Source organism: Panthera uncia, unplaced genomic scaffold (genome assembly GCF_023721935.1).
Source record: "Panthera uncia isolate 11264 unplaced genomic scaffold, Puncia_PCG_1.0 HiC_scaffold_1274, whole genome shotgun sequence".
Classification (NCBI taxonomy): Eukaryota; Metazoa; Chordata; class Mammalia; order Carnivora; family Felidae; genus Panthera; species Panthera uncia.
In genome coordinates, this window is record NW_026057892.1 from 11330 (window position 1) to 152537 (window position 141208).

Sequence of the window (141208 nt, forward strand, 5' to 3'; positions counted from 1 at the left end):
TGCTTTCCATTGTTTCTGATGAAAAGCCAGCCATTAATTGTGTTGTTGTACCCCTATACATGTTAACTTGTTATTTTCTTTGTTATTTTTCCAACTGGTTTCAAGATTTTTTCTGTCTTTAGTGTCCACTGTTTTATTATATCTCTAAAGAGCTCTGATATTAATTGGACTTTGTTGAGCTTGAATCTGTAAATAATTGCTTTTCATCATATTTGGAACGTTTTCAGCCATTGTTTTTAAAAAAAAAAATTCTGCACCATCTCTTTTTCCTTAATATTTTTTTTTCTCTCCCTTCTTCAGTTTGGATAAAGTCTGTTTGATCTCTTATTCTTCCCCCATCTCAAATCTGCTGTTGAACCCATCTAGTGAATTTTTCGTTTCAATTATTATGTTTTTCAGCTCTAGAATTTTTGTTTTATTTGATAGACTTTTTTCCTTATTTCCTACTTAAATCATTGTCATCATGTGTTCTTTAAAGATGGGTTTTTTTTTTTTCCAACTTTCTAAATGTATTTATAGTACTTAAAGTATTTTTCTGCTAAATCCAAATTATGGGTAAACTGAGAGATAGTTTCTATTGGCAGTTTTTACATGAGTGTGACTACTATTTTCCTGGTGTTTTATGTTTGTTCCAGGTTTTAATTTTTTTCTGGGAAATTTTGTTTTCATTTTTGCTGTGTGTGTGTGCGCGTGTGCACACACGTGCTTTAAGCCATTTGCCTCAATGTAATCTGAGCAGTCTTGTCAATTCTACATTGTGTGGCCACTGATTTCTCTGCTCAGCCATCTCCATCCCAGTTCTTTATTTTTTTAGACTTTCTAGGGATCACTCCTGTCTGCGTAGTTTAACTATGAACCAAGTTTTGGTCAGATGTTGTGGTCAGACACCTTGAGCCCATAAGGCTTTCACCCTCTGCAGTAGATTTATGTTTGGTTTGGGAGTACATTCAAAGTTCAGACAGCTTTAAGGACTGCCCTAGGTTTTACTCTGTGCCAGCCCTCTTGAGTGTCCAGTGTCTGTGGGGAGTGTGGAATGTTCATCAAACCCCTCAGTGGAGGTATCTCGTTTCCAGAATTTCCCTTTAAATTTCCATCAATTCCTCCATTCTGTCTATCATCATAGCCAGGACCTCAGCCTCTGATGGTGAGAGCTACAGTCTTTTCCAGGCATGAGTTTTCTGCCCTTTGCTTCAAATCAAGTCAGCCCCCTTGACAGTCAAGCTGCAGGCTTTCAAGGCCGGCCCCACAGTGGTAGGACTACAACACTGTTGGAACTGGCCAGGAGCAGCCCCAGCAGCAAGGCCACCAACTTCCACTATTCTTCCCCCAAATTCAGTTCTTTGTGGGTGTATGCTTCTCAATCTGTTGTTTGCTTTGGTTGAATTTCCAGAGGCCTTAATGTTTTGTTTTGTTTTGTTTTGTTTTGTTTTGACACCTTTCAAGTTTAATAGTTGGGGTTTTTTTTCAGTGGAAAGGGTTTGTCAACCTTTTCTTTCCTCTAGAGCTAGAAGTGCCACTCTTCCAGGTCTAATTTGATTTACTAAGATCATTGGATGTGCTCAGTTGACTCCTCTTTAAAATACTTGGCTTCTGGGCACCACTTTATGAGTCCTTCTCCAATACCAATCCTTTGCTCTTTCTTTGTAATCTCTGCTGGATTCTCTTTGTTCTGTCTTCTGAATGTCTGAGTGTCTCAGGGCCCACTCCTCAAACTCCTTCCTTTTTTATTTATCCATTCTTTATTTCCTTCTTGATCTCTTAGATTTAATGACTTTTAATGCCTACAGATGCCAAATTTATGTCTTTAGTGTGCATTCCAGATTTGTAAATCAAATGGCCTATTCTGCATCTCCTCTGAATGTCTTTAAAATGAACTCTTCTGTCCTCTCACATCCCAGTGAATGTGAACTCTACCTTTTCATTCACTCAGGCCAGATATCTTGGTTAGCCTTCATTCTTTGTTTTCTTTCATATCTTGCATGCAGTTCATCAGGAAATCTTATAGCACTCCTTTAAAATAGACCCCAGGGGCACCTACCTGGATGGCTCAGTCAGTTAAGCATTTGACTCAATTTTGGCACAGGCCATGATCTCACAGGTTTGTAAGTTCAAGCCCCGCATCAAGCTCTGTGCTGACACTGTAGAGCCTGCTTGGGATCTTCTCTCTCCTTCTCTCTCTGCCCCTCCCCTGCTCACATGGTCACTCACTCTCTTGTAATACATACATAAATATTTTTAAAAAATAAAATAGACTCCAAATCCAACTGCTTCTCACCAGCTCTACTGTATCACTACTCCAGTCCAAGTGACACCTTCTCTCACTAAGATTATTATAGTTAGCCTACCAGTTGTTCTTCCTAATTCCACAGAGTTACTTGAGTCGTAATTCTGAAATGTAAAACAGATAACCATTTTTCTGCTCAAAACCCTGCCATGGCTTCCATCTTACTAAGCGTAAACCCCAAATATACGATGGCTGCAAGACCCCAAATAGTCCACTCCTCACCCTGCACCCACCTCTAGCCTTCCTGATCTAGTCTTTTCCATTCATCCCTTGTTGACTCCATTCGAGCCTCACTGGCCGTCTTGCTGCTCCTCACTCACACTGCAATGGCTCACCTCCTTCTGAGCAACCTCTCTGCCATCACCCTGTCCTCTAACTGTGGCTTTTCTCTTCTTAGTACTTACATACATTTAGTATATTGGATATCTATTTATTTAGTCTGACTTCTTCTCTTGAATGTAACTTCCAGGATAATAGGGAGAAATAATGCTTTTGTTTCCTCCTGTATCCTCAGCAAAAGAAGCAGCCAGTTGTGTTGTTGGGTCTCCATATGTATCCAAGGCATTGGTTGGATTGACTATGAGTAGCAAAACTGGATTTTAGAATCCATTTGGTTCAGGGGCCTCTAGCCAGAATGTCAGGGTCTCAAGATCAGAACCTTTTACTTGGCAGATCTCAAAGCTAGTTTGTCAGACTTGGAATCTATAAATATTGACTGCTGCTTCTATGAGAGTGTAGCTTGTTAAAGATTTTGTGTAAAAATTATATTTGGCATTGTTGCCTCTACCCTTAAATAGTCTACCTAGATGGACTTTGGATGAAATATAAAGAGGTACTTTCTCACAAAAAAGCACTCGACAACCAGTCTAGTTCATGCTGTCTCATGCTAATGGAAAAACTAAAGTTCCCATTACCCTTCAGCACTGACCCTGAGTATTCCTCATTGGCATTATGACAGAAGCTGTTCAGAGCCTGCATCGTGGCATTGGAATATGACTTCCATAACAGCACCTGGGATCTCTGTGCAGGAGTTAAGTTAAGGGTTTTGGCCAACACAGTTATATTCTGGTTCCTGAATGCTTTTATTCATTTTTCATTGGTCTGAGTATATGTGTGCAACTGTATTTGTGTGTAGTTTTAATAGTCTTTTGTGGGCTGTAGGACAATTTTGCTGCATTTCATCCCAACAGAGTGGGCTTTATTCCTGTGGTGGATGTACTCATTCTTGTTAGCAGAGGACTCAGAAGGTTTTCAGTATACAGGTGCCCTCTTTATGAGTCAGCCTGTAATTATTGAGAAAGATTTTCATCAAACTGCATCAGTGAAGTCTGTCACAAATGTTACTTTTACTCAGTACTTACTGTGTGCCTGGTATATTCCAAACGTATTTAACTTAATTTTGGCATGTCTTGGCACTTAAGTTTGGTGGAGATTTTTTGTTTGTTTGTTTGTTTGTTTTGTTTTGTAGAACATTTAGGTTTAAAAGTGCATACTTTGGCGAGGTTTTCATAATTTAAAATATGTGGAGGCTTGCCTTGTAGCAGTAGTTTCTAACTTGGCTGTTTTGTCATGAAAATAGGAACAGATAGAAAATTCCCAACCTCAGAATCCTGGCTTATCTATTTTCTGTTCCTGAACAGTTTCATCTTTGTCTCTGTTCATATTTAATAAAGCCAGACAGTAAAGCACAGCAGCAAACATTCTGACTCAGAACAGAAATTTCTTTATTATTTCTTCAAGCTCCCTCTTTTAGCATTTTTGGTTTGTGTTGTCAGTGAAAAACAACAAATGCTTTATTCTATTTTGAGGTATCTGAAGAATAATACAGTTGTTATGAATATGTTGTTATAGTTTTCCAGTTGTAGCAGCTGTGCAGGAGAAGTTCTGATTCACCCTTGTTTATACAATGCACACATATAGATTTGATTCAGTCTGTGATTTGTTTGTCAAATATGCAACAGGCAAGAAGCAAGTGGTTTTATTTGTACCAGATACCATCCTACTCTTATTCAGAACAAACACTAGGAATGTGACTTATTGGTATGATTTCTAAATGGCTTAACCTTCACAAAAATTTTTATGTATTTTTACTTGGGGAAGTCACGTAAGAAAAAATAGGTAGATATGGTGAGTGTTATGACTTTTAGCAAAGGAATCTCGTTAATCTGTATGCAGAAAGAATTCTGAATTGTGCATTGGGGAGGGAGAGGATAACAATATTCAGTATCCGGACTCCACATACCTTGTTATGTATATACTGAGGGGCATTACGTTGCTCGAGGATCTAGTGGGATACTAGATATGGGAGGGGGAAATGTGGATGATGATGATACAGTTCTGTGCATTTTTCATGGGGCAGGTGGAAATCCACATTTGCTAATAACGTAAATCACAGCATTTCTCCTTTGTTCTGGGTCAGAAAACTAACTTACCATTTAACCCTTTGGAAAACATGGCCACTGGAAATTCCTGTACCTTAATTCTACCAACCTACTTCAAGAATCAATTGATGACCTAATAAGACAGGATTCTGTCAGTCATTACTGAAAGAATTCAGAGCTAAAGTTCAGTGTGCCTGTGGGTACCCGTCTTCCTGTGAGCAGGGCTATGAGAGCCTGGTTTGAAGCAGGGGGCGCGGTCACAGGCTCCACATCCTGCAGATTTCACTTTATCCGCTCTCCTGTGTGTGCCCGGGAGCATCTTTGAGCATTTGTTAGTTATTTCCTTGAGTTTTTTCCTAGCTAAATTCTCATGTATAGTCTACAGTTGTTTTAAACCCTTCTTGATGTTCACTGTTAAATTGCCCTCCATAAAATAAGGTGCACACACCTTCAGCAGTTAAGAAGGTAGTTTCTTCACACCCTCATAAGCCTTACAGACAGAAGTGACATCTCACTTTGGTGAGGTTAAACGTTGTCATAGGCTTATTACCATTTGTATTTTCTTTTATGAATTGCTTACTCACATTTCTTCACCTGCTCTATCATGGTGTTGACCTTACCGATTTGAAAGGGCTTTTTCTGCAATAAGATTAATAGCCTCTTAATCAATGCTTTCTGTTGCTTGTCAGTTTTATTTTATGGTGGTTCTTGAATATCCAGTCACATGTTTTCAGTGCTCTGTTCAAACCTGCCACTGCCAGCTTTGGGATTATGGGCGGCAAGCCTTACCAACGCTTTTGCTGTAGGAACCAGCAGGCTCTGCACAGGGCAGGAAATCTGCCTGCAAGGAGCTGCAGGTCTCTGAAAGCCCAGCAGCAGTTTTAGATGCTATCTGCCAGAAGCATCTCTTCATTCCTTGAGTCATTCCAGTCTGAGAGCTGCCTAGGTTTGTTCAATGATGTATGACTCCCATACAGTAAGTGCATAAATGTAGAGTTAGATGAGTTTTAACAAATGTGTACATCTGTGGAACCACTGTCTTGCTAGACATAGAACATTTTGACCCTGTAGTTTCCTTGTGCTCATCCGCCTTCTCCCACCCTCACTTAGCACTGCCCCCCGCCCCCACCCCAGACACAAATCACCCCTGATCCAATCTCTCTCGCTACAGCTTGGTTTTGCTTCTCCTAGGACCTCATACAAGTGGAATCATACAGGACAGATTCCATTGTATCTCGTGTCCTTTGCTCAGCTTGATGGTTTTTGGATTCATCCATGTTGTTGCACGAATCAGTAGTAGTACTTTTTTATTGGGAGCAGCAGCCTGTGGTGTGAATGTACCTCCTTTTGTTAATCCCCACTTTCCTGTGGATGGATACCTGGGCTGATACATTTCCTGGATGTGACGGTGAAGCTGCTGTGAACATCCTTGTGTAAGCCATTTTGTGGACATACATTCTCGTTTCTCTTGGGTAAATACCTAAGAAGACCATTGCTGAGGTAGGAATTGCCAAACGGGTTTCCAGAGTGGATGTGACATTTTCCACACTCACCAGCGGAGTATGAGAGTTCCAGGTGTCCTGTATCCTCATCTGCCTTTACTCCTGTTTTAACGTTAGCCATCAGAGTCAGTCTTGAATTTAGATGATGTAAGCCGTCCAACGTTGTGCTTCTCTTTCAAGATGGTTCTGGCTATTCCAGATGTAAAATTTTAGAGTCAGCTTTTCAATTTCTATTAAAAAAAAGCTTTGGGGATTTTTTTTTTTTATTGGGATTGTGTTGCATCTCTGTCAGTTTTGGAAAAATTGGCAATAACATTGAGTCTGCCAAATTATAAACATGATATGTGTCTCAGTTTATAGGTATTCTTTAATTTTCTCTCGGCCATGTTTTATCATTTTCAGTGTAAACGTTTTAGACATTTTTATGAAATTTATTCCTAATATTTTGCTTTTTGGTTGTATTATAAATGTAGATGTAAATTGTTTTCATTTTCTAATTGTTTACTACTACTATGTAAAAATTCATCTGATTTTTTTAAAAGTTTCTGACATACACTTGATTTTTTTTAAGTTTAATCCTGTGACTATTAAATTCACTTATTTTCTAGTAGTTGTTTGTAGATTCCTTTATTTCTAAGTTTTTAAAATCAAGAATAAACAGTGACTTTTCCTTACCCTTTTTTGATTATGAAAAATTTTAAACCTTCAAGTTGATGGGGCATCTGGGTGGCTCAGTCAGTGTCCGACTCTTGATGTCAGGTCATGATCTCACAGTTTGTGAGTTTGAGGCCCACATCAGGCTCTGCGCTGATAGTGCGGAACCTGCCTTGGATTCTCTTTCTCTCTCTCTCTCTCTCTCTCTCTCTCTCTGCCACTCCCACTCACGTGCACTCTCTCTCAAAATAAATAAATAAACATTTTTTAAAAAGTAAACAAATCTCTAAGTTGAAAGAATTTCAGTGAACGTTCATATGCCCAGTACATGTTCTTCAGTGAACATTTAACTTTTCATCCCAGTCTCCATCAATTGTCTCAACTGTTGACACATTTTTATCTATGCACTTCTCCATAAAAAAAAACTTCTTTTAGCGTGCATTTCGTTTACTAGAATTCTTCATTTGTTGATAGCTTTTTTCTTTTGATATAAAAATTTCTAACAACATGATGCGTAGGTCTTAACGAGGATACCAGTTGCTGAGCTTAACAAAGGCATACACCTGTGCACTCCAGAATTGTTTATTAACCTAGAAAACTGTCACCCTAGAAAGTTCACTGATGCTCTTCCCATTAAGTTCCCTATAATCTTTGGTTTTGTTCTCATTTTTTTGTTTAACAGGGTGTGGCGTTTTTTGGCTTGTTCAAGAATTTCCATTTAAGTGGAATCATACAATGAGTATTCTTTTGAGTAAGATTTTGTCATTGACCATGTTTTTGAGACTCAGCCATGTTCTTGCATGTATCACTAGTTAATTGCTTTCTGTCCTTAGGTGATATTGTATGTACTTACCACATTGTATCCAGTCATTTGTTGGAATTTTGGACTGTCTCTGGTTTGGGGCCATTATGAACAAAACTGCTATAAATAGCTTTGTGCAATCTTTCTTGTAGACCTGTTTTCATTCCTTTTGAATTAGGATTGGAATTGCTGGATCATAGGGTAGGTATTTGTTTAGTTTTATAAAATGCTTTCAGACCTTTTATCAAAACGGCTGTACCATTTCAAAATCCTACCAACAACGTGTGAATATCTCACTTGTTCATCTATGGTGTGTGTTTTCATTTTAGCCATTCTAATGGGTGTGTAGTAGTATCTCGTTGTATTTTTAATTTGTATTTTCCTCAAGAATGATTTTCATCACTTCTTAATGTGCTTAATGGCCATTCATACTTTTGGGAATGTGTGCCCAAGTATTTTGCCTACTTTTTCATTCTATTTTGGCCTTGTCATTAGTGAATTCTAGGACTTCTTTTTCTATTTTTACTTATTTTTTGATGTTTTTATGTTTATTTTTGAGACAGAGAAACGAGCTGTGGAGGGGCAGAGAGAGAGGGAGACAGAAACCTAAGTGGGCTCCAAACTGATAGCAGAGAGCCCAATGCAGGGCTTGAACTCCCAAGTCATGAGATCATGATCTGAGCTGAAGTCGGACACTTTAGCCGACTGAACCACCCAGGCTCCTATATTCTAGGAATTCTTTATTAGACATAGGGACCAGCCCTTGAATATATCTTTATGGATGTTATCTCCCAATATATGGCTTGTTTTATACATTTTGTCAACATTGTGTTTTGAAGTCTGGTTTATCAGTTTTCTTTCTTTAATGTTAGTGCTTTTTTGTGACCTAAGGAAACTTTGCCCACCCCCTAAGTCGTAAAGTTGGCGTCCTATATAGCTTTTATAATTAAGCCTCTAATACATCTTGAATTAATTTCTGTGTATAAAGTTTGTGACAATGGTTGTGATTCACTTTCTTTTACATATGGATAGCCAGTATTCCAGCACAGATTTTTGAAACGACTCAACCAAATGGATGTCTTTGGAAGCCTTTGTCACTAAAAGTAAATGAATGAATGAATCAGATGACAGTTTCAGTCAGAGTCTACTTTGGACTCCATTGCTGTCTCTTTTCATTGATCTGTCTGTGGACCCAATATCAGGACCATGCTGTTTGAAATCTGTTGCTTTATGGTAGTAGGTCTTGAAGTAAGTCTATACAGCTACCTGGGTTTTTTTCCCCAAGATTTCTTAAGGTTTCATTTCGGTTTGTTGCCTTTCCATGTGAATGTTACAATCTTCTTGGCAGTTTACACTCAAAAGTTTGCTGGGGTTAATTTTGGGATTGTTTGAATATGTAGATAGATGCATTTGAGAAAATTTTTTAACAATATTCTTTTAATTCATGAACATTTTTTTCCATTTCTATTGAGATATAAATGACATACTGCACTGTATAAGTTTAAAGCACACAGCATAATGATGTGACTTACATATTTTGTTAAACGATTGCCACAGTAAGTTTAGTTTAACACCCACCATCTCATATAGACACAAAAAAAGAGAAGAAAATTATTTTCCTTGTGATGAGAACTTTTAGGATCTACTCTCCTAGCAGTGTTAACTATAGTCCTCATGCTCTACATTACTTTACCAGTACTTATAATGGGAAGTTTATACCTTCCTTCTTCCAGTTCCTGCACCTCCCTCGCCCCTGTCTTGCCTATCATTTAAGGACGTTTATGTAAAGGACAGCAGTCGTTCCTCCCTCCAGAGGTTGGGGAGCACAGTCACTGTCTGTCATAAAAAATTCAGCTTCCGGAGCTCAGTATTCCTCTCCTGTAACATAACCCATTATGTGGCCCTCGTGTGTCATCGTGGGAACTGGGGCTCAGGGAAGTGTAAAAGAAGACGCTGGTACTCTGTTTCGCTGCTATGAGGAGCACAAGTCCTTTTGTCTATGACTGGAGTCTCGTGCCTTCTGCCACATCCATGAAACTGTCAGGCTCTCCTGTTAGCTTGCAAATAGGATAAAATCACACACTGGTCAGAGTGCTTAATGGTTTCAGTTATGATGACAGGAAGCTGACAAGGGTATGCTTTTCTCAGAGGGGAAGATGAAAGCCTCATGGAGTGATTGATGGGATTTGAGGAAAATCCATGCAGATCAGTAGCTTGACATCTTGACCAAATCTTCAACCTGGCAATAAATGGTCGCCTTTCTATCGTGTGCTAATGAGGAGAAACTGGGAGATGACTAGACTGGCTCCTAACTATGTGTTTGTGTTTGAACACCGCTGCCAGACCCTGCTCTGGTGGTTCTGACTCCTCCCTGGGCAGGAGGACGTGCTCACTGGTTTGGTGGGCGTGTGGTTCTGGCACTTCTCAAACAGTTAAAAGGATGGAAAGTCACAACCACGATGGGCAGAAAGCAGGCAGATTATTAGGACTTTGGCTGGTTCTCTTGGGAGATGAGGGGTTGGGACTCGTTAAAGCAGAAACAGCTGGGCAACCTTACTTCTCAGTTTCTCCCAACACTGTGTCACACAACCTCAGGTCCGTCGGGAGATGCCAGTAAAAGACTCAGGGTTTTTGCAGTGGGGCCTGGCTGCCATGAGGGAGGTCTGGCTCTCTCAGGGAGATTTCCCAGAGGCAGACAAACACCAGTGGGAAGACATTGGTGACACATTGACTAGTACTCGGACCTTTACTGCCCCAGAGTGGATTTCCAATGCTGATGAAGGTGACCCACCAGAGAATAAGAAACCCTAAAAGTCTGAGATAAATTGATGCCATTAGCCCCACTGCCTGGAAAATTCTCCCCTGGTCTTTCTGTTAAAACCACGTGAGATGTCATGACAGTGGAGCATCGAATACCCATAGTTAAGTCACACGCCGTGAAGTTGCTGCTGAGCAAGTCAGGCCTGAATCAGCCAGAATCTGCTAACGCCACGGTCCCAGCTGGAAAACAGTGTGGCTGAGACTGCTGAAATCAGTGATGTCAGTAACGGCCTTGCCACCTGATAAAGGGCTTCGTTACAGTGGACTGAAAACACTGGAAATGTAGTTAAGCCAGGAGCAGCCCCTGTGCCATTTGAATGGAAGGTGAATGTGCTTGTTTACTGGTGCAACACCTCTCCCTCTCTCTCTCTGCCCTTGACCCTCTCTCCTCTACTTTGACCCCAGTTGCTTTATGGAAAAATGTTTAGGGGTCTGTCTGTGCCCTCCCTGACTGCAGGCCATACACAGCCATCCCAGCATTCTGAGGAACTTTGGACAGGGGAGGACCTCAAACATTTTTGGTTCTCTTGGGTACAGCCAACTGAAGTCACCATCCTGTTCAGTCTTGCAGGAGTAGATGGTATCTGAGTTCAGCTGATAGGCTTTAGCCAAGCTTTGTGTAGTGGGGAAAGAAGTTAATGTGACTTCGTGAGTGGACCCCATTGGGTCAGTTCCGTGTACTCTTACTATATATCTGGATGTGTAGTAGGAATCCATGTGTTATCACATGCCTCAAACTTCCCTATCTGTAAGTTTCAAGGAGGATTCTCCCAATCAGAAAGAACTGTGTGTAGATTGTAGTACATCTTTGGGGGTATGTAAGCTCCTCTGTAATTTGCCAGTAGTGGATGACTTAGTATTTAGAGTACCCCTGCCCTCTGAAATCACAGCTTTCACTCCCTAGGTGGCATCCTGTTGGTAGGCATGTCAGAAGCCTCAGTCTCATGAGCCCTGTCTGTAATACCATCACCAGCAGGAGTGGTTGATTTACCCCCAACAAAATTGAGAGGTCTCCTTGCTGTGTAAAGGTTTTTAAGACTGTACACACAGATTCATGGTCCAGAATCCCTTATGCATTCAATAGTAACTTTTATCTCTTTAGCCCCCACATGAAAAAGGAAGTCCAGGACTTTATTGGGCTTTGGTTGTTGGAGACTATGTGCCTCCCTTGGGCATTATTCTACTTGGCCCTTTATATAGGCCAGCTTGCAAATCAGCATCCTCAGAGGCCAGGTCTAACAGGTTGTGTTGGAAGCTGCCCAGCCGTCTGCAGCTGTCTTGGCTGCAGGTGCACCCCTTTGGAAAAGCAGCTAGCTATTATTAGCTTGTTCTTACCTTGCTACCAAGCTCTTGTCGAAATTGAATGCCTGTCCCATGGAGGTCTTGTGACTCCCAGACCTGATACTCTCATTTTGGAGTGGTGAATTTAGAATCAGAGACTAACCTGACGGGAAGGGCCCAACAGGCCTCAGCTGTTAAATGGAAATGCCGTATTGAAGAACTAGACGCCTGCCCAGTGGTGTGTTAGCTTTATGTGAAAAGTGGGTGGAATCTGTATCCCCACTCCTTTACCTTAAGCAGACCCCCTGGCTCAATGGGACCCTTGATTCAGAGTTGCTGAGATGCCAGGCCTGGTTCACTACTGGTTCAGTTGAGCTGAAAACTGGTGGTGTGTACTAAGGCCCTGCTGCTGTAGATCACCCTCGTCACCAGCTGTTCAGATCAGAAAGTGGCTGCTCTGCTCATGAGGCGTAATTCAAGGCAGTGCGCAGGCTCTGCTCAGTACTTTCTTGGTGAACCTCTTGAGATTTGGACTGACTTCTGGGCTGTGGCTTGGCTTCCAGTCTGCCACTTGGGAAACTATGGGCTCTTGTGAGTCACTCATGTAGACAGACCCCCGCCCTGGTAAGTGCCTGCTCTCTGATGAGACCAACTGGAATCAAGCTGCTGGTTGAACCTGCACGATCCAGGTGTCATTGTACCAGACGAGACACATATCCGCCATCACAGACTGGACTCACAGTAAAGGCTTTCATGTTTCTGGCTCACATGTGACCACTGCATGCCCAACTTATGATCCCTGCCAAAAGTTTACCTAGTTGCCTGACAGAGGGAAGCCCCATCACATGGGCCTTTGTCCCACCAACCCCCCTGGCAGGCTGATTATATGGGACCTTTGGGCCTTACTCAGAGCCAATGGGTGCCTCCCCACTGTTGACACTTTCAGGTTACGGTGTTGCTATTCTAGTCTGACCAGGTAACTCTGGCCATACCATAGTGACCTCTGAAATTAATCTGTGCATTCGTGTTCTCAGCTTCCCAGGCCGTTTGCAGTCTGACAGTGGTGCACTTTTATCACAGATGCTGTTTAGTAACAGACCTACAGTTAAGGTATTCAGTGGGCCTTCCATGCTCCCTGCCTTCCACAGATGGCATATGGCACCATGGAGCATTAGAGTAGCCTCCTCAGAAATCCATGCAAAAAGGTTTCTGACTCTGCCTCCTTCATCTCATCACCTCCTAGTCTACACATAGTGAAACAGTTTGGTCACTGAACCCAGCTTTCCCTGGGAAGGGATCATTTCCTCTTAGCTGCTTCCTGGGCTGTGAATAGGACAAAAGTTGTGAGACATTTTATATACACCTATTTTGAAAATTCTGGACTCTGCCCTGATCATTCCTGGGTATCTTTTTTCCCATAACAGCACCCCCAGACTTCTCTGGGTGACAGCCCAGCCAATGGGGACTTAGGAAATTTGAAATTCATTCTGCTCTAGCCACTGAATGGTCTTGCTGGACTGATAGGAGGAGCCTAAATTATTAGGATAATGACCACTTAGTTTAGTCCTCCTGCTTACTGAGTTCCCAATAGGGCCCACATTGGCCAACATGGAAGACGTAAAGAATCTGTGTAAGCTGCATAAAAATGCTCTCACTTCTCTTGCACCTGCCCCTTCCTTGCAAAGGTCTAGGTGTGGGTAAGGTATGATTGGCAAACAGGTGAAAATAGCTGCTGTAGTGGGAACATGTGGTGGTGGAGAGAAGGCACCATGCCAGCCCCTGAGAAGAGAACGCTTTGCATGTCTGGAGGTACTGGGAAGGGAGGGACATTAATGATCCTTGTCTTTCAGAACCACCCCTGCAGTCTTCCTTAATAATGGAAAAGCCTTGGTGTGGTTCTCCTAAATTTTTGTAAGGGACTTAAGTGTAACTTTTGGATCTGCCATCCCTGCCCAAAACATTCCAATGATGAATTGGTGTATTCCTTGTAACTGTACTAAGTCCCATCAGAAGCAGCGTAGGATGGCTCCAGGTCCTGCACCTGCTACATAAAACACCTGTTAACACCTCCACTCTTAATAGCCATCACTGTGGTTCCATGGGGCAGATGAATGTCACCTGGCTGGTTCATTAGACTGGATAAAGTTGGAGTGACTGCTCTTAGGCAGTCCCTCCAAAAACAAGGACAAGTCAATTATTTGAACTAAGCTGTATGGCTTAACCAGCTGGAAAGCTATGTTGTAGGCACTTTCAACCTATGCCCCCATGATAGAAGGGCTACTTGGGAGACCCTTATCATCGTAAACAGCACTTTCCAGACCAACATGCACACCATTGGGACTGTATTTGTATGAAATCTAGAAGCATGTTTCCATCCCACAACTTGGCGACTTGCACCCTTGAGGGTGGTCCTTGAAGACCTTGAGGTATTTAAGGAAAATCAACCAGTAGGTTGTAGAGCCCTCTTAAGGCTGTGGAGATGTCCAGAATGAGGCTACTCTTTTTTATAATATTATTATTATTTTAGAGTGAGCACGGGCAGGGGAGAGGGGTGGAGGGGACAGAGAGAATCTTAAGCAGGCTCCATGCTCAGCACAGAGCCCGATACGAGGCTTGATCCCACAACCCTGGGCCAAAATCAAGGATGCTCAACTGACTGAGCCACCCAGGGCCCCCAAGGCTACCATTGGTTACTCAGAGCAGGTTACTGAAGGGATAATTGGCTTACTCTCTATATACATCCTGCAGACCATTAGCCCTACTATTAGAGCCATAGAAAGGGCAGTAGGAAATTTGTCCCTGACTTTCTTTGAAGTGAGCAGTAAAAACGCCTTGGCCCTGGGAGATATTCAAGCCAGCCTCAACTCACTGGCCAGGGTTGTGTATATGCTAGAATTGCTCTGGATTTCCTCCTTGTAGGCTAAGACAGAGCTCATGCAATTACTGTGCATTCTGTTATACCTGTATTAATGCCCCAGAGCAAGAGGAAAAATCAATTCAGAAACTTAAGGAAAAAGCCATCTGGCTTTCTGAGATAGATCCTGATAGTTTATGGGATTTGTTCAGCTAGCTGGGTCCAGGACACTGAAGGCATGGTTAAAGACAGGACTGCAGGGTAACTCATTTTGATTCTTAGAGTCCTGTGGATAATAGCTTTAATTAAATGTTGTATAAGACAAATTGAATGGATTTGGTCCTGGCCTCTAATGGTCAGATTGATCACAGCAGCTGATGGAGTGGTATACTCAGGAAAATTTTCCAGAAGCCACGACACCCTGAATGTACAGGGTGATACTGTTGGGGGACAATTCTCTAGGGTGTCTTATATTTCCATATGTCTTGGGAACAGAGACCGTGCATTTGTTCTGGATGATCTTTTCAATAATGTTGGTATAGCAAACAGTCTTGGAGACAAAGATAGTGTCTCCCTTCATACATTAGGGTAGATTTGCTTACAGCTTGGGATGATCAAGATAGGCCAGGCATTCCAACTGACTATTAGAAAGATTTTGGTTCCCCAAGCTGAGAATTGCTCTCTCCTGTCTTGCAGCCCACTGGATGAGCATTTGTCACCTGGCCCTCTTTATGTTGTCCTGTAGGAATTGGGACTCAGGTAACTGGTGCAAGCAAATGCTGATATTCTGACAGTTGCTGCTGCTCTGACTAATAATGTACTTATTTCTTCTCTGATGAATCTTGTGTTATACCAGCATCCATGAAAATGTCAAAAGCTAACTTGGCAGGTTGCAGATAGGTAAAATTTCAGGTAAAAATTCTTCTTGGTTATTGGAGATCTGTTGCAAAAAATTCCTCCAGCTCTTGTTTCTCTGAAATTATCTTAAAATGTCTGCCTTTCTTTAAGCAGCTTTTACGAGTTTAATTCATGTACCAAACAGTTCACCTATTTAAATTGTACAGTGTGGTGGCTTCTTGTTTATACAGTGTTGCATCCATCACCAGAGTCAATTTTAGAAATGTTCATCTCTTCAGAAAGAAACCCATGTCTGTTAGCTATCGCCTGCTTCTATCCCCACCTCCGTGGCTTCTCTGTCCACCGTTGCCCCCACCCCACCCCCTGCCATCCACTCCTGTCCTAAGCAATCACAATTTGTTTTCTGTCTCTATAAAGTCATCTGTTCTGGACACTTCTTAGGTATGGAATCATATACGGTCTTTTGTGACTGGCTTCTTTGACTTAATGTTTTCAAGGTTCATCCATATTGTAGTATGTGATAAGTACTTTATTTATTTTTATACCTGAGTAATATTCCCTCATATAAACATATATATATATACTATTTGGTTTATCCACTAATGAGTTAATGAACTTTTGGGTTGTTTATGCTATAAACATTTACATACAAGTTTTGTTGGGGACAAAAGTTGTCTTTCTCTTGGGTAGACACCTAAAAGTGGAATTGGTGGGTCATGTGGTAACTCTGTATTTAGCTTTTGTAGGATCTGACACATTGTTTTTACAAAATGGCTGCAACGTTTTATATCCCCACATGCAGCATATGAGTTTCATTTCCTCTACATACTTGATAACACTTACCTTTTTTATGTAGCCACCCTTAGTGGGTATGAAGTGGTATCTTATTGTGGTTATGACACGCATTTCCCTGATGGCTAATGGTGTTGAACATCTTTTCATGTGCTTATTGGCCATTTGTATATCTTCTTTGGAGAAATATCTATTCAGGTCCTTTGCCATTGTTAAACAAGCTTATCTTTTTATTGTACTGAGCTATAAGACCTTTTGTATTCTCGATACAAGTCTCTTACCAGGTATAGTTTGCAAAACTTTTCTTCCATTCTGTGGGTTTTCTTTTTACTTACTTGGTGGTATCCTTTGAAATACACAAGTGTTTCATTTTCATGTCCAGTTTATTCTTTCATTTCTTTTGCCTTTAGTGTCCTCAGAAACCATTGCCTAATCTAGGAGCACAATGATTTACACCAATGTAAATCTACATTTACTTACACCAAGTAAACTCTTAGAATAAGCGTTTAATAATTGTAACTCCTATATAGATCTTTGATCCATTTGAATTAAATTTTTTATATGATGTGAGGTAGGAGTCCAACTTGATCTTTTGCATGTGGATATCTAGTTACCCAGCATTATTTGTTGAAGATCCACAAAGTTCTTTCCCTTCATTGAATAGTCTTGGCATCCTTGTAGGAAACCATTTAATCCTACATATAAGAGTTCATTTCTGGTTCTTTTCTGTTCCACTGGTCTCGATGTCTGTCTGTATGCAAGTTTCACACTATTTTGATTATTATAAATTTGTAATAAGTTTTGACATCCAGAAGTGTGAGTCTAACTTTGTTGTTGTTGTTTAATTTCTTTAATGTCTATTTATTTTTGAAGGAAAGAGACAGAGCATGAGTGGGGGAGGGGCAGAGAGAGAGAGAGACACAGAATCCAAAGCAGGCTCCAGGCTCCAAGCTGTCAGCACAGAGCCCGACGTGGGGCTTCAACTCACGAACCGCGAGATCATGACCTGAGCTGAAGTCTGTCACTTAACCAACTGAGCCACCCAGACACCCCCTGTTGTTCTTGTTTTAAGATTGTTGTTCTTCCTTTTGAAGGGCTATTCTAAGTCTCTTGCAATTCCATATAGATTTTAGGATTAGCATGCCAATTTCTGCACAGAAATCAGCTGGAATTTTAGTAGAGGTTGCATTGAATCGTTAGGTCACTTTGGGAAATACAGTAATAATACTGTTGTCATGTATCCTGATCCATGAACATGCAATTTCTTGCCATTCAGTTAGGTCTTTAATTTCTTTCAACAGTGTTTTCTAAACTGAATATTTCTGTGTAATAGCCTTGGATCTTTTTTGTTAAATTTATTCCTAAGTATTTTTACTTTTTGATGCTATGGTAAATGGACCTGTTTTCTTTATCATATTTGGTTTGATCGTTGCTGCTATATACAGTGGACTCAAAGTACTGTATACAATTTATATTTGTATATTGATTTTGTATCCTGTGATCTTGCTGAACTCGTTTGTTCTAATAGTTTTTATTGGACTCCTTAACATTATTCCATATAGACCACATCATTTGCAAATAGAGATAATTTTACTTCTTCCTTTTAAGTCTGGGTGCTTTTTTATTTCTTGCCTAATTAACTAGCTAGAACCCTAGTACAGTGTCACATAGAAGTGGCAAGAACAGACCTTCTTGTCTTGTTTTTGATCTTCATGGGGAAGGCACTCAGCCTTCTACTACCACTGTATGTGATGTTAGCTGTGATGTTAGATGTTAGCTGTGTGTATTTTGTGGTTTTTGTAGATGCCTTTTATCAGGTGAAGGAAGTTTCTGCTGTTTCTGGTTTCTTGAGTGTTTGTTGTGAGGAGGTATTGAATTTTCTCAAGTGCTTTTTCTGCATCTATTGAAGTGAGATGTGATTTTTTTCCTCTTTATTGTGTTGATATGTATTATCAATACATTGATACAATAATACATAATACAATATTTACATTAATTAACTGATTTTCAGATGGTAAATCAAGCTTACATTTCTGGGATAAATCCTTCTTTACCATGATCTTTTGTAACATATTACTGGATTCAACTCTCCAATATTTTACTGAGGATTTTTGTGTCTACATTTATAAACCAATATCTCTAGCTTTCTTTTCTCATTATGTCTTGGCTTTGGTATCAAGGTAATACTGGACTCATAGAATGAGTTGTGAAGTGTTCTCTCTTCTGATTATTGGAAGATTGGTCTTGATCTTTTCTTTAAAACTTGGTGGAATTCACCAGAGAAGTCATCTGGTCCTGTGCTTTTCTTTGTGGGGAGTTTTTTGTTTGTTTTTGTTTTTTATTGCAAACTATTATACAAATTCAATCTTTTTATTTGTTATAAATCTATTCAGATTTTTAAAGTCAGTTTCAGGAGCTTCTGTCTTTCCTGGAATTTGCTCCTTTCATCCTGTTATCCAAATTGTTGGCATACCATTGTTCATGATATTATAATTATCTTGATTTCTGTACCTATTGGTAGTTCCTTCTTTCATTCCTGATTTTAGTAATTTGAGCATTCTCTTTTTCTTGATTAGTATAACTTAAGTTTGGTCAGTTTTGTTGATCTTTTCAAGGAAACTTGGTTTTGTTGGGTTTTTTTAATATTGCCTTTCTGTTCTTTGTTCCATGAACTTGCACTTCAGTACTTATTTCCTTCCTTTTGCATGCTTCGGGTTTGGTTTGCTCTGCTCTTTTTCCAGTGTCTAAAGGTGGATGGCTAGGTTATTGATTTGAAATTTTTCTTCGTTTTCAGTGTAGGCATTTACAACTGTAAATTTTCCTCTTATCACTGTATGTTGTGTTTTTGTCTTAATTTATCTTGAGGTATTTTCTGATTTCCCTTGTGATTTCTTTGTTGTCCCACAGTGGTGAATTTCTCAAATGTTTCTGTTAATTTTCATTTTCACTCCATTTTATTGACCATAATACTTTGTATGTTTTCTTTCCCTTCTAATTTACTGAGGCTCATGGTATGAGCTAGCATATGGTCCATGCTGGGGTATGTTCCATGTGTGCTTGAGAAGAATTGTATGCTGTTGTTGGGTAGAGCATTCCCTGGATGTCTGCTAGATGTAGTTTATATATGGTAGTGTTTAGGACTTCTGTTTCCTTGTTGATCTTCTATTTACCCATTATTTAATGTGGGAATTGAAGTCTTTCCAACTCTTATTATTAAATTGTCATTTCTTGTTTCACTCTTGTCAGTTTAACTTCGGGTATTTTGTTGGCTTTGTTATTAGGTATGCTTGTAACTGTTGTATATTTCTATATGTTAACATATCCAACAATACAACTGCATGTGTATTGTCTTATACAATTGCTTTTTAAGTCAGAAGAATGAAGAAAGACATTCCTTTTAAACTTTTAGAATTATATAATTATCTTTACCAGCCCTCTTCAGTTTTTTTGTGTTTGAATTCTGGTTTATCTGCTTACAGCCTGAAGAACTTCCTTAGGTATTTTTTTGTAAAGCAGGTCTGCTAGTGACAAATTTTGTTTTTATTTATCTGGAAGTATCTTTATTTTGTTTTCATTTTGTGGGGAGGAGGTGGTTTATAGACTTATTTTTTAGAGCGGTTTTAAGATTCACAGCAAAATTGAGCAGGAAGAGAACAGAGTGTTCCCATCTACTTCCTGCCCCTAGCAGGAACAACCTCCCCCACCATCATGGACATCCTGGAGCACAGTGGCGCATTTGTTACAATTGATGAACCTACAGCAACAATTCATATCACACAAAGTCCATAGTTTACATTAGGGTTCACTCTTGGTATCATACATTCTGTGGGTTTTGACAAATCTGTAATGACATTTCACCCACCATTAAAGTATGATAGAGAATAATTTCAGTGCTCTAAAAGTCCTCTGTGACCTGTTCATCCCTTCTTCCACACTAACTCTGACAAACCCTGATCTTTTTATAATCTGTGTAGTTTTACCTTTTCCAGAATGTGGTATGTCAGAATCACACAGTATGTACCCTTTTCTGTTTTCATTTTTGAAAGATAGTGTTGCTGGATATAGGTTTCTTGACCTTGTTTTCTTTTTAGTACCTTGAATGTTTTCCCACTGCCTTTTGCCTCCATTATTTCTGATAAGTTAATCTTGTTACAATTCCCTTGTAACTGAGGAGTTATTTTCCTCTTGCTGCTTCCAGATTTTCTCTTTGCTTGACTTGGGTATTTTGACCATGCTATGTATTTATGGATCTCTGCTTTTATCCTCCTTGGAGTTTGTTGAGGTTCCTGGTTGTGTAGGTTAGTGTTTTTCAATAAACTTGAGAAGTTCTCAGCCATTTTTTCAAGTATTTTTCTGCTCCTCTCCTTGTATCCCATTGCACATATATTGGTGTACATATGCGTGTCTCACATTTCTCTGTGGTTCTGTTTTCTTCATTCTATTTTCTCTCTGGTCTTTGTATCGCATAATGTCTATCCGTCTTTTTTTCCCACTTGATTGATTCTTCTGCCAATTCAAAGCTGTTGAGCACCCATAATTAAAAAGTTTTTCCTTTTAGTTGTTGTACAGTGCAACTCCAGAATTTCCCTTTGGTTCTTTTTGCAGTTCTGGTTCATTAATGATACTCTTTGAGGTAATATTGTCTTCATTTGACTTCCTTAAGCATGGTGCCTTTATTTGAAGTCTTTGTTCACTATACCTGCCATCCCTCCCTCTCATGAGTAGTTCCTGTTGTCTGTTTTCCCCCTATGTATGCCTCACTGGTGCTTTTGTCTTTTCATGTTTTGTAATTTTTTTTTTTTTTTTGAAAAATGGACATTTTAGGTTATATAATGGCAGTTCTGAATGCTGGTTCCTCTCCCCCCTCGCCCCGAGACTTCTTGTTGTTGCTATTTGCTTGGTTGTTTTGTGACTTGACTAGACTGTTTTAGTGAAATCTGTTACCCCTACTCTGAAGTCTTCAATAGGACTCCCCAGCAGGTACAGTCTTGGGCAAGTGCATAGTTGTCCTGGGATAACATGGGTTTAGTGGGGCTCTCTGGCTGTCTCCTTCCCTGATTCTCCAAGCTGCTAGCTTTATTTGGTATTAGACCTAGCATGATAGACTCCACTGATTACTGGCTGGTCTGTCTATTGTTTTTTTACAGTGCCTGGTGCATTAATTGTTCAGTAGTCTGATCCAATTAAATTTGGCAGGTATAGTTTTTGAGGCCAGTCTTTGAGATTTGTTCTTCTCCTGGGAGGGCTCTTAGCTGGATTTCTCTGGTGACTAGGGGAGTTATAGTTTAGCTTGTTGCTTTGCATTATCATTTTCAAGAGCATCCTTGGGTTCAAATGTACCCATACTCTGTTTCAAACAAAGTCAGTTGTTTTGGGGAACAGCTCTCCTATGGATCACCTCTCCCCTCAGGGCAAAGTCTCTGAACCACCTGTCTGGCTGCTGGGTAGAGTGGTAGCCTCTGGTCTTCTCAGGTTGCTTCTCCCAATATAGAGCCTCTCCCCTCAGAGTGACTTGGGGCAAAATTGGTCAAAGTCCCCAGTAGTTTTGCCCTGTTACTCCTGGGGTAGAGCCTCCTTATGAATAGGGGGTAAGGTAGAGGAAATGAGTCCCTGACCTGTCAGTCATACTCAGTCATACTCATCAGGGGTCTTTACCCCTTCTCCTTCGGGAGAGGAGAAATGCTGGTGGCCTGTCTCTCCTAGTGACATGATAAGCCTTGACTGGGAGCTAAGAGGGAGAGAGAGCCTGTATTCTTGGTCTCCCAGAGCTCCCAGTGAGCTCCTGTCACACTGAACTGGAAGGTAGATGGGGAAGGAGGTGGGTCATGTCTCACATGTCATAAACTTTCTCTGTTCTTATTAGTTAGTAGATTTAGTTGAATAAGTGTTCCTCCATTTGCTCCATGGCTTTAGGACAATTTCCAGAGACTTTAGGATTTTGTGATTTTTTTTTCTTTCTTTTTTCTTTTTTTATAGTAGTGTTCACGAGCTTTGCTTATTTGGTTGGAGAGGGTGTTTACAGAGCTACTTATTTATTCTGCTATCCCAGAAAGGGAACTCTACATTTGCTTTTGAAGCATATTTTTTTAGATCTAGAATTCTAAGTTAACAGGATTTTCCCTTCAGTGCTTTGCCTCCTGGCCCCCATTGTTGTGGTCCTGTCTGTAATGTCTCCTGTCCTCTACTCACTGGCTGGCTGGTGGTGTCCTTATCTTGGTTCGTTTAGGTTTGACTATGGTGTTCATTGGTATGGTTTATGCTGAACACTGCTTTCCTTCAAGAATCTGGAATTTTGATACATGCTAGGCAGAGGATGCCTCTGTGGCCAGCCCCCAATGAAAAATCCCAGGCAGGAAGTCCTTAATGAGCTTCTCTGGTAGACAGCATTTTGCATGTGCTATGACATCTTGTGGCTGGAGGAACGGAGCTCATCCTGTCAGAGTCCCCTGGGAGAGGACCTTGCAGGCTTGTGTTTGGTTTCTCTCAGACTTGCCTGCACACACTTTTCCCTTTGCTCATTGTGCTTAGTGTCCTCCCGCTGTATTAAGCCACAGCCGTGAGAGAGACTGCACGCTGAGTCCTGGGAGTTCTCCCAGTGAATCCCCAAACCCAGCGCCTCCAACACACCAATTGTTGCTCTCCACGAGCCTGGTATGGTAGTCCAGGAGCACGCCTGGGATTTGAGGGGGGTTATAAAGTTGTTTGGGGGGCTCCCCCTTCTGTGGGGCCCTCCTGTCTGTGATCTCTCTGTCAATCCCTGACTCTGCCCTCTGACGTCAAAGCCTGGAAGACTGCACTTTCTGCCTGAGGCCTGCCAGCCGCCTGGGGAGTGCAGAAGCCCTTGGCTTCTCTTGTTTGAAGGGTCCCATCCCCTCAGTTTCTACCGGCTTTTGGTTTCTTTACAGTGTTTTTCAAATATTTATGTTTATATTATTCCTTTATTTCTGGCAGTGGAACTGTCTGCTTGTGTTTTTAATAGTTAGCAAATGTTCTTAGTAATTCAGGCAACTTTTCCTATTCTTAATAGTAAACACAACTTTTCAAATGGCTGCTGAGACACTCCTCTCTCTCATTTAAAGAGCTGTTGCTAATATTGCACTGTATGTCAACTAACTAGAACTTAAATTTAAATAAAAATGTGAAGAGAAGAAAAAATAAAAAGCCGTTGCTTTTCAAAGGCCCACTAGAACTCTTTGATAAAAGCAGGGGTTTTGTTTATTCATTTTTTCCATAGTGATGCTGTTGTTTCGAATTTCCCAGCCTTTGGTGTAAGACCCAAGCCTGAGAAAAGCTCTCAGCATCTCTTGTGGTGTCAGAGTTATCCTGGCAGCCTGTTCCACTGTTCTGGGAGGAATCACGGCAAGTATCAGCAAGCAACAGCATCTTGCTGACAGGGTTGTCGACGATGATACAATGTGCCAAATTTTTCCTACTGTGATTGTTTTGCAACTTAGGTCTTTTCTTGTAAGCTGATATATTTGCATGCCTTGCCCTGATACATTTTCTAGGCCATTTGGCATTTAAATGTAACAGCAGCAGTTACTCTTTCTTCCTACTCTTCCTGAGCTCTTTAACCAGTTTGGACTTCTCTGTGGGTTTTTGTTTCCTGTGTTGGTGAACCTTTTGTCCATCCTTTTCTGGCTTCTGCAACCTGGTAGCACATTTCAGCTCATTCCTGGAGCCACAGCTATCAGGATGTGCTCTGAGGTAGGTAAAGTGTGTTCAGTGTTTGGAATGATCCTTTTTGGTTAATTTCACTGCTCTGCAAACCATCAGGGGACATTGTAATGTTAAGGAAAGCCTTGCTCTACTTGTGTCACATCTTGGCTTTTTAGGTTGAGTTTTAGAAGGAAATCCTAACAGAAAGAACTTTGGTGAGTTTACTATGACACAGGTAGTCAAAGAAGGCTATTGTGATTTGGATTTGCCAGAATTTTGCTGCACATGTGATTGTGGGTAACATAGCAAAACAATCTAAGTAATTTGGATGCGATTTTCATGCCTTTCTTCATTTTGTCTTGGTTTTTAAGAATCTATAATAGAACTTCTATACTGATGTAATGTTTGTTTTACATAAAATTCTTTGCACTGAAATTCTGTAACTAGAAGTGGATACTTGAGCATATACTGTGAGAAACACTGTTCATTGATAATAGTTTTCAGAAACAGTTATGTTTGCAGGGAGGGGAAGGACTCACACAGAAGGGACTGAAAATCTGAAGGAAGGTTTATTTATGTGTTTCTCTTGTGATCAAGGTTTTCCTCCCTTGCCACCATAAAAGCACTCTGGAAATTATCTTAGGCTTAATATTACAGTAAGTTTTTTTCATATCCAGGCAATGCCTTTTTGTGGGAGACTATTTTAGCCACTCAGATTAGGAATCAGCAGGACTTTACCTTTCAAAGGGGGAAGAAGGACATCTGTCCCTGAATGAAGAGGAGAAGGTGTCACATACCCAGTTTAGTGTGAGATTGGTATTAGAAGACTGTGGTGGTCACTGGCCCAAACCTCCCTCTCCTGAGTCTAGTGCCCGGAGTGACGCTTCTAGACCTGCCACTTAAAAGGCATGGTTGCCGGCCCCTTGTCAGCCACACGTCTTGTCAGTTTGCAAACCATGTTCCCCTGTGAGAATTAGTAGGACTGCAAGTCTGCAACCTGAATGTCCTATGTCCTGTGGCTTTCTCACAGTCTAACATAAGGGTCAGCAAACTATGACTTGGCAGGTTAACTTGAAGAATCATTTTTACATGTATCAATGGTTGAAAAAAACCAAAAGTTTAATATTTCATGACACATGAAAATTACAAAATTCTAACTTTAGTGTCCGTAAATAGAATTGTTTTGTTTTTAATGTCTCCTCATTTACATGCTGCTTGTGGCTGTTTTTGTGCTGCGGCAGCAGAGTTCAGTGGTTGGGAGCCCATATGGTCTGTGTGGGCCTGAAGTTTGCCATCCCCCAGTCTAACGTGCCCCCTCTTACTGCCTCCCTTCAGTGTCTAAACAAAGTCCGGCCACTGAGTATACTTGAAACAGCACATTCAGCACTGCAGCCACTGGGAGGGGGGCAGGCCGGTGGGGGACTGGCAAGCACAGGCTCGATTGCGGCCCTAGAGAGGAAACACCAGGGATGCAAGGAGAGGAGGGGCAGGAGTCTCATCCTGCATCACTAGACCCCCCCCCCCCCGCCCCTTCAGCTTTAAGGAAAAGGGGCTGCTCTGGTGTAATGGACACTTGACCCTTGAACGACATGGCTTTGAACTGCGTGCAGATTTTTCCCAATAAATACAGAACTGTAGTGTATTTTCTTGTTCTTAGGACTTTCTTAACACTCTCTTTTCTTAACTCTCTTCTTAACTTTCTTAACTCTTCTCTGGTTTATTGTAAGAATAGGGTGCAGAATGCACACACAGAGTATGTGTTAATCGGCAGTATATGTTACTGGTAAGCCTGCCAATCATCAGTAGGCTATGAGTAGTTAACTTTCTGAAGAGCCAAACATTATATGCAGATTTTTTGCTGCCTTAGAGACGGGGGGTCAGTGCCCCTAACTCCTGTGTTGTTCAAGGGTCAGCTGTACTTCATGCTTCTGGGACGGAAATTGACTTAAAGAAAATAAGTATTAAAATGTAGTTTTCTCTTAAGAGACAATCTCTTTACCCCTTGTCTTAAAAACTTTTAAGCTATTTCTGCTGTGAAATTGATTTGTGTAGAATTTTCCAGAAATGTGTCTTTTACTTATATGGAAGTACTTAAGCCTTTATACATAACTTTCGGCAAGCAAAGGAGCAGGAAGAGAATTACTTTCAAAGCTTTCCATGCTATCTTGTGGACTGTGTGGACTTACATATGCAGATCGGACATTAGTTATTAGTTAATAATCTACAGAGATGATTAGTTATCTCTGAGGAGATTTGTTAGGCATGAAATCTGCCACCTGCTGAAACAAGTCCTTTCTTTTTTAATCCTTTTTTCACAGAAGCAATAATGTGTATTTAATTTTAGGCTTTTCTGTAGTTAGGTGTTTTAATTCCGTATATCCCAGGTAGACATTGGAGAGTTCTTTGGGGGGGGGGGGGGAGTTTAAGAGTAGGGGGAATGATGGGTAAGGTACTCTCCCATTCTCCAAAAGTGTCTATAGTGGTACTCCAAATTAGCCTCTGTTATTTTGGAATGTTGGAGAACTAAATATACCTTTGAGTCATCTGACCTGACCTGTAACTTTGCCAGAAATTTATTGATGTTCTTGGTAATTGATGGGCTTAGATTTTGCATCCTTAATTAAAGAGCTGCTCTATGGCTGTAGGCCTCTCCCTACAAGGTACAAAGATGCGTGCTGCCACTGGGGAAGCAGGCTGATGGTTTTTATGCTAACTAGAGAGATTACAACATATTCTCAGTGTTTCCTCAATAACATGGGAGATATTATGTCAAATATATTCATTTATGCAAGTCATAGAAGATCACCCATTTATACTTAAGAATGTTAAGGTACTGAGGCACCTGGGTGGCTCAGTCACTTGAGCGTTCAGCTCAAGTCATGATACCAGGGTTGTGAAATCAAGCCCCGCAGTGAGGTCCATGCTGAGTGGAGCCTGCTTAAAATTCTCTCTAATTCCCTCTACCCCTTCCCCACTTGCTCACACATGCTGTCTTTCTAAAACAAATCAAAACAAAATTAATTAAATTAAAATAAAGAATGTTAAGGTAGTAGAATTGGTTACAATAATAATAACTGTCTTTCAAGGCAGATTCATAAATTTGTGTGAATTCATAAGCTAGATATGGATGTATTGGGGTGCTGAGTGGCTTGGTCGGTTGAGCGTCCAACTCAATTTCGGCTCAGGTCATGATCCCAGGGTCATGAGATCGAGCCCCACATTGGGCTCCATGCTGAGTGTGGAGCCTGTTTAAGATTCTCTATCTCCCTCTCCCTCATTCATGCTTGTGTGCTACCAACCCCCCCCAAAAAAAAATAAAAAATATAAATAAAAGAAAAAAAGATATGAGATGTATTGACCATCAAATTCCAGGATTAACAGCATTTTCCTTTGAAGGTGTTAGCATAAAATTAGTTCAAACCAAAATTTGAAAGTAAATAACTGACTGTTCCAGACCGTTTTGTTACTGATAGAGCATCACATTGTCTGTTGACCTTTTTTTCAGTTTTAACCAAGTGCTTCTAATGCTGCTTCCAATGCTGACTGTGTTTCCTCAGCCCTGGGCCCTTGGTAGCTACCTGCATTTAGCACAGCCAAGCTAGTGTGTGAGTGTCTGCCATCGGTACCCTAAGGATGACCAGGCAGAAGGCTGTAGGTGACAAATCCTGTGCCAGTTATAACTGAAAACCAACTCAGGTGGTCCAGGTTTCATGTAAAAATTTTTAAAAGAGCCCCCTTTGAATCACAGAAAAATAAGCTACCTAATGTACCTCAATATATTCTGGGCATAAAGTTTTAGCATTTTGTCTGACTCGATTTTAGCAAAACTGCTAAAATCCCAAATGTTCTGTTCCTGATTTTCAGATGGTTCGGCATGGGGAAGAGAAGGTTGTTTTCCTTATCTGTTGTGTTTTTTATTGTTTTTGATGCTTCCTTATTAACTCTGTGCTTTTTTTCAGATGTTATGTTTACACTTCTTTCTTTTCTATTGACAAACAGGTTGAAAGGATTGTTGACAAAAGGAAAAATAAAAAAGGGAAGACAGAATATCTGGTTCGGTGGAAAGGCTATGACAGTGAGGATGACACCTGGGAACCAGAGCAGCACCTTGTGAACTGTGAGGAGTACATCCACGATTTTAACAGACGCCACACTGAAAAGCAGAAAGAAAGCACACTACCCAGAACAAACAGGACCTCTCCAAACAATGCCAGGAAACAGATCTCCAGATCCACCAACAGCAACTTTTCCAAGACCTCTCCTAAGTCACTAGTGATTGGCAAAGACCACGAGTCCAAAAACAGTCAGCTGTTTGCTGCCAGTCAGAAGTTCAGGAGAAACACAGCTCCATCTCTCTCAAACCGGAAGAATATGGACCTGGCAAAATCAGGTATAAAGATACTTGTGCCTAAGAGCCCCATTAAGAGCAGGACCGCAGTGGACGGCTTTCAGAATGAGAGCCCTGAGAAACTGGACCCCGTCGAACAGGGTCAGGAGGACACAGTAGCACCAGAAGTGGCCGCCGAAAAGCCAGTCGGAGCTTTACTGGGCCCTGGTGCAGAGCGAGCTAGAATGGGGAGCAGGCCACGAATACATCCATTAGTGCCTCAGGTGTCTGGCCCTGTGACTGCGGCCATGGCCACGGGATTAGCTGTTAACGGAAAAGGTGAGTGTCCAGGTGAGCTGCTCAGTGGGCAGCGTCCCTGTCGATGGCCACGGGCTGTTACTCAGCATGCTGGTGACTTTTTCAAGGTGTGTAGGTGCTCCTTCCATACATGCTGGTCCTGGTCCGGAGAGCAGGCCGATGAAAATCTGGGGAACCTGCAGTCTGTTTCTAACAGACATGCACTGGAACTGTGAGAGGTGCCACAGCCTCTTTCCTCACTTGAAGCCTTTAGCATTTATGTTTTAAATCAGCTCTCGCTATGCGTTCAGTGTGCATCCACAAACCGTACCACCATTTAAAAGGCGTCTTGCTCTAAATCGGTTATGCTCGGTAGTTTTCCTTTATAACAAGTTTGTTTGTGAACATTTATGCATCTCAGACACTGAGTCTCATGTTCAGGGTCCGTCTGAATTTTCTGAGTGTGACCTGTATTGGGTCATGATCCTTAGATGTCATGATCCTTATTTTGCTAACCCATCTACATAACCAGCAATTTCTTTCAGTGGAAGTACAATGTACCTTCAGGATTTGGGCTTTTGTTCTCTGTAATGGTCAACTGTTCGGATCCCACTGTCCCTTTTACAGAATAGGAGTCTGTTCAATTGGGGTGGTATTTCCTGTTTTGTTTCCACTCCTGCTCTTGGATTCTGCAGCTTAGTTGGTTGAACCATGGCCTCCCCAGCTTCTCAGATAGTGCAGGTGGGATTATCACGGACAGCTTCCATCCCCTTTGCTTCCCCCATGCCTCATCTAGCCACCCATCATTATAGAATTCTGTTACGGATTTCTCTACTGTAAGCCCCACTAGCTTTCCCTTACTTGGGGCCCTGGTCACTTCTTACCTGCCGTAGCTTTCTCACAGGTCTCCCTGCTTCCTGCCTTTTGACAGTTCCCATCCATTTTCTATAATTATTGGATGGGAGGAGCATCCCCGCCACCAGTCTGACCGTACCACCGTTGCTGTAGTTCGCAAGCATGCTCCTGAGTCTCTGCTTGGCCCGCACTGCCCTCTCAGCTCCCTCTCTCCACGTCGGCACTCCTGCTGTCCTCTGCCAGGAGCATCATGCCTCCCCTGCTCCTCAGTCACCCCGGGACCTCCCACTACGCCTCTGATGCAGGGCCCACCTGCTTTTGTGTCCTCTGGTCTCCTATGCTGCCCGCACCCTCTGTGTAGCAGAACTGTGATCATGTCTATCTGCCTGTCTCCCCCAACTCACCCTTAGTAGAATGAAAGAAAGCGAGAGGGAAGCTTATTTCCCTCCAAAGAGAAATGCTCACCTGAGATGGCACTCTAACCATCTTGCTGTGGTGCATCAAAAAGTTTTGGCTTAGACGTTTGTGTAGCAATGAGGAAACGGAAATCCAGGGGTTCCCTTGGGGCAGTAAATTGCCATCTTGCTAGTGTCTTTCAGATAACACACTTTACCCAAATGCTGCTTTTCTTCCTTACTCCAGGAGTTTTGCCCTCGCCTGGAACTTGTATGAGCTTATTTACCGAGCTGACTTCCTGAACTGTTGGCCTTGCTCGTAGACCCAGTTTTCTTTTACGTTGTTGTAAATGAAGGATCGTAGAGGTTCAGAAGCAGAAGAGACTTTATCAGCCATCTGATTGCATGCTGCTTGTCACAGAGAGGGGAGCTGAGTCCAAGGAGATTGTGATGTTCAGAGAGAACTGAAGGCAGAGATAGAATCAGAACATGTTTCTTAATTCCTACTCCTGTGTTCTCTCCATTTCTTGCTGCCTCCACTAGACCGGGAACATAGACTTCTCTATTGATTACTCAGGGCCAAGCACTCTGCTGGGCTCTTATCTAGCAGATAAGGGCAGGGCTTGGCAACCAGCCCACTTGCCTTTTCCATATGGCCTGCAAGCTAAGAATGGTTTTTACACTTTCTAATGTTTGGGAAAATCAAGAGGAATAATATTTAATGCCATGTGAAAACATAAGAAATCAAAATTTTTGTGTCCATAAATAAAGTTTTATTGGAACACAGCCACATTTCATTCATTCACTTATGGTCTGTGGCACTTATGGTCAAGGACAGAGTTGAATCGTTATGACAGAGACTGTATGGCCTGCAAAGCTGAAAAAATTGACAGTCTGGCTCTTTACAGAAAAAGTTTGCTAAGTCTTGCTCTAGGAAGTCACAGTCCTAGGGCAGTATTTTTGGAAAGTAAAGGGATACAAAAGACTTTAGAAGATCTATGGTTCCCCTTTATCCACAAAAGTTGTGTGTACATTCATTTTTATGGGTGATGGGGCGTGATTTTCAAAACTTTTTTGACCCTTTAAGTTTCCACGTTCTGTTTTTACCACAGTTACGCAAGCTTGGCTCCCCTCAGCAAAGCCTTCAGTTTTGTATAAAACGAGGATATTGGGTTCAGTTTAAATAAGGAGTTAGTGACTTCCTTTTTTATTACTATTCCCATGTCAAAAAATTTTTAAATGTCCATAAAGGTGGCTTTGGTTAAAACCACCACGGATATGTAAGCATAAAATCTCAAATTATTTTATCTTGTTCTGTGAAGGTAGGCAGGTTGATTGGGACGGGAGTAACACTGTATTTCCAAGGCCCTCATGACCTCCTTTCTCTCCTGACCCTGAGTCCTATATACTGTTGAGAACACTTAGACCAGAGAAAGAATAGAAGCCGCTCGGGAATGTTTTTAGAACAGTGGTAAATGACATCCCCAATGGCCATGATCTAAATCAGGCTTGAAGATTTAAAGGGAAAAGAACCATCTCCTCCTCCCTCCACAGCCTACTGTGGGAGTGTCCTTTCTGAGCGAAGCATGATGGCAAAAAGCAAGTGGTGTCCTAGACAGCATGGCCACCTACAGACAGGTGCTCGGGTGGATGAGTGCCTCTGCTTCTCTTCACCCTTCTCCTTTGCAGAAAGATGCTTTTGTTCCCTCCTCTGGCGAGTAGGCTCCAAGAAGGGATCTGGTTTTGCCAGGGCTGAATCCTCCCGTGTCCTGAGCAGTGCCTGTTCGTAGCACATGCTGCCGGTGTTTGTCAGGGAACGAGTCCAGTAGAAGGGGTACTCATGGAAGACAAAGATGGTATAGTGAGTTCTTGGCAGCCCTGTCGCCAGATCACACTAGATGTGAGGGAAGAAATGCTATTGAAATGACAGGGTACAGAGGCCAGAAGCACAGAAACGTCCCAGAAAACCTCTTACTCGCCCTTGGGGCGTTTCTTTCCTGAGAGAGCAGTACTGAAGCCGCATCAGCTTGCTGGTCTACACTCATAATCTCTTAAAGTCGTTGTTTGTTTTTACTTTCCACATTAATTTTAGAGCTACATGAGAAAACTGATTTGTTTTTTTAAAACTAATTGAAGCAGATACTCATGGAGTCACTGGGGAATGAATCATCTCTTATTCAAAACATTAATCATGTGTGTATGAGGGATATTTTTTGCCACCAAACACAACAGATATTTAAATATCTGTTAACCAAAAGAGTAAATGTTTCTGGAGAATTTTAACACACACGATTACTTTTACAGAATAACCATATGTATATGTGGCTTGTAACTGTTTTAAGTGTGAAACAGGTTTAAAAGATGACTATATTGCTTCACTCAGAGATATGAAAAAATCTTAAATTTAGGTGATGTGGCTGCCTTCTTTCTACTCTTTGTTAATGATAGTATTTTCTTGGTCTTTTAATTGCCTAACGAATTAATCCTACGAAAGAAGCAATTGCTTTTATAAACTGGATTATTGTTACTTTGTTCTTTTGTGAATTCAAATGTATAACTGATCATCATTGTACATTTGAGAAGATACTGTTAGCACACATTTTAAAAAATGAGGTCTAAACCTGATCAGTGTAATTGCTTAGAAGTTGATGGATATGAAGTCAGAGCCAACAGATTCAGGAGGAAAGCGGGGAAGTACCTTAACATGCCTCAAGTCTTTTATTCTGTGAGCATTTCTATTGAAGGAGGCTCCCAGGAGCAGTTGTTTAGGAAAATATGGCTTCTTCTGAGGAGCTGGAGTGTAAGTTCCTCTCAATAAGAATATGAAGCCTGATGATCTATCTCCCTTCTCTGTTATTATCAGGGAAGATGTTGTACCAAATCAATAGCTCCACCCTTGGAAGAGGCCCCCGGTCCCCCAGGGCCATTTGCAATTTCTGTGCCGAGATTGGAATTTAAGTCAGAGAAAGGGAAGAAATCAGGAGACCGGTGGCAGAAAACCGCTCAGCAGGGCCTCAATAGGACATGTCTACTCCGAAAACAAAGGCTAAACATTAAAAATGTGCAACCATTTGCGATCGACATAGAGCCAAGGCCTTTCAATGAACGGGTACTTTCGTTTGCCAGTTGTCTGGTGAGTCAGGCCCTTTCCATGGGTCCATGGAAAGGGCCTGACTTTGGAGATCGGTTGATTGATCAGAGTTCGGTTTTGTGTGAAGTACATCCAGACACATCATCTACTATTGCCAATTTGGATTTCATTGAAATGGGGCAGACACTTTGGGACTTACAAATCTGAGTGCACAGTCCTGGAATTTTTTCATTTTTTCCCATTTTCTCACTTACACCTAATTTGACCGCTGTTTTCACATAGAGCCTCACAACGTTAGACATAGACATCAGCTCACCTTTTGTAATCCTGTCTCCTATCTTACGTAAAAATGAATTGAATATGCCAAGTTCACCTGGACTAAGAAGTTTCAGGGATCAACCCAGCCAGCTCTGGACCAGCACACATCCCAGCAAGAACAGCCGAGACCCACCTGCCCAGCGTCTGTGCTGCTGGGGAGACTTCCCCTCCCCCTGCACTTGCAGGGTTTTATGGTATGTTCAAGGACAGTTAGGACTTGGGGCAAGGGTGACCCAGCAAACCTACTTCAGAGCCCTTGTGACTGTTTAGTGTTTGCTCTTCATTTCCACTTTCTTATGTTTTCCCATACCAGTGATTCTCAAAGTGTGGTGCCCAGCATCTGGGTGACCTGTTAGAAATGCTCATCCCTGCGCCCCCGCCACACCTCCCGAACTAGAATCTCGGCTGGGTCCAGCAGTCTGTTTCCCGAGCCCTCCAGGTGGCTTTGGTGCTTGCCAAAGTTCCACAACTACCTTCCCTGTACCGTGCTTTCTTTTAAGTTTGGTTTTTATGGAGGAAGATGGGAAATAAATAAAAATACACAACTAATTTCTTCTGTTTATATTTTAGATTCTTTATAGTTAGATTCCTGTTCTCTCGTGAGGCTGCTTATTAGCCTTATATATCTTGATTTGAAATTGTCTTTAGACTTTTGTTACTCTTTCAATAAATATTTCTAATTAGAAATTTTAAATGACAGAAAAACATTATAAAATAATTAAAATGTTTCAAAGAAAAAAAGAAAAGTAGAAAGCCCCACCTCCTGCTCCTACTCTCCAGAGATAACTGCTGTTAACAGTTTTTTCCTTCCAGAAATTATATAAACATGCACATCTTTTAAATACATCAATGGGCTCATACCTGACATATGGCTCTACAACTTAGGGTTTTATTTTTAATTTTGATACATTTAGATATATTTTCATATCTGTGCAAATAGCCCTTCTTCATTCTTCTAAATTGATTTGTGGCTATTTATTGTGTGACGATATCATACATACCTCCTAGTGGTGATTCAGTGTCTGTATTACTCAGCAGGGGGCACTTTGGCATTTGGGCCTGGACACTTACTGGATTAGCATCCCAGGGCCTGCCCTTAATAAGGATCCTAGTAAAGGCCTCAGGCATCGTGACAGAGCACTGTGTCTGTTATTTCCATCTGCCTGCGCAGGGCCCTGTGTCTGGGTGCATCCACGAAGTGAGAACCTTAGCGGTAGACATTGGGCGTGTTTTCCACATAAATGAATACATTTCATTGACACTGCAACAGCAGAAATGTTAATGCACCTCCTGCCTTAAACCTGAGTCATACATAGATATTATGAATTCTTACACAAGTTGTTAGAAGTACGTTGAGCAAAAGAGGACAGTTTACCATTACCTCCTCCCCTCAGAATACCATTTACTTCAGAGGGAACATTAATAGTTTGACATGTGTCATTTCAGACCTTCTCCATATTCACATCCTTTGGTATGGAATCCTATAAGTTCTGGTATTTGCCTCTTTCATTTAACATCATGTTGTGGAGAGCTCTCTATTTTAAGACTCTGACTCTACCTCACTTGCTTTGAAGTTTTAAACTTGATTGTTTTGTCTTTTTTTTTATATGATTTCAAATTTATGGAAAAGTTGCAAAACCAGTAAAGAAGAACCCATACACTTCATCCACATTCACCAGTTGTTTTCAGTTTGTCTCACTGACTTTCTCCCTCCCCTGGGTGTGAGTGGATGTTTATACACTCACATATCTGTATGTGCATATACATTTTTTCCTGAGCCATTTGCATGTTAGCTGGAGACTCACTGTTGTAAACACTAGTAAAGTACAAGACTGTAATTAAAGATTTTGCTAGATGTTGCCAAATTGCTCTCTAAACAAGCTATAAAGATTGTGAGTGCCTATTTACCTATTGTTCTTAATCAGCTTTTCAATATCTGACAGATATTTAAGGTAGAAAACTGTTATCTCATGGTTTTCATTTTAAAGCATGAAAATTCTGATTTCACAGGTTGTAATTGTTTGTACTTACTTTTCTGTTAATTCCCTTTACATTTTCTCTTGCCTATTGAAGTGGGGGGAGGTGCACAGTTCCAACTTTTCAAAACGTGAAGACTTTGTGAATGTGTGTGTCATCTCTGCCAGGGACCACATTAATCTCCACGTGTTTGAGCTGGAGAGTTCACACTTCTAATGGGAGCATTTCAGAAGAGGTCACTGACTTTTGGTTCCCCCAGCACCCACTCAAGGACTGAGAACTTCCATGCCAGGGGTTAGGATGAATAGTGCCATCTGGTCTCTGCCTTAAGATACTTACAAAAGTTTAATAAGAAAACTTCAAATTAATTCCCATTAATTTTATCGTTCCTGCTCAGTTTCTAATATACCAAAGTGTATTTTATTAACTTAGAGTTTTACAATTTAAATGAAATCTGGATCCCTTAGGTCATATGTCAGAAAAGAATCTGACTCCAGTTCCTGCAATCCTGCTCCTCCTCCTGAACTTTGTAACTGACTGGCACAAGGACAGAATAAAAAAGTCACCCAATTCAAGTGAAATTCCTATTTTTGAAAATACTTGTTCTTGTTGATACTTGTTAAAAGAGGATTGAACACCTGATACAAATCCCGCTTGTCTTCTGCATTCCCATTTTTATTGCTGTTGTCTTTAGCAGGGTACTAGCCTTCTGGAATATTCCTCTAATGACATCCTGTATTGTAGGGGCAAGAGCAGCTATGGATACACAGTGTACTGGCTGTCTGGTCTTCTTTCCAAACATGCTGTTCTGTTGCCTTTGCTCTGTCTTCTATGTCCCTCTAACATTATTCTCCCTCTTTCAGAGAATGCTTATTTTATAGATGAGCCTGGTTGTGAAAGAAAAAGGAATTTGGTAAAAAACAAAATCACTCAGCAAGTTGGTGGGACAGAAGGTCCATATTATAACCCACTCCTGACTTCAGTTCTTCTGTGTCACAGTGGCAAAAGGGATTTTTTTATAAGCCTAATTCACCCTGTTGCCAGAACTACATCACAGGACTTGTTCTCTGTCAAGTGAAGCTGAACTCAAATTGGCTTAAACAGGCAAACAAAAATGCCATATATTGGCTCAGGTGAGCAAGTCCCAGGCACAGCTGGACCCATTGCCTGAATGGATCCATGCCCTCTCCCCCTGTGGGCTCTCTTGGCTGCATTCATGCAAACCCTCCCCACAGGGAAGGCACGTGCCATCCACAGTTCTAGCTGGCATCCTAACCCTCTCAGCAAACCAGGCAGAAAATTCTTCTCTTTCCCGAAGTTCCAGGAGAGATCAGCTTCATCCACACTCTGGTTGCCCAAGGGAAACCCAGGGCTATTAACAGTAAGGGTGAAAGTAGAGACTGAGCTTTTGACAATCACAACACAATTAAGATTACTGAGTACCCTTAAAATATAACAGCGCTTCCCTAGGTTACAGAATATCATGGCTGTTAAATATTGAATAGTAAATGAATAGTGATCATTTCAGTCCATGTTGTAGCTTTTGGGCAGTCCTCTCAAACTGAACATGGTGTCGTCTCCCAATACACCTAGGTGTTGCTTACAAGAATGAACTGTGTTTGCCTTTTCATTTTCTATTTTTGTGTGTAACTGTGTGCTCTTCTTCCTTTGTAGTTGTTAGGGCCCTGTGTTTGGGGGCACTAGGCACTGTGTGTATGTCCTCCTAATTTGGTAGGTCACCGTTTACAAGGCATATTTCTTAATTACAAATGAGGAAAGGCTGTGTTTGTCAGTTTATTAGGGGCCTCTTGAAAGAAGACACTAAGGAGTCCTATTCCCCAAGGTGCTTTTGCTTTGGGTGAAGTCTTATCTCAAGTGGCTTGGACACCTACCAAGGCTGGGTAGAGGAGAGCTGATTCCTCAGAGGAATCTCTGAGAAAGTAAAATCTGGCAGAAGAAATCCAGAGAAAGATCCAGAACAGAAAGACAAACTCAATAAAACTTCAGATAGTAGAATGGGAAAGCATTGTAGCAAACATTTTAATCTCCTTTAAAATTTCCTACATTGTCTACTCCCATTGTTTACATTCAATAGGTGCTTAATTAACATTTGTATGGGAGTGAATGAGTTGTTTGAGCAATTTTTTTCACTTCTACTTTCATCAGTAGCGTCTGTCTTCTAAAAAGGATTTGTGTGAAGAGGAAACAAGGTCTGTGAGGGTGGTTGGGAGAAACTGCCAAGGAATTAAGGGCCAAGGCAAGTTTTGAGCTTGCTTGCAAATAGAGAATGATATGTGATTCTTGGAGCTGGGAAAACCGAAGAAAACATCTGTAGGTTAATGGTGCAGAACATCTTTTAAAACTACCAGTGAATAATTTTGCTCTATATAACAATATCCAGGAGGCGACTTTACGCCCAATAAGTAGGGCCCTGCACCCAAATTTATTCACTTCTGGGGCTCAGTGTCACTAGAATGAGCTTCAGACCAGTGGAGCCTTTCCGGTGCCTTAGGTTCTTGGTCATTTTGAGATGCAAACAAGCTCGCTGTGTGATTCTGTGCAATTCTTCATTGTCCTTCCCAAGCTACAGCCTCTGAGGAAGCCCTACAGCCTTTTCCTGTCCTTTTTCCTAGTCGAACTGCCTTCTGCCCCCTTGTCCGCTGCCCCCAACTTAGTAGCACACCTGCAGCATTTCATAGCTCTGTCTTTGTCAAGTTCTCAACCTCCTCAAAGAGGATTTCCCATTCGCCTCCCTGAAACCAGAAGCCTGCCCTGCTCGCTGGTCCTCTGCCTTCCCTTGTGGCCTCAGGAGCAGAGAGAGCTCATCCCCAGTGCTGCCAGGCTTGGGGAGGGGGGGCCGGTCATCCTCCTCCAGACTCCGATGAAGAAGATTCTGTGCTGAGGCCTGTGTTTTCTGACTCCTTCTCCTTCCTCCTCACTGATTCACCAGCCTCTTGGTCCTATGTCAGCATTCCCCAGAGACCCAGGCTTCAGGGTCACAGCCCTTCCTTCTCACCCCAGCATGGCCATCACCCCCAGAGGACCAGGCTCCACATGAAAGCCTCCTCACTCATCATAGTCATGGCTGCCATTTACCGAATTTTCACAGTGTGGTGGGTTCACTCCACCCATGTGTTACTAGGACTGTTAAGTCATGTCCGTTTTATGGGGAATGCCAGGCAGAAAGAAGTGAAGGGACTAGAATTCATGAACACCTTTTCTTCAGGGCTATGCTTGTTTCCACCCTGATTCTCATTTTCCTTTTAGGTCATGCTTCTGGAGCATCTCATCCATGATTGCTTGCTCTTTTCCTTTCCCAGCCACCCCCAGCGTGGCTCCTGCTCTGTGAACAGGTGTTCTTAGCCTCTGGGCCACAGCCACCTCTACTTACTGGATCTGGTGTTTGTCTTCATCAGAACAGGCCACTCCCAGCCACATTTTTTTTTAAGTTTATTTATTTATTTTGAAAGAGCAAACGGGGAGCAGCAGAGAGAGAGGAAGAGAGAATCCCAAACAGGCTCTGTACTGTCAGCGCAGAGCCCAACGCAGGGCTGGAGCTCATGAACGGTGAGATCACAACCTGAGCCAAAATCGAGAGTTGGATGCTTAACCCACTAAGCCAGCCAGGCACCCCAGTCCCAGCCACAGTTAATACGATCACCACGTCTTTGTTTTGTTTTCATTTTAATTGTGGCAACAAACACACAAACCTTAAGGTTACAGTCTTAAATGTTTTTTAAATGTGTAGACCCGGAACGCTAAGTGTATTCACATTGCTGTGCTGCAGAGCTCTAGAACGTTTTCACTTACTAGGCTGAAACTCTGTACCCTGTAAACACTAATGCTCCCTCACCTATTCCCCCATAGCCCTTGGCAAACACCATTTTACTTTCTACTTTTGTGATTTTGACTACTTTAGATACCTCATATGAGTGGGAATCGTACAATGTTTGTCCTTTTTGATTGGCTTATTTCACTTAACATAATGCCCTGGGGCTTCATCCATGTTGCAGCCTATTACAGGATTTTCTTTATGTGTTCACCTGTCCGCAGACATTTGGGTTGCTGCTACCTCTTGGCTATTGTGAATAATGCTGCAGCTTATAAATATCTCTTCAGGATCCTGCTTTGAATTATTTTGGATAAATACACACAAGTGGGATTGCTGAATCATATGGTAATTCTATTTTTGATTTTGAGGAGCCTCCATACTGCTGCACCATTTTGCTCTCCTACCAACACTTGACCTCCTCAACCCAACACTCCTTGCTTCATCTTTGTTTTTAAAATACCTGTTTCTGGAGCACTACTGTTTTTGTTCCCCTTTGACCTTTCTGCCTGTTTCTTTTCAATTACCTTTGTGGCTGTTCTTCTCCCAGCCTTTACGTGGCACAGCCCCTAAGACCACCTGCCATGCCACCCATATGCAGAAGGATATTTGTCTGATGCACCAGGCCATCAGGAGAGTGCTGACAGAGCAGCAGCTGGGGCCGGAGGCCATCCTTCAGGGATTGCAGCTGCGCTGGGCCATCCCCTGCTGCCTGGGCACTTGGAGTCCTTCTTCCAAATCAGTCAAGGTCAGCAGGCTGCCCCGTTCCCCTGCCCTGCTCTACTTGCACATGTCCTTTTAAGCAGAGTCAACACGCTCCTCTTATATTTTTTTTATTTTTGTTTAATCTCTACCCCATCATGGGGCTAAAACTCATGACCCCAAGATCAAGGCACATGCTCTACTCACTGAGCCAGCCAGGTGCTCCAACACGCTCCTGTTTACAGCTATGTCCCCAGCATACAGGCAGCTTCCTGAGAATAAGAATCAAGACTTTCATCCCAGGGTTTCTGTTCCCTGCCTCATGATAGGTGGCCGCCAGAAGTGGGAAGTGGATAAAAGGCTTTTCCTCCTTTGTGGCTCATCCTAACATGTCTCTTCATAATTACTGTTTCATTGATATTATTGAATTTCAAAGTTACCATCTTAATTATGTAATAAAATTAATACAATATTGTTTTATCAGGGCAAAATCTAGTAAAGAGTTCATTCAACTTCACCAGACAAATGCAATGATAAAAGAGCACACCATCTATTGCAAAATGTGTACAACTGCTTGCCATTTCCTGGGTGCTCAGGGAACAAGAAAGCTGCTAATTCACTTTCTCCAAGGAGTTTGAGTCCACTAGGGCTCCCAGATCACCTCACGTCTCCCACTGTCCATGGCTCTGGCCCCTACGACTGGAACTGGCTGTACTTGTTTCATGTTATTTGGCTCTAAGCATGGTTACTGGCTCCTGATTAACTATCTTTGGTGACTTCTGAGTTCCTGAAATAGTTTTTCCTCTGGTTTTAAGGCGTGTTTTAAACTTGCTTTTAACTTCTGTTTGAATACGTTCCAACTGTTCTCTTACAAGCAGCCACCTGTGCACAGGGGAGTTTCTGGAAGCTCCATGCCTCCTTATCATGCACTTAGTGAACATTCACTGTGTGCCAGGCACTGTGCTGCATTGATCATTCGGAGCTCAATAAAATACAGCCGCTGACTTCTAGTCCTGCTAGGATCAGTGTTCACCAAGGAGCCTTGTTCCCGACTCTAGGGATTATTTGAATGGCACTGTAGTTGACGAGAGAAAGTAGCTACATTGGTAAAACTGCCTCCCTACCAGAGTCATGGGTGAAATGGTCCAAGAATGGATGGAGTCATACTGTGCTCTTGGTCCAGGCCACGGTGTTGAGTTCAGCCCCAGGGTTATGGGCAGATTCCTCAAGGCCAGAGAAGTACACCAGACTATTAGAATGAACTAATCCTTGTGCAGACCTATTCTTTCTGAAATGATGACATCTAATGAGATAAACTATCTCTATAAAAAAAGTAATTACCCTCCTGTAGTAAATACCCATCTCTCCTAGTGATAAGGATCTAATGTAATTGCCTCTCAGTCTAGGGCCATAAATAGGCTGTGCCGAAGCATTCAAAATATGAAATATTAAGAAAACACTTTAAATCCTAACCTAAAGTATTTTTTCCTCCAGGTTATTTTCTGAACTGTGTATTTGCTCTTCGGTTCTCCATGCCACTGCCCTCCCCACCTTTGAGAAGATGACACTTTAGCATCAAGTTTATTTATGATAACATCTGGTCTGCCCTTCGTACTTCATTAATTAAGAGTTTCTTGTGCTTAAAAATATTTTTTTAATGGGAGCACATTTGGTTCTCAAGATACCTGAAGACATCTTCCTCTGTGCCCAGTTATCTCAGTCATAGCCCTCTCTCCTTTCTGTCTGCAGTTTACCTTCTTAGTTATGTATATACAGCAAGGGGAGGCAAAATACGTAAATTTATTCCCTGTCGCACAACTGCACCTTGTACTTAACCACTGTGTAAGCCACTTAGAGTGAGGCTGTGCACTGTAGATAGTCCTCCTCCACCTCCGAGCTGAGGAATGTTTGCCACACCTCCTGCACACTGAGATAGGGACGTTAGTTACTGGCAGATCTCCTCAACCCCTGGGTCTTCAGCTGTGCCCCTGTGAGCTGCGCCCCATCCTCAGTTATAACTGCAGGAAGTTAACAGCTCTGTAGCCAGCCTGAGATGCACCACCACCCAGCATTACCTGAATTTCAGAAGTAAAAGTTGGATAAGCACATAGCTGACCCATTAGCATGGGTATAAAAATGATGGTGTCTTATCGAAGTCGGTATGAATGATTGGGATACTAAAACATGAGTTTCTGTCCTCACCAATCCCCTCATGACTTGATTAAGAATATTAAGCCACCTGGAGTCTTTTGTGACCTTACAGGACTGTCTTAATCTTTGACAGCTCGGTGTTCCACATGTCAGGGCAGGTCATGAGTCTGAGTACTTGGGATGTGTGATGCGCCTGTGGATGCTGGGCTCTCCTCTTGTGAGACAGACCTAGGTTGTCCCCTGAAGTGCTCAGCTAGTTTTGAAAAGCATGCTCTGTCACCAAGGAGGGCAGTATTTCAGTACCTTTTTGGCAGTGACATACTGAATTCTGAGGGGGTTGGGTTTAGAAGCAATCTGTGGGGAAGAATGAATCCCTAGATTATTTTGGGTTTTGGTGGGTTCTTTTTAAAGTTCATTTATTTATTTTGAGCGAGAAAGAGAGAGCGAGCAAGAGAGCATGAGCAGGGGAGGGGCAGAGAGAGAGGGAGAGAGAAAATCCCAAGCAGGCCCCAAGCTATCAGAGCAAGCCCAAGGCGGGGCTCAAACACATGAACCATGAGATCATGACCTGAGCCAAAACCAAGAGTCAGATGTTCAACCTACTGAGCCACCCAGGCACCCCTCCCTGGATTATTTTGAAGTCATAAAGGGAAGGCCAGGACATTTTGTATTGTTTTGTTTTTTCCTTTTTTTTAAATTTATTTTTTAATTTACATCCAAGTTAGCATATAGTGCAACAATGATTTCAGTAGATTCCTTAATGTCCCTTACGCATTTAGCCCATCCACCCTCCCACAACCCCTCCAGCAACCCTCTGATTGTTCTCTGTATTTAAGAGTCTCTTATGTTTTGTCCCCCCCCCGTTTTTATATTATTTTTGCTTCCCTTCCCTTATGTTTATCTTTTTTGTATCTTAAAGTCCTCATATGAGTGAAGTCATATGATATTTGTCTTTTTCTGACTAATTTTGCTTAGCATAATACCCTCTGGTTCCATCCACATAGTTGCAAATGGCAAGATTTCATTCTTTTTGATTGCTGAGTAATACTCCACTCTATGTATGAATGTGTGTGTGTGTGTGTGTGTGTGTGTGTGTGTGTGTGTATACACACATACACACCACATCTTCTTTATGCATTCATCCATCGATGGACATTTGGGCTTTTTCCATACTTTGGCTATTGTTGATAGCACTGCTATAAACATTGGGGTGCATGTGCCCCTTCGAAACAGCACACCTGTATCCCTTGGATAAAATACCTAGTAGTGCAATTACTGGGTGATAGGGTAGTTGTATTTTTAATTTTTTGAGGAACCTCCATACTGTTTTCCAGAGTGGCTGCACTAGTTTGCATTCCCACCAGCAGTGCAAAAGTGATGGTCTTTCTCTACATCCTCGCCAGCATGTTGTTGCCTGAGTTGTTAATGTTATCCATTCTGACAGGTGTGAGGTGGTATCTCATTGAGGTTTTGATTTGTGTTTCTCTGATGAGTGATGTTGAGCATTTTTATCATGTGTTGGTTGGCCATGTGGATGTCTTCTTTGGAGAAGTGACTATTCATGTCTTTTGCCCATTTCTTCACTGGATTATTTGTTTTTGGAGTGTGAAGTTTGATAAGTTCTTTATAGATTTTAGATATTAACGCTTTATCTGATAGGTCATTTGCAAATATCTTCTCCCATTCTGTCAGTTGCCTTTTAGTTTTACCGATTGTTTGCTTCGCTGTGCAGAAACTTTTTATTTTGATGAGGTCCCAGTAGTTCATTTTTGGTTTTTGTTTCCCTTGCCTCTGGGGACGTGTTGAGTAAGAAGTTGCTGCAGCCAAAATCAAAGAGGTTTTTGCCTGCTTTCTCCCCGAGGATTTTGATGGTTTCCTATCTTATGTTTAGGTCTTTCATCCATTTTGAGTTTATTTTTGTGTATGGTGTAAGAAAGTGGTCCAGGTTCATTTTTCTGCATGTCATTGTCCAGTTTTCCCGGCACCACTTGCTGAAGAGACTGTCTTTATTCCAATGGATATTCTTTCCTGCTTTGTCAAAGATTAGTTGGCCATATGTTTGTGGGTCCATTTCTGGGTTCTCTATTCTGTTCCATTGATCTGAGTGTCTGTTTTTGTGCCAGTACGTGACATTTGTTTTTGATGAATAAACCAGAGAGGGCTTGGGCCCCAGTGGGGTTACAACTGCAGGACGTGGAGACCTAAAACTTGCTTCATGCTGAGGAGCCCCCACTTCCCCAGTTCTGGCTTCTACATGTCGGACACCTTACATTGAAGACCGTTGTCCTCAGTCTCAAAGGACCACTTCTTTTTTTTCTTTTTTTTTTTTTTGCACCCCAAAACAGATTTTTTTTCATCAAGACTTCCTGCTGTTTCACCATCCACATCAAACCAGTCATTACACACCTAATTGATCCTACCTTCTAAGAATTTGTGGGTGCCTTCTCTTCAATTCCACTGTTACCGTCTGGGTTCTTGCAGCGGAAGTTGCTGAATCTGGTGTGTTGGCAATTATTAAAATCTTAGTAAATAGTACCTAGCTAATTTCCTCCCTTCCTTTTTCTCTCCGTCTCTTCCTTCATTTTTCTCTTTCCATCCAATCCATTGTCATGCTGCCACCAAAGTTATCTTTTTTCTTTCTTTCTTTTTAATGATTGTTTTAAATTTAAATTCAGGGTGGTTAACAGTGTAGTCTTGGCTTCAGGAGTAGAACCCAGTGATTCATCTCTTACATATAACACCCAGTGCTCATCCTGAAAAGTACCTTCCTTAATGCCCATCATCCGTTTAACCCCCCCACCTACCCCGCACTGAGCTCCCCTCCAGCAACCCTCAGTTTGTTCTCTGTATTTAAGAGTCTCTTATGGTTAGCCTCCCTCTCTGTTTTTATCTTATTTTTTCCTTTTCTTCCCTTATGTTTATCTGTTGAGTTTCTTAAATTCTACATATGAGTGAAGTCATATGTATCTGTCTTTCTCTGACTGACTTATCTCACTTAGCATAATACATTCTAGTTCCATCCACGTTGTTCCAAATGGCAAGGTTTCATTCTTTTTTATTGTCAAGTAGTATTCCATTGTATATATATAGCACATCTTTATCCATTCATCAGATGATGGACATTTGGGTTCTTTTTATAATTTGGCTGTTGTTGATAGCGCTGCTGTAAACATTGGGTTGCATGTTGCCCCTTTGAATCAGCATTTTTGTATCTTTTGGATAAATTCCTTGTAGTGCAATTGCTGGGTCATAGGGTAGTTCTGTTTTTAATCTAGTGTTAACTGTCATAATCATGGGAATCCTGTGTCTCTACCGTGGTTGGAGCCTTAAAAAAAATTCATTGGTTCTAATTAAATTTTAAAGTCGAATAGTAACATGACCTGGAATATGAGAAGGTGACCCCTCAATTTTAATTGTTTTATATCTCTAATAGAGGGAGGGTTCTGCATTTTGTCCAGTAAATAACACTCCACTTGTCACATGGATATGTGTTGTGACTTTTATTAAATGCAACACGCATTGTTAACTGAAGCTCTTCAACTGGACAGAGATTATTTTTCATCTTGCTGATATAGTTTTAAATTATATATTCTGTGCTGGGATTATAATTGTAGTATTTTCTTCTTTGGATGGTACTCTTCAGCAAAGCATGGTAGCTGTTTCCTATAACTTGGCATTACCTCTAAAGGTTAAATGACATTTTGGTTTTGTAGGAACACTATGAAAATGTAATGTGAACATTAGCAACGTGATTACAGAGGCTCACGCTGTTTAATTGCTGTGTTGCCAGAGAGCTGAGTGAGCGCTGCCCAGCGTCGCCACCTCCTGTGTCTTCCTAGCAGCGGCTCAAGTGTAGGGGCCGAGGAGAAGGGACAGGGCCACCTGGCCCGCACCAGCCTTAGAACATGTGACATCTCAACAGAGCGTGGCTGTGGGTACAAGATTTCGGATTCCTGGAATTCAAAGTTTTATGGACTTTGAAGGGAAAGTGGAACAACACGTGTTGCCTTTTCCTATCACAAATTTGTGCTTCGGTTTTTCCAGTGAAGCTCCCTTGATGGGACAAAAGCACCACAGCTTTATAATCACAGATGAGGTGGAGGGGTGTGAGAATAGCCTCAGTCGGGTTCTTGTTTTGTTTGGGGTAAGAAGGGTTGCCCTAGTAAATTTTCCACTTGCAGAGTTATCCAGTTTTCACAAGGGATTTTCTAATGTGCATTTATTTAATGAGCAGTTACACCCTGGGTTTTCTTGCTGCTTTCATCTGTGAGATCCAGTGACCGCCCAGGGTGGCACATTGCCACAGTCTTCAGAGTTGCACACATCACTGAGTAGAATACGTTCACATTGGAAACGGGGGCTCCAGTAAGTCAGGTGGTGGCCCCTGAGAGCTGGATTACTGGAGAGACAGGGTATCACCAAGATGCTCTGTACAGAAAGCACAGGCTGTCAGAAAATGTAGAAAAAGCCATGGCAGTTTTGATGTCTGTTTCCTTGATTTCTGGAAGAACTGACAGAAAAACTGACTACTGGAATTTGGCTCGAGTATAGTTTTGAAGTAGTCCTAGATGCTCAAAACTGGGTTTTAAAATTACTGTCTTGTTTTTTATGCTGTATTTATGTAACCTCGCAAGTTCTGGCTTTCAGGTTTTGCTTTATATTTTGAGTCTATTGTGTCAAGGTCAGTTTTCTGTCTTGCCCTTTGAGTAGCTTTTGTCCTCATCTATAAAATGCGTTAAACGTTCTCTCTTGATCTCTTGCTTTTTGACATGTGATTCTAATGTTAAGCCAAAACGTCTTTGTAAAGTGAATAGTCAGTTCTGTAGTGTCGCTCTGTCTTGAGCTCTGAGTTCCCTGCCACCCTGGTAGGTGTCCACAATTGAAAACACACATAAACGCCCCTGCCTGTTGTCATGGGGTTCAGGGGCCATCACTCTTCAATGGGCACAGTGTGGGGACCTCTCTAAAGGCCAAATGCTTGGAGCACCCTTGAGAAAATACCTCTACCCCAGTTGGAGGAATATTTTGTTACAAGTCCCCACAGTTCTTCATCCTGGCTACACGTTATGAATACCTGAGCTCACTGGCAGAGACGGATGTGGTCCCTCCTCAGTGATTGTCATGGAAGGCCAGTTCAGAATCACAGCTGAAGAATGCCATCGTTGGCAACAGCCGGATTACACCTGGTGGGAAAGGAGCATGGAAGCCACATGGCAGGCCATCAGCCCTTATAGGTGATCAGTAGGGTGAAAGTGTAGGACTTAAAAATTGTTGTTCATGGCATAGACTCGTAGCATGTCCTAGGACCCTAGTTTGAGAATGCTAATCTGGACTAAAGCCAGATATTTGTCTTAGAAATTTGCTTTAGGAGATATTTAATTTCAGTCTAGTTTGCTTAGGCTTTTAACTTTGCAGATGAAGCTAGCTACTTAGTGACAGCACTCAGCGAGAACCCCGGGGGCAGCTCTTGATGACTGTCTTTTACTGCGGTCCAGGATTCTGTAACTTCAGAGCCTTGTTTTCCTGCAGTGGTGGTGGCTGGTGTGAGTGGCACACCCTGGAATTGTGGACCAGCTGGCCTTCATCCTTGGCTCTCCAAGATTGCAGCTCTGTTTGCTGAAGCATAAAATCCTCTGCTACTCTTAAGTGTTACTTAAAAAACAGTGTCTGACCTGTGAGCCTACCACAGTCTTTCCTCATTTTTCCCCTCCATCCATAATGAAACGAAACTTTACTTCTGGCAGGGCCATCAGTAGCCCACACATAGCCCTGTGCCAAATCCTCCAACCTGCATCTTTTTCCATCCACATGGAAATGTGCACTGTGCGTCTTTAATCACTGCTGTGATACTTATGTTAGGAGTTCTACTCTCAGGACATGTGGTCACGTCCTGTGTCTGTCTGGATGCTCCATTCTTTACTGGGCTCTGCTTACCTGGTTAATCCACAAAAGGTTCTATGCTTCATGGAGAGATACGGGCTCAAATGTCCACACCCATGCACCAGAGGTGGAGTGTTAAAGTATGCACGGGCCAATGGTTACCATCCCAGACACACCCCACTCCTCATGACCCCCACCCATGAGACCGGTTTCTCAGTCATCGGAAAACGTTTGTCTTGTTGTTCTATGAGAAAATCTTGTAAAGGAACCCATCAAGAAAGGGAGGAGAAGCAAGTATGTAAAATGGAGAAGAAGATGTATTTATCATGTCATTACTTCTATCATTGTAATAGACTTCTTAAAGTGATGAGTTTCTTCTTGAGCATGGCAAAGTGTGAGTGTGTTTACCATGAGCATTGTAAACAATTGAGTTAATTCTTGGCCTCCTGGGAGGCCTCCCTGAGAACAGGGAACTCGTCTGTCCCATCTCAGTGAGTGCTGCCTGCATCTATTAATAGCTCAAACCGGAGGCCACAGATTGTCCATGCCTGCCCCTTTTGCCTCATCCTCACCACCCAGCCTGTCACCATACCACCCTGTTCCTTACCAAGTATGCCAGCATCCGTCTCTTTCCCTGGCCTCTGGCCATTGTCGCCACCTAGTCTGGATGACAGGTGTCTTTCTAATTGTCTTTTTTCAATCCATTTTTCACTTAGTCACCGGAAGGATTTTTGGAGATATAATTCGTATATTAAATATCCTGTTTAAATATCTTTCTTGTACTTTAGATCATATTCAGACTTCTTACTGTGATCTACAGAATGCCCCAAGGTTTGCTTCTTCATTGTATCGGCTTCAAGTGCACTAGGCTTCCTCCAGTTTCTGGAATTTACCAAGTTCTCTCCTTCCTCAGGATTTTGCACGTATACTTCTGTTTCAGTGTCTGGTGAATTCCTTACCCTCCTGGCCTCGGCTGCTGGCACTTGCCCCAAGAAGCCTTCCCTGATCTCCAACACTCCTTCCCCCATGTCTAAAGTAGACCGTCTATGTTCTATGACTTTCTAACATCATCCAGAGTTCTACTTGCATACTCACTGTGTTTATTAGTGTAAGCTGCTGGAGATCAGACACTGTAAATACTTATTCACCCCCATATAGTGGCTATCTGCTCAAGTTTGTTCAGTGGTCATTCTGATTTCCTTGTCTTTTTTCCACCAGATTATCTCTGTCCTGGCCAGAGGAGGTGCTCGTTAACGAATGAATGCTCCGTATTTAGTGACCATTTACCTTTATACTTTCTGCTTTCTTCCCTCAACTTGATTTATTAAGCACCCTGCACACTGTGTGCCATGTATTACAAGGCTCAGCAGGTGACGTAAATGTGACTAGTCTCTATCTCCCAAGAGCTGGTGTTTGCTGGGATGAAGAGAATCCAGTTACAGAAGAAGCTGTGACATAAGGCAGTGTGCAGATGCCTGTAAGTGATTTGAGAGTGTGTCTGCTTGAGATCAACAGAAGCTTGGTGAAGGAGGGAAAAGGTGTCTCCATAGACCTGGAAGGATTAGTAGGGTTTTGTTAAGCAGCAGCTGTATTGGGAGAGGTGGTGTAGGTAGAAAAGCATGAGCAAAAAATAAATAAATAAATAAATAAATAAATAAATTAAATAAATAAATAAATAAATAAATAAATAAATAAAAGAAAAGCATGAGCAAAGGTCTAAGAGGTTATAGTGGAGTGATTCTGGTGATTTATACACAACTTGAAAAGGCGGTTTACAGCTTGGAACTACAGGGTTGTTGTTTTTTTTTTTTCTTCCCAGTAAAGACATCAGGACAAATGGAAACTAAAACATGATGAAGCCAAGAGTAGGGTAATGCAGAGAACATGCGCCATGACACTGAACATTGCCAGTGGGCCACAAATGTGGCCTCAAGCTGCTCGCTAGCATATCCTGAGAGTGAGACGGTCAATCAGATTCACATAGAGCGCATGCACACTTGTATGCATGCACGCACACACACGTGTCACTCAGTACAAGTACAATCAGGCAGCTGTAAGACCCAAAGCAGAGCTTTGCCTGGTTTAGTGAACACCACTGTCTTCACGATAAATATAAAGTTCATGAGGTTGTTTCTTAAAGGGCAGTCTTTGTGACTGAAGGCATCTACCCAAGCAATTTGGGTATCTGGTCTAGAGAAAAATGACAGCTTGTGGCCTCAGCATTCCATGTCAGAGAGGATGGTGTTTCTAAAAACTCACCTTAGGCAAAAATAAAATCCATAATTTTTAAAATCCATTTAAATTTAAGTAACTTCTTAAGTAACTTACCAATTGTGTTACCTTTCTGTATATAGTGTTGTTAGTTTTAAACCTATAGCTGTTATGAGACATCTGTCAAATTAAGATTTTAAAAAAGTGCCCCACATCACGCTCTGTGCTGACAGTGAGATGCCTGCTTAAGATTCTCTTTCTCTGTCCATCCCCTGCTTGCACATTGCTAGATAGGTAGGTAGATTGATTGATTGATTGATTTTCAAAAAGTAAACATCTGATTCATAAATATAGAATGAATGTATGTCAAATATTTGTTTCAGGAATCAAAATGATGGTAAAGTTGGTTTGAAGAAAATTCAAGACACTGACTGTGGTCACTGAAGGAATGCTAGAATAGTCACAAGGTTAAGTGCAAAACCCGTTAATGTCCTACAGGGCCATAAAGCTAACCTTTTCTCCTAAGTGGTTGTCATTTGTATCTCTAAGCAGTGCTATTCATTGTACATCACTATCGAGTTTTCAGAAATTAACATCTAGCCTTCCTTACAGAGTTATAGAATATCCTGATCAATGCTAAATTCATAAGTCAAAAGAAAGTACCATAGCCCTAGAGAAGGACATAATCTTTGATGGGCACATCTCATAGTGCCTCCAGCATGACATTGAAGTAATATGTGGGCATCCTATTGGAGCCTTCAGCCTGTTTCCAATATGGAGATTTTTTTTTCCCCTCTGACCATTAGGAAAAATGTTGGCTTTGGTTTTGGAGAATTTGATCTGATCCATTATTTCCGGGAATAAATGGATAACAGGGCCACCTCTCATTGATTCAGCCAACTCCAGGCCATTATCATTTGTATGTGGCCTTGAGGGTCATCTGTTTTCTGCAGGGGATGCTTATGAGAGGAGTAGCATCCTGTTCATCAAAGGAAGAGACCAAAAGTGCTGGTTGAAAGAGCTGATAGGGGCTGAATCATGCAGGGCTTTATAGGGCAGGGTAAGGAGGTTGAATTTTTTTCAGTATGGTGAATGGGGGTGAAGTAGAAACATGATGTGAACCATTTGACATTTTGACATTGATCGCTGACTATAAATGAAAGAAAATCTCTGCAGTGTGGTTATAGTCTTTGACACTATTCCTTATTACTTAAGAATTATCTCAGGGTTTTTAAATGCCATTTTTTAAAGCTTTCTATTTAGCAGAGTGGCATATGCAAAGTATAGCGCTTATCATGCAAATAATATAAAAAGACAGGAACATTTCCCTATCATCAGAAGACCCTGAAGAGTTAGTTATGCTATTGTGTGGAGAGAGTAATGGTGGAAGGATGAGGCTTTTTTGTTCAGCGCTGACCTTTTGAGGTGATGCGCCACTCACACATCCAACTCCACAAAGAGGGAACCAGCCCCCTGAGGGGTGTCTGTACTTAACACCTCTTGGTACCTGAATTAAAGGGCAGGTGTGCTGGGCTAGTCTGTCCTCGGAGGAGCTCCTGATACGATGTAATGGCCAGCCACGATACAGAGGGCACTTGCCTAGCAGTAGCAGCACAGGAAGTGCACATTGGGCAAGTGGACTTGCCATCCTCAGTGCCGTGCCTTTGGCGCAAGGTTCAGAGAACACTTCCCAGACTGGCCTGAATCCTGAGGAAGGGCTCACAGGGCCGAGGCTGTGTCCATCCTGGCCTTTTGTGTGTGTAATGACACATGTGCTTCCAGGTTCCATTGCTCTATGTCATAAAATATGAAATCACTCTGGTGGAAAGAAACCAATCCTAAATCCCAACTAGGGTAGCCTCCCTAGATAACAAAACAAGTATCTGAGCTTGTGCTGAGAATTTAGTCCTTCCCCCTCCCCCCATCACTGACCTCACCTGAAGATTGGTAGATGTCAGGTTTGCTTTTATTCATTGGTTGATGGTTGTTTTTCAAGAGGACCAATTATGTCTTTCAGCTGATGGCTTTGTTCATATGTGCATAAGTACTTGGTTTTAAGGAGCTTCGAGAAACCCTTTAGTTTCCTTTGCATTGAACAGAGAAAGCGGTACGGACCAGAAATAATACCCATGAATATCAGAAACGTACTGGGGCGCCTTTGTGGCTCAGTTGGTTACGTGTCCAACTTCGACTCAGGTCATGATCTCATGGTTCTTGAGTTCGAGCCCCACATTGGGTTCTGTGCAGACAGCTCAGAGCCTGGAGCCTGCTTTGGATTCTGTCTCCCTCTCTCTCTGCTTCCTCCTCTCACGCTGTCTGTCTCTCTGTCTGTCTGTCTCTCTCTCTCTCTCTCTCAAAAATAAATAAACGTTAAAAAAAGAAAAGAAAGAAATGTACAGAGCATTATCAGGGCCCAGTTGTGCTGATGCAGACATGTGACAAGTTAACTGTTCCCAGGGCCGTCTCCAGTCAGGGCATCAAGTCCCCTTCCTTTGCCTTGTTCTGTAGAAGAGCAAATTTATCCATAGTATTAGTAATAATAGTATCTGACATTTGTATGGTTTGAATCACTTTTGAGTATTTTGAGTTACCCTAAGAAGCAAATGTTATAAGTATTACTGCCCCTTGTTTTCCAGTAAGATACAACAGATTGCTTAAGGTCGCAGAGCTAGTAAATGACAGAACAAGGTCTTAAATCCAGGTCCTCTGACACCTCAGCCAGAATGCTCTGAGCAAGAAGGAAGGGGACACCAGCTGTGGGGGATCCAGATTCACAACTTCTTGCAGGAGCCTCCCTCTATCTCAATGTGAGCACGAATAATAATTTTTTTAAAAAGTGTGTTTCAGAGCAGCCCCTATCCCTGGGAATAGAGAATAGGGACCACTGACCTGCCCCGTCTCGTCTCTGCACAGGAACCCAGAAGGATGAGACAGCCTGTCTATAGGGAAAGGCTACTTTGTTACTTGGAAATGGGGTTAGGTGGTAATCAAACCAAGATGGCATCAAACATTTGTTTTAAATGTATTTTGGGGGAGTGGGGAAGAGCTGCATGGAGCTCTTTCTCTAATTAAAAGGCTGTTCTCAGCTGCACCCTTGGGAAGGAAAGCAGTGTTGAAAGGGAGAAGCTGCCTTCTGCCCCTGGTCGTCCAGACCAAGTGAAGGTGACCCAGCCATCTGCCTGCCCACCCTCAGGTGAAGAGGGAGAGAAGGTTCTCTCCAAATTAGTAAGAGGCCAAATATTCGAAGTCTGCAACGAAGTGGGAAGGGCAGAGTGATGGGTGGAGGTCAGCGACAGAGACTGAAGTTCTTAAAAGAGGAGGCAGTCTCCTTAGCGGTCACCCTGCTGGTCCCTATAATTTTTCAGGATCATATGCTGTGGAGAGGCAAGAAGCTCACATTCGCATTTTATCTCAGGGTAAGTGGGACTAGGAGGCTGGAAACGGGACTTCGCAGGGTCATTGTGATGGCACAGCCTTTAAAGAGATGATGGAATGTAAGAAATATAAGAAATGGAAGTGTATCAGACTTGAATGGCCAAAGTGAAACAACCAAAATCATTTTTAAAAAACGCACTGGCACCACAAGGGATAGTCTGCCGGCACACCTTGGAGATACTGCAGGTTCCGTCCCAGACCGCCATGGCAAAGTGGGTGTCACAGTAACACAAATCTATTGAAGTTTTTTGCTTCCTGGTGCATATAAAACTTATGTTCACACCGTACTATAGTCTGTTAAGTGAGCAGTAGTGATATGTCTAAAAACTCAAAGAACCTTAATTTAAAAAAGACTTTATTGCTGAAAAATGCTAACCATCATCTGAGCTTTCAGTGATTTGTGATCCCTGATCACAGATTATCAACAAATATAACAATAATGAAATCATTTGAAATATTAGAATTACCAAAATGTGACACAGAGACACAAAGTGAGCAAATGCTGTTGCAAAAATGGCACCAATAGGTTTGCTTACCCAGGGTTATCACAAACCTTCAATTTGTACAAAAAAACCACAGTAGCTGCAAAGCATGATAAAACGAGGTGTGCCTGAATGTTACCGAAATCCTTGCATTGGCCTTCACAGAACCAATGAGTGAGTAATGAGAAGGCTCAACTTTATTTTCTTGTTCTCAAGCTCTTAGCATTTATACATAACACTCCTATTGCCACAGGGAATTGAAAGTTAACTATACTGCTCTGTTTTATGAATGAAAAGTTGGTTTAACTATAAGTGATGAGTTTTGGAAACTATCAAGTAGAATTGGCATTAATTATCCTTTTCAAAAATATGACGTAGCTTAAAATAAGGGGAGAATGAATGTATAGGGGCAGAGGCTCTGAGACGAGGGGAGAGCCTTGGGAATCTAGTAACAAATGCCTGGTGGCCGCCTCTTGCCTCTCAGCTTAAAGTTGGCATAGTTCTAAAATATTTAGGTCGTGTGTTCGTAATGTAAAAATGTAAACTTAAATCAGCTTTTAAAATCTTACACAACAGATAAAAACATGTATCAAAAAACTGTTGATTTCAAACTTTACCATCAAAAGACCCAGCCCTGGTGGACTTTAGAGCCACCTCAAAGAATTCTGCTGACGTGTGCCAAATTTCTTCCACGTCCTTGTTAATAATCAGTTTCTAATCAAGAGTGGGAGAGCCTCTTTGAAACATCAGACTCTTTGTTTCAGTTTTCAGGCAGTGGATTCTTCAAAGAGGACGTGTAGGTAGGTAGAGATAAACAATTACTGATTTGATTTCTCATATCTGTGTATACAGAAAGGAATCCCACCTCTTCAAAGTATGCTTTGGGAAAGGCACAATATATCATAAGATTGTTGGAGTGGACATCTAGGTGGTGAAAGCTCTGACAATAGCTGTAATTTGGAAAACATCTTGAGATAGGAGGAAAAAAGCTTCTGAAAAGGTTTCTGGGAAAATCTTGAAGAGCATGAAGTTAGTCTTCATTTTACTGAGAGCATGGAAGTTATTCCACTTCCAGGAAACATCAGAATCTTGTTGGGAGTAGAGTGGGGAGAGGCAGCAAAAACACATTTGATTTTAGGCCAATTTTTTTTTCTTTTTTAAGTTTGTGGAAAATAAGCAGACCCAGTATTCACACTGACATCATGATCAAAGTCAAAATTACATGATTTTCAGATACTCTCCTAAAATTAATTTCAGTTGTTTTTAATCATGGAAATGGTTTTTAAGTACATTGAAGTTTCAAATATAATTAAGAAGACAACTGAGAGGGAACCTGGCTTGTTTTAAAAAGTAGGGGGTGGGGGGCGCCTGGGTGTCTCAGTTGTTTAAACGTCCAACTTAGGCTCAGGTCATGATCTCGTGGTCCATGAGTTCGAGCCCCATGTCGGGCTCTGTGTTGACAGCTCAGAGCCTGGAGACTGCTTCGGATTCTGTGTCTCCCTCTCTCTCTACCCCTCCCCTGCTCATGCTCTGTCTCTCTCTGTCTTAAAAATAAATAAACGTTAAAAAAAAAAAAATTAAAAACTAGGGAGGGATGAGAAACCTGGGTGGAGTATGTAAAAAGGAGTAACTTCATTGCCCTGGGACTGAAGGAGACAGGGAATTGTTTTGAACACAAACTTTACCTGCCTCTCAGATGGGCCTGAGTTCCAAGTACAGACAGTATCATGTCAAAGTATATTTTACTGATTTACCCGTTGACTTGAAGGTGGTTCATCCCTCAGTCACATTACTAGCACCTTATGTGTTTTGCTGTGTTTGCTTGCTTTGATTAAGAGATCAATTACAGATATCTATTTTCGGAGCAGCTGTGGTTTCCTTAAACTGGTCCCATAATCCCTTTTTAAGTTAATAGTTTTTAAATACAAGCCATAATTCTAAGTCTAAATTGTTACCTTTGGTGATTCTATGACATTGCCACACCTTCTGCTTTTTCTTTCTCTTTTTTTCTTTCTTTTTTTTTTTTTTTTATTTTTTTGAGAGAGAGAGATGGAGCGGGGGGAGAGGGGCAGAGAAAGGGGGTCAGAGGATCTGAAGCAGGCTCTGCACTGACAGCAGAGAGCCTGACACAGGGCTCAAACTCACAAACTGCAAGATCATGACCTGAGTCGAAGTCAGATGCTTAACCATCTGAGCCTACCAGGCTTCCCACACCTTCTGCTTTTAACGGAGAACAGAAAGTCTTAGTTGCACATTGGCAAAACACATTCAGACTTTAAAAATAATCTTGGCTTTAAAATGCTAATAGTTAAACCATTGTCTCCTTCTGGTCTTCCAGGGAACTCTCTCTCCCATTCCTTGTTATGATGATTACACTGGACATAAAAGGACAGTCTAGCCTAGGGATCAGCACACTTTTTGTGTGAAGAGCCAGATAGTGAATATTTTAGACTTTTAGGCCATATAGTCTCTGTTACAACTACTCATCTCTACCCTTGAGGCATAGGAAAGTTGCCATAGACAGCATGTGAACAAATGAGTGTAATTGTGTTCCAGTAAGACTTTGTTTACAAAGACAGAAGATGGGCCGGATTTGGACCATGCACCTGCATTTGCCAGTCCCCGATCTGGCCCACTGGCTGGTCTCCCAAGTTCTTTCCCAGCACCTCCCCCACCATCACTTGCAGAAGTATCATTTGATATCTTAGAACAAGGGCACTCCCCCCTAACAATCTTGAAAATACCCTAGACTCACTTCTATATTTTCACTGCAGTCTCTCATCTACATGAACAGGATGCATGTTGCCACTTCTGTGGCTTATTCTTGCCAATCTGTAAACGTTCGATTTGTAAACGTCCTCTGCATATTCCAAATACAAGCCCTGTGTCCGCTACACAGTCTTTGATACAATCTTTGTCAGAAGTGTTGCAAAGGTCTCTTTCCAGTCTTTCCTTAAGAGTTTTTTAATTCTCTGGTGGTCTTTTGATGAACAGAGTTTTTAATTTAATGTACTCCAATGTCTGTCTTATCTTTCTTTTACTTTTCCTGCTGTTTAACCAATCTTCCCTAATCCCCCCAAACCCATTCTTTCAAATTGTCTTCTCTAGAAGCTTTCAGTTAGATCTGTAATTTTCTATGGTGTATGTGTAGGAGTCCAGTTTTACACAACTTTCACCATTCCTTCATTACCACCTTTGGCATAAACCCAGGGACTGTATACAGGTCAGTCTGTCTGGGATTCTGTTATCTATCCTTACGCCAATTCCACGTTGTCTTAATTGCAGTATCTTTAAGTCTTACAGACATCTGGTAGAGAAACCCCTACTACTTGGTTTTCTTCCAGTGCCTTGGTTACTCTTGGCCCTTTGCAAGTTGCTATACAGTGTAGAGTTAGCTTTTCATTTTCCACTCCCTAGGGAGAAACCTACTGGAATTTTGATTGAGATTTCATTCAGTCAGATCAGTTAGGGGAATTGGCATCTTTACAATAAATGAATGTGTCTTATCATTTTTTGTTAGAGACCTTACATGTCTTTCATTAGATGGAGTCCTTGGATTTTTTTAAATATATTTTTGGTGTTATTATAAATGGTGTCTTTTAAATTTTGTTTTCACATTACGTTTATTTTGTCCCGGTCTCTGAAAGAAAATTGCAAGATTAAAAAAAAGACGAAGAAGAAAATTGCAAGATTTCATCATTAAGAATAACATTTGCTGTAGAGATTTTAAATACTGTGTATCAGGCTTTCAATTATCCATTGTCATAATACTGCTGTGTAACAAACTATCTCAAAACCTAAGTGACATGTAACATTTATTATTTATACATCTGGGGTTGTTGGATGGGCAGCTCTGATCTTGACTGGGCTTCCTTCCAGTTCTGGGTTTGGCTGTCTGAGGTCAACAAGACAATGAGGTACTGAAAATTTCCATTGGACCTGTTCTCTTACACCCTCCATTTTTACATAGGGACATATTAGTATTGAATTTGACTCATTTCTAAAGGTACAATCTGAGATAAAAATACAGTAGTAGTCTCTTGAAAATAATTCTTTTTTCTGGGGCACCTGAGTGGCTCTGTCGGTTAAGCATCTGAGTTCTGGTTTTGGCTCAGGTCATGATCTTATGGTTGATGAGTTCAAGCCTGACATCAGGCTCTGCACTGAGGGTATGGAGCCTGCTTGGGATTCTGTCTCTCTCCTTCTCTCTCTCTGCTCCTCCCACACTCTCTTTCTCAAAATAAATAAATAAACTTTTAAAAAATTCTTTTTTCTAATTCTAGAGTTATAAAAGATGAGCATATTTGTTACTGAAAAATAGTCTAGAAGATGAGAAATAACATCAGTTCCAAAGGATATTTGAAACGAGCAAACTAAAATATTGTGCATGTAAAAATTGTAGCATGCATCCATTGACTGTTTAAAGCATGTCAGGGATGGTTGTAAGTACTTTACATACATCACTGATTTGATTGTGTAATAGCCCTGGGAGGTAGCTGTTAATATCATACCCATATGTTGACAAGCAAAGTTAAGCAACTTGCTCAAGGACACGTAGCTGGTGAGTGGCAGAGCCAGGAAATGACTTGAGACTGTCTCAGGACCCTAAGCTATATGGCTTCAGATGAGGGGTAAATATTTAAAATCTTCATCTGATCTTGAATGGCCTCAGCAGGAACAGCTGGGGTGGTTCAGATTGGTTCTTTCCTCCTCCAACAGGCCAGACTAATCATATTCTCACAGCAGTATCAAAGATACAAGAGAGCAAACTCCTGTCCAAAGCCCATTTCAAACCTCTATTTCCAGATTCACCGACTGTGACAGTCAGCCACTCCACAATGGGAGAAAAACATAAAGTTACATGGCAAAGGGTGTGGATAAAAAGAAGAGTTAACAGTTGGGGCCATCACAAATCAAAGCAGTTCCACTCTATTTCTCATTTGTTAAAAAATATTTTTCATGAATGGATATTGAATTACCTGTATCTATTGAGATTCTGTTTTTCTCATTTATTCCATTAAGCAGGAGAATTTACATTGGGTTCTCTTCCTTCCCCCACCCAAAACACCAGGTCAACCTTGTATTCCTGGAATGAACCAATTTAGTCATGATATTTTATGCTTTTTATATATGGCTGGATTTGCTTTACTAAAATTGTGTTACAGACACAGGATTCTGGTTTATTGTTGACATTGACCTATAATATTTCCAATCTTGGAATACCTTGTGTAAGTGAGATGTAAACATTTGTATTAATTATATCAACAAGTATTTATTGAGGTTCTGCTATTTGATAGGTGCTTTTTGTTGCTTTTGCAAAAAATAAGAAAGTTATACAACCATCGACATTTTAAATTCCAGAACATTTTCATCACTCCAAAAAAGAAACCCCATACTGGGTAGTAGTCACTTCCTTTCCACCTTCCTCCCAGATACTAGGAACTAGTGATTTCTGCCTCCATGAGTTTGCCTATTCTAGACAATTCATATAAATGAAAGCAGATATGTGGATTTAGTGTCTGTGTTTTTGGCAGCATAATGTTTTCAAAGTCCATCCGTGTAGCATGAATGAGCATGTGATCCCTTTTTATGACTGAATAATATTCCATTGTATGGACATACCACACTTTATTTATATCCTTCAGTTGATGGACATTTGGGTTACTTCCACATTTTAACTACTGTGAATAACGCTACTACTGAACATTTAGATACATGCTTTTGTGTGGACCTTTGTTTTCAGTTCTCTTGGGTATATATGGAGGAGTTTCACTTGGTGATATAGTAACTCTAATATTGAGGAGGTGCAAAATTTATCCAAAGCATCTGTACCATTTTACATCTCCAGCAGCAGTGTAGGAGGGTCCCGATTTCTCCACTTTCTTCCCAACACTTGTTATTATAGGTGTTCTGTTTAGTATCGCCATCCCAGCAGGTGTGAACTGGTATCTCATTGTGGGTTTGGGAGGTGTTTCCCCAGATGACTAATGATATTGAGCATCTTTTCATGTGCTTATTTCCAATTTGCATATATTTGGAGATATGTCTATTTAGATCCTTTGCCCACTTTCAAGTTGGGTTTTTTGTATTTTAATTGTTGAGTTGTACAAGCTCATTATATATTCTGCATATGTTTTCTGGATATTACAAGACATTGTGAGACATGTGATTTGCAAACATTTCTCACATTCTCTTGGTTGTCTTTTCACTTTCTTGATAGTATGCTTTGAAGCAAAAACATTTTTAATGATGATGTCTCATGTATTTATTTTACCCTTGGCTTCTTGTGCTTTTAGTGTCATAGCTAAGAAAAATCCATCCACCTTGCCCTTTCATTTATGTTGTTGATCCATTTTGTGTGAATTTTTATATATTGTATACAGTACAGATCCAGCTTCATTCTTTTGCATATGCCTATCCTGTTGTTCCAACACCAGTAAATGAAAAGAGTATTCTCTCCTACATTGAATGGCCTTGATACCCTTGTCAGATATCAGTTAACACAGATATATGAGTTTATTTCTGGACTCTTAATTCTGTTCCAGTGATCTGTATGTCTTTTCACATACTAATACCACATTGCCTTGATTTCTGCAGCTTGGTAGTAAATTTTGAAATGAGGAAGTATTAGTCCTGTTTTGTTCTTTTTCAAGGTCACTCTGCTATTCTGGATTCTTTGCAATTCCATATGAATTTTAGAACCAGCTTCTCCATTTCAGTTAAAAGTCAGCTGGGATTTGCATTGATCGATTTTGGGAGAACTGCCACCTTAACAGTGTTAAATCTTGTAATATGTGAACGTGGAATGTCTTTCCATTTATTTAGATCTTTAATTTCTTCAGTGAGCTTTTATTATTGTCAGTATACAGGTCTTGCACTTTTTTGGTTAAACTTATCCCTACATATTTTATTCTTTTTTTGATGCTATTATAAATGTAAATTCTTTTTTATTTTCATTTTGTCATTGCTACTTTATGAGAATAGTTGATTTCTATATATTGATCTTGTATCCTGCCACCTTGCTCAACTTATTCATAGTTCTAATAATTATGTATATGTATGTGAATTCCTTAGGGTTTTCTATATTTACAGTTATGTTTCCTCTGCAGATAAATAGTTTACTTCTTCCTTTCTGATATTTTATTTCATTTTCTTCCCTAATTGCCCTGGCTAGGACCTCCAATTCAGTGTTGAATAGAAGTGACTAGAATGGACATCTTTGTCTTGTTCCTGATCTTACAGGGAAAGTTTTCACTCTTATTAAGTATGATGTTTTCTGTGAATTTTTCACAGATACCCATTATCAGGGTAGAGGAAATTCCCTTCTATTCCTAGTTGTTTAGTGTTTTTATCATGAAAGGGTTTTGAATTTTATCATATGCTTTTTCTGTATTTTTTGAAATGATCATATGGTTTTTTTCCTCTATTTTCATGTGGTTTATTACATTGATTTGATTTTTATGTATTGACCCAACCTTGTCTTCCTGAGATGAATCCCACTTGGTCATGGTGTATAAATCAATTGTGTATGCTTCTGGATTCAGCTTGCTAATATTGTGTTGGGGATTTGTGAATCTGTATTCATAAGGGCTATTGGTCTGTAGTTTTCTTGTATTACCCTTGTGTGGTTTTGGTGTCAGGGTAATAGTGGCTTCATAGAATAAGTGTATAGAAGTGTTACTCCTCTTCTGTTTTTTGGAAAAGTTTGTGAAGGATTGGTTTTAATACTTCTTTATGTGTTTGGTAGACTTCACCAGTGAACCTTTCCTTTGTAGGAAGCTTTTTGATTACTCATTTAATCTTTTGTTACAAGGCTATTCAAATTTTGTTTCTTCTTAAGTAAGTTTCAGTAATTTATATTGTTCTAGGATTTGTCCATTTCATCTAGGTTATCTAATTTGTTGACATACAGCTGTTCATAAGATTCCCTTGTAATCCTTCTTATTTCTTTAAGGCCATTGGTGCTGTTTCCTCTTTCATTCCTGATTAATTTGAATATTCTTTTTTTTTTTTTTCCCCTGGTCAGTCTAAAAGGTTTGTTGAATTTGTTGCCTTTTTCAAAGACTAACTTTTGGTTTCTTTTATTTTTGTTCTTGTTTTTCTAGTGTATATTTCATTAATTTTTACTCTTAATCTTATTGTTTCCTACTTTCTGCTTGCTTTGGGTGTAATACTTTTTAACTTTTAGTTTCTTAGAGCAGATCTTTGAGATCTTTTTTGATGTAAGGGTTTACCAAATTTCCTTCTGATTTCTAATTTCATTCAGTATGTTCACAGGTCATACCATTTGTTGAGTAGGTTGTTCTATAGATGTCTATTAGGTCTAGTTGATTTATAGTGGTGGTAAGTCTCCTCACTGATCTTCTGCCTAGTTCTGTCAGTATCCATTTTGAAAGTGGGATATTAAAGTCTTCCATGATTATTGCTGAATTGTCTGTTTCTCCCTTCAGTTCTGTCATATTTGCTTCATTTTTGGGCTCTCCTGTTAGATACACGTAAGTTTATAATTGTTATGATGGTTTAACACTATTATTATTTCAAAATAGCCTTCATTTTTTTTAGTAACTATTTGTTTTAAGATCTGTGTGTCTCATGTGGTATAGGTATTCCAGGTCTTTCTTGGTTATTATTTGTGCGCCATATATCTTTCCCAGACTTTAACTTGTTTGTGTCTTTTTATATAGGGTTTCTTATAGACAGCAGAGAGTTGAACCAGGTCTTTTTATTCCTTCTGCCAATCTCTGCCTTTTAAATTGAGTGTTTGTAATTACTGATATCACACACCTTTTTTTCTCCTTGTTACTCCATTACTGCCTTCCAGTTTTCCTATTAAATAGGTATTGTCTCATGTACTATTTCAATTCCTTTATTGTTTTTTACTATACTTTTTTAGCTTTTTTCTTAGTTGTTGCCCAGAAGATTACAATTTATAGTTTAATCTATGAAAATGTTAAATTCAGTAGTATATAAAAACTTTACTCTTAATATTATTCTCTCTTCTCTCCTTTGTGCTGTTATTGTCATACAAAATCCATCATTTTATTCTATATGCCCATCAGTACAGACATATAATTATTACTTTATTTACTTGTCTTTTAAATCAGATAAGAGAATTGTGAACTAAAATACATTTACCTTGTCTTTTATAATTACCTTTCTAGTTACCATTGCCAGTGTCTTTTATTTCTTTGTGTGGATTTCGATTATTCTCTGGTGTTTTTAGCCTGAAAGACTCTCTTTAATATTTATCGTAAAATAGGTCAGCTAGCCACTCAATCTGTTTTTGTTTATCTGGAAATGCCTTAGTTTCTCCTTCATTATCAAGCATTAGTTATGTTACATATAGAATTCTTGGTTGACAGTCTTTTTCTTTCAGTACTTTAAATATTTCAACCCACTACCTTCTGACCTCCATAATTTCCACTGAAAAATAAGGTATTGATCTCATCAGAAGTCTTGGATTTTTACATTTTTTAGATTTTATTTTAGAGAAAGAGAGCATGAGTGGGAAAGAGGGGCAAAGGGGGGGGGATGAGTAGAAATCTTAAGCAGGGAATACAGGGATCAATCACACAATCCTGGGATCATGACCCGAGCCAAAACCAAGAGTCAGACATTTAACCAACTGAGCTACCTAGGTACCCCTATCTTATCAAGAGTCTTTGAACAACATGTTGGTTCTCTCTTCCTACTTTCAAGATTCTCTCTTTACCTTTCAACATTTTGATTATGATTTGTCTAGGTGAGGATCTCTTTAAATTTATTTTATTTGGAATTCTTTGAGCCTCTTGGGTATACAGGTTAATATTTTCTATGAAATTTTGGAAGGTTTTGGATATTATTTCTTCAAATATTTTTTTCCACCTCTGTCCTTTCCTTTTGAGACTCCCATAATGTGTGTATTGGTATACTTAATAATGTCCCAGAGGCCTCTGAGGTTCTGTTCTTTTTCTTCATTGTTTTTTTTTTTTTCCCTCAGACTAGATAATTTCAGCTGACCTATCTTCAGGTTTGGTGATTATTTCTTCTGTCAGTCCAAATCTGCTGCTCTGATGATTTTTTTTTTTCTTCATTTTAGTAATTGTACTTTTCGACTCAAGGATTTCTGTTTTTTAAAATAGCCTGTCTTTGTTGATACTATTTGGTGAGGTATTTTCCTCATACTTCCCCTTTTAATCCTTTGACACTATTTCCTTTAGTTCTTGAACATATTTGAAATAGCTGATTAAAGTCTTTGTTAAGTCCAATATCTGGACTTGCTCAATGTTGAGAAACATCAAAAAAGTGTTGATTGCTCTTTTCCCTATGGAATAGATCATGCCTTCTCATATCTTTGCATGTCTTGTGATTTATGCAAAAGCAGGACTTTTAAAATAATATGGCAACTCTGGAAATCAGATTCTTCCCTTCTCCAGGCTTTGTTGTTATTTCTATCTTTAAAATTTGACTCTTTCTTATAATTTCTGTGTCTTTGCTGAAATGCCCCATTTGTTCATGCAAGTTGTCTACCTTTTCCAATGGATTCTTTTACATGTATCTTAGTTATTTTAATGTCCCTATATAATAGTACCATAATCTGGGTTATTTCTGAGTCTGTTTCTGTTGATTGCTTTGTTCCTTAACTATGAGTTGTATTTTTTTCTTGGTCTTTGTGTCTTTTATAATTTTTTATTGAATGCTGGATGTCTTGTAAAAACAGGAGAAACTGAGATAAATAATATGTATGCCTAGAAATGAGTATGGCTTTTCTCAGGCAGGTAATGTGGGGGGTTGAGTCATTCTAGTAAGAGTTCAGCTGGGTTTGGGTTTTGCCTTGCTGTGGTTGCTGGAAGGTTTTTCTCAGTGTGCTCTTCCATAAACTTTCAGCTATCTATGTATGCCTGATTCATAGAGAACTACTCTTTCCATGCTTTTGCTTTTAGAGGAAGACACCAGTTGATTTTTTACTCCGTTCTTGCTGGGCTATTGTAGGAAGGTGGAGTAGGGGCAGGACAGTTCTTTTATTTGGAGTAGAAGTTTGGTTCTACTCTACATGTATCTAACCAAGATTGTATCTTCCTTTAATATCTAGGACTTGAAATTAATGGCCATGTACCGTTAAGTGAAATAGAGAAATTAGATTATAATTAATTCATTATCTTACTAAAGCATTAGCTGCAGAAACTAGTTGGTCCTAAAAGTCACAGTATGAAGAGAAGTATTAAAAGAATTCAGTCCTATGTCAGATAAGGCAGAATCATTTTTGCAGAAAATAAAATTCTTGTAGATGTGGTAAATTATAAGATTCCATTGCTGGAGAATTAAACCTTGTAGATAGTTGTTATTCTTCTATTTTGTTTGTTTTTCCTATCAGTCCTTTTTTATTCTTGCTACTGAAGAGGAAGGTGGGTCTCATTATTTTCTGTTCCTTTTTTGGTACTTTAAGGTGACATTATAGTGGACAAATTTCAAGTAGTTATTTTCTTTCCAGTATTTGTCTTATTTTCAAAGCTGTTAATGAGGAAATAAAATATACTAAATTTGAAGTATCACCTGTCTTACTATATTTATTTTAGAACTTACCCTGATATGCTTAGTTAGAATAATAGGATTTATATTGCTAGTAATTTTTCATTTTTTTGTTTTGGTTTGTCATAGTAAAACTAAACCTAAGAGCTTGAATTTGCATTTTTAATTAAAGATTGATCATGCTTGAATAAAGTTTTCCATTAACCTCTTCAAATAATACACTTCAATTTTAAGGATTTCAGTTTCCTCAGTATTCTTAACTTTGATTCTAAAACGTCGGTTGCTAATAGCTTTGTGACTATGTTATTGCCATACTGTTAAGAGCTGGGTAAAGATGGATGCTTAAATTTTCTTTGGTCTATTAAGGACTTCATTGCTTTTCTAGATTTAGGAATCCAAATCCCCTTAGAGATTAATGCTCTCTGAGGAGCTCAGCACAACTCAAAATGAAGATTAAAACTGACAGAGAGTTCTTCTACATATAATAATGCTGTAGAATACTGACCTTTATACCACAAAACTTTAAAACATGGACAAGGACACTCAATTGTCTGTAGTTGTAGTCTGAACTGATTGTAGATGCTTGCATAGCTTACAGTGACATTGCTTATTGGAGTGTTTCTGTTCTAAAAAACAAAAATCCCTAAATTCTTTTTATTTTTCTCCTGTCAAAATGTCATTCAGCAAATTCTGAGTGACCATAATAGCAAGGCTAGTGCTCAGAATCACAGGTACAAGCTTGATGAGGCCTGGATCCTACCCCAAGGAAGTATGTGACCCGTATTAAAACTGCAATATTGGCTAGCAGAAAACAATTCCTGGCCATAAAAAGAGAAACAAATGATGTGTTTTATGAGGGTTTTGTCTCTAAACTAAGCCTCAGAATTGGCTATGGATCCTTGCACAATTTATCATTGATTATATTAATCCCTCTTCAACATTGTCTTCTGTGGTTTCTGATCGCAGAAAAAAAAAAATTAGTACTGAAGTGGAAGTAATCCTCATCAGTCCATGATGTAGATCCTCTCCAAGAGTTTGATTTTAATTACTAATTAAACACCTTCTAGCTAATTTAGGAAAATATTAAATGTAATTTCAGAAAAGCAAACATGAAATTATCAAATAATCCATTTTCTGTATCAACAGATACAGATATTTCTGTATACTGCATAGAATTACCAATTCCACCTCTAGGTGGACTGTCCAAAAATCAAAAGTAGGGTCTCAGATATTTGTACATTGTTCATAGCAGCATTATTCACAGTAGCCAAAAGGTTGGAAACAACTCAAAAATGCCTTTTGATGGATGATAGGATAAGCAAAATACGGCTTTGGGGCACCTGGCTGGCTCAGTCAGTGGAGCATACGACTCTTGATCTCAGGGCTATGAGTTTGAGCCCCATGTTGGGTGTAGAGATTACTTAAAAAAATTAAAATCTTTTTTAAAATGTGGTTTATATATACAGTAGAGTGTCATTCAGTCCTAGAAATGATGTTCTAACACATGCTACAGTGTGTATGAACCTTGAAGACATTATGCTCAGTGAAATAAGCCAGGCACAAAGGACAAATTCATAGCATTCCACTTTTGAGGTATCTAGAATAGTCAAATTCATTGACACAAAAAGTAGAATGATGGTTGTTGGGGAATGGAGAGTTTTTGTTTAATGAGTTCAGAGTTTTGGTTTGGGAAGATGAAAAGAGTTCTGGAGATAGTAGTAAAGATTGCACAAACTGTGTCCATATACTTAATGGCCTTAAAAATGGTTAAAATGATAAATTTTGACTATATCCACAATAAAAAATTACATTCTAAATTCAATTTGCTAATATTTTATTTAAGATTTTTGCAAAAGACATATAGTGAGAGATAAAAGCAAAGTGAAGATCAGGCTATTTCTGAGGTATTAGAATGTCCCTTCCCCGTGCCTGGCTAGGTAGTAAGAGGTTTGTTTTTATTAGGAGTTCCTCCTCTCTTCTTATGACAGACGGTGGTAGGAGTGGAGGGGATTTGAGGGCGGGCCTCTGGTCTGCTGGATTGGGGGCTCCACGTGGGACTCTGTTGAGTCTGTCTGCACGAGCCCCAGAGAGTCAGTGTGGCATGGAGACCCGGGACCAGGCTGACCTGATGCCACTGGACTGTAATTTTCCGAAGCACAAAATCCACAGGTGCCCACAGAGGCCGAACTGCTTCCCAGTCCCACAGGCGAGCCCTGTGAGCAGTCGACAGTCTTTCATGGCACTGCCGATGCCCCGACAGCTCTGACAGCTCCAGGTGGCACTCGGGGTGAAAGCAGGAGAAGTTAACGTGATCTTCACCAGATTCTAGGTCACTTCTTAGATCATGTACATTGTTGTTTGGTTTTTTTTTTTTCTTTCAATCATCGCACTACCATGATACATCCATCCCAGAACCATTCCTCTGAAAAGTGATGGCCTTCAGTCCTGTTTTAGGCAAAGTTAGTAGATAAGGGAAGTTCCAGCTTTGAGGTGGACAGAAGTATACACTTCGAGATGGGTGTGTTGTAGACACAGTGAGGAAGCGGTGACCCACGCACGTGGGGTATCCTTCCTAAGCGTTCTCTCTGTGGGACGAAGAATTTACTAGTGGTGACAGTACTGGCTCATCTCTCCGCCCACATAACCAGACTCACAGTGTGCTGACCCAGCAGTGATTTTCTCCCCGTTTGTGAGGAAGCAGTTCCTCCTACCCTTCCTCAGGTGGATGCCACAAGTAACCTGAGGACTCTAGTTCGGAGCCCTTACAGCTGAATAAGCAGTTGATTAGACGTTGGGAGTTGTAACAACCCTTGATTTTTTTTTTTTTTTTTAATGGCTTAGAATACATTTTCTGGCCCCTAGAAGATCTTTTACATTCCTCTTTCCCTAGGCTGAATGTTTAAGTGTTCCAGCAGGTGGCTGAGCTGTTGACTCCCTGTAATCCTTCTCCATTGCCTCCAGCATTAAATCCATTTCCTCTTTAACTCTTTATTTTTAATTTGGTAAAACCCTTTAAAGGCTGATTTCAGCCTGTTCTTTTCCATCTTGGTTTCGATGGCAAACCTTCATCAGAGTCCTTTAAATTTATATCCGACCATCTCCATTTCTTTGCTGATGGCATGGTACCCTGATATGCCATATTCTTTTTTTCTTTTCTTTTTTTTTTTTTCTACCAGTTAGCTTCAACACCTATTTATTGAGCACTTAACTATATGCCAAAGTACTTGAGCCAGTTAAAATCTAACTCTGTAAAGTGTTAAACAACATTACTGGAAATGTTTCTCGTCTTCTTGAAGACATTAAGGCAGTCATTGTCACTAATCACTCATTTCCATCATTTACCTTTCGCCCTTTAGCTTTCCATGTGTATGTCTTTCTGCATGGTGCATCGAGCAGGCCTGAGCGTGAACTGAGCTTTGCACTTCCTCACCGCTCCGTGACCTCAGGCAAGACAGTTAAGCTCTCTGGATCTTGTGTTTTCGTCTAGTAAAGGGCGGATTTAGTGAGATGCCCCGTACTGCACTCCACAAGTATGGATGAGCCTGTGGGTGTTAGTTGTGGTCCCTCTGCCTCCATTTATTTCTCTGACTTCTGCTTACCTCCTCTGATAGACTAGTATGATTGATCACAGGGTTTCCCCTCTTGCTTTTGGTGAAGACAAAGAAGAAAGTTAGAAAACAGTTGTCAATGAATGGAAAATCCATTCTGAGGGAAAGTGATCAATCAGAATGTGGATGTGTTCACTTTTCCTAAATGATGTTAACTGAAAAATTATGAATACAAGTAATACAAGAACCATTAGACTGTTTGAGGCTCTTTAACAGTGAAATTGTGAACGTGTCTCCTAAAATGCAGTCTTTAAAGGGGAAAGTAGTGTGATCTTGTCAATACTGACCAGCACTGAAAACTCCCTGTTGGTTTCCAGATCTGAGTTTTTACTGTCTCCTTTAACTTGCTCACTGAATTCATTATTGGAGAAAAACCAGTCGTGCTGAATATTGTAGAATAGTTCAAGTGTCTCTACATTCCTAATGCCCTTCCTCACCTGTTTTAGCATCTCCCTATATTCCTTCCAGTGTGCTTTGCTTCTTCTAAGTATCATATATTCTTTTCCTTTTTTTCCATTTCCTTATTTGTTTCTGTTGTTTGGACTTTAGTGACCCTTCCTCCAAGTTGGAGGAAATGTTACTGCTAATCTAGTCTCCATCTTCTGACTTAGGCTTTTCCCTTTAGGTTACCCTGAATATTCTGTTTCAGGCCACAAGAATGCTACATCATTGGAGGACACCAAGCCCATTTACCCTACATCTATGGTTTTCCACCCTCAGCGTGCATCAGCATTTCATGGGAACGGTGCCAGTGCTCCACTCCTGGATGCCCCCACCAGAAAGTTGGGAATGTGGGCCCAAGGAGCATTTTTAAAGACCTGCCCCATGATGCTCCTGCACAGATTGAGAACCCCTGCTACTGATGGCAAAATATAGTAATTCCCACATCTAATACTATATTGTCCTGTATCTCCTGGTTCATAATTCTTTGGTTTAATCAGGCTGATCTGACATAGGTTTTAGGAAATTATCATTGACTGGAGTTTAGTTAAAGTTACATAGTTTCATCAGTTGCTACTTTTTATCTCAAAATAGTATTTTTCTTTTTAAGTCTCCTCATTCCTTTTTCATACCTAGTATTTTTAGGTTGGTTCTTTCTGAAAGTTAATTATTACACAGGGTGATTTTAATTGAAGAAACCACCACTTATGGTCCTTTTTCTGTTGACTTTCAAAATGCTTCCTAATTTTGTGTACTCTGTTTTTTAACTAGTTCATTTCACAGTTTGTCATTCATCTGCCTTGAGTACATTTCTAGCATTCATGAGTTATTTAGTGGTTTCAGGGAAATAATTTGAATGCTTCATGGACTAAAATGGCTTTTATACAGCCTCCATTCTTAAGTATACTTTTGCTCTTTAAAGAATGAGTAGTTTGGAGTATGGTTTTCTCAGTGCTAATACTGTGCCAGTAGCTACTTGGTACAAAGTTTTGGAGCCCGCTCAGCCAGCGAGCATGGCTCCAGCTCATATTAAATAGCTTGGATGCAACTGGTCATGCCTGGAATGGGAGGAGAGTGCCTGATTCATTCTTAGGAGAGAATGTCGGAGATGCAAAAGAAACCCAACTTATGGAAAACCTTAATTATTCACCTGATAAGTTTTTTATTTAAGTTGGGTTTTTGTTTTTTGATTTTTGGGGGTTTTTTGTTCTTGTTTTATCAGGAAAATAGTTGAATGAAGAGGGTTGAGGAAAGCTATTGTGACCATAGAGTTGGCCATGGCCAGTGTGCGGTAGCAAAACTAGGAGCCAGAGGGGCAGTGAGGCGGATGGAGTAGTCAAGATCTAGAATAATCATTGTGAAAATCAGGCGAATCGAGAGAACAATGCAGAGACCAGGAGGAGGAGGCATTAATAAACTAGATGTGAGTGTGCAGGGTGGTGGTGCATCTGTCCCTTCCCATTGCCAAGTGATGGAAGACATGACCCCCAGAGGCCTGTGACCCTGTGGATCTCTACCCGTAGTCAGTGTCCTGCCACACACAGTGGCAGCGGGCCAGGGAGGGGATACCTTAATGACACTGTTGAGAAAGCAGAAGACCTGCAGACCAGGTTTATTCATTTATCAGATGCTACCCATGAGTCACAAACCCAAGGGCCATGCTGGGGCCTAGGCACAGAGGCGTCCTCCTCCTCAGGGCAGTCCGCTCCTTACAGTCCAATGTGACAAGTGCTGGAGAGCTCCACAAGAGATACCACCTCCAGGTTGGGGTGATCAGGGAGACCCCATGTCAAGGCCATGGCTGGAAGCACTGCTCAGGCCCTCTCACAGGATGCTACATGCACAGGTGCTGGGTAATCTGAGCCGCGCTCTCAAACTCCCCCAGTGCAGCCCACAATAAGAGACACGTTTTACCTGGCGGCCCAGGGTGCTGGTGTGCAGTGGTCTCCAGTTTCTCCTGTCTTGTCTAAATAAATGAATACTGATTGGTATCCACAAAATTGATTTTGTATCCCAGAGCTTGAAAAGCACTGTTGTGTAGACAGGGAAGGGTAACACAGCACCCACCCGGCTGGCCACCCCTACACAAAGAACCCCAGAGCTTATGAGGTGCAGAGTAGCCATAGTGAAATGGTTAGAAGAAAGGGGCCTTCTAATCTAGACCCCACGTGGACAACATTTGCTGCAGCAGCTGGAATGGGAAAGAGCCTGCCTCAGGCTTTAGGATTTGGGAATAACTGGCAGGTTTGCCTGGCTTGAGCAAGTGGCTAATCTTTGCAGCACATTGCTGTGGTTTCCAGCACATTTATGGAAAGTGTGGTGCTGGTCACCAGGGATAGTCTGGCCTTCCCTCCCATTTGCTGTGCTACTTGTATTGCCTTTGGGCTCCAAAGGCTGGGCCGGCAGAACCTAATGACTAGAATTTATGGTCGGGCACTGGGGCAGGGGATAGCCAGTGTATCCACAACATAGCTGAGCACTGGGGATGGGCAGGACAGGGAAGATGTGCTTGTGCAGCAGAAATTATTCTTAATGATAGCAGTTCTAATATTTCAGTTTGATTACATCGAATGTGCATGACGAAGAGGCTCAGTGTCTTAAATGGCTATTTACTGGGTCTGTCCTAATACAGTGTACAAAAATAAAGCACCCCCAAGCACAGCATTCAAGGGTCTCAGTGGTGAGTAAAAATGAGCTTGCACATGATCTCTGAATCCCAAAGCCGGAGCAGCAGGTGGTGCCTGGGCACATCTTACCAGCAGTGGGGGGCCTGACCTGTGTGCTGATCCTCAGGGACCTGACTGGAAGAATCTAGGTGGGCTGGGAGTCACGGGGCAACAAGTGTTGATAGATTCTAAAGATCATTTGCACCCTCCTGCAGGGTACCAGGCAGGACAAGATTCCCCCTGACTGATGTGGAGCGAGAAAGATGCGGCTGTGGTCTGCAGGGGAGGGGAGGAACTCTTTTGGTACATGGAGGTCGGCTGGAATTGGGAGTTGAGGTACCATTGCCCTTAAACACGGGTCTCCTAAGGAGGATTGTGTGATGGGTTGCTCTTTGAAACAGTGGGGTATAATTAGCTTGAAAGTAAGTACGAAGCTCTAAAGACAGATTTGTGGGTAGAGAGATTTGGGAGCAGCCTGCCATGGAAGACAAAGGAAGGCATCCGGCAGAGAAAGCAGAGCCCACTTCAGCACTTCAGAACACAACGTGCAACACCTGGCCCTCTCCAGTTGGAGAGTGTTCCTTCACCTTGAGAAGCCACGGGGGCCTTTGCCGTGGAAGCCCACTCTGTTGGGGTGGGGATGGCAGTGTCCAGGCACTTTTCAGTGGCATTTGGGTGGAGCCCCTGCCTGGCAAGTTCCTCCTGGAGGGGTTGGGCTGATGAATACCAGAGCTCTGTCTGAATGTGGCGATTGATTATAAGCATTTTCATCCTAATTCCCCACTGAGCAGTTGCTTGTTGGTTTATGTATGGCCTCTTGAAGCTAATCGTTAGTTAGGTGATTTTATTTTTAGGGCCAGGTCTAAAACGTGGCTGTGAATAAATTCTTTCTTGATCTCAGGCAAAAAGAATGACTTTGATACTGAGCAATGGGAAGAAAACTTGCAGCCAGTTCTGCTATAATGCAACATACGCATCCCTAAAAATTGCCACACTATGCAAAATCATGCACTAAACAGCACCAGGCTTATGTGGGAAATGGAGAAGGAAACTTTGTCATTGGCATATTTAACAATAAGATAGGACCCTAATAAAAGTGGTGCTACAATTTGACATATTAAATGGTTAAGAAAGCCATAAATACTGCAATAGATGTAGCACTGTATCATGAAGAAGGTGCGTAGTCTTATGCTGGAAGTGGGTGTGGGAAGGGTCAGCGCATCGGTTACTGTAAAGCAGTGAAAGGGGGATCTGAAAGCACATGGAAGGCAGCGGTGGCTATTGGAGGCACGGGTTTTGTGTATTCCTGCCCACCCAGAGTCCCCGGCGTGCGGTTGTGCATGCACCAGCCTTCTCCAGACAAAATCAGGCATGATACACGAAATCTGCAGTGTGCTCGAAACTGTTCCTAATCTACCCATCCTGTTGAAGCAGAACTTTATAGCAGCACTGACCATATTTTACTGTCTTTTATGAAGACAGCTAAGAATAAGCATACATAGCCTTAAATCCAGAGATCCCTACGGACAGGGACCTGTATTTGAAGGAGTTTGGGCAGACACTTTTATAATTATTTACAAAGAATTGATTCATTTAACATGTTATGGGAGGAAAAGGATATAATGTTTAAAGCCTCCCTTCCACGTTCATTTGAAAAGTTTTCTGTTAATTCAGTTTGCAGATTATATAATCTGAATAAAGTGGTAGGCTTCTGTATGGTTAAATAGGATTAGGTTCAGTAGGTATGGGGGACAATGTGTTGAAATGTTAAACTCTGTAAAGGTGTGTTAATGATTCTATAGACACTGGGGCACCGAGGTGGCTCAGTCACTTGACCCTTTATTTCGGCTCAGGTCATGTTCTCATGGTTCATGGATTGAGCCCCAAATCAGGCTCTGTGCTGAACAGCACAGAGTCTGTTTGGGATTCTCTCTCCCCCTCTCTCTCTGCCCTTGCCCCTTTCCCTTTCATTCTCCCTCCCTCCCTCTTTCTCCCTCTCCCTCTCTCTCTGTCTCCCTCCCTCCCTCCCTCACCCCCCAAAATAAATAAACTTTGAAAAGTAATAATTCTGAGGCACCTGGGTGGCTCAGTGGTTAAGCATCTGCTTCAGCTCAGGTCATGATCTCGTGGTTCGTGAGTTCAAGCCCCACATTAGGCTCTATGCTGACAGCTCAGAGCCTGAAGCCTGCTTTGGATTTTGTGTCTCCCTCTCTCTCTGCCTCTCCCCTGCACACACTCTCTTTCTCAAAAATAAAAAAAAAATTCAAAAAACATTTTTTAAAAAGTAATAATTCTGTAGATACTGTAGTATTTGTTCTCTAACTTTAGACTAAAGTAACAGTCAGCAGGTTTTGAACTTTTCTTGCACCTGAACCCATACTTCCTTGAATTTGCCAACTTTTGATTAAACAACCATAAACTAAAATACACTTAGGGAAATACCAATAAATCTTTACCTATTTAAAAATAATATCCCAGAAGTTTTTTGTCTGGATTTTGGTTGCTGTAGTCTGTTTTCAAGTGGTTTTTACCCTGATATCAGTAAATTGTAAAAATTTACAAAATACCAAGAATATAAAAATTACCCATATCTCTATCACTAAGAGCCATTATTGACTTTTTTATGTATTTACATTTTTAGTAAACTCACATGTAAGCATTGTTGATTACACTATAATACCTTTTGATACGTTTAATTTTCATTTCTGTGCTGTGTAATTTTGGTTGTAACAAAGTAATAGAACACAAGCTTGAGAACAGATCTGCAGATACAACCCAACTTTCAGATGTCATGTGGTTTTTTTTTTGTTGTTTTTTTTTTATTATTTTTTTTTTATTTTTTAATATATGAAATTTACTGTCAAATTGGTTTCCATACAACACCCAGTGCTCATCCCAAAAGGTGCCCTCCTCAATACCCATCACCCACCCTGCCCTCCCTCCCACCCCCCATCAACCCTCAGTTTGTTCTCAGTTTTTAACAGTCTCTTATGCTTTGGCTCTCTCCCACTCTAACCTCTTTTTTTTTTTTCTTTCCTTCCTTCCCCTCCCCCATGGGTTTCTGTTATGTTTCTCAGGATCCACATAAGAGTGAAACCATATGGTATCTGTCTTTCTCTGTATGGCTTATTTCACTTAGCATCACACTCTCCAGTTCCATCCATGTTGCTACAAAAGGCCATATTTCATTTTTTCTCATTGCCACATAGTATTCCATTGTGTATATAAACCACAATTTCTTTATCCACTCATCAGTTGATGGACATTTAGGCTCTTTCCATAATTTGGCTATTGTTGAGAGTGCCGCTATAAACATTGGGGTACAGGTGCCCCTATGCATCAGTACTCCTGTATCCCTTGGATAAATTCCTAGCAGTGCTATTGCTGGGTCATAGGGTAGGTCTATTTTTAATTTTCTGAGGAACCTCCACACTGCTTTCCAGAGCGGCTGCACCAATTTGCATTCCCACCAACAGTGCAAGAGGGTTCCTGTTTCTCCACATCCTCTCCATCATCTATAGTCTCCTGATTTCTTCATTTTGGCCACTCTGACTGGCGTGAGGTGGTATCTGAGTGTGGTTTTGATTTGTATTTCCCTGATAAGGAGCGACGTTGAGCATCTTTTCATGTGCCTGTTGGCCATCCGGATGTCTTCTTTAGAGAAGTGTCTATTCATGTTTTCTGCCCATTTCTTCACTGGGTTATTTGTTTTTCGGGTGTGGAGTTTGATGAGCTCTTTATAGATTTTGGATACTAGCCCTTTGTCCGATGTGTCATTTGCAAATATCTTTTCCCATTCCGTTGGCTGCCTTTTAGTTTTGTTGGTTGTTTCCTTTGCTGTGCAGAAGCTTTTTATCTTCATAAGGTCCCAGTAATTCACTTTTGCTTTTAATTCCCTTGCCTTTGGGGATGTGCCGAGTAAGAGATTGCTACGGCTGAGGTCAGAGAGGTCTTTTCCTGCTTTCTCCTCTAAGGTTTTGATGGTTTCCTGTCTTACATGCAGGTCCTTTATCCATTTTGAGTTTATTTTTGTGAATGGTGTGAGAAAGTGGTCTAGTTTCAGCCTTCTGCATGTTGCTGTCCAGTTCTCCCAGCACCATTTGTTAAAGAGACTGTCTTTTTTCCATTGGATGTTCTTTCCTGCTTTGTCAAAGATGAGTTGGCCATACGTTTGTGGGTGTAGTTCTGGGGTTTCTATTCTATTCCATTGGTCTATGTGTCTGTTTTTATGCCAATACCATGCTGTCTTGATGATGACAGCTTTGTAGTAGAGGCTAAATTCTGGGATTGTGATGCCTCCTGCTTTGGTCTTCTTCTTCAAAATTACTTTGGCTATTCTGGGCCTTTTGTGGTTCCATATGAATTTTAGGATTGCTTGTTCTAGTTTCGAGAAGAATGCTGGTGCAATTTTGATTGGGATTGCATTGAATGTGTAGATAGCTTTGGGTAGTATTGACATTTTGACAATATTTATTCTTCCAATCCATGAGCATGGAATGTCTTTCCATTTCTTTATATCTTCTTCAATTACCTGCATAAGCTTTCTATAGTTTTCAGCATACAGATCTTTTACATCTTTGGTTAGATTTATTCCTAGGTATTTTATGCTTCTTGGTGCAATTGTGAATGGGATCAGTTTCTTCATTTGTCTTTCTGTTGCTTCATTGTTAGTGTATAAGAATGCAACTGATTTCTGCACATTGATTTTGTATCCTGCAACTTTGCTGAATTCATGTATCAGTTCTAGCAGACTTTTGGTGGAGTCTATCGGATTTTCCATGTATAATATCATGTCATCTGCAAAAAGCGAAAGCTTGACTTCATCTTTGCCAATTTTGATGCCTTTGATTTCCTTTTGTTGTCTGATTGCTGATGCTAGAACTTCCAGCACTATATTGAACAACAGCGGTGACAGTGGGCATCCGTGTCGTGTTCCTGATCTCAGGGAAAAAGCTCTCAGTTTTTCCCCGTTGAGGATGATGTTAGCTGTGGGCTTTTCATAAATGGCCTTTATGATCTTTAAGTATGTTCCTTCTATCCCGACTTTCTCAAGGGTTTTTATTAAGAAAGGGTGCTGGATTTTGTCAAAGGCCTTTTCTGCATCGATTGACAGGATCATATGGTTCTTCTCTTTTTTTTTTGTTAATGTGATGTATCACGTTGATCGATTTGCGAATGTTGAACCAGCCCTGCATCCCAGGAATGAATCCCACTTGATCATGGTGAATAATTCTTTTTATATGCTGTTGAATTCGATTTGCTAGTATCTTATTAAGAATATTTGCATCCATATTCATCAGGGATATTGGCCTGTAGTTCTCTTTTTTTACTGGGTCTCTGTCTGGTTTAGGAATCAAAGTAATACTGGCTTCATAGAATGAGTCTGGAAGTTTTCCTTCCCTTTCTATTTCTTGGAATAGCTTGAGAAGGATAGGTATTATCTCTGCTTTAAATGTCTGGTAGAACTCCCCTGGGAAGCCATCTGGTCCTGGACTCTTATTTGTTGGGAGATTTTTGATAACCGATTCAATTTCTTCGCTGGTTATGGGTCTGTTCAAGCTTTCTATTTCCTCCTGATTGAGTTTTGGAAGAGTGTGGGTGTTTAGAAATTTGTCCATTTCTTCCAGGTTGTCCAATTTGCTGGCATATAATTTTTCATAGTATTCCCTGATAATTGTTTGTATCTCTGAGGGATTGGTTGTAATCATTCCATTTTCATTCATGATTTTATCTATTTGGGTCATCTCCCTTTTCTTTTTGAGAAGCCTGGCTAGAGGTTTGTCAATTTTGTTTATTTTTTCAAAAAACCAACTCTTGGTTTCGTTGATCTGCTCTACAGTTTTTTTAGATTCTATATTGTTTATTTCTGCTCTGATCTTTATTATTTCTCTTCTTCTGCTGGGTTTAGGCTGCCTTTGCTGTTCTGCTTCTATTTCCTTTAGGTGTGCTGTTAGGTTTTGTATTTGGGATTTTTCTTGTTTCTTGAGATGGGCCTGGATTGCAATGTATTTTCCTCTCAGGACTGCCTTCGCTGCATCCCAAAGCGTTTGGATTGTTGTATTTTCATTTTCGTTTGTTTCCATATATATTTTAATTTCTTCTCTAATTGCCTGGTTGACCCACTCATTCGTTAGTAGGGTGTTCTTTAACCTCCATGCTTTTGGAGGTTTTCCAGACTTTTTCCTGTGGTTGATTTCAAGCTTCATAGCATTGTGGTCTGAAAGTATGCATGGTATAATTTCAATTCTTGTAAACTTATGAAGGGCTGTTTTGTGACCCAGTATATGATCTATCTTGGAGAATGTTCCATGTGCACTCGAGAAGAAAGTATATTCTGTTGCTTTGGGATGCAGAGTTCTAAATATATCTGTCAAGTCCATCTGATCCAATGTATCATTCAGGGCCCTTGTTTCTTTATTGACTGTGTGTCTAGATGATCTATCCATTTCTGTAAGTGGGGTGTTAAAGTCCCCTGCAATGACCACATTCTTATCAATAAGGTTGCTTATGTTTATGAGTAATTGTTTTATATATCTGGGGGCTCGGGTATTTGGCGCATAGACATTTATAATAGTTAGCTCTTCCTGGTGGATAGACCCTGTGATTATTATATAATGCCCTTCTTCATCTCTTGTTACAGCCTTTAATTTAAAGTCTAGTTTGTCTGATATAAGTATGGCTACTCCAGCTTTCTTTTGGCTTCCAGGAGCATGATAAATAGTTCTCCATCCCCTCACTCTCAATCTAAAGGTGTCCTCAGATCTAAAATGAGTCTCTTGTAGACAGCAAATAGATGGGTCTTGTTTTTTTATCCATTCTGATACCCTATGTCTTTTAGTTGGCGCATTTAATCCATTTACATTCAGTGTTATTATAGAAAGATATGGGTTTAGAGTCATTGTGATGTCTGTATGTTTTATGTTTGTAGTGATGTCTCTGGTACTTTGTCTCACAGGATCCCCCTTAGGATCTCTTGTAGGGCTGGTTTCGTGGTGACAAATTCCTTCAGTTTTTGTTTGTTTGGGAAGACCTTTATCTCTCCTTCTATTCTAAATGACAGACTTGCTGGATAAAGGATTCTCGGCTGCATATTTTTTCTGTTTAGCACACTGTAGATATCGTGCCAAGCCTTTCTGGCCTGCCAAGTTTCAAAGGAGAGATCAGTCACGAGTCTTATAGGTCTCCCTTTATATGTGAGGGCACGTTTATCCCTTGCTGCTTTCAGAATTTTCTCTTTATCCTTGTATTTTGCCAGTTTCACTATGATATGTCGTGCAGAAGATCGATTCAAGTTACGTCTGAAGGGAGTTCTCTGTGCCTCTTGGATTTCAGTGCCTTTTTCCTTCCCCAGTTCAGGGAAGTTCTCAGCTATAATTTGTTCAAGTACCCCTTCAGCACCTTTCCCTCTCTCTTCCTCCTCTGGGATACCAATTATGCGTATATTATTTTTTTTTAGTGTATCACTTAGTTCTCTAATTTTCCCCTCATACTCCTGGATTTTTTTATCTCTCTTTCTTTCAGCTTCCTCTTTCTCCATAACTTTATCTTCTAGTTCACCTATTCTCTCCTCTGCCTCTTCAAGCCGAGCCATTGTGGTTTCCATTTTGTTTTGCATTTCGTTTAAAGCGTTTTTCAGCTCCTCGTGACTGTTCCTTAGTCCCTCGATCTTTATGGCAAGAGATTCTCTGCTGTCCTGTATACTGTTTTCAAGCCCAGCGATTAATTTTATGACTATTATTCTAAATTCACTTTCTGTTATATTATTTAAATCCTTTTTGATCAGTTCATTAGCTGTTGTTATTTCCTGGAGATTCTTCTGAGGGGAATTCTTCCGTTTGGTCATTTTGGAGAGTCCCTGGCGTGGTGAGGACCTGCAGGGCACTTCCCCTGTGCTGTGGTGTATAACTGGAGTTAGTGGGCGGGGCCGCAGTCCGACCCGATGTCTGCCCCCAGCCCACTGCTGGGGCCACAGTCAGACTGGTGTGTGCCTTCTCTTCCCCTCTCCTAGGGGCGGGATTCACTGTGGGGTGGCGTGTCCCGTCTGGGCTACTTGCACACTGCCAGGCTTGTGTTGCTGGGGATCTGGCGTATTAGCTGGGGTGGGTAGGCAAGGTGCACGGGGGGTGGAGGGGCAGGCTTAGCTCACTTCTCCTTAGGTGATCCACTCCAGGAGGAGCCCTGTGGCAGCGGGAGGGAGTCAGATCCGCTGCCGGAGGTTTGGCTCCGCAGAAGCACAGAGTTGGGTGTTTGCGCGGAGCGAGCAAGTTCCCTGGCAGGAACTGGTTGCCTTTGGGATTTTGGCTGGGGGATGGGCGGGGGAGATGGCGCTGGCGCCTTTGTTCCCCGCCAAGCTGAGCTCTGCCGTCCGGGGGCTCAGCAGCTCTCCCTCCCTTTGTCCTCCAGCCTTCCCGCTTTCCGAGCAGAGCTGTTAACTTATGACCTCCCAGACGCTAAGTCGCGCTTGCTGTCGGAACACAGTCTGTCCGGCCCCTCCGCTTTCGCCAGCCAGACTCAGGGGCTCTGCTTGGCCGGCGAGCCGCCCCTCCGCCCCGGCTCCCTCCCGCCAGTCCGTGGAGCGCGCACCGCCTCGCCGCCCTTCCTACCTTCTTCCGTGGGCCTCTAGTCTGCGCTTGACTCCTGAGACTCCCTTCTGCTAATCCTCTGGCGGTTTTCTGGGTTCTTTAGGCAGGTGTAGGTGGAATCTAAGTGATCGGCCGGACGCGCTGTGAGCCCCGCGTCCTCCTACGCCGCCATCTTCCGCCAGATGTCATGTGGTTTTAATTAGAGTTAGGTTAAAAGCTTGGCATATGTAACATATAATGTAAACAGTAGCTGCTGTGAAACACTTACTGACCTGTATGTTAACAGTCTTCATAAACATCCTGATAGTGGCTGCTTTCTATGTGTCAGGTGCACATGTCCCATTGGTCATTTAACCATTTCCTTACTCTTACAATTACGGCTCTTTCCAGTTTCTCCATTTTAAAGATAAAATTATTTGAATACCTTTTATATGTGAAAATATCCCATATAATTTCTTTTCTGTTAGAGTGTAATTCTAAAAATGGAATTACAAGGACAAAGGTTGATGGACACATCTTACAGAATTGCTCTCTAGAAAGGTATCCATATATGTATGTGTGCTCTTCACCAGCCCTGATTTAATTGCCATATTTTAAGATTCCTAATTTATAGGTAGAAAAGATTATTTCATTTTTTATTTGGGAGATCAGTTTTTCATGTTTTGGTGTTTTCATTCCATTGAAAGCATTTTTCTGTGCTCATCTTGTGTGTGTGTATGTATCTGTGTTTCATTTTCAGTAAAGACATAAAATGACTGTTCCAAGAAAATTACTCGGTTTTTGATTACCACTTATTGAATGATCTTTACCAATCCTGTTTATTTGTAATACACAGATTGTCATCCTAGGAGCTAGTCCTTGGTTAATTCTAGTTGGTCATTTTCCCCTAGAGTAGAATCATGCCCTTAATAGTTATGAATATACAACTAGCAAGGTACGTATCGCTCATTATTCTCTTCCAAAATTTCTTAGCTTGTCTTCCCGCCAAATCTTAGTCACCGGGGTTGCAATTGGAAGTCTATTAGAATTGAAATTGAGAAAGATAGCTTTGCAGTATTTAATGTTAATAAAATGGGACCATGGTGTCCCAAGAAATAAGTAAAATTGGTGTGTGGTTTTGTGTCATCATGTCAAGTTCTGACATCAGAGTTAAATTATCCTCTTTGCAAAATGAACTTGGTAGATTTCCTTCTTTCCTCGGAACTTTGAAACTGTTTTCTTTTGTACTCAGCTGCTCCTACCTTGCCTAGCCCCAAATAACTTTACTTGTATCTTTCCTTCCTTATTTTTTCTCTTTGTTTCTGTTGTAGCTGAGCTCAGTCTTGAGAATTCATATTTTTCCAGAAAGATGTCAATTTCTTGAAGATACTCTAATGTATTTATGTAGTGTATACACAGTGGTTTTTATTCATTCTGGTTAGGTTGATGTGAACTCAGGGGAGAGTTGGGGGGGGGTGGGATTAGCCAATTACTACCTCCTTTTAGTTAATTAAACTTGATATATAGTCTGTGTAGGTTCACTTTTACCCACATGTTTATCAGTTCTTTTGTGTATATATCCAAGCTTCTTTCTGCTAGCATTTTCCCTGAAGAACTTCCTTTAGCATTTCTTATAGTGTGGGTCGGCTGGCTACAGATTTTCTCAGCTTTTGTCTAGAAAAGTTTTTATTTCTCCTGTTTCTGAAAGACAGATATGGTGCATGTGTGCTGTAAGCTTTTTATTTCTTACTTCATGCACTTTAAAGATGCCATCCCTTTCCTGCTTTTTTCTTTCTGTCTGCTTTGAAGATTTTCTTTTATCACTAGCATTTGCAGATTGATTATTATGTGCCTTACTGTGGTTTTCTGTTTATCTTGATTGGTATTTGTTAAGCTTCTTGGGTCTGTAAGCTTCTGGTTTTCATCGAATATGGAAAACTTTGAGCCATTATTTCTGCAAATGTTTTTACACACTTGCACACACCCTTTCTTGGACTCAAATTATGCATATGCTAGATGCTCTGATAGCCCACACCCAGGCTCTACTCTGTTTTTTCTTTTCTCTCTGTGTTTCATTTTGGATAGAATCTGTTGGTCTTCAAGTTCTCTGATCTTTCTTTTTTTCCCCCTCTGATCTTATCTTGCACAGCATCTAATCTGTTAAACATACCTAATGAAATTCATATGTTTGTGTTATCTTTTAAATTTTTAAAAAATATTTTTTAATGTTTATTTTTGAGAGAGAGAGAGAGTGTGAGTGGGGGGAGGGGTAGAGAGAGGGGTGACACAGAATCCGAAGCAGGCTCCAGGCTCCAAGCTGTTGTCAGCACAGAGCCCGATGCAGGACTTGAACTCATGAACTGTGAGATCATGACCTGAGCTGAAGTTGGTTGCTTAACCGAGTGAACCACCCAGGCACTCCTGTCTTTTAAATTCTTGAGCACACTGAGGTTGTTTATAAGTTTTGGAAATGTCCTTTTCTCTTATTTCATCATCTTTTATTTTTAGATCTCTTTCTATTAACTGATTTAGTCTTGGTCATCGGTCCGATTTTTCTATTTCTTAGCATATCTAGTAATTTTTTTGGCTGTTACACACTGGGACTTCTACATTTTGGGGCGCTGGATTTTCTTGTCCACTTTTTTAAGTGTTAGGTTTGTTCTGACAGCCAATTTTTACTTGCAAATCTGATCCTTCGAAGGCTTATTTTTAAGTGTTGTTAGTGCAGTTCTAGAGCTAGAGTACTTCCACTACTAACATGTGCCTGTTCCAGGGTCTCGACCCAGTGTCCCTCTCCACTCTGGCTGGGGATTACACCAGCCCTGTGTGTGCTCTGGCAGTTACATGTTCATAGGTAATTTTTTCCTCAAAAGTTGTTGGTCTGCCAACCTTGTGGAGTTTCACCTCATGCATACTGAGATTGGTGTTCAGCAAGGACTCAAGAGGATCCATAAGCAGTTCTGGAACTTTCTGTGTAGCTCCCTCCTTTAAAGTACCCTGCCCCACAAATTAAAGCCTTCTGGGCTCCTCCTGATTTTAGCACTTTTGCTGAGCTGCACGCAGTGTCCCTGTACCTACCGTGTGGAAATAGCCTCCAGGCAGAAAGTCTGGTTCCCAGCTTTCACACTGGGAACGTGGTCCTGCACTGTCTGTTGTCCAGCTTCTGAAATAGTTGTTTGGTAGATTTTGTTCAGTTTTCTACTCCTCGCTGGCAAGTAACGAAATGCAGCTACTGTTTCTCTCTTAAGTTTAGAAGCAGAAGGCACATTTCGTTTTTAGAGAGACATGCTTTTTGAAGCAGTGAATTCTAACAGGTTAACAAATACATGTTTGAGGGTATTCTTTTTACTCTCGAGCATGTTAAAAGAAAACCATTTATTAGGAGAGGCACTAAAGTGGGTTTTTTCCTGGCTTTTATGCCAATAAATCCTAGGAAGGCATTTAGTAGTCTCTGAATCCAAATCCTTAAGGAACTGTCCACTCAGAACATTTGCTCTGCTTTTTCGTCAGAGCTGTGGGTCCAGGGAGTCACAGAGAATTTTCACACAGTTTATGTGTGGAGGATATTTTTTCCTGAATCTCGGTGTTTACCTTTTTTAGATTGGTCATTAGCAGTTGATTTTGCTCTAAAGGATAGCACCTGCTGTCCCGAGGTTGGCACCAGGTGATCAGCTAGCTGTGTGACGCTGGACAGGCCACTTACTTTCTCGTCCCTGAGTGAAGGGCACTGGACTGGTGGGACTTGAAGGTCCCTTACCTTCATTTATTCAGTAAATATGAAGTGTTCCAAACCCTGGGATTACATTAGTGAATGAGACACATAGAGACCCTGCTCTCACAGAGCTTAGTGGAGTACAGTGACAATATATACAATAAATAAAAAATCAAATGAGGAAGAAATACCTTTGGTGAGGAGGGCTATGGGAAAAACAAGCCAGGGTGAAGTGAATTGTGATGGGAGGGCCCGCATTAGGGGGAGGGGCTTCTCCACAAAGGCTTGTCGGCAGAGATGACATTTTGAGCTGCCGTTCAGATGAGCAGAAGGAACCAGCCATTTGAAGCTCTAGGGCAAGAACATTCTAGGCAGAGGGAAGAGCAAGTACAAAGGCCCTGGCCAGTGAAAGAATGCCATGGCTAGCTTGTCATGAGTGAGGGGCTAAGGGTTATAAATGACAGATGGGGGTGAGGTAGGGGTCAGGACCTAGCTCAGTGCTGGCAGCCTGTGATTCTGAGATGCAGTCCCACTGTGAACACTTCTCTACCCAAATACAGCACAGTCACATGGCCCTGTAGGTAGATAAGAATGGGTCCCAGGAGTCTTACTGGGTGGGCGTGATACTTGAGGCCCTAGCAGGATCACAGAGTCTGAAATCAGCATGGACTGTAAAGTGAGCCAATGCAGTTTTAACAGGGAGATGAAGGCCAAGTTCAACAATCCTGGTCAGCATGAGCCAACATGAATCCATTTCCACATTTGCAGAACCACGGATAGCTCCATAAGACTTACTGCTTCAAAGAAAGGAAAATGGGCTTTTTGTGAAGCTCACATATAAAGGCTACATAGACCCCATAGCCTAGAAATCCTGCTTCTGTGGGAAGAAGCCACCAGGAAATCTGCCTATAGAGGTAAGGAATACGTGTCTTTTAAATAGGGAAAGAAAAGAGACTGAGAGAGCAGTTCAGGGGTGGAGGGGGCTGATCCAAAGTCAGCAGGCTTTGTCCTGGCGGAAGGCAGCTAGCCAGCCTTCAACAGGCCTTCCCCTGTGTTGTTGGGTCTTTCTTGTTGTGTTCTGATACAGCACCAATTAATTCAGCTCAGGTTAGTAATTCTCAAAGATCCAGACAGCTCTCACCTGTTGTTACTAGCACACTGGCATGTGTATTCTGCAAGAACGCTGTCCTCCTGGGCAGGCTGGAGCCTCCACTCATTTCGATTTTGTCAGATCACCCTTCACCCTGAGTCAGGTGGCCTCCAGCTTTCCTCTCTGCAAAGTATTGCTTCTCATGTGCTCTCTGTTTAGGCAGGGAGAGCATTGTCAGCCATCACATCCACATCAGGGCCCTCTCACCTGCAGCTGTATCTCTGTGTTCCTGAAAACAGCATTTTAACAAATGCATGTTTTCTATTTAACAACTTTGATCTGTCTCTCATTGTATCCTACAGTCTTTTTTTTTTTTTTTTTTACCCTTCATGCTCTAGTGACACAACTTGCCTGAGTTTATTAATGGCTTCTTATCTCCCCTCCATTGCCTCTTCTCTGTTCTCCTCCACCTCTCTGAGGCACATGCCACTGTTGACATGTCCTCATGGCCACGGCAGCCTCTCCTTCCTTTGAAGGAAGCCTCTTACAGCCTCCCTGCTTCCCTGCTGCCTCCTGGCCCTACATGTGTCTCCCCAGCAAGTTCGCTCCTCTCTCCTCCCTTTGGAGCTCCTACTTCTCTATCCAACCATCCTCTCTGGGCACCAGTTCCCAAGTACTCATCTCCACCCCGACTTTTTCTGCCCCCATTCCTGGACTCTGGAGCATCTGTACCCGAATAGTAACCATGGATAAAGCCAAGTTTCTCCCCTGTCCTCATCCCCCAGCTATGTCAGACTACCCTGTGGGTGCCCCATCTCCTACACACCCAGGCTTAATGGTTCAGAGTCACCTGTGATCCAGTTCCCTGTTACTCAGAAGTTATCTGGTCATGTGGCCTCTAGCTGCAGTGGAGTCTATAGAGGATGGAGGGGACAAGGAGGCAGCAAGTGTAGACCTGGTGAGACCATGATGGGCGTGAGGAGAGAGGGCAGTGCTGAGAAGAGCAGATTAGAGGGGTATCTGAGAGCACAAGAGATTGAAGAAGGTGTTTAAACACAGATGGGGAGGGTTCTGATAGAAGAGAGATTGAAAATTAAAACAAAGAGAAAGGATCCTTGCTAGCTTCCTCAGAAGGATTCAGCAACACCCAGTGCTGCTGGTAACAACAGCTAATCCAGTGATCTTTCAGTTGGAGATACTGGCCAGCATTGGAATGAGAGAGGCCAAGGTTTGCGTTGCAGCATTGTTTGTAATACCAAACAACCATTAAATATTTGTGTTTATTGCAGTGTGGATTGGTAAAAGTAGATTATAGAACATCCATTCAGTAGACTGTTGTGCAGCCTTAGAAAAGAACAAAACATCACCTGATGATAAGACAAGTTCTAAGATACTGTCGAATGAATAAACAAGATGTGACAAAATACTGTGTCTACTAAACTATCATTTGTGTCTTTTAATGGGGGTAGAAATATTTATATTCTTATTTGCCTGTGTATATATCAAGACACAGTGGAAGGAGACTGGGAAACCAAACATGGTAGCTAACCGGGGGGGGGGGGAGGGGGGGAGGGGGGGGGGGGGGGGGGGCGGTCCTGGGCAAATGGAGAGCATGAGTGGTGGGAGACCGTTTACGGTATATCTTTTTACAGTTGTAGATTCTTGAACCATGTGCATTTATTATAACCTCTTCCAAAATTTCAAAAAATTGAATTTTTTTTAAACACCTCAAAAGCATTTCAACCAATGAAAGTCCTGTTGTTTTACCAAGGGAGATTATTTGATTTCTCTAAATGTCCATTCCCAAGTCTTTTCTGGTAGTCCTGGCTTATTTTCTTTCATTGTGGAAGAAGTATTTCTGACCTATAATTCATGTTCTTCCCCTCAGAGAACTTCTGCCAGTGCTAATTTTATTAGTAAAGCTTGATACAGTTTTCCTACATTTCTTTCCCTTTCTCCACACCCTCCCCAAAGGCTCTATATATTCCTTACCAGGTGAGATAATATTCAGAAAATTCATATGAATAATTATTTACCTTTAATACTTGAATTCTTACCCTGACATAACTTGATAATTGTAGGAAAGCATTAAATGGAACTCTTGCCTTTGTTATAAGAAATATTAGGTTCAGGAGACCATATCTTTAAGACAGCAACGAAGTTGACGCTGAGAAGCTGACACAGGAGGAAAAATTAGCAGAACATTTTATGTGGCAGGAAAGAGAACTGTCTTGAAGTTCTATTTGGAAGGCTGTTTGGAAATGTAGAACTGGGGGCAGTGGGCAGATACTCACCTCCCAGGGCATCAGAAGAAAGACCTGAGAGTCTCAAGTGCCCCACAAGGGGGCGCTGGTCTGCAGTGGTGGCCACTGCAGCAGCCCTTGGTAGACCAGCTGAAACAGGTGGTCGCCTCGCGTTTCGTTTCAGTACAAGTCATCTTGCATTCAGAAAAAAGAAACTTCAACGGAATGGCAGGTAGCTTTGGCTGGAATAGTAAGATATTTTCTTTTTTCATCCCAACTTCTCAAGCCTGGAATAGGTACTCTTCATGAGACCCCCTTCTCTTTTAATCCCATTCTCCAGTAGTCTCAAATTCTGTAGCCTGTTTTCAGCAAGTACCTTTCCATCTGTATTTTTTAGGCAAGATAAGCAAGAGGGTGATTTCCTTGTCAGACTTGGAAGGAAAACAAATGCCTTTCAAAGTAGACTTTTTAACAGCCTTGCTTTGATACATTAAATCCTGGGTTCATAATGAGCATTTTTACCCAATTCAGAGACGACACTGGGGAGGGACTCGTAGCTGGACATCACAGACCACTGTGATTTCAAACTCTCGGCAGGTACATCTCCGTTTATGGACGCGCTAACAGCCAATGGAACAACCAACATACAGACATCTGTTACAGGAGTGACAGCCGGGAAAAGGAAATTTATTGATGACAGAAGAGACCAGCCTTTTGACAAGCGGTTGCGTTTCAGTGTGAGGCAAACAGAAAGTGCCTACAGATACAGAGATATTGTCGTCAGGAAGCAGGATGGCTTCACCCACATCTTGTTGTCAACAAAATCATCAGAGAATAACTCACTAAACCCAGAGGTGAGAGACGTCCCTTGGGCTGCTTTGTGCTTCATGTTTCTCCACGCCCTTGTTTCCCGGCCAGGCTGGACGGAATCGGTGCTCTTTGTGCCCTAACTCTCCTTGTGCCCTGCCAGAGGTAGGCACGAGAAGGAAGGTGTGGCAGTCTTGCCCCGGACAACACTGTGCCTCTGGTGCAGCCGGGCAAGTGCGAATGTGCATGCCCGCCTTGTTCTCCAGGGGGCGCAGGCCTCCCCCCAAGACTCGCATATGAAACTCCTGTGTGCGCGTGCTCGTCTTTAGTCATCAGACTCTCGAAGGGCTCTTTGTTCGGACGAGATTAAAATGGCCCCGGGCCCCCAGTTATATCTTTCCTGTGCATCTTCCGCATTGTGGTGGAACTTCGTTCCCACTGCAGTGACTTGGACCCCTGTCCCTTGTGGGTAGTAGCTGGTAAAGTTGGCTTTCAAAATCCAGGGAGACTGCTGTTTGCTTGCAGAGGTTCAAAAACGAACTCAGAAATATCTAAAACACGAAGTTTTGGAAATTTATGCCCTCATATTTGTTTGTTTTCCACTTGTGAAAAGCTAGGTCAGGCTTTCTCCAGACAAGAAAACCAAACTCCACAAAGCTTGTAAGTCTGGCCAGGGTCACAGGACAAACCAGTTCAGGGTTGGTCCCCAGTACAGTTTTAGACCACAGAGTCCTTCATTGGTTATTTGCGCGTGCTTCATAGAGATCATTTTCAATGGTTTTGTGCCCTTCTAAAACAACTTGTGCTTAATATATTTGCACACCAAACTACTGGGGTTTCTGTCCCAAGTGTGGTAGGCTGGTGTTTTAAAAAAAAAAAAAAAAAAAAGGGCACGGAACCCTAGTTTCTTTCAACTGGTTGAATGTGCCACCTGCTGTCCAAACTGTAGAAATGCCAAGTGGATATCCTCTGTAACTTGCCTCATCTACTGAGAGTCACAATGACCAGAATATTAAGATAACTTAGTTTTACATGTCTTTCTAATTATATTCTGTTCATAATTAGACATGTAACTTACTCTATCCCCAGCATTCCAAATCTCAGGTTATAGGAAATACATTTGTGAATTAGTTTAAATTGTGGTAGATACAGGGAACAATATCAGTACTTTCTCTGGGTCCAGATTATCCAGTAGTGAAATTTTTCTGGGATTCTGTATCAGAAATACTCTTTGCCACTTTAACTTCTGGTGACTTCCAGGTAATGAAAGAAGTCCAGAGTGCCCTGAGCACAGCTGCTGCCGACGATAGCAAGCTTGTGCTGCTCAGCGCGGTGGGCAGCGTCTTCTGCTGCGGTCTCGACTTTATTTATTTTATACGGCGTTTAACAGATGACAGAAAAAGAGAAAGCACTAAAATGGCGGAAGCTATCAGGTATGCATAAGTGGTGTTTTCTAATGGTTGGTTTGAGTGTCTCCCTCCTTGTGTACCAATCCCTGGTAGTAGGTAGTACAGGCTCCAACAAGCCTTGTGAGTAAAATGCGTGTCTCCCTTCACTGAGAGACACTGGTATCAAAATTAATTAAATCATCTGTCTTTTCTGTGGGCCTGGCATAAATTACTGCTTGCCTTGAGCAAATAACTGATTTCAAGGCTGGCTCAAACCCAGTGAGTGCTCAGGGAATGTTCTAATGATTAGCGTGTACAATAGCATATAGCCAGAGTTTCCATTATTGTACTATGAGCACGTTCTGTCTTCAGCCCTTAAATAAAGATACATTCTCTTTCACATAATAATTTACCATTTGCTTACTCTGAAATAAATTGGCTAGGCTTTATGACAAGCTGGTTCCATAACATCACCTGAAAAGTTTGTTTTAGTACAAGTAGTACTCATTCTTGTTCAAGTTCATCCTGAGTTCCAGCTGCCCATAAAACTAGATCTTACAGAGTGAAAAGTAAGAGTTCCTTTTCTCTCACATGCTCCCCCCTCCCAGAAGCCCACCTTCATTTATGTCTTCCCAGCCTTTTTCTAAACGCTGTCAAATATGCATCACATACATATTATAGATAATACAAACTTATTTTTAGTTCTGTTAAATAAATGGAATTATACTGTGTGTTATTTTGCAACTTGCTTTTAGATATTTCCATCTCTTCCGTTTGGAGATTTTCCCCTACTATCTCCTAACATTACAAAAAAGCTTCCTTAGGATCACCTAGTTCTGTTAAGCATATACAGGTACATATTCTGTTTCCATATCCCTCACTTCTCATGCTAATCACTGGAAGTATAATCAAATGTATCTAATTATTTAGAAATTAATTTTATTTATGGAACCCAGTCACCAACCAGGAAGACCATTGGACTGCCCTACCCACCTCATTAAAATGACCTATCCCTGAATAACCCCTAAGAATGCTTTCCATATGCTTTTGCCTTGATAATGTACAGGGGGATGGAAACTTAGACACACAGACGTGCAAAGAAAACTTGGTTGGATCCTCTCCAAATCTCCAGGTACTTGGTTGAGTTGAAGTTGAGCTTCTTTGGGTGATTATTGGGCTCCACATGGCTGAGACCCTACACCAGGACTTTGGGAGCACAGGGCTTCCTGGTCCCCCAGGTCCCCCAGACCATCCTGGAAGTGCACGTCAGTATTGGTGGGAGTGCTTTATTCTATCTTGGTGGGTGTGGGGTGGACCAGGGAAGCTGGCAGACTTCCCAAGATGGCTCTGACAGGTGCTGTCCTAATTGGCCCATCAGAGGAGCTCTGGAACCCCGTAAGTTAGGGTGTCAGGGCATTAACTTGGCCTTTTATAACATTTTTAATAATTTTCAAAGTTGATCTGTTTTCTCACTGTGTACAGATAGATGTATGTATGCATACAAGAGGTTCCTTCATCTTTTTGCACATTACTAGTTTTTAGGTTATCATATGGTAATTGTTTTTCCAAAAATGGTTTGAAATTTTACCATCTGTTTTAATTAAGTATTGTCTCTGATCTAAGTAATTTCAAACTTGTTGTATCCTAGATAGGACCATCGTGTTACTCAGTTTCAAATTAAACTGCTTGATCAATACGCGTAATTCCGTAATTCCGTGACAGACTGTCAGTACTTCTAAGACAGCTTGTAGATTTCCTGATGACTAACCCATCCCAGCCTTTCAGGATGAATTACTTGGGTTTAATTTTCAATTTTTAAATACAAACTACTATGCCTCGGGCCTTGACTTTGTAGATTTTCTGTAAGCGCACACTGACTTTACACATAATACTATGATTTGGGGAGCTCTGCTCTAATAAGAAAATCAGACTTGTCGGTCAGTGCCTCCTGCGTTCTGGCTTGTTTCTCCCTGTAGATGCTCCCTGAGCTCCACTTCTTTTTTTTTTCTTTTTCTTTTTTTTTATTTTTAAGTTTATTTTGAGAGATAAAAAGAAAACACAAGTGGGGTAGGGGCAGAGAGAGGGGAAGAGAGAATTCCAAGCAGGCTCCGTGCTATCAGCAGAGCCCAACTCAGGGCTCGAACTCTTGAACCATGAGATCATGACCTGAGCAGAGATCAAAAGTCAAATGCTTAATCACCTGAGCCACCCAGTAGCCCCCTGAACTCCACTTCTAAATCTCAAGTGACTCAACCCTAGTCCAGCGACTCCTCCCATGTTGAATTGCCCTTGACAGTGGCTGAGGTTTGCACTGTTGGGATTAGAAAATGCAGAGGAAAGATGGATCAAGAGATCTCATTTGTAGAATCTTTCGGTAACCTCAGGTATTTATTTCAGGTAGTTGCCCACTCCCATTTCTTCTCCAGACCCTCCCTCTCTCCTGTCACTTTCCTCTCCCCCAACAAAAAGCTTTTCTATGCAAAGGCCAAATCCCGCTTTAGGGAAACCCACTTGGTTCTTCTTTAAATGAATATATTTTTGTCAATGTGAATTTTCCTTTATGTACTCTGGCAGGACCCAAAAATAATTAGTTATACCAGATTCACTTAACCTTTGCTCTTGCTCATTTACATTTAAATTAATTTTTATATGTATGAGATAGGCTTTACACATAAAGCTGTATATTTGTTACTTCTGTATGTCTGGTCTTGAATTCCTTAAAACTTTGGAGCAAAGAACATCACTATAGCAAGATTCCCCTATAAGAAGTGGGAAGTAGAAAGGTTAGGTTTGAACATTAGATTGTCAGGTATCTACTACACCTAATTCCATTCTTGGGGCTGCTGGTCATAACCAGTTTGCAGATCCATTATAATAAAAATATTCAGCACATTAGTGATAAAAACAAAATTATTTTGAGTCAGTTTATAATATTAGGCTTCTGAGTCTGTGGGAACCACTAGCTGCCGCTTAGTGTCTGAAGCACCAGGAGCTGCCTGGCCCCAGAAAGCAGGCACCTTCCTCCAGCATGGAGTGAGAAGAGCAGAAATGTGGGGAGACATAAAGCAGACCAGCAAATGTCCCCCAGAACCTGACCTCTCCCCACTTTAGTTCTATCCAGATATTCACAGTGAAGAGAGGGCTCCCTTGAAAAATGACCATGAACTTGCTGTTGAAACTTAATAATTTCTGCATGCTTCATTTTCCATTTTCCCCAGTTTCTAGACTATTGTTCTTGGGTGATTATCTGACTTTTTTGGTGATATCTGTGAAGTAGTAAATGCTCTTCAAAGAAATGGATAGAAGTTTGCTTTTGTTTAATCATAAGTCTTTTTAAATTCATTTTATGACAAATACAATCTCCTTCCTTCCCTGCTATACCCAACACAGCCTTTATAGCTCAGTTCACAGATAATTCACAGGAAGCTGAAATTCAAATTTGGTATGTTGCATTGCACACATTTTGGACATTCATGCATTTTAAGTTCCAAAACATACGTGCTTTCCGCTCCCCTCCCCCCAGAAGCAGTGGACAGTCCTTCCTTGAATGCCAGCTCCTGAGAGCTTGGTCCCCAGGCCCGAAAGCTGCCCCCACCTTCCTGTCTCTGGTTTGATATGTGGCTTACTGTGCAACCCCACATAGCCAAGGCTTTGTGGCTCTGGGAAGTTTCTACTAAACAGGAAAGCATTTCTAGGAAGTTTGTTGTTGTTCTAAACAGATTTCTCTGTGGATCATGCTAGTTTCTGACATGTCAGAGCTCACACGTCAGAATGGTCGGCTCTGTCCTCTGAAAGGGAAAGATGATCTTTGGTCGAGTGTACAAGTTAATTCATACCCCTCCCAGAAGCGGCCACCAGTGTTAGATTAAGTTATCGTTCCAGGCAAAAATAAAAATAACTGGGAGTGGGGAGGGGGAGATCAGTTCTAAACAATTTCTCCAGACTTTGATTTTGCAACATCTACTTTAGAAGCATTTTTTTTCTTTTATGCAAACAGAACGTGAGAAAGAATGCTGCTATGTCGAGGAATTAATTACTCTAATTATTAATTGTAGAGAATTTGACCATTTCTCTATAAAGTCACTTTCTTGTGGCAGTATTTGGTCATTTCTTTCATGTTACTCTGCCATCCCATCCATGGTTTCCAGATGTTGTTAGCATGGGAACAGTTCCTACTAGGCCCCTGTTGACATGAGGCAGATGAAAGCCGGGCGACTCCAGGGCACCAGGGGACATAATTTTGAAAACGTCTGCTCTGCATCATGGAGATCCTTTTGAGAATCATCAGTAACTAAGCTCAGAAGATGTATTTCCATCATGTCATTGACCCCAAATCTTCAAAAGGTGGCACAAGCGAAGTAGCTTCATGTAAATTGTATACATTATTCCAAGAACCTATTTAAAAGGTTTTCTGGCTCTCTTTGTATCATTAAAACCCAGTGTGATCTTTCTAACAGTGCCTCAGGCTCTCATTTAGAAAGTCTTACAGCAGCTCATTCATTTGAATGAGTCAATTCTCGTTCAGTGTGAAGATCCCACAAATCTTAGGGGACCTTGGGGGCTGGGCTGAGGTCTGCACTGGCCACAGGGTGCCTTTGAGAATAGTCCCTGGAGCTGGGCATGCAGGCTGCCAGATTCTGCAGCACATTGTCTCTCCTGTTCCTCACACATGCATGTCCCAAAACTCCCTCACCTGCCCTCCTCCAAAAAAAAAAAAAAAAAACATAACCTCTCATGTCAGTATCTGGGGAGATGGGAGACCATCTAAGATCTAAGTCAGCATTTTCAGAGATGACCTGAATAGATTTGCTCCAGCTTTTAAGTTACCGAATTACAGAGAGCAACCAGATTGTTCTCATACTGAAGACGGGGTCAGGTTTAGAATTCTGTAATTCTGATCTAGAACTCTGACTGCCCTAAAGGAATGACCTTCCATTTATGTTGGTGCATGTTTGTCCTTTTTTTCACCGTGTGAAATCATAGCAAGCAGCAACCTCTGAACATAAAATTAGTTTCTAGTGGTAGGAAGAAGATGCACATTACCAGTATGGTGTGGCACCAGCCTACCCTTAATTGAAGAGCAGCCTACTTTTCCAGTCTGATCCTAAAACAAATCCAGAAATAGCACTGGCTCAGTTCTGTCAAAATCCACGTCCTCTGTGAAGGCTGCCCAACCACTAGTCCTGCTCTCCTTTGAGATCCTGCTGTAATCGTAATCTCCACTGGGGTACACAGTGGTGTGCAGGCATGTGTCTGTGGTGCTTGCTGTTCTTTCTTGGGTCTCCTGTCTTAAACCAGCCTGGAAGTTTCTTGTATATACATCCCTCTCCCAGGTCATTCCATCTAATTCTTTTTTTTTTTTTTTAATGTTTATTCATTTTTGAGAGAAAGAGAGAAAGAGACAGAGCACAAGCTGGGGAAGGGCAGAGCGAGAGGGAGACACAGAATCTGAAGCAGGCTCCAGGCTCCAAGCTGTCAGCACAGAGCCCGATGTGGGGCTCGAACTCACAAACCATGAGATCATGACCTGAGCTGAAGTCAAATGCTTAACCAACTGAGCCACCCAGGCATCCCATCATCCCATCTAATTCTACATAAACTCAGGAAATATCTGTGGTTTCCAAGTAGTCAATGAGTTGTCTGAAATCACATACCAAGTCCAGACTCAGACCACATAGGTTCTAACCCCAACCCCCTAGTCTTCTCTTAACACTGCACTGTCTTGGTATGCCCCATGCCAGTTTTTCTTTGGGAGAGCGTCTAGATTGGTCATCTGAAGCCCACAGTGTTAATTGGACTCCTGTGTCTTAAAGGGAACAAAAGTTGAAGAGAAAGATGGATTGGCCTAGAGCCAGCTGCAAATCCAAGAGCAGCCTCTGGCTGTATGTCACCCATGATCTTCACATAGGTCCTGTAGCAACAGCCACTCTCACATAGTGTCCAGGGTATTGTGAAGCCTTTACAACACACAATACATAAGTCTCTGGGTCACTTCTGGAAGAGGGCCTTCCACGAATCTCAGTCAACTTGTACTGATTTCCAAAGAGTTTACATCTTGATATATTGAATTCTATAAAAGTAGATTTTTCTGTTGCTCAAATACACAATGTTTTGAGTAATTTCCCATTTATTTTTCATTTTAGAAACTTCGTGAATACTTTCATTCAGTTTAAGAAGCCTATTATTGTAGCAGTAAATGGCCCAGCCATTGGACTAGGAGCCTCCATATTGCCTCTTTGTGATGTGGTTTGGGCCAATGAAAAGGCTTGGTTTCAAACACCCTATACTACCTTCGGACAGAGTCCAGATGGCTGTTCCACCGTTATGTTTCCCAAGATTATGGGAGGAGCATCTGTGAGTACCTCTGTTTTTAAAAATTATTGTAGAAAACTTCCTAAAGAAATCTAATTTGGTTATTGTTTTTTCTAAATATATACAGGGTGTCATTCTGAGGAGACTTTCCATCAGATGCACTTGTAGTTCAATCCTGTTCATTAACTCATATTCTTAATTCATGAAATCATAGGAGGTTTTCATGTTTTGGTTCATAGAACGTTTATTGACACTGTGTTGCATTATTTCCTAGAGAAGGGCCTTATATGGTGAGGAATCTATCTCTCTGCATAATTGACACTGATATCTGCTATTAGTAAATACCCAATTTGTAACCCAAACAGCAGTGTGCATTCGAAAAGTTCTTAACCCAATAACCTGAAATCTGCACTTTTTAAAAAATTTTTTTAATGTTTATTTTTGAGAGAGAGACAGAGTATGAGTGGAGGAGGGGCAAAGAGAGAGGGAGACACAAAATCTAAAGCAGGCTCCAGGCTCCAAGTTGTCAGCACAGAGCCCGATGAGGGGCTCGAACTCAGGAACCATGACATCATGACCTGCGTCGAAGTCGGACACTTAACCAACTGAGCCATCCTAAAATCTGCACTTTTAAGGGAAAGCAATGAAAGGAGCAAAGTTGTTTAAGATAAGAGAAGTCTTCCCATCTGATTGTGGAGTTGTTTTTTTTTTTTAATTTTTAATCCATCCATAATAAGAGTTTGTGTTTGTAGCTTTTGATTTTTCAAGCAGCTACACACATTGCATTTCTTATTCCTTGAAGTAGGGCATGAGGTGGTGTCATGGGTTGGGGTCTCCACAGCAGACATGGAAGTGGAGTCTGGTGTGGTGGGGAAATATTAGTCTGTACCTGTGGGCAGGATGGCAGTGGTTGGGGGACTGGACAGAGGGAGGTTTGGGCCACCATGGGAAGCTCTGGGACATGTATGGCCTGTGATAGTTGACCCACAGTGGGCTGAAATGGCTAATTCCTTTATGTCCATCAGCACCGAGTGTGGGCTGCCCAGGAAGAGGGGTGTGACCATGGATGAGGTGGCTCTGCAGCAGAGAGAGTCCACTTCATGCAGCATGGGATCTCAGACACAGTTCTGGGTCAGAGGAAGGACTTTAATGGGAAAACCAGCAAACTTTGCAGAGGGTTTGTACTTTGGTTCATAGTACCATGTTGATGGTAATTTTCTGTTTTTGATCATTGTAAGAAGTCATGTAAGATGTTAACATTAGAGGGGTGAGGGGTTTACAGGAACTCTGTACATTGCTCTTATGATCTTTCCAGAAGTTTAAACCTATTCCCCAAATAAAGTTTAAAGGAAAGAGGAAGAAGCTTAGTGGGACCCATATGGCTCCCACTGCCACATCTGGTCTCAGGACCACCCCCATCCTTGTCCTTTCCCTTCCTGTTCTAGTCCCAAACCACCCACAGCTGGCACTGCCGCTGGCCTCGGTGGCCACGTTGGTGGTGGAACACGGGTCCCCCATCCCATGAGCCCTGAGTTGCTGCACTTGCACATTCGTGTCTGCAGCTGGGTGGGGGAGGACCCAGGGGCTCCCAGGAGGCACCAGGTGCCCAGGTAGCAGTCATACCCTTAAGTTCAGTAGGACCCTTGCTGTGTCCACTGGCCAATTGTGCCCCTTCCGGAACAAGCAGAGTCCAGTTTCGAGGGCCAGAGGCTCAATGGCCCTCAGATCATTGGTGGGGAGAGGGGGCCGCACCTGCTTCCTTTCTTACCCAATCCCAAGGATTTTTCCTGTCGGGCACCTGGTACTGTGTCAGGGTCTTTGATGCACTCTGTACACTGTAACTCAGAGGAAGGTGCCCATCTTCATGTACACACCTTCAAGATGGTACCCCGCCTGTACCTCACACCATTCTAGTGCTCCATCAGCAGTGGCTTCTGGAGATGACGAATATGACATAGCCAGAGGGTCCCCATGGTCACAGGCTGCTCCCACACCCTCTTTGCTGTGAGGGAGTTCTGGCCTGGCACACCCCATGGTAGACTGGGCACTTTATGCCCACTCAGAGAGAGGTGCTCATGAAGGCAGGAAAGCAAACCCAGACCAGAGTAAGTGTGTATCCTGTGACAACAGTCATCGTGCCACCAAGTAGCCGACCAGCTGGTCTCCTCAGGAGCGATGCCAGGCAGGTGGTCTGGCATCGGTGTCTTGCTGGAGGCCAGATGTTCAGCGGCCACAGTAGCTGAATCACCTTGATACATCAGACTCCATGCCCTTGAGCTCCATCTCTCCCACCACGGGCACTCTTGTCTGCATGTCTGTCATGCCAGCACTGGGGCGGCCAGCGACCAAGGCTGGTCTCACAGAGCTGTTTGCTTCCTCTCTGCAGTGGGTACTCTCTCCTGAACACCAGCATGACCCAGCCACATACACATCTCCCCAGTCATCTGCATGCCAGAGCCCCTTGTCCCCTGACCAGCCAGCCAGGCCATTGGACACCACCCTTGGTCACTGTGTGTTCTAACCTTGATCCACCTCTCCTTCCGCACCAGGTGGTTGACAGGCACACCCCCTATGTGTCGGTGTTTTCCTTCATCATTATCTTGTCCAACTACAGCCGGATGAGGCACTGGTGGACTTGCCGTCTGTTTCAGTTTGCACATCCGTACACTGGGCCAGCCCACCCACAAACCAGGCTTGCTCATAGAGAGTCCCCCATACGGCTGTAGGCGTGAGCTGAGGCAGGGCACTGGTGGCAGGTGACATGGGGGTCTAGGCTCCTCTGTGCCCTCTGGTGTTCTAGCGGGCCTGATGGAACTCAGCTCCTGGTGGACCTTTCCAATGTGTGGTTATTTGATGTCCCATGGCTGTGTGTTCTGCCTCAGCCAGCATTCAGTAAAAACTCCAGAATTGTTTTTTAAAAAACACATTCTTCTCTGCTGTGACCAGCACAGCCATACTCCCAGCACAGGGGCCTACATTGTGATCATGTCTCCGGCATGTGCCACAAGCTCCTTGAGCTGTCTTGTCACACCCCATCCAACAGCCACGGTGCTTCTGACATCTCAGCCACGCTTGGTCTGGGCTGCCACTTCCCCCATGCTTCTGGGAGCCATCCCAGGAGCAAGGTCACACTGTCTCATGGGGCACTTGCCAGGGTATTAAATCTTGTATCTCAGGAGAGCTCCCAAATCAGCAAGATCCCTGTCCCACCCTGTGATCTGGCTCCGTGTCAAGCACCCTTAGAATTCAGCCCCACATCTTCTTGCAGCTCCTCTGAGGGAGGAAACAAGTTACAGGCCTCGTGGCCAGGAGAGGAAAGAGGGCAGGACTTAAGGGAAGCGATACCATCTTGCAGAGCCACATAGAGCAGGAAGGCCAGACAAAATGAATGCCTGCTCTTCATCAGGTGCATTTCCCCCTCCCTGGACAAGTTTTGAAATGCGTCACTTTTTACTTCTCCTTGTGATCTACTGGTACCACATGCACAGTGATTCTCAGCCAGGGCGGTGTGCCCCATCCCCCTCCTCCTGGGGGACATGCCTCAGTGTCTGGAGACTTGATTGTCACAGCTGAGGCGATGCTGCCAGGTGGAGGGCTGGGTGCTGCTCAGTGTCCTCCGAATCACAGGACAGGCTCCTCTCCACAGAGCTGTCTGCTCTGAATGTTTTCAGTGCCCAGGCTGAGAAGCCTGCCTGTGAAGCAGGCACTCAAAAAGTGCAGAGCATTTGACTAAAACCTTTGTCCAGAAAGTAATAAATGCTGCTGGGGTGAGTCAGGCTGTGACGGCCCTCATTGAAAGTGACCACCCAGGGGCGCCTGAGTGGCTCAGTTGGTTAAGTGTCCAACTTTTGATTGTGGCTCAGGTTACAATCTCTTGGTTCGTTGGGCTCTGCGCTGAGCATGGAGCCTGCTTGGGAGTCTGTCTTTCTCCCTCTACTGCTCATGCTGTCTCCGTATATAAGAAAGAAAGGAGAGACAGGAGAGAAAGGCAGGGAAGGAAGGCAGGAAGGAAAGGAGAGAGGAAGAAAGAAGGTGACCACCCAGATGCCACGTCCCCTTCTTGAGCTTTTGGTGTATGCAAGCTTCCAGCTGCCTGAGGCAAAGCTACACAGGTTTGGTTTTTCACACGGGATGTGGTGCAAAACTCTGCACGCAGGATAAGCCAGAAAGGATCACGTTCCCTGGATGAAAAGAGCACGCAGCCAAAGCAAGCTGTGAGAGCTGTCCTTTCCTGTAGGCACAGACTGACATCTGTGGAGCTAAGCTGCCGTCACAAGCTGTGCAGCAGGTTAGCTGAGGACTGTATTCTTCCACATCTTAGCTCCCTTTGTCCCCAGGAAACATGCAGGGCATGCCTGCCTGGTGCCATGTGCCACAGTGAGTCCTGTGGCTTGGGTGCCATGAGTGACACCCAGCAGACCCTCACCGAAGAGCACACGGAGCTGGTGATAAAGCTGGCAGCTCTCGCTCCTGATGGGGCGATGCTGGAGAAATGCCCAGTGAATGGCTGAAGTCCTCACCCCGAGTTGACTGGGGAGGCTGCTGCTCTGGGGAGTTGAGAGCCTGACCTGACAGAGTGAGGGGCAGAGCCGTCACCTCCTTGAGGCTCAAAGCTCCCCAACCCATCCCATCCAAGCTGATCAAGTTTTCTCACCGCACCTCCTAATGTGTGTTTTTTTGGCTGGAAGAAAAGGGGTCCTTATTTCACTTTTCTCCAGCATTTCTCACTTGTCTGGGTAAACTATAACTTTTTTATTATATTATTTTTTAAAGATTTTTAGTTATCTCTACACCCAACATGGGGCTCGAACTCACAACCCTGAGATTAAGAGTTGGCATGCTCCACCAACTGAGCCAGCCGGGCGCCCTCACACTATAACTTTTTAAAAAACAGTTGGCCATTTTGGAACAAAACAGCAGCCAAGAAACTGCCAGTGACCTTGCAAATCTGTTTCTTGGGTAGAAGTTAGAAACCTGTCATGTTAAAACTACTGGAAATTGAGCATCTGAGAACAGTTGAGAACATGCTCCTTCACATTGAGTGTATTTAGTCTTACTAATCTTACGGTGTTCTTCATTGACTATAATTTAAACCAACTCACTGCCTGTACTTCCATGAGCATTAGAGTCAGTGCGACATCCATGTCTCGGGAAAAGTCAGAAATGCTCTCTGTTGTTCTGCACCTCCACCCATCTGAAATCGAGAAGACTAAGCAGGGAAAGACTCTTCAGGGACAGCAGCCATAGAGTCAGTCTGGCTCTGAAAGGAGGAAATGGTGGCAGTGACAGCTCAGCACATGGCAGGGGACTGTTCTGGCGGCCTAGCTGGCTGGCACAGACCCACAGGAACCGAGGAAAGGGATGGAAGAAAGGAGGAAGGGAACACTGGTAGGGATGTCACTCCAGGGGACAAAGCATAATATTCACAGAAGTGACGGTCACTCCTGACAGGCACACATTCGCATCCACTAGGCGAGCTAAGACCCTGTGGTTCCAACCTGGTCTTGAAGACATATTTCACACTTAAGTGATGTAGTTGTGGTGTTGTCTTCACTACAACTAAGTTGTAGTTGAGAGTAAAAGAAGCACAAACGAGGAAAACCACCAAGCACTTCCGACCAAGCCATTCCATCAGCACTCCTGTCACCCTTTCTCAGTGCTTTTGGCTCTGTCCTCAGAGAACTGTCTTAGCAGCTGACAGTAAGGTTAAGTCAGGTTTCTAAATGCATTGTTCTTTTTGGCCTTCTTTTCACTGAGAAGAGGTGCTCAGTACAGGGGTTTTCTAGAACATCTCCAAACTCTTCAAACATTCGTGACTTTGTCCAAGACTCGGCGCAAGTAACAGGTCTGCATTGGACCTCGTAGTCCTTGTAGGGACCCTGTTCTCCACCCTGTTCTCTATTCTCTGCCTGTGTGGAAAGGGTAGTGAGTCAACCAAGCATTAGCTTTGCCAGCTGTTACTTGTGTGCCTTGCACTCTGTGCATTTCACATGCAGTAAATGTCTCAATGCATCTATAGGAGGCATAGAGGTGCTGTCAACCTGGAGATACACTTAAATAACTTTACGGCCTTTTCATAACAATATTTTACCTCTTTTGGAAAAGGAAGGTCACCTCCCAAGAGTGTACTTTACCTGAGTCCCAGGAGATGATGGTCACGTCTTCATGACCATCAGTCTTCGGGAAGATTAGCAGTGCAAGATCAACTGCAGGCAGGAAATTGTCACATCAGAATAGTGTGAAGTTTCTTTGTCAGGTTTTCTCCCTATTTTGATATCTCTGTGCCTGTTATGTGAATGGGATAAAATCTGTGCACATGGTGTTGAGACCTTGAAAATGATGCAGAATCCAGGACAAAGTTAAAATCAATTTCAAAAAAAAAAATCAAAAAAAAAATTTTTTTTGTAAATTAAAAAATAAATAAAATAAATTTCATATATATATGTACACACACAGACACAAATATACTTTTTTTTTTTCTTAACAAATAACAAATGTTAATTTCCTCCTTTGAGTCATATGAAGTAACAATAGTCACACACTCCTGAGCAGACCACAGTCATGGTCATTTTGGATGCATTCAGGTCCTGAATAGTTTCTTACTTTAATGTCCAAGTGGTAAAATGTGGCCTTCCAAGTTATACTCTAGGAGAAACACTGCACATGGAGCATTGTCTGTGTATATGGAGAAGAAGCCACCATTGGCCTCTCAAAGATCTAGCAAATATTGGGTAGTGATTCTGTGACTGGTGTAGATCCCTGACACAGCAAATCGCCTAGCTTTGCTTATGCCTCCATTTCCCAGGAGACTGTTTTGTGTATTAAGTGTCTTCACGCGTGGGAATGGCTATCACTGGGCAAGAGGAAGCAGCAGGAGGGGCACATGCCAGTAACTTCAGTTACCAACAAATAGACCTTCTCTAAGTTAGATTTCTTGGTTGTGCTCATGTTATTCTGTATTCCGTCATAAAAGAAACATTTTATGAAACATTTTACGTTTTTGTGTGTGTGAATTACCAGTCAGTATGTGACTTCTCATCTGCACAGTGGATTGTGCCTTGTTGGGTTTATTCTCTGCCCACAGGCTGCAGATGGAACCCCGAGGGCACGCAGTGAGTCCCCACCAGGGCCTGCGCCCATTCAGATGCCCACCCTTGGTTTGAATTCTTTTAGATGAATTTTCAGGTTGGGTCTTCTCTGCCTGCCTCCCCCTCACATCTCATATGAGTCTCAACTTCTCTTTGTTTTAGGCAAATGAAATGTTGCTCAGTGGACGGAAGCTGACGGCGCAGGAGGCTTGCGGCAAAGGCCTGGTCTCCCAGGTGTTTTGGCCCGGGACCTTCACCCAAGAAGTTATGGTTCGCATCAAGGAGCTTGCCTCCTGTAATCCAGTTGTACGTGGAACTCGTTCTCTTACATATGTTACTTTTTTTTTCTTTTTTTACCATGACCTTCCCTCCAGAGAGCTCGCACACATAATAACGGTGTCTCCTGAGTCCTCCACATGCGCCCCTGGCATGGCCCCCTGCACTCGAAATGCTGGAAGAGCTATAATTAGTGCCACTGCTCCAGACCCACTTGCCTGCCTCCTCCCCATCGCAGATGCCTAAGAGCAGAAGGAGTCCACATCAGTCAGGGACTTATCTCACAGTGTCCTATGAAACCCTACAAAAACCATTCATAGAGTTCTTTCCTGTCTCCCGAGCCCTTTCCTTTTTTTTTAATGTTTTATTTTGGGAGAGAACAAGTGGGGGAGGGGCAGAGAGACAGCGATACAGAGGAGCTGAAGAAGGCTCTGTGCTGACAGCACAGAGCCCGATGTAGGTCTCAAACTCATGAACCATGAGATCATGACCTGAACCAAAGTCGGCACTCAACCGACTGAGCCACCCAGGCGTGCCCTCCAAAGCCCTTTCCTATACCATGTTTCCTTCCCAACTGCCCACAGTGGATGTAAGCTTTTATTTAATAAATGTGCTGGATAGGGGCACCTGGCTGGCTCAGTTGGTACAGTATGTGACTCTTGATCTCAGGGTTGTGAGTTCAAGCCCCACATTGGGCATGGAGCCTACTGTGTTTAAAAAAAAAAAAAATGATCTTGGATAATATTCAATCTGGTAACAATTGCATTTAGCAAATTATAAGGTAAACATCATTTAACATTAACAGACATGACTCCCATCTAGGCTCTCCCTGACATGAACAACGCTCACTGTTAAGATTAAATTTTGGTTAGAAAACCCCCTCAGAGGGTATTCGTAGAGTTTTCACTGAGCATCACAAGAGCTGGTGTCTGGCTCAGGGGCCACGCCAGCCTGCAGCAGCAGTGTGGGCCCAGGCCAGGCTGGTCTCAGTGGGGAGGGGGCCGGAAGCGGGTAGCACAGCTCTCCTGAATTTGAGCATTTGCCTGATACCTAGAGTGAATAGACTTCAGATGTATCTCAGGCCCGGTGTGCGTTGTAAAAAGATGTCTGGTAGCCTTTTTGACAGGTAATTACTCAAGCTTGCTAACTGCCTCCATAGCTTTGGGGACAAGGAGAGCCAGTGCTTGTGGACATGCACCCTTGCTGACTCACTGCCTGTGTCTGGTCCAGGTGCTGGAAGAGTCCAAAGCCCTTGTGCGCTGTAACATGAAGGTGGAGCTAGAGCAGGCCAACGAGAGGGAGTGTGAAGTGCTGAAGAAAATCTGGGGCTCGGCTCAAGGGATGGACTCCATGCTGAAGTACCTGCAGAGGAAGATCGATGAGTTCTGACGGCCAGGTGCCTGCTGGTGACACTGGAATTCTAGAGCAGCACACCTGTGGCACCACGTTGCCCTCCTCCTCCCTCACAGCCTGAAAAAAGTTCACTCTTAGCTCACGCTTGGAAGCAGGACTTACAACATCCAAGCTATTTATTATCAAGGAGTTTTTAAGTACTGTAACTTTAAAATAAATAACTACAAAGCTCCTTTGTCCAAACGTCATTATTTTATACTTAATATACACACAAGTATAAAAGTATAATGGTGAGCTCTAGACTGCTCTTTGAAGCTCTAATTTTTGTTATCTTTAGCTAGTACTGTATAAAAAAGAAACGAAGCGTGTTTTGCTGGTTTCAGGTGGCAGAAAAGTCTGGAATAATGTTTGTTTCCCTTATTTTTTCTTTCTAGAACACAGAATCTAAAGGGTATTAGCCAGCCTCCTCTCTCCTGTCCCAAATAGAGATACAGAAAGATCTGAGGTGTGCCTTTGTCTCCAAAAAGGTACATGTATCTCAGAGGTGGAATGTCCTGAATCAAAAGTAAAACTTACCTTGTAGGATAAGTATTTCTGATGAAAAACCCACTGATGAACATACCGCCAAACTGAAGTACACTTAAGATTCATGCTGGAAAATCCAATGATTCTTCCTTTTTAATATATCCAGTTCTTACCCAGTTAACATGAGGAAACCACTGTCTCTCCAGAAGAAAGCTTGTTTTGCAGTATTAGTGAATCACTGAATAGCTTAAGTATGAGTATCTAAGTTATAAGTTAGTCTTAGTGGATTTTAAAGAGTTTTTCTGACCCTTTTGAAAAATAACTACATAAGTGCTTCTTGTTGCTGGGTGAGAAATACTACTTTATATGCAGTTTTGGTTTTCTATTTGCAGATATGATTGATGTATTACACCAAAAAAAAGTATTTTTATGTTTATAAAGTGTAATTTTTAGGTTCACTTAGAATATATTTTATTTAATAAGTTAAAATTCTTTTGGCACACTCTTAAATGCAGGAACTCCTTTAAAAAAAAAAAAAAAAAGAACTACCTTATATTCAACGTTTAATGTCCCAGGTCTCTGCTTTCATATCTACGCAATATGCGGAGTAGAGTGTGGCGTCCAAGAGTGCCCTGTGTAAATAGACATTCACATTCCTTTCAGGAGTGGGGACTGATTCCTGATTACAGACGCCTATTATTAGTTAGGCTTCTGAGCTTGCAATCATATTGAATGTATGAAGAATGAAATAAAATCAAAACCTTATTTTTGTACAGTTTGGAAGTTTATACTTAGAACCGACCACCTCCCGGCCATGTGGAGAGCTGTACAGCGTGTAAATCTGCCTTTACCTTGGATTGGTTGGTGCAGTATTTTTGCATCTGTGGGACCTACTTTTTCGTTCAGTAGTTTGAACTATATATAATAAACTGTACAATCTGTAAAGTTTTTATAGAATAAATATTCAGCTGTGAAAACTGGTTAAATAAAACTAATATTTCTTAACACATTGGAAATGTTTGTCTAATTCTTCACTCCTGAAGTTCCTCATGGGACTTTTTTTCCATGAAGTATGCATGTGGTCATAGCACTCGTGCAGTTTAAAGAATAAGGAACTCTGTAACTGCACCTGGGGAGGAGCTACAATCTGACCGATAGCATCCTCCCGAGTCCTGTCCACTTGACCCTTCCCCAGGTGACCATTTCCTGAACTTTGTGTCAGTCTTCTCCTTGCTTCTCTTTCAGAGATGCATATTCCTAAACATATTACCTAGTTCTTCCTACTTCTGAACTTTACATTGTTATTACACATAAGCTTTGGTGATTTAGTATTGAGTTGTTTATTTTAATCTGTGTATGTAGAGTTGTAACTTATTCCATTGCCCAGACCTACAATGTAGGTGTTTTCATTCCTGTTTCATAGATAGGGAACCTAAAGTATGAAATACATGCCATAGGGGCAGGACCAGGCTTCCAGCCCAGGTGGCAGAACCAGTATTCTGGCATCAACACCGTATTGTCTGTTTCCTAGAATTTAGAACTAGGGAACTAATTCAGTTCGGTTCTCCTCTGTGTCATCCTGGATTCTGCATTCTCTACACTGGCCACATTCCTTCCTCTCTCAGGCAAAACTTTCATGTTCCAACTTCTGGCTCATGAATCAAGCCCAACTAAGAGGAAGAACTGACAACCTTAAATCCTTATATTCTTGCCCAGTGTTAGGGAAGGTGACAGGAAATGCTCTCTAATTTGGTTCAACTTCAGAGGAGAATTTGACAGGATATAGCAATTCCGTTTATAAGGACTCATCATAAGGAATGAATTCTTGCACAAGATAAAGATACCACAGGTGACTAAATTCGTCTCCGTGAAAAGCTGGAAATGATGGGTTAAATAATTATGCCACACTGCACAATGGAATACACAACCATTAAAAGAATAAAATACTTCTAAACCTTAGGTGAAAACATATTACAGAATAACTTATGTCAAAACATTCACTATATGCTTCTAAGAGATTAAAAGGATATGCCCAAGAATTAGACTGTCTTCTTTTTATCATATCCTCTCCTCTAGTGCTTCCCCACTCTGGCAAGTGAAGGTGGAGAGCTGGACAGAGACAGGCATTCCCATGCATCTAGGCCCCTGACCAGGGCCATCCCCTTCTTGGGCTTGTTTTCCTCAGCTGTAGTAATGGTGAAACAGCACATAGCCTGCAGTATGCACCAGGCACTGTTGCAAACACTTCTGTGTATTAGGTCATGGGCTTTTTGAGGGAACTCCCAATTTCCAGAGAATATTTATTAACATAGTATATATTAATATATAATCACTATAAAATGAGAGCTCTCAAAAAAATCTTGTGGTTGGCTGACTTCGTTTCTGGCCACTCTGGCAAGAAGACCAAAGAAATCAAAAGAGGCCCGAACTTTGAGGATCTTTGAAGGAAATCATGCCCATGATGTAAGAAGAGAGGTGCCCAGAGAGCTGCTGGCTAGGCTGCTCCTGCCACCCTTTGGCCTCATTGCTTGGTCAGGAAGTAAATGAGGGGTAACCCAAGTATCTGGGCAAAGCAGGAGCCCAGTGAGCCAGAGACCAGCCTCCATGACCAACTGTCTCCTTCAGCCACAGCAGAGAAGCTCTAACCCACTCCTACATTACTTAGTCACTTACACTGATATGAACAAATGTTATTCTCCAAAGGGAGGAAAATGTGTATGTTGCAGGAGAATTGGCACTTCCCAAATAAAAACACATATCTTATGGATAGCCCAGGGATGTGGGGCTCTGTCAACCGAGTCTGTCCCTGCTCAAAGTTCAGTCTGCTTTCCCCAAATCCAACGAGCCCATCTGGTGGCCTTTCTGTTACTCACCTTTCTATCCTTCCATAACCAACTTTCCCCAGTCCATGCCTTTCCTGCCCTAGAGTGCACTCTAGTGACCTGCAGAACATGCCAGGGGGAGTCCTGGCCTTCACAGGAAGAGACTCAGGGCAGGTGAAAGTCCAAGGAACCTTAGCCCTGGAGTAAAGCCCAGAACTGGAGAGTGGGAGAGGATCTGTGATGTTGCATGCAACTGTTTCTACATGAGGAAACAGAACTAGAGAAGTCAAGGGACCTTCCCATCATCATACTGCCTGTAAGAGGCCTGGCATCCAGGAGTAGCTAGTGCTCTTCACAAAACCCCACTGCCATCTGTGCCTGCCTTCCCAGCACCTTAACTTGCCAAGATCAGATTGAGGTGAACACTGGCCACAGGGAGTGTAGAGTGGTGGTTATCAAACTTCATTGCACATTAGAATGATCTAGAAAGCATTAAAAATTCTTAATGCTTTGGCCATACATGAAAATAAATCACAATCTCTGAGCTGGGATCCATGCATCTGGAGTATTTGACCCAGGTAGCTTGACTTGTCTGTGCCTGGGGGATGCAATGAGTAGGAGAGTGGCCTGGAGAATTCAATACATCCTGACATCTCATGGGCCTAGGACTCTGTGGGTGGAAGTGGGGCAGTGGGGCAGAGTGGGTGGTTTGAGCAGCTTGGCAGCTTGGGATTTAGGGCTTTTTCAAGTGGAGGCTGGCCTTACCTACAGAGTTCTGATGGTCTACAAACTATTTCTACATCTGGAGGAGCTGGACCACTCCACAAAACCCTCAATACTAGCATCTAGAAATAAATATCTCACTGCTTAGCAACAGAGGAAAGACTGACTATATCCCAGGAAACTCCTCCCTGTTCTCTAGAGGACATTCCTGACAGTGTCTCTGAAGACACTCTGAAAATGGCATTGGATGTTAGAACATTGCTTTGAAAGTTACTTTTTTGGTGAGGTAGAAAACTTCAGTTAAAAGCCAACTTTATGATCTTAGAACCATATTATGCCCTCCGATGACTAATAAGTTGTTTAAAGCAAGCATTTTTAAAAATAAAAGCTAAGGTCTAATGAGTTTTAACATTAATTCCTATTTTCATAATTTTAGATTGTATTCTAAAATGGGAGGATATAAATTTTTATTAACATCCATACAGACTATATATGTAATCACCCACGTGAAACACCCTGGATAAAACAGCAAGACATAATATTACAAGGAAATAGAACACTTGAACATTATAAACCATAGAGGTAATTAGACTCATTATGGGGATCATTTCATAGTGTATAAAAATATTGAACCACTATGATGTACACCTGAAAATAATAGGATATTGCAGGTAAATTGTATTTCAATTTAAAAATGTAGACCTAATACACACACATCTGTAGAAACCTCCACCCGAGCAGAATACATATTCTTCTACAAGGGCACATGGAACATTTTCCGGAATAGACCATAAGTTAGGCAATAAAACAAGTCTCAATGAATTTAAAAGGATTCAAATCATGCAAAGTGTGTCCTTAACAGAAAGGAGTTAGATATCAGTAACAAAGAAATTTAGGAAATTGAAAAATATGTGGAAATTAAACCTCTTATAACCTTTACAAGAGAAATTAGAAAAGATCTGGAGATGGATGAAACTGAAAACACAATGTAACAAAACATAATAAATTATTCATAACAAGGGCACCTGGGTGGCTCAGTCAGTTAAGCGGCCGACTTCGGCTCAGGTCATGTTCTTGCGGTTCATGAGTTCAAGCCCCGTGTCAGGCTCTGTGCTGACAGCTCAGAGCCTGGAACCTGCTTTGGATTCTGTGTTTCCCTCTCTTTCTGCCCCTTCCCCACTCACACCGCCTCTCTCTCTCTCTCTGTCTTTCTCAAAAATAAACATTAAGAAAATTAAAAAATAAATTATTCATAACAAAATACCTATATTTAAAAAATAGAAAAGTAAATAGATGCCAAGTCAATAACCTAAACTTCTACCTTAAGAAACTGGAAAAAGAAGAGCAAACGAAACACACAGCAAACAGAATGAAGGAAATAAAAATTATTAGGGCAGATATAAATAAAATGGAAAATATAAAAGCAATAGGAAAAAAATCAAGGAAAGGTCTTTGAAGAGCTTAATGAGACTGACCAAGAAAAAAAGAATACTTAAATTACTAAAACCGGGAGTGAAGAGGGGACAGTACTACCAACCCTATAGAAATAAAAAGAATTATAAGGGAATGTTACAAACAATTGTATGCCCACAAATTAGGTAAGCTACATGAGATCAACTAATTCCTAGAAAGATGAAGACTACTGAAACTGACTTCAGAAGATACAGAAAATCTGAATACACACCTATAACAAATAAAGAGATTGATTTAGTAATCAAAAAGCTTCCCACCAAGAAAAGCACAGAAACAGATGGCTTCATTCATTAATTGTATCAAGTGTTTAAAAAGTAATCATTACCAATCTTTCACAAATGTTTGCAAAAAATAGAACAGGAAGGAATACTTTCTAACTTATTCTATGAGGTCAGTCTTAATACCAAAATCACACAAAGACATGACAAGATAACTATAGATCAATATCCCTTAATAATATAGATGCAAAAATTCTCAGCAAATAATCTGGCACAATATAAAAATTATATGCCATGACCAAGTGGGATTTATCCCAGGAATGCAAGGTTGGTTTGACATGTAAAAATCAATCAAAATAATATATTGATAAAATAAAGGATAAAATTACATAATCATCTAATTAAATGCAGGAAAGCATTTGAAAAATCCAACAACCATTACAATAAAAACAAGCTAGACAGAATGGAATTTCCTCTACTTGATAAAGGGCATCTATAAAAAACCCACAGTTAGCATCATATTTAATGATGCAGTTGAAAGCTTTTACCCTAAAATCAGGAACAAGACAAAGATGTTTGCCTTTGCCACTTATATTCAACATTGTACTGAAAGTTCTAGCCAGAGCAATTAGATAAGAAAAAAGAAATAAAAGACATACAGATGGTAGAGGAATAAGTAAAACCATCTATTTGCAAATAATATGATCTCATATGTAGAAAATACTAAGGAATCCAAACACACAAAAAAACCTATTAGAACATACACTCAGTAATGTTGCAGGATATGAGATAAATATACAAAAATCAGTTGTATTTCTATACACCAGCAATAAATCTGAAAATAAAATTAAGAAAATAATTTCAGGGGCACCTGGGTGGCTCAGTTGGTTAAGTGACTCTTGATTTCAGCTCAACTCATGATCTCACAGTTGTGAGATCAAGCCTGGTGTCAGGCTCCACACCCTAATTGAGATTCTCTTGAAAGAAAGAAAGAAGGAAGGAAGGAAAGAAAGAGAGAGAGAGAGAGAAAGAAAACAAAAGAATTTTATTTACAATAGAATAAAAAACAATAAAATACTTAGAAATAAATTAACCAAAGAAGTGCAAGACTTGTGCACTGGAAACTACAAAATACTGCTGAAAGAAATTAAAGAAGACCTGAATAAATAGCAAGATATTCATGGACTGGAATCCGTACGTTAAATGGCCAATAAGCACATGAAAAGATGTGCAATATCATTAACCGTTATTGAAATAAAAATCAAAACTACAATGAAATACAACTTTACAACACTAGGATAGCTCTAAAGGAAAATGACAAATATTGGTGAAAATATGGAAAAATTAGAATCCTCCTACACTGCTAGTTGGAATGTAAATTGGTACAGCCACAATGCAGAACAGGTTGGCTGTCCCGAAAAAAGTTAAACTTAGAGTTACCATGTAGCTTTGCAATTAAATCTACTCCTAGTTATATACCCAAAAGAACCGAAAACAAGTTCTCAACTAAATAGTGTACACAAATGTTCATAGCATCATTCATAATAGTCAATCAGTGGAAACAACCCAAATGTTCATCAACTGATGAAAGAATAAACAAAATATGGTATATCCAAATAATGAATTGTTATTTGGCAATAAAAAGGAATGAAGTATAGGTACATGCTACAATGTGGTTGAACCTTGAAAACATTATGCTAAGTGGAATAAAAAATCCAGAAACAAAAGGCTACATATTGTATGATTCCATTTATATGGAATGTCCAGAATAGAAAAATCCACAGAAACAGAAAGTAGATTAGTGGTTGCCAGGGAATGGAAGGGGGGCGGAGAGACAGAATGGGAAGTGACTGCTAACAAGTACAGGGTTTTCTTTGGGGTTGATGAAATTGTTCTGGAATTAGTGGTGATGTTTGCACAACTTCAGGAATCTAATAATCATGTACCTGATTTTGACTGATTCTATTTTGACAAGTTCCTGAGTGTGAATGTGGTAGGTGGCTTCTAAATTGGCTCCCAATGATCCCCAGTTCCCAGTATGCACACTCTTGTGTAATCCCCTCCTCTTCTGTGTGGGATGGACAAAGTGCCTTGTTTTTAACAGAGTATGGCAAATGTGATGGGGGTGTCACTTCTGAAATATGGCTATGAAGGATTGTGACTTCCATCTTGCACACACTTGTTCTCTTTCTGCCTCATCTTGTTCATTCTGGGGAAGCCAACTGCCATGTTGTGAGGTGCTGTGAGGCCCATGAGCCAAGAAACTGAGGGGGATTCCCACCAGCCAGTGAGGATCTGAGGTGCTTGGGCTAACAACCCAAGAGGAGCAAATCCTTCCAGTGCTCACATGACTGAGCTTGGAAGAAATCCTGCCTCAGTCCAGCCATGAAAAGACTACACCTGGCCAACACGTTAACTGTAGCCAGAGACCCCTAGTCAGAGGCCTAAGCTAAGCCATACCTGGATTTATGTTCCAGAAACTACGAGATGATAAATTTTGGTATTTTAAGCCACTAGGTTTTGGAGTAATTTATTATGCAACAGAAGATAATTAGTATACTCAAGATGATCAGTCTCACAGCTTACTTTAGTATTTGATAAATATATAGGTAACAAATATATATCTACATTTAAATATAGAGATAGATAGGATAGAGTGTTAGAAAAAATTTTCATTTTAACATCTTGTTTATTCTCTGCATTTAAATATCCCTTTATGAGGGATTGGGTGCGTACATGTCTTTATGCTCATCCAATGGAATTCTCTGCAACTCTAAATGAATATATTGCTGCTGATGATGATGTAGTAGTAGTTGTAGTAGTAAATATTTATATGATGATAAATATTCACTAATCTCTTAGGGTAGTAATTATTAATTATATTAATCTCTAATTATATTAGAATTATAACCTATTACATTTTTCAGACGAGAATACTGAGTTTTAGAAACGTTATATAATTTCCCTAAGGTCATCCCATAGTAAATGTTGGTCAGGTGTTTGACAACCAAACTTCACCCAAGAACAGCTTTCTCAGGGTGCCTGACTGGCTCAGTTGGTGAAACATGCTACTCTTGATCTCAGGGCTATGGGTTCAAGCCCCACATTGGGTGTAGAGTTTACTTAAAAACATAAAATCCTTGGGAGGGAGGGGAGGATGGGTGATGGGTATTGAGGAGGGCACCTGTTGGGATGAGCACTGGGTGTTGTATGGAAACCAATTTGACAATAAATTTCATATTTATTAATTTTTTTTCAACGTTTTTTATTTATTTTTGGGACAGAGAGAGACAGAGCATGAACGGGGGAGGGGCAGAGAGAGAGGGAGACACAGAATCGGAAACAGGCTCCAGGCTCCAAGCCATCAGCCCAGAGCCCGATGCGGGGCTCGAACTCACGGACCGCGAGATCGTGACCTGGCTGAAGTCGGACGCTTAACCGACTGCACCACCCAGGCGCCCCAATAAATTTCATATTTAAAAAAAAAAACAGGACACTTCTGGGACAAGGATAAAAGATTGGAAGCAAGGAAACTACTAGTTCATTTATTAAGCAAATATTTATTTAAAACCTAAAAAGAAAAAAAAAAAACATAAAATCTTGGGACACCTGGGTGGCTCAGTCAGTTAAGCATCTAACTTTGGCTCAGGTCATGATCTCACAGTCCGTGAGTTCAAGCCTTGCGTCGGCTCTGTGCTGATAGCTCAGAGCCTGGAGCCTGTTTCAGATTCTGTGTCTCCCTCTCTCTGATCCTCCCCTGTTCATGCTCTTTCTCTGTCTCAAAAATAAATAAATATTTAAAAAAAATTTTTTTAAACATAAAATCTTAAAAAAAAATAAAAAAGAACAGCTTTACCTCCCTCGTTGTCCCCCTGAGCTCTATAGACCCTTGGGTCCTGGTATACATAACCCAAGAAAGGGGAAGGGAGCCATGAGCACTTGGACTTGCTCATTCTCTCATTTCTCATGAGCAACTAAGAACCAGAACTTGATTTTATCTAGAAATAGAAGTGAATGTGACATTTATGGCCTCTTGAATTTTAGAAGCAATCTGTATACTTGTTACATGTATACCATTATAGATATCTTCGTTATCCAAACTTTTGGTATCAAGCTTAAGAGTCAAAGTCGTATGATTTTTTTTTTTACATCTGAATTTTATGGTTCAGTTTTTTAAAGTAATATCTACACCCAACATGGGGCTCGAACTCATGACCCTGAGATCAAGAGTTGCATACTCTACTGACTGAGCCACCCGGGCTCCCCAAATAAAGTCAGATAACTCTAAAAAGTTAGATAAACCCTTTGTTATATAAACTCTTGCTATTGACTGTCTTCAACTCAAGAACCAAATTCATTTGGAATATGTGCTATCTCTCCTGACTCAAGCTTCGTATTTGACTTTCATTATCCAAATCAGGAAGCAAGTAGATTTGGATGGTGAGAGACAGTTTCACATGCACAGAAAATACACCAAATTTTGGTTTGGCTCTCACTGGTTATCTCTATTGCTAATTTACTTTTCAAATAAATTGGTGTAATGTTTTTATTTTTATGAGCGTGTTTACATAACTCATTTTTATAAAATACACCAGTTGGTGAAAAGTCCTTGTCTCTATCACGGGAACGATAACCCAGATTCCCCAAGGCAGCCTTCCCCAAATATTTGGAAACTGATGCCCTCAGAGAGAGGAGCAATAGACCTGTCCCCCTGCTTCCACTTACAGATCTAGGCTCCAGTAGGTCTTTCCTTAGCGTCACCTCTAGTTAGCTGGGCTAGATGCCTCTGAGTTGAAGAGGCAACCACTCACATACACTTTGAACTTTTTAGATTTTACTCTGAAGCCAACAATTCGCTCCTCAGACCCTTGGTGACCCAGGGTCCATTGCTGGGTGTTTTGGGGGGTGGTGTGGAGGGCCTCTCCAACATATTGCTTTGGGGCTCAGCGTTACTGGTTCTTTTTCCTTTAACTCTGGAGCTAGTGCTTAGATGGTTAGAACACTGTGCTAATGAGGCACTGGTCCTGCCGTGGGGACTCGTTTGCCAGCCTCTGATCCCTTGCCAAAGACCTTGGCTGGCTGCCTGGCAGCAACTGTTGATCACCAGAGAGACCAAGAGAGCAGCTGGAATGGACCGGGGCCACTTCAGAGCTCTTGGAGAAGGCTGTACACCCCTGCAGGTAGCAGGCCAACATGTCCATAACCCTCCAAAGCACCTCTTCCAAGGCCAGAGACACCATTTTAATAAAAGGAAAAACAATCTGTTGGTTTTTACACTTTGCTGTAAATTTTTGCTCGTAGCAATCTGTTTGTTGTGACAGTTACCACTGGGATTTTTCTCCCCTCTATTACTAGAAAGCTTTATTATCTGGAGCTTTAAAGCCTCATGCAGTGAAAAACTATTGCATCAACACACAGTTTGGAGAGAAGAGAATGACCTATAATTCTTGTTCTCTAAAGATGGGCGATCATCACCACAGCACCAGCCCTCAGGCATGGGGACTCAGCTTGGCCTCATTCCCTGGCTGTTCTAATACCACCCCCCACCCCTGCCCCAATTCTCAATTTCCAGTTTTCCCAGGAAGGAGAGAAGAATATCCCATCAGCTATGAGGAGAAGGGGGACTCCCGTTGTAGGCCTGCAGATTCTGAAGTTCAAGTCACCAGCTCCAGTAACTGTGTGTTGTGGGATAGTTGTGGGGACAAGGTAGACATGGGATTAAGAGCTTTTCCCATTCTGTACTGCTGACAAGTTCTCTCGTCAACTTGGACCTTCACAGAATCCTGGAATGTTCGAAGTGGTGGCCAGGACACTTAGAAGAATCATAGTTCCTGCCAAGCAGGCAAGTTTGGAGACAGAAATGCTCATAGTTGAGTGATTAAAGTGTAACTTGAGGTGCACATAGGTGGCTCAGTCAGTTAAGCATCCGACTCCTGATTTTGGCTCAGGTCATCAACTAATGATATTTTGAGAGATCAAACCCTGCATCGGGCTCTGCACTGACAGTGTGGAGCCTGCTTGGGATTCTGTCACTCCTTCACTCTCTGCCTCTCTCTCTCTCAAAAATAAATAAATAAATAAATAAACTTTAAAGTATAACTTGAAATACTTCATTGCAAACCACGTGTGTTGCATGTATGCAAATGTATGTGTGTTTGTGTTGGGAGGATGTTTTTCTAACAGCTTCATTGAGGGATAATTGAAATACAATAAAGTTTACATATTAAAAGTGCCCAACTTGAGGGAGGGGCCAAGATGGCAGAACAGCATGTAAGTTTTTTTGCATCTCTCATCCACGATATACAGCCATATATCAACACTAAACCATCCTGCACACCTAGAAAACTGATTTGAGGATTAACACAACAATCTGCACAACCTGAACCACAGAACTCAGCAGGTATGTGGCACAGAAGTGAACTGGGGGAAAGAGAAGCCACGGAGGGCAGGGAGCTGTTTTTACTTGTGGAGAGAGGAAGGAGATGGGGGGAGAGTATGGGAAAAGCATCCTCCCCCCAAAAGCAGCTGAAGAGAAAGTGGAAAAGTGGAAACAGCCACAGGGACTGAACAAAAAAGGAAGAAGGGAGAAGGGAGAAAAGAGAGGGTTTAAATTTCATTAATACTCTATAAACAGGGGGATACCTGCAGATAACTGTGCAGATACCTCCACAGCTTGATAACTGGTGGTGCTCTGGTGGGAAGGGTGAATCACTAGGAGCAGAGAGTGAGGTCCGAGGGGTCCAAGGGCCATATGGGGAGATGCAGTTCCCCTGCTGGCAGGACATTTGGTAGAGGCTGTGCGGCCACTCCACAGGCAAAGGTCCCAGCAGACCCTGGAGAACAACCACATTCACTGGTGCCGGAACAAGGTCGTTAAGTGTGAAGCCTCGTGCCAGATGAGTGTTGTGATTCTCCATAATTCCTGAAATGCTGCTACATGATCACGTGAACTTTTTGGGGGCGGGCTTGCACCCAGCTGCAGTCTCTGGGCATCAGCAGCACCATGGTCTCGTGAATGTTCCTGGGGGCCAGTGGGCACCTGGCCATCCTTTGGTGAAACTCTCACTCAGAGGGTCAGAACAGGTCAAAACTACAGTCCCTCAGAAGTGAGGGGTTGGGAAACATGGCCACATCTGAAATAAAACTCAGGAGGGAGGTGCCACCTGGCAACCTGACTGCTTGGTCACGGACTGTAGAAGTGGGGAGTCGACAGAAGCCAGAGACAAAGGGCAGGGTGCACGAATGCTGGTTGGGGAGAACAGAGTTCTGATAGTAGAGACTGGGTAGCTGGGTGACGCCATTTTCACCCCTCCTGTTCATGCGCATACACGCCTACAAGCGCCACAACAATCCACCCCAGTAAGCTAAGCAGTGCCATCTAGTGGAGAATGGAGCCTTTACACTAAGCCCCGCCCAACTGGGCCAACCTCGCTCTTCAGGAGCACCACAAGTCTTTCCACCTGCTTAGTTTATGGATTATAAAGTCCTTCATAGTTTGACTTCTAGGGGAAACTGATGTAATTTCAAATGCATTTCAGTCTGTTCGCTGTCCATCTATTCAATTTTTTTTCTTTTCTTACTCTCAAATACAGAAAGAGAAAAAAATGTATTTTTATTTTCAATTTTTATTAAAAATAATTTTTAAATTTTTTTCTACTATATTTTTTACTTTTTTGTGAATTTTTCAAATTCTATCTTTACTTTCATCATTTCATTTTATTCTATTTCATTGTATTCATTTGTATTCTGGAGGATAATAAAGCAGAAAAAAAGAGGGAGACTAAGGCAAAAGAGCATGATTTAAGAATTAGAGAAATCACTGACTCATTAAAAAGGAACAACATCAGAATCATAGGGGTCCCATAAGATGAAGAGAGAGAAAAAGGGGTAGAAGGCTTATGTGAGGAAATCATAGCAGAAAACTTTCCTAACTTGGGGAAAGACACAGACATCAAAATCCAGGAAGCACAGAAGACTCCCAACAGATTCAACAAAAACTGGCCATCAACAAGGCATATCATAGTCAAATTTACAAAATGCTCAGGCAAGGAGAGAATCGTGAAAGCAGCAAGGGGGTGGGGGGAAAGTCCTTAACCTACAAGGGAAGACAGATCAGGTTTGCCACAAATCTATCCACAGAAACTTGGCAGGCCAGAAAGGAGTGGCAGGATATATTCAATGTGCTGAATTGGAAAAATATGCAGCCAAGATTTTTTTATCCAGCAAGGCTGTCATTCAAAATAGAAGGGGAGATTAAAAATTTCCCAGACAAACAGAAATTAAAGGAGTTCATGACCATTAAACCATCTCTGCAAGAAATTTTAAGAGGGAATCTCTGAGGGGAGAAAAGACAAAACAAACAAACAGGGGTGCCTGGGTGGCGCAGTCGGTTGAGCGTCCGACTTCAGCCAGGTCACGATCTCACGGTCCGTGAGTTCGAGCCCCGCGTCGGGCTCTGGGCTGATGGCTCGGAGCCTGGAGCCTGTTTCCGATTCTGTGTCTCCCTCTCTCTCTGTCCCTCCCCCGTTCATGCTCTGTCTCTCTCTGTCCCAAAAAATGAAATAAACGTTGAAAAAAAAATTAAAAAACAAACAAACAAACAAACAACAACAAAGAAGACCAAAAGCAGCAAAGACTAGAAAGGACTGGAGAACACCACCAGAAACTCCAACTCTACAGGCAACATAATGGAAATAAATTCATATCTTTCAGTACTCACTCTAAACATCAATGGACTAAATGCTCCAATCAAAAGACATAGGGTAACAGAATAGATAAGAAAACAAGATCCGTCTATATGCTGTTTACAAGAGACCCACTTTAGACCTAAAGACACCTTCAGATTGAAAGTAAGGGGATGGAGAACCATCTATCATGCTAATGGTTGACAAAAGAAAGCCAGAGTAGCCGTCCTTAGATAATCTAGACTTGAAAATAAAGACTGTAACAAGAGATGAAGAAGGGCATTATATCATAATTAAAGGGCCTATACACCAAGAAGACCTAACAATTGTAAACATTTATGCTCCAAAGGTGGAACACCAAAAAATATAAATGAATTAATCATAAGCATAAAGAAACTCATTGATAATAATACCATAATCATAGGGTACTTCAACACCCCACTTACAACAATGGACAGATCATCTAAACAGAAAATCAACAAGGAAACAATGGCTTCGAATTACACACTGACCAGATGGACTTAACAGATATATTCAGAACATTTCATCCTAAAGCAGTGGAATACACATTCTTCTCCAGTGCACATGGAATGTTCTCCAGAATACATCACATACAGGGACACAAATCAGCCCTCAACAAGTACAAAAAGATCAGGATCATACCGTGCATATTTTCAGATCACAACACTATGAAACTTGAAATCAACCACAAGAAAAAATGTGGAAAGATAAAAAAATACTTGGAGACTAAAGTCCATCCTACTAAAGAATGAATGGGCTAACCAAAAAATTAAAGAGGAAATTAAAAAGTGCATGGAAGCCAATAAAAATGATAACACCATAACCTCAAACCTCTGGGACATAGCAAAAGCGGTCATAAGAGGGAAGTATACAGCAATCCAGGCCTTACTAAAGAAGGAAGAAATGTCTCAGATACACAACCTAACCTTATACCCTAAAGATCTGGGAAAAGAACAGCAAATAAAACCCAAAAACAGCAGAATATGGGAAATAATAAAGATTAGAGCAGAAATCAATGCTATCAAAAACAAAAAAACAAAACAAAACAAAACAAAAAAACATTAGAACAGATCAATGAAACCAGAAGCTGGTTCTTCAAAAGAATTAACGAAATTGATAAATCCTTAGCCAGTTTGATCAAAAAGAAAAAGGAAAGGACCCAAATAAATAAAATCAAGAATGAAAGAGGAGAGATCACAACGAACACAGCAGAAATGCAAACAATAACAAGAGAATATTACAAGCAATTATATGCCAATAACATGGGCAATCTGGAAGAAATGGACAAATTCCTTGAAACATATAAACTACCAAAACTGAAACAGGAAGAAATAGAAAATTTGAACAGACCCATAACCAGTAAAGAAATTGAATTAATAATCAAAACCCTCCCAAAAAACAAGAGTCCAGGGCCAGATAACTTTCCAGGGGAATTCTACCAATCATTTAAAGAAGAGTTAACACCTAATCTTTCGAAGCTGTTCCAAAAAATAGAAATGGAAGGAAAACTTCCAAACTCTTCCTATGAAACCAGCATTACCTTGATTCCAAAACCAAAGACCCCACTAAAAAGGAGAACTATAGACCAATTTCCCTGATGAATATGAATGCAAAAATCCTCAACAAGATATTAGTCAACTGGATCCAACCACGACCAAGTGGGATTTATACCTGGGATGCAGGGCTGGTTCAATATCCACAAAACAATCACTGTTATTCATCACATCAATAAAAGAAAGGACAAGAACCACATGATCCTCTCAATAGATGCAGAGAAATCATTTGATGAAATATAGCATCCTTTCTTGATAAAAACCATCAAGAAAGTAGAGATTAGAAGGATCATACCTCAAGATCATAAAAGCCATATATGAAAGACCAAATGCTAATATCCTCAGTGGGGAAAAACTGAGAGCTTCCCCCCTAAGGTCAGGAACAAGACAGGGATGTCCACTCTCACCACTGTTATTCAGAATAGTATTGGAAGTCTTAGCCTCAGCAATCAGACAACACAAAGAAATAAAAGGCATCCAAATTGGCCAGGAGGAGGTCAAATTTTCACTCTTCATAGATGACATGATACTCTATATGGAAAACCCAAAAGATTCCACCAAAAGGCTGCTAGAACTGTTTCATGAATTCAGCTAAGTCGCAGGATATAAAATCAATGCCACAGATATCAGTTTCATTCCTATACACCAAAAATGAAGCAACAGAAAGAGAAATCAAGGAATTGATCCCATTTACAATTGCACCAAAAACCATAAAATACCCAGGGATAAATCTAACCAAAGAGGTGAAAAATCTATACACTGAAAACTATAGAAAGCTTATGAATGAAATTGAAGATGACATAGAAAAATGGAAAAATATTCCATGCTCCTGAATAGGAAGAACAAATATTGTTAAAATGTCAATACTACCCAAAGCAATCTACATATTCAATGCAATCCCTATCAAAGTAACACCAGCATTCTTCACAGAGCTAGAACAAATAATCCTAAAATTTGTATGGAACCAGAAAAGACCCCGAATAGCCAAAACAGTCTTGAAAAAGAAAACCAAAGCTGGAAGCATCACAATCCCGGACTTCAAGCTGTATTACAAAGCTGTAATCATCAAGACAGTATGGTACTGGCACAAAAACAGACACTCAGATCAATGGAATAGAATAGAGAACCCAGAAATGGGCCCACAAACATATGGCCAACTACTCTTTGACAAAGCAGAAGAGAATATCCAATGGAATAAAAACAGTCTCTTCAGCAAATGGTGTTGGGAAAACTGGACAGCGACATGCAGAAGAATAAACCTTCTTATACCACTTTCTTACACCATACACAAAAATAAACTCATGGATGAAAGACCTAACCATAAGACAGGAAGCCATCAAAATGCTAGAGGAGAAAGCAGGCAAAAACCTCTTTGACCTCCCAGCAACTTCTTACTCAACATGTCTCTGGAGGCAAAGGACACAAAAGCCAAAATGAACTATTGGAACCTCACTGAGATAAAGCCTTCTGCACAGCAAAGGAAACAATCAGAAAAACCAAAAGGCAACTGACAGAATGGGAGAAGATATTTGCAAATTATAAAGCTGATAAATTAGTATCCAAAATGTATAAAGAACCTACCAAACTCAACACCCAAAAACCAAATAATCCAGTGAAGAAATGGGAAGAGGCCATAAATCGACACTTTTCCAAAGAAGACATCCAGATGGCTAACAGATACATGAAAAATGCTCAACATCACTCATCATCAGGAAAATACAAATTAAAACCACAATGAGATACAACTTCACACCTGTCAAAATGGCTAATATTAACAACTCAGGCAACAACCAATGTTGGCAAGGATGGGGAGAAAGAGGAACCCTTTTGCACTGCTGGTGGGAATGTAAACTGGTGCAGCCACTCTGGAAAACAGTATGGAGGTTCCTTAAAAAGTTAAAAATAGAACTACCCTACCCAGCAATTGCACTACTAGGTATTTATCCAAAGGATACAAAAATGCTGATTCAAAGGGCCCATGCATCCCAATGTTTATAGCAGCGCTATCAACAATAATAGCCAAAGTATGGAAAGAGCCTGTATGTCCATTGACTGATGAATGGATAAAGAAGTTGTGGTGTATATATACAGTGGAGTATTACTCGGCAATCAAAAAGAATGAAATCTTGCCATTTGCAACAATGTGGATGGAGTGTATTATTCTAAGTGAAATTAGACAAAGACAAACATCATATGATTTCACTCATATGTGGAATTTGAGATACAAAACAGACGAACATAAGGGAAGGAAGCAAAAATAATATAAAAGACTCTTAAATACTCCATAAAACACTCTTAAATACAGATAACAAACTGAGGGTTGTTGGCAGGTGTTGGGTGGGGGTAAGGGCTAAAGGGGTGGAGGCATTAAGAAGGACACTTGTTGGGATGAGCACTGGGTGTTATATGTAAATGATGAATCACTAACTTCTAGTCCTGAAATTATTATTACACTATATGTTAACTAACTTGGATTTAAATTCAAAAATAAATAATAAAAAAATTTTTCAGAAAGCAAAAAAAAAAAAAAAAGAAAAGAAAAGAAATGGATGGTGGTCATGGCTGTACAACACTGTCAATATACTGATACCATGGGATTGTATGCTTTAAAATGGTAAATTTTGGGGCGCCTGGGTGGCTCAGTTGGTTGGGCGTCCGACTTCAGCTCAGGTCATGATCTCGCAGTCCATGAGTTCAAGCCTCGCGTCAGCCTCTGTGCTGACAGCTCAGAGCCTGGAGCCTGCTTCAGATTCTGTGTCTCCCTCTCTCTCTGCCCCTCCCCTGCTCATGCTCTGTCTCTCTCTGTCTCAAAAATAAATAAAAACATTAAAAAAAATTTTTAATGGTAAATTTCATGTTATGTATACATCACCATAAATAAAAGGCAGTATAATTGGTTGATTGATTAAAGAAATGAACAGATGCTTCACCAAAAGAAGGAAGGAAGAAGGACATCCAAATGTCCAAAAAGCATATGGGAACCTGGGTGGCTCAATCAAGTGAGCCTCCAGCTCTTGATTTTGGTTCAGGTCATGGGATCTAGCCCCACATAGTACTCCGTGCTCAGCATGGAGCCTGCTTGAGATTCTCTCTCTCCCTCTGCCCCTTCCCAACTCGTGTGTGCACATTCCCTCTCTCTATATATATAATAAAAATAAAAAATAAAAACAATAAAAACAAAAAGCGTATAAAAAATAACCTCATGAGCTCTCTGACAAACAACCCACTGGTTAAGAAACCAGTATACACCTACCAGAGTGGCTAACATGGAAAAGACTGTTAATACCAAGTGTTGGGTAGAATATGAAGTAACTGAAACATCTACTCATCCCCACTCATTCCACAGTGAGAATATAAAATAGCACAACCACCTTGGGAAACTCTGGGAGTATCCACTAATGCTGAGTATACCCATTATCCAGAAATTCCACTCCCAGGCAGACTCCAAAGAAATGTGTATATATTGTTGCCAGTGATGTGTGCTAGAATGTTCATAGCAGCAATATTCATAATAGCACCAAATGTGCATCAACAGGAGAATGGATAAACACACCTTAATATATCTACAAAAGGAATTCTTATAGAAGTGAAAATGGATTAACAGGTAGATTGCTATTCATAGTTGATAAACCCCACCAACATAATGTTGAGCAAAAGAAGCTATATGCAAAATAATGTATACTACGTGATTCCATTCATCGGAAGTTCAAAAGCAGGTAAAACTAACCCATGGCATTAGAAGTCAGTATAGCAATTACCTTAGTGCTTGGAGAAGGTTCTTTGGCAGGGAAGGTGATTCTGGTAATAATCTGTCTCTCTCTCTCTCTCTCTCTCTCTTTTTTTTTTTAATGGTTTTTAAAAATCTTTTTTAAATTTTATTTTAGAGAGAGAGAGAGAGCGAGCACATGAGCAGGGCAGAGGGGGGTGAGAGAGAATCCTAAGCAGGCTCCATGCTCAGCACACAGCCCATCATGGGGGCTTGATCCCATGACCCTGGGATCATGACCTGAGCCAAAAATCAAGAGTTGGATGCTCAACCAACTAAGCCACCCAGGTGCCCCAGGTAATATTCTGTCTCTTGATCTAGGGGCTAGTGATACAGTTATGTTCATTTTGTAATAACTCACCAGGCTATATTCTTAGGATTGGTGGCTTTTTATGTATATTATATGTATATCATACATGTATACATACATATATAATATGTATATTGTACTTCCATTTTTTAATTTTATTTAAAAAATTTGTTTTAATGTTTATTCTTTTGTTTTATTTTTTTTTTTTTTTTATAGACAGAGAGACAGAGAGAACAAGCAGGGGAGGGTCAGAGAGAGGAGACACAGAATCCAAAGGAGGCTCCAGGCTCTGAGCTGTCAGCACAGAGCCCAACGTGGGGTTTGAATTCATGAACTGCGAGATCATGATCTAAGATGAAGTGTGACGCTTAACTGACTGAGCCACCCAGGTGCCACTATACTTCCATTTTTTTAAGTTTATTTTAAAAAGCTCCTACTGATAAAGAAGCATTATATTTTCTTTAAACAAATTCTTCTAATTATCATTTGCACTTGGTCTTCATGCCCCATATAAAATAATAAAAAGCTGGAAAGCTTTTATTAGACCGGTTGCCATGTAATAACTATATTTATGCATAAATTCTTTGTGACAATAAAAAAAAAGAGCACTATGGATTCTGGAATTAATGGATAAAGGGGAAGGGTTAATCTCTAAATTAACAAACTGAACAATGGGTAAAATTGGGAAATGCCAAACAGAAAAGTGGACTGGCTGTATTTTCTTTGGAATCTTTACTTATACTTATGGAATGAAGGTCTTCATTCAGTTAAAGAGATTAGACGCTTGGTAGAGAAGATAGGAAAGATACTTTTTAGGGTGGGAGGGTTTCTTTCTTAGAGCCAGAACTGATCCCTACGGACCCACATACTGAGCACACCCTAAAGCCAGCCTCGGGTAGGGCAGGGGCTGAATTCAAGCCAGGCACCTCGAGGTATCTTGCCTTTGCTGGGCCAGATGACCTAGTAAGATGTTCTGTTCTTTTTTCCTCAGTTCCATATAGCAACTACTCCTTATCAGAAGTTATGCTAAGCCTTAGGGATTCAAAAATAAATTAGATATGGCTCTTATTCTCAAGAGCAAGAAGCTATATAAGCAGATTGCAATTCAAGGTGATGATATGAATGTTATGAATGATGCCATCCATAGATTATGACCCCGAACAAGTTGCTTAACCTCTCTGTTCCTCAGTTTCCTCATCTGTGAACTGGGGGATAAAGATAGTACCCACCTCACAGGGTTGTTGTAAGGATGAAGTGAGATCATGCAGGTAGAGCAGTTAGCCAGGTGCCCAACACACAGTAATTTGACTTTGCTCCATGACTGTGATGATGACGACTAGGCCGTGGTTATATTGATGATGAGGGAACCCAGGATGTGATCGAAGCATCAAGACCCAGACTAGAAATTCAGGGATGCCTTCCTAAAGCACGAAGAGTTTGAGAGGGTATGGTGGGGAAGGGAGAATTGCAGATGGATGGGATGGCCTAGAAAGTCTCAGAGCCATGAGACGGCGTGGTGATTGCGGCAGCCTGTGGTGTTGAGGAGGGGCTGGAGTGAGGCACACGCAGTGGAAGAGAAGGGTCTGGAATGGGGTCTGGGAGGGCCCAAACTAGTGAGATAGCATTTCATCCTGTGACAGGAAACCACAGGAAGGGATTTGAAAAATACCTTCCAAATAAAATAGCAGGACTTGGTGTGTGATTGGTTAGGTTTGAGGGAAAGAGGAGTTTCTGGTTTGCAAAAGGGGAATGGATGCCCCCAGGAATGGAGAACTTCAGGGGGAAACCAGTAAGGGGTGGGGGGAACGTGCATTCTGTTTCTAACAGGTGGAGTTTGAGGTGCCCACGGAGCATCTGTAGCAGGTGCCGGAGCGCCCATCTGGGGCTCAGGGACACTGGACAGGTGTGAGTGCGTGCGGCCAGTGCCAGGACAGCAGGACATCCCAGAGAGGTCCCAGGAATATGATGGGGGACGGTCGCTCAGAGCAGCAGCACCTCAGGGTGAGCAGAGGAAGAGGAACCACTTGGGGGCTTTGGGAGGACACGTGGACACTGGGGACCCACAGCAGGTGGAGTCCAGGGGAGGGCAGACAAGGTTAGTACCATAGAGAGCCTGGCATCCGTCAGCTCCAGTGGCCATAACAAGTACCACAGCCTTGATACTTAAATAACAGGCATTGACTTCTCACAGTTTTGGAGGCTGGAAGTCTGAGATCAAGGTGATAGCAGCATTGGCGTCTCCTGCGGCCTCTCTCCTTGGTTTGCAGATGCCGCCTCTCTCTGTGTCCTCACGCGATCTTCCCTCTGTGTGTGTCTGTATCCTGATCTCCTCTTCTTTTTTTAATTTAAAAAAAATTTTTTTTAACGTTTATTTATTTTTGAGACAGAGAGAGACAGAGCATGAACGGGGGAGGGTCAGAGAGAGGGAGACACAGAATCCGAAGCAGGCTCCAGGCTCTGAACTGTCAGCACAGAGCCAGACACAGGGCTCAAACTCACAAACTGTGACCTCATGACCTGAGCCAAAGTTGGATGCTTAACTGACTGAGCTGCCCAGGCACCCCTTTTGTTGTTGTTTTTCTGTGTAGAAGCTTTTTAGTTGTAAAATTAAAAAAAAACTTTTTCATCAGCACACCTGGGTGGCTCAGTCGATTTAGTAGTGCCCAACTCTTTTTTTTTTTAATTTTTTAAAAAATTTTTTTCAACGTTTTTTATTTATTTTTGGGACAGAGAGAGACAGAGCATGAACGGGGGAGGGGCAGAGAGAGAGGGAGACACAGAATTGGAAACAGGCTCCAGGCTCCGAGCCATCAGCCCAGAGCCCGACACGGGGCTCGAACTCACGGACCGCGAGATCGTGACCTGGCTGAAGTCGGACGCTTAACCGACTGCGCCACCCAGGCGTCCCAGTAGTGTCCAACTCTTGATCCCGGCTCAGGTCATGATAACTCTTTGTGAGTTTGAGCCCCACCTTGGACTCTGTGCTGACATTCCAGCGCGGAGCCTGCTTGGGATTCTGTCTCTCCTTCTCTCCACCCTGCCCTCACATGTGCATGTGTGTGTTCTCTCTCTCTCCCAAAATAAATTTTAAAAAACTTTAAAAAGTTTTTCATCAGTAAGAGAGTGAAAAAGTCACCAGGCGCCCCTGATCTCCTCTTCTTATAAGGACACCAGCACCCTGGACCAGGGCCCACCCCTACCACTCCATTTTATCTTGACAACCTCTTCACCTCTGTGTCTCTGAACAGTGCTGATCTGAGGGACTCAGGGTTAGGACTCCAGCAGATGAACTTTGAGGGACACAGCTCAGCCCATAGCAGACTTATTGTGTTGGCGAGAGGGACATGGTAGATGAGCTCACAAGAGCCCTGGAATGCAGGGGAAGTCAGGCTGCAGAGACTGGATGCAGTGAAGTGAGAGGCAGGGGATGGGGCAGCCTGGGGCTGGAGGGGCAGGAGCGGGAGGGGCCACCAGGGTGGAGACTCAGGAGATACCTGAGCATGACAAAGGCTAAATAGAAGCATCCACAGTGGGTGGGAGGCACTGAAAGGTCAGGATCACAGCGTCCCTCAGTGGGTGTGGAGCGGTGGGGGCACTCCAGCTGTGGAACACCTCAATCAGGGCTGGCCCACAGTGAGCACCCTGAGTCACAGCCCCCTGAGAGGAGGGCATGGGGCCCACTCAGACCTTCAAACCCTGATTCGTCCTGACTCTGGCCCCCTCAGGAATGGTGACCTGCCCCAGATGACCAAAAGAAAAGCTGGTCACCTGGGGAGAGCCCCAGGAGACTGTCCAGTGATTTAACAGGACAGAAATGTTTTGATTTTGTGAATGAGAAGATTATTTTCTCCTTAGACTCAAGATATTTTCTAAGTTAAAAAAATTTTCTTGTGCACTTATCCTGATGAGCACTGAGTAATGTATAGAATTGTTGAATCACTAGATTGTACACCTGACACCAATATAACACTGTATGTTAACTATGATGGAATTAAAATTAGAAACAAAAAAAAATTTTAATATATGAAATTTATTGTCAAATTGGTTTCCATACAACACCCAGTGCTCATCCCAAAAGATGCCCTCTTCAATACCCATCACCCACCCTTCCCTCCCTCCCAACCCCATCAACCCTCAGTTTGTTCTCAGGTTTTAAGAGTCTCTTATGCTTTGGCTCTCTCCCACTCTAACCTCTTTTTCAAAAAAAATTTTTTTAATTTTCTTCTTGGGGGCACCTGGGTGTCTGAGTCAGTTAAGCATCAGACTCTTGGTTTTGGCTCAGGTCATGATCTTGCTGTTTGTGAGTTCAAGCCCAAAGCTGGGTTCTACGCCAACAGCGAGGAGCTTACCTGGGGTTCTCTCACTCCTTTTCTCTCTGCCCCTCCCCCGGTTGCACTCATGCTCACTCTCTCTCTCTCTCTCTCTCAAAATAATAATAATAACTTAAAAAAAGATTTAAAAAATTTCCTTTCCACTTACATGAGATTGCTGGAGTCATCAGAATCACAGAGACAGAGGGGCGCCTGGGTGGCGCAGTCGGTTAAGCGTCCGACTTCAGCCAGGTCATGATCTCGCGGTTCGTGAGTTCGAGCCCCGCGTCAGGCTCTGGGCTGATGGCTCGGAGCCTGGAGCCTGTTTCCGATTCTGTGTCTCCCTCTCTCTCTGCCCCTCCCCCGTTCATGCTCTGTCTCTCTTTGTCCCAAAAATAAATAAATAAATAAATAAATAAATAAATAAATAAAAGAATCACAGAGACAGAAAGTAGAATGGGGGCTGCCAGGCACTGGGGGAGGGGAGAATGAGGAGTCAGTGTTCAATGGGTACAGGAGTTTCAGCTCAGGAAGATGGCAAAGTTCTAGAAATGGATGGTGGTGGTGTTGGCACAGCAGTGTGAATGCCCTTAATCCTACTCAACTGTACACTCAAAAATGGCTAAGATGGTAAGTTTTTTTATTTTAAGTCCAAGTTGTTAACATATAGTGTAATAATGATTTCAGGAATAGAATTTAGTGGTTCATCACTTACATGTAACACCCAACGCTTATCCCAACAAGTGCCCTCCTTAATGCCCATCAACCATTTTCCAAACCCCTGCCCCATCCACCCCCATCAACCCTCAGTGTGTTCTCTGCATTTAAGTCTTATGGTTTGCCTCCCTCCCTGTTTTTACAGATGGCATGTGTATTTTACCACAATTTAAATAAATAAGATTTTTAAAACATTTTCTATACAGTTTTTTTCCTCCTTGATGTGGATATTTAAACATTGGAGGCAAAATGTCTCTAATGCTCTTGACTAGCAAAAGGTTGTTTTTTCTATAGCATCAGGCAGGAGACTTGCTGGGCACTGAGTCTACCAGGAACAAGTACCAGCCTTTCCAATACATGAAAGGAGAGTTAAGGAGTTTGTACATCAGCAAACCCTCCTTTTCGCCAAGCAGTTCAAGGCAACCACCACTCATTGGGCACCAATTATGTGTTTGTATGATTTGCATCTTTTTGTGCTTTGCTTTTCCATGAATGGCATCTTGTGTGTAGAACAGACAGCTGGGTGTCAGGGAGTGACACAACTTGGGTGCCACCCTGCCCTCTGAGGCACAGGCCCCTTCCCCTGAAGAAGCTGGAAAGGCTCTCCCTGTGGCTCACTGTGTCTGGGGTCTCTTTCCAGTCTGGGAAGCAGATCCGAGTTCCTCCCATGTCCCCACTGCAGAGGGCCAAGTGCCTTGCAAGTCTGAAGACAAAAAAAACCCCAAAAAACAAAAAACCTGCTGTGGCTGGCCACTGGAATTCCAGAAAATTCTGAATGAAAACAGCAGTTGCAAAATGGAATGGGTTTACAAATTGCAGCTGATTATTCACTGGCTGTCTTGGGTTTTGGCAGGAGCACGGGAAAATCTGCTGCTCAAGGACCCGAAGGCAGCAGAGGAGCAGTGGGGAGGAGCCGGGGTGGGCGGCTGGCTCCCAGCCCATCCCCCACACAACCTCGGGCCCCATTTTGGCTGAGACTGAGGACAGTCAGGCCCCGAAGGCACAGCATGAAGCAGCGGCTGAGGGCAGCCCGGTGTCTGCTGGTTTTGAATCCACGTTATCCTGGGACTCGGGTAAGCTGTCCCATACTCTGAGCCGGAGGTCCTGGGGAGCTCAGGCTGTTTTACAGGCACACCAGAAACGTCTGCGTTATTTCTCAAACAGGTCAGCAGACGGCTGCGGGTGCCAGATCTTTGATGGAATGAATTTTGGATGCAAATCAAATATTTAAATTGATGTTTTCCCTCTCTGGCAGGACCATTCCAACTGGTCCCTTCGTCTTGTTTTTACATAAAATTCAGGCTTCATAAATATGCATTTTTCTTCTGGAAGATGCCTGAGGCAGGACAGTGGCTGCATTTGAAAGCCCAGAGGCTACTGGTCTCCCTAGAGAAGGGGAGCAGGTCCCCTCAGCTAATCCCCCTGCTTGGCTGAAAATGTTCTTGTCAGAAAACCGATTCTTTCGCCTGTTGGTTCCACGTGGTTATATATTGTTTAATCACAGAGGCCTTGGGTTTATCAAGCAGCCACTTGCTGTCTATCTTTCAGGAAAGAAGAAGGAAGACAAATTCATTCACTTCTGTCTCTTTTTCAGTTTCCTGGGCTGCACAAAAGCAAACGGTGTTTATGAACATCCCAAAGTGATGTAAAATATCCATCTTGGTGAAAATATCATGCTTCCTTTTGAAAAACATCTTTCTGAAGAAAGAAAAAATGAAAAACAGCATTTTGTGAAAGGAATCTTTACCTATAAATCTACCTCAGATAATTCTAGATATTTCAAGTGGCTCCCCTTCCTGCCTCCACTACATATAGAGAGAGAGAGAGACTCAAGAAATGTGAAGGTGCTTTCTCCAAAACTTACTCTGGGAGCTAGGATCTGGGTCTGGACCCTGAGTCTCCACATTGGCCAGTTAAAGTGGACAACGAGGGGCGCCTGGGTGGCTCAGTTGGTTAAGCATACAACTTCGACTCAGGTCACGATCTCATGGTCCGTGAGTTCGAGCCCCGCGTTGGGCTCTGGGCTGACGGCTCAGAGCCTGGAGCCTGCTTCCGATTCTGTGTCTCCCTCTCTCTCTGCCCCTCCCCCGTTCATGCTCTGTCTCTCTCTGTCTCAAAAATAAATAAAAACTTTAAAAAAAAATTTAAAGTGGACAACGAGGGCACAGTGGCTGATGGAAGAGAGGCGCGGGTAACCTTGCTCCCAAGGAATCCAAGGAACCCCAGGGCCAGAACCTGTGGCAGCTCTTGGAAAGAGTGGGTGGGTATTTTCCTTCAGCGATGGGATCCAGAAGGGGGCGAGTGCCCCACCACCACCGCCCAGGATGCTCCTCTATTGCCCTGCTGGAGGGCTGGAGCCTTTCCCAAGTAGGACCCAGCCTGCCAGCCCCTCGAGGGACCCTAATCCAAGGGCTCTGACCCCCAACACCTTCCTTAATCCTTCCATCTTCCCACCCATTTTGCAGTCTGGAAGAGTTGAAATTTCCTACTGCCTGCTTTGTTTTTCTTTGCTTCATTCATCCAATGTAGAAGAATACAAAAGCCCGGGGTCCTCTTGATACACACTCTGCCATTGGAATATCAGTTGCTAAGTGTGCATGCTTACTATCAGCTAAAGACCAAGCCCTGCTTATGTCCAGAGTGAAGGCTCTGTCTCAGCACAGCCCATCCACATTTCACACACTGAGTCAGGCTCCTCGGAGCACAGTGCACAAAGTGCACCCACCATCCCAGGAAAGAAAAATGATGGAAACCTATGGCCATGAGAATAAAAGTTAAGAGAAGCTCAATGCACAGACTTGCTGATAAGGGATATAGAGCCACTGGGAGAATCAAGGGGGTACAATGCCCACAGGTGCTCAGCACCGCCTGTCACAAGGTGTATTGTTATTTTAATCTCTTTGTCCTTTAGGCACTGGTCAGAATTCAGTCCTTAGGCATCACACGTGGATCTGCACAAGGTACTGATGAAAAACTCCAAGAAGATGTGTCACCTGGGTGAATTCTCAGGTCACCAGTTTCTCCCTTTGAAATCTGAGAAGGAGGGGAAACTGAAAACTGTTCAATGGGTCTAGGGTTTCAGTTTTGCAAGAAGAAAAAGTTCTGGAGATCCATTGCACAACAATGGGAACGTAGTTAACTGCATGGTTCACCTAAAAGTGGTTAAGGTGGTATATTTTATGTTACAGGCAGACCTCGTTTTATTGCACTTCATGGGATTATGCTTTGCAGATATTGTTTGTTTGTTTTTTTTTTAATTAAAGGTTTGTCAAGCAAGTCTACTGGCACCATTTTTTCTCAACAGCATTTGCTCACTTCTTGTCTCTGGGTCACATTTTGGTAATTCTCACAATAATTCAAACTTATCCGTGATTACTATATTTTTTACGGTACTCTGTGACCTGTGATCTTTGATATTACTACTGTGATTATTTGGGGTCACCACGAATTGAGTCCACATAACAAGCAAACTTAATAAACGTTGGGTGTGTTCTGTTCTGCCAACCAGGTGTTCTAGTCTGTCTCCCTCTTCTTGGGCTTCCCTATTCTCTGTGACACAGCAGTATTGAAATCAGGCCAATTAATCACCCTACAACAGCCCCTACATTTTCAAGTGAAAGGAAGAGTCACACGTCTCTCACTTTAAATCAAAAGATTGGGGTGCTTGGGTGGCTCAAGCAGTTGAGCCTCTGACTCTTTTTTTTTTTTTTAATGTTTATTTATTTTTGAGAGAGAGAGAGAGAGAGAGCCAGAGAGCAAGGGAGGGGCAGAGAAGGAGGGAGACACAGAATCCGAAGCAGGTTCCAGGCTCCAAGCTGTCAGCACAGAGCCCGATGCAGCGCTGGAACTCAGGAACTGAGATCATGACCTGAGCCAAAGTCAGACACTTAACGGACTGAGCCACCCAGGCGCCCCGAGCCTCTGACTCGATTTCAGCTTAGGTCATGATCTCACGGTTCCTGATCAGTACGGACACTGACAGCATGGAGCCTACTTGGGATTCTCTGTCTCAGACTCTGCCCCTCCCCTGACCTCATGCGCGTGCACATTCTCTCAAAAATAAACTTATATGTATATATATATGTGTGTGTGTGTGAGTGTGTGAGTGTGTGTGTGTGTGTGTGTGTGTGCTATAGATGAAGAAAGGTTAAGACCAGGCCCACTAGTTTAACACATCAGCACAATATGAAACAAAGCCTCCAGACTTTTCCTCCTGTGAGCTTCCTCTTCTACTTGATTGCAATTGCTTTTAAAAAATCTTCACCCAGGGCACCTGGCTGGCTCAGTAGGTAGAGCATGTAACTCAATCTCAGGATCATGAGTTCAAGCCCTGCGTTGGACATGGAGCTTACTTTTAAAAAAAAGAAAGAAAGAAAAAGAAACAGCACCCTTCCTTACAAACGTTCAAGTGTCCTGTGTTGCTTACTCCTCAGCTCTCCAGATTTGCATTCAGCACCAGAGGTGGATTGGAGAAGAGGAAGGAGCATGGCTTTGGAGTCCAGCAGTGCCTCAAAACTAGATCTGCTGAGAATCAGGCATGTGACCCAGGCCAAGTTACTTCCACTTCTCATCTGTAAAGTAGAGATCATAAAATAATTGGGGTTTTGTGAATATCAAACAAGGTAATGACTGTGTTAACCAGCTAACTCTCCTTGAAAGCAGACAATATTGGGGCACCTGGGTGGCTCAGTCAGTTAAGCATCCAGCTTTAGCTCAGGTCACAATCTCACGGCTTGTGGGTTCAAGTCCCGCATCAGGCTCTGTGAGCCTGGAGCCTGCTTCAGATTCTCTCTCTCTCTCTCTCTCTCTCTCTCTCTCTCTTCCCCTCCCCTGTTTGCACTCCATCTCTCTCTCTCTCAAAAATAAAACATTAAAAAAGATTTTTTTTTAAAAAAGAGAATATTAAACTAGTAAATGAACTTGCAATTATTGATTCATTTAACAGCCTGAATACCACCATTACCACCATTCAAAATTTCAAAATTTATATGTAAATGGATATATATGTAATTTGAAACCCTAATGGGTGAACTTTGGTATTATTAGCCTGAGAGGAAGAGAATAATGCTTCTCAAGTAAATAAAATATTATCACCTAATGTCTGTTACCATTATTTTGGTGGCCCTCAGTGAACCACACCTTCTTAAATTCATGATCTTGTATAGTCTCCCACATTGACTCAGGGTTTGGCCATGAGCCTAACTTTGGCCAATGGGCCATTGGCAAGGATACTAAAAGTGGAACCTTGATAAGCACTTTCACAGGGGTTTGTCTTCTTAGAATGTTCCTTCTTAGAGCACAGTCACCATGCTGTGAGGAAACCCAAGCAGCCACACAGAAGGGCCCTTGTAGGAGACAACTGAGGCCTCTGGCCAACAGCCCCAGTTGATATCTAAGTCAGTAACCACATAACTGTCAGCCATGGGAGTAAGGCCATTTTGGACTGTCCAGCCAACCCACCATCAGGTAAAATGGAAGACCTTCTAGTCAACTGGCAGTGTCATGAGAAATAATAGATTGTTGTTATTTTAAGCCGTTCAATTGTAAGGCTGATTTGTTACCTAACAATGGATAGCTGACACAATTCCTTTTCATCTTCCCAATCTCATTTTTGTAATCACAGAGAAATAAGGAAATTTGTGAGAAGTAGCATGTCTTAATGTTTGAAACTTACAGCTATGCAATCAAGCTTAATTTGTACTCTTGGTTTCGCTGCTTACTTAGCCATGTCGCCTTGGGAAGATTACTTAATTTCTCTAACCTTATCTGCAAAATGTGAGTAACACCTGCTTCAAGTGTCCTTAGTGGGCATTCACCGAAGGAATGTATATAAAATGCTTAGCTTGCCTGAACACACAGTAAGTGGTCAGTAAATGTCAGCTATTATCATGAAATCAAATACACTGGCTTGTACTTTTATTATGAAAACTTTAGAATGAATCCAAAATGAAACAGGGGCAAAGTTTACCAGTTGAGAAACAGACAAGCATTGGAAGTTCAGAAGGCATTATCTGCCCACAACTTTCCCTCAGGAACAAAGATATTGAGACATATTAGAGGCCTATGAGAAACATCATAAATTCTGTCTGCTTATAGACCCAAGAGACTGCCCTACATTCTCAAGCCCTCCAAATCTTATCTGGGTCTCTCACCCAGAAGAGTATCAGGCAGCCTGGCCTAAAAGCCAAGAGACTTACTAAGATTTACAGAATGCACTGCCTTGAAGCTGCCAATTGTTATCTGAAATAAGAACCAGATGTGAGTTCTTCATAAATGAAAGGGCTCCAACTTACCTCATTAATTGAGGGAAACAACGGAAGTCTGCAGGAATATACTTTTTTGTGTGTGCCTGTTTTTCCCTCAGAAAGGGCTCACAGATGCTAATAGAATGATAGCCCCGATTTCCAGTCCCTGAATTTCTTTACATTTCCACCTTTCTCACTGAGGATTTCCCTGCTAATGGTGCTCAAGTGATTGTGATGGATTGCGGCAGCAACTTCCTACACTGACACCCCTAATACGGATGTTAAAAGAGAAAGTAAAAAAATCAATCCTACCCCAAGCCCAATTGTCTTTTCCAGGAGTTTTTCCTGTCCTAAAACAAGGGTAGTCACTCTGTAGAAGCAATGCATGAACAGCTATCCCATGAAAGGGGCACCAGGCTGTATTTAAGAAAATGGTTTTTTCTATAAAATAATGCATTCTTCTGATGTGGCTCCTACCAACCTCTAGCCAAAGAAAGCTGGTGTCCTTTTGAGCGATATCTTCCCAAACTGGCAAGTTGGGGCCCAGGGGGTGAAGGGGTGGGGCTAAAAGAGAGTAGCTCCAAGACCAGGGAGTTCCCAAGTGGATTTCCTCCCCAGGGGAAGAGTCCTAGCTGACCTGAAACTTCATCCCTTCCAGAATGTTGATTCAGCTCCTTCAGCGGTAATAGTCCACCATGTTAGCTTGAGTCAAGAGCTAATGAGGTCAAGGTAGAGACAACACTCCTCCTGAATAGCTTTTCTTCAAAAGGAGAAGGAAGGCACACCAACAATTTGACTAACACTACAACAGACTAAAGTAATTCATGAAGGAGTGTGATGGTTAATTTTGTGTCAACTTGACTAGACCATTGCAGTATCTAGATATTTGGCTAAACATTTTTTCTGGGTGTGTCTGGGAGGAAGGTGTCTAAATGAGAGTAGCATTTGAATCAGTGGACTCTGTAAAGCAGATTGCCCTTCTCAATGTGGGTGGTCCTCATCCAATCCCTTGAGAGCCTGAATTGAACAACAAGGCTGAGAAAGGGAGAATTTGCACTCTCTCTGCCTGACTGCTGGGCAAGGACACCTGTCTTTTTCCCCTGGTCTGGGACTTACACCATTGTCTCTCCTAGTACTCAGGCATTTGAGCTGGAGTGAACCATGCCTTCAGCTCGCCTAGGTTTCCAGCTTGCAGATAGCAGATATGGTGGGACCACTCAGCCTCCATAATTGTAAGTAAATTCATCATAATAAATATTTGTAATATATAACAATATATTTATTTTATAAATATAAATATATATATCCCATTGGTTTCATGTCTCCAAAGAAGCCAGGGAGCTTTGTGGTCAAAATGGCACATGAGTTTAGAGGCAACATGCCAGAAGAAGGAGGAAAATCCCAACTTTGGGCAGTAGGAAAACAAGGCAAATATTTCTTCAATTACAAGAGATGAAAATAATCATCTTCAACCTCTGGTCATTTCCCCAGAAATGGGTGGGTCACACTTGGCTTTCTGCCAAATAATTTAATTTTATTTATTAAGATGAATACAGCAGTAACTTTGCATCCAAAGGGTAACCTTTTCCCCTGATCTGGATTCCTAGGAATATGCTTGCAATAGTCCCTCTGGTCCCCAAGTCCCAGCAAATGACACTAAAAGAATTTGAACATGATCTTAGCTCCTTAAAAGGGATGCTTCTGGCATAGGTTTTTTGGTCGGTTGCTGTGTTACCATGTCCCTGCTCTAAATTTAAGAAAACTGCCTTGGTAATCTGTAGGTCTTTCTTTCCTCCTCTCTTTCTCTCTTCCTTTCTTACAGAAACCTCTTGACACTTGTTCCTTGGAGATCTACAAGTCTATTTTCCTATGCATATAAATTCATCAACTCAGTCTTTAGAAAATCCTTTTATATCAGATTCATTTTAATCTTATATGGAAAGTAGATGATAATGGTATCAACTGGCAGGTACAGTTTGAAAACACTAACCAACCCCAGATTATTCCAAAGAATTAACAGCAATAAATCTTATTTCCAACTTCAATTGACACTTCCTAAATTAACTTCCTTATTACAACACTTCCTCTCAGTTGGCATGCACTCTTACAGATAATAAGAGGGACATACTGAAACAAAAACACCTTCTGACTTCCTGCTTGGGCTGAGGTTTTACATCATGTGGGGGCAGGGAATGGAGCAGCTGGAAACTTTTGGTGATAATATTGTCAAGTTCTAAAGCAGCCCTGGAGGCTATTCTAAGTCCACTGCAGTACAGAGATTTTAGAATCTGCTAGTCAATTTATATATATACACACCCAAAATAGTCTGCTGGGATTTGGATTGGGATTGGGATTATACTGAGTTATACTGAATCTGTATTTTGGAAATATATTTTAACAATACAGAATCTCCTAATCTACAGACAAGGTATATATTATTATTTATTTATGTCTTATTATAGCAATATTTTGTAGTTTTCAATATACAGGTCTATCACATATTTTGTCACATTTATCCCTAAATACATTTTTAAGCTGTTGTAAATGTGGATCTTTAATTTCAATTTCTAATTGTTGCTACATACACAAACATGATTTAAAAAAATTTTTTTTAACATTTATTTTTGAGAGAAAGAGAGCACGAGGGGGAGAGGGACAGAGAGAGAGGGAGACACAGAATTGGAAGCAGGCTCCAGGCTCTGAGCTGTCAGCACAGAGCCCGATGCGGGGCTCAAACTCACCAACTGTGAGATCACGACCTGAGCTGAAGTCAGATGCTCAACCGACTGAGCCACCCAGGCACCCCAAACATGATTTTTGTACATTGCTTTGTATCTTACAACCTTGATGAAGTCACTTATTGGTTCTAATGCATAGTTTGTGGACTCCATTGTGCATTCTCTACATGACTGAAAATCATGTCCTCTTTTATGTTTTCCAATCTGGATGCCCTTTGTTTCTTGCCCAGTTGTACAGTCTAGAATCTCCTGTATAATGTTGGATAGAGACATCCCAAATTTGTTCCTGATGTTAGGGGGAAATTATTCAGTCTTTCACAATTAAACATGTTAGCTCTATGGTTTCTGTAGATGCCCTTTATCAAATGGGGTAAGTGCCCTTTATTCCTAGTTTGCCTGAGTTTTTCTCAGAAATAGATGATGGTATTTTGTCAGGTGCTTTTTCTGTACTGATTGAGAGGATTGTGTGAACGCTGTATCAGCCCTGCATTCTTAGGATAAATCCTATGAATGTGATATATTATCTTTTTATTACAGAAGATTCAATTTACTAAACTTTTCCTTAGAACTTTTGAATTTATGCTTATGTGGAATATCGCTTTGTAGCTTTTCTTGTAGTATTTCTTGTAGCTTTGTCTGGCTAGGGTATCAGGATAATTTTGGTACTAGAGTTATGTTCATCTCATAGAATGAGTTGGGAAGCATTCTGTCCTTGATTTTTTGGAAGTTTGTGCAGATTTAGTATTATTTCTTCCCTAAGTGTTTGGTAAAACCCATCACTAAAGCCACCTGGACCTGGATTTTTGTTACAGGAAGGTCTTAAAACTGTAATTTTAATTTCTTCTGTAGGGCTGTTCAGGTTATCTGCTCCTTTTTTGGTGAGGTCTGTGAATTTGTGTCTTTCAAGGGATTTGTTGGTTTCATCTAGGATTTTGAATTTATTGGCATAAAGGTGCTCCTAATATTCCTTTTAATATCTGTAGAATCTGTAGGGATGTTACTTCTCTCTTTCCTTATATTGGTAATTTCTCTTCTTTCTTTTTCCCCTCACCAATCTGGCTGGATTTTTTATTGGTCTTTTTTTCCCAAAGAAGAAGCTTTTAAAATTTTTTTTTTTCAACGTTTTTTATTTATTTTTGGGACAGAGAGAGACAAAGCATGAACGGGGGAGGGGCAGTGAGAGAGGGAGACACAGAATCGGAAACAGGCTCCAGGCTCCGAGCCATCAGCTCAGAGCCCGACGCGAGGCTCGAACTCACGGACCGCGAGATCGTGACCTGGCTGAAGTCGGACGCTCAACCGACTGCGCCACCCAGGCGCCCCCCAAAGAAGAAGCTTTTAGATTCACTGATTGTTCTCTACTGTTCTTTTTGTTTTTTAATGTTTACTTATTTTTGAGAGAGACAGAGTGTAAGCAGGGAAGGGGCAGAAAGAGGGGGAGACACAGAATCTGAAGCAGGCTCCAGGCTCTGGGCTGTCAGCACAGACCCTGACTGGGGGGCCTAAACTCACAAACCACGAGATCATGACCTGAGCCAAGGTTGCTGGATGCCCAACCGATTGAGCCACCCAGGTACCCCATGATTGTTCTATTGTTTTTGTCTTTTATTTCATTGATTTCCACTTTGATCTTTATTATTCCTCTTCTGCTTACTTTGTATTGAATTTGCTCTTATTTTTCTAGTTTCTTAAAGTGGAAATTCAGGTCACTGATTTGAGACCTCTCTAATACAGGTATATACTACTACAAGTTTCCCTAGTAAGTACTGCTTTAATGGCAACCTACAATTTTTTTCATTCACTTCAAGTTACTAATTCCCCTTTAGATTTCTTTGACTTGTGAGTTAATTTCCAAATATTTGAGGATTTTCAAGGCTCTCTTTTTGATTTTTTTCCTTTTATTGGTTTCTAACATAACTCCTCTATGACCAAATAACATAATTTGTTATGATGAATACTTTCAAATTTATGATTTTTTAATGGGCTACAATGTGGTCTATCTTCATAAATATTCTATGTGCACTTTTGTATTCTGCAGTGTTAGTGTGGAATGTTCTACAAATATCAACTAGGTCTAATAGGCTGATATTGTCATCCAAGTCTGCTATATTTTTATTCTGCCAACTTGTTCTATCAGTTTTAGAAAGGAGTAATAAAATCTTTGATAATTGTGTAATTATCCATTTTTCCTTAGTCTGGTTAGCTTTTGTTTC

The 141208-nt window shown here is 41.7% G+C and overlaps 1 protein-coding gene across 2 annotated transcripts; it reads left to right on the forward strand.

Moving 5' to 3' along the window:
- Positions 1-23616: 23616 nt before the first annotated feature.
- Positions 23617-106424, forward strand: LOC125916870 (chromodomain Y-like protein). Of its 2 annotated transcripts, none has more exons than XM_049623129.1 (7): positions 23617-23935; positions 27887-28277; positions 88264-88520; positions 89734-89906; positions 96005-96215; positions 103424-103567; positions 104768-106424. In XM_049623129.1, exons 1-7 carry the CDS (start codon positions 23924-23926, stop codon positions 104924-104926), a joined length of 1347 nt encoding a protein of 448 aa, XP_049479086.1. In that variant the 5' UTR covers positions 23617-23923; the 3' UTR covers positions 104927-106424. The 2 variants fall into 2 exon arrangements, with proteins under 2 accessions (XP_049479086.1, XP_049479085.1); XM_049623128.1 differs by having other exon boundaries at positions 23633-23935; positions 27887-28553.
- The last annotated feature ends 34784 nt before the right edge of the window (positions 106425-141208 follow it).

Excerpts from the sequence above, each read along its gene's own strand:
- LOC125916870 (XM_049623128.1), top strand. Across the intron at positions 28,554-88,263 it reads ATTAGCTGTTAACGGAAAAG|GTACATCTCCGTTTATGGAC; the intron begins GTGAGTGTCCAG and ends AACTCTCGGCAG. Across the intron at positions 89,907-96,004 it reads AAAATGGCGGAAGCTATCAG|AAACTTCGTGAATACTTTCA; the intron begins GTATGCATAAGT and ends TTTTCATTTTAG.